At 44.4% G+C, this 144,179-nt stretch overlaps 3 long non-coding RNA genes across 6 annotated transcripts; 2 read left to right on the forward strand and 1 right to left on the reverse strand.

Moving 5' to 3' along the window:
* Positions 1 to 1,385: 1,385 nt before the first annotated feature.
* Positions 1,386 to 74,225, forward strand: LOC130532677 (uncharacterized). Of its 4 annotated transcripts, none has more exons than XR_008952395.1 (8): positions 1,386 to 1,512; positions 2,871 to 3,263; positions 35,677 to 35,803; positions 53,993 to 54,159; positions 57,661 to 57,708; positions 67,799 to 67,887; positions 71,230 to 71,344; positions 73,776 to 74,225. It is a non-coding gene; the product is annotated as an uncharacterized LOC130532677 (long non-coding RNA). The 4 variants fall into 4 exon arrangements; XR_008952393.1 differs by lacking the exon at positions 1,386 to 1,512 and adding an exon at positions 1,544 to 1,826; XR_008952394.1 differs by lacking the exon at positions 1,386 to 1,512 and adding an exon at positions 1,546 to 1,826 and having other exon boundaries at positions 2,871 to 3,258.
* Positions 10,701 to 16,316, forward strand: LOC130532678 (uncharacterized). The gene is made up of 3 exons (XR_008952397.1): positions 10,701 to 11,250; positions 12,735 to 12,929; positions 13,013 to 16,316. It is a non-coding gene; the product is annotated as an uncharacterized LOC130532678 (long non-coding RNA).
* Positions 22,881 to 32,609, reverse strand: LOC130532679 (uncharacterized). The gene is made up of 3 exons (XR_008952398.1): positions 31,875 to 32,609; positions 23,418 to 23,730; positions 22,881 to 23,044 (listed from the first exon to the last, which is right to left on the reverse strand). It is a non-coding gene; the product is annotated as an uncharacterized LOC130532679 (long non-coding RNA).
* Positions 74,226 to 144,179: the final 69,954 nt, after the last annotated feature.

Here is a 144,179-nt window from a genome sequence, read left to right on the forward strand (position 1 = left end):
TTTGTTGGGAATAAGGTGACTTATTCGGATTTTCCAGCTCACAGCACTGCGTCCAGGTCTGCTTTTCAGCCACAATGCTTGTTGGTACGCTTCTACTCCTATCTGAGGATGTGATACAGCAGGTTTTATTGACTCCTTAAGGAAATTTGCCTGCACGTGTGTGAGGACAGAACATCAGCTGCACTTGCATTCACAGAACCACAGGCCACGTGGCACACTGTCCAACACGTGCACCACAAGCAATCATAAAATAGTCATAGGCTGAATCGGAAGTGTTCCTGTTGGTTTGTCTGCGATGTCTTCAGGGGTCCGGTCAGGGTGCTTCACCTTTGTCTGTCAGACACTGTCAGACACTATCTACTGCCTCCTGCAGAAGCTAATTGGCTGCTAGCATTGCGGCTATGACAGGCTTGTTTGTTAATCTGTGTCTCTGGGGCACGATGACAGCTTTACAGTCGTGGCAGAGACATAGACACGTTTACGACCCTGAACCTGCTCATCTGCCTGTGTGGTCTAATACCCCCCCCCCCCCTCCCCAACACACACACACACACACACACACACACACACACACACACATGCCCCATTCCTCCTCCTCCAGCAGACAACCAAAATGCCACTAGGGCATTTTGCAACTTTTAAAGTTAAAAAACAAACAAACAAAACTGAGATTGCATGAAACTAGTTCACCAGATGTTTACGCTCCCGTGGCAACAGGAAATTCTGCATCGGCAGTGTACCAGACTCATAGTTGGTTCTGTTGAATATAAACCTCTAAAGATAAGCTCAGAATCCGGTCCATGCTCTGGGGTGGATCCTCTGATCCACCTCTCATGGTGTGTTGCTCCTCCCCGTTATTTACATTTACTGCCACTGTCCATTGTAAACCAGCAAGACCTGCCTGGCTCCTCCTTTGTTCTCCTCTCACTGCTGCTGGTGCTGTCCAGACACAATAGCAGTCTACGAGCGGTGCAACCAACAAGTTCTTTTGTTGTTGTTGTTGTTTGTTTCTTTCCCTTTTGCCAGGTTGTGTAGAAAAGAATGGTTCAATAAAATAGACACAAATGATAGAGAAATATCAGCTGTGTTGAGTTTTATCATCAAAGGAGAATTCCTGCTGGATGCTTTTTGGGTTGTAACCAAATAAATGAATAATTTAATGCGTTGAAAATGGATTTGAAATCCGTGATGACGGATCAATCCGCACAGATTTATTGATTGAGTGATTGATTTTTTTTTAAAAGGTGGTGCTATTTAATTAAATAAAACCAAACTTCATCAAATACATTTGCATACGTGTTTACTAGTGATCAGTCCCAATCTTGTGCATAGTTTGACTTGGAGAGGGCGGGACTCTTTGGAGAGCGAAATGAACTAGGCGCGGCCAAAAGGAGCCCCATCCATCTATCACACGTGTAGACAAAGGGGGACTCCACAACAAAAAAGCTGGATGTGCCCTTTCAAACTTTTTCTGCGACGCACGGCGACGCGCCCGGAGCCCCGAGCCCTCAGGTGAGTGGTCCTCCGTCTTCTCCCGCGCACCTGTGGCGGGTTTTCGACATTTGTTTCCCGTCAAAAGTTGCTGCCGCAGTTGGTGCGTCAGCGCTCAAACTTGAGCACAAAGCAGGAGAGAGGAGGGCGAGAGACATAGGGAATGAGTGGCAGCGAGGAGAGAGAGCGAGAGGAGCGGTCCTCTTTTCCTTTGTTTGATGCGGGGCGCTTAGAGGGGAGAACTTGAGGGGATGCTCTGGCACGCATCTCGGCAACCTTCAGAACAAAACCACCATAAAACACTCGGAATTACTTATCAGCGAGCTTCAGTACAGGTGAGATGGAGTTTGTATTGTTGCTAATTTCTTGCTCTCTTTTTTTTGTTCCTTAGAGATGTTGTGACGCGCCAGACAAAGCAACTGCCTCCCAAAAGTTTGCAAATAAAGGGAGCTTTTGCACACGATGGAAAAAAAGACAAACCATCATCTTTAGATACGAAGTGCTTTGGAAGTGGTTGTTAACCGGCGCAGCAGCTTCGTGATGCTGTTTCTTGTAGTTTTGCGAAGTTGCTTGCGCGGTGTGGGAATTCAGAACAATGCAATCAGGTGTAAAGTCCGGCCACGCAACTGCGGGACCGATCTAAACTTGTTGCGTGAAATCGGAGCAACGTTTGAAGGCTGCGCGCAACTGTGTGTGGGATTGGAGACAAATCAGAGTTGCGATAGTTGATAGGAAACAGCGCAACAGGTATAAGTCGCAGCCGCCTCTTTGTTACAGTAAAGGCTCCTTTGTTCTCAGTTCACAAAGGAAAGCAGCAGAAAAGAGCGCAAATCCACAAGGAAACAACTTTTTAGGCGCTCAAAATTGATTCAGAGTGCTCAAAAATGGTTTGAACCTTTTGCTGTTTTGTTTTCTTTGTCTTTAATGCATATAACTATATCCTGGTGAACAATACCAGCAAGTTTAGGAGTCTTTCACTTGTTTTCTACCATTCTATCATCAAGTCAGTCTAAAATATCATATACGTTTGATATATTATTAATATGTTTTATACGTTTGGAAGAAAAACTTGTGCACAAAATACCTTAGATTCCACTGTACAGAAGCCCCCATTAACTTTTCAAAATAGGAGAATTTACAGGCAGAAATGTTTTTTTTATAGGCAGATGAAATACATTTACTTTACATTTCCTTACGTTTAAATTTGCTCACATTTGTTTTTGAAAACGTTTCCCAACACATTTCAAACTCACACAAGTCCCAACTTTTCGCAAGTGTTACTTATTATTTCTATTTTTTCAAAAACCATTCATGTTTTTGACACCGCCAGTTCTGAGTTGGAGTTTTAGCCTCACTTTTGCTCTTTCTCTTCCTTGTAGAGTCGGTCCTCAGGTGGATTTGAACACCAGATTATCCAGCAAAGCGTTTTCCTCTGTGGGAGGTTCAGGAAACAGAAATGTGCGAAAATCATAAGGACGATGTACAGAGTCATCTATCGAGCTGCTCTTAAGATCCAGAAGAGGATTAAGGGACTGCGGTTTTCTTTTGGAGGAGGTGAAGACTCATCTCATAAGGATTTCCACTTCAGCAGCAGCAGCCTCCCCGTGCGGGATGCGTTCTAAGCACACTTGGAATTCTAAAACTCACGCAGACACTCGGGGGATTATAAAAATGTGTGGCGCGCCTCTCAGCCGGAGCCGTCCTCGGCCAGAATTCACTGGAGTAGCAGAATGTTGCAGGCGTGATCCTCGTCGGCCCGCTGCGTGGGTAAGGTGAGGTTTGTGCTGATGTTGTCGGCTTTCGCGGCTCCTCGCGTGGAACGCTCTCACGTCATTTCAGGTCAAACCCGAGCGGCCACGTCCTCGAGGCAAACACGGCAACAAACTGTAGCTGGGTCGATACGTGGAGAAAAGAGTGAATATTAAAGAACGTCGAACCGCAAACACACAAATCAATGCTGAAAACGTGGTGTCGGTCACAATTTGCCTCAGTCTGAGCGGGTTGGAGTTTCAGGCAATTTGTTTGATATTTAAAAACATTCAAAGTGACAGATTTTTGGTAAGAGGAAGAGGCAATCTGGAGCTGGCTGTGTGCTGCTGCTGCCGTGACACATGGGCACATTAACAAGTCCAAAGTGCTTTGTGAAAATGAGCAATCTTCAGCACCGTGTGATCGCCAGGCCAGCCGTTGCACGTGCACAATGATGGGGGTGATTTCATTCCCAAAACCTCTTCCATGTAATTCGTGACTCCAGTTTTTTTGTTGGACTGATCAGCTGTTGCGGCTTTGAGTGTTTTTACAAAGTTACAACATTAACATTTTGTGTTAGATTAACTTATTTTAGGTCTCTTGATAACTTGGTGCTAAAAATCACTGCAGTTTGGATTAATTTAGCCTCTATTTTTAGTGGACCAGAGCATGAAAATACTGTAAAATGATGAAAAGAGAAGAGCTGTGAGATGCTCCATAAACCAGTTTATTCTCCAGAGAATGAAAGAGTCTGCTTATCAGTGATGTCACTGGCAGCCAATGAGAGCGGGCAGTGGCACTGGCCCCGCCCCCTGCTTCTGCATGGCAGCCCACATGCTCCTGCAGCATCACATTTTCACCATGCGGCATAGACACGTGGAGATGGTGGCGGCGTTCAAAACATTGACTAATAAAACCCCCAGAAGGTATAAAAAGGGGGTGAAACTGACGTGTGCTTGTTTGCGCAATACTGAAACTGATAATAGCTGTGATGGTGACCTTGTTAACACACGGAGGCTGCCCGGATGGAACCGGGACACGACCTCCCTGGTCACCAGCCTGGTTTCAAGGCTAATGCAATATCCAGCATTTCTTTCTGCTGCTGTTACGGAACAGGTTGGGTCACAGCCAGTCGGTGCCTGGATCAGCGGTATTCTGGGTCAGACTGTCAGGTGGGACAGATACAGGTCAGCAGCGGCGCGTGGGCGCTGATGAGTCATGCGTGTACAGTAAGTACCAGCAGAGAGAGAGCATCAGCTCATTAGCTGCAGAGGGGAAAGCATAGAGTGCGTCTTCACTAGGCAAGCGGCGGGATTTACCTTCCCTTCCGCCTGAACCCGGTCGCTATTTACTCCTTATATCATTGGATTACAAGCGTGCAGATTCGGTTAATGAACTTGTGACCGAAACAGAAACATCTCTGCTGCTGTGACTAATCGGCGCGACGGGCTCGCTGAGATCATCGTGGCCACTGCGCAGCCGCGGGTTCGGCGACAATGCAGCGCACGCCAGCTTAATTACGTTACTTATCTCCAGCGCTTTTATCACGTATGGTGCAGTTTTCATGATATTTGCCAATCGGTGGGCTCTTTGTGAGGGAAGGCTTTATGTTTTCCACGCCGATGTCCCATTGAGAGTTGAGCTTCTCAACCTAATCCACGGAGTAGCGCGGGGCAACATTAGCGCTTAAATCTGTAGCATCTTCCAGCTCTGGAGTCTCCATATCCCTCTAAGCTGGGATGCTCATTAAACTGGGCAGTGGTGTCATATTATTTCTTCCTCTGCAGCATATGCAGCTAAATCTGCCTCCCGTAATCTCTCCTCCATCTGTATCTGCCGTTAATATGAAGCTGCTTCTGCTCTGTTTCAGATGTGGGTTCAGAGCTGGTGTGAAGTTATGCTAACCGTGTCAGGGTCACACACCGACAACGGCAACACCAAAAAAAAGCCTGAGAGTTGAAAATGAAAACACTGTTGGCCCACTAACGAGTGCCTCCACACTTGGATGCGTGCTAGCTTCTGATGCTCTGATACAGGCACTGAAATATGCTAATTTTTGCCTTTGCTGCCGAATTTGGGTTAATTTCCCTCCTTTTGTGCTTGTGATGGAAGCATGCAGAATTGAGCACACTGGGCTAAATTACCGCGTGGTGAAACACCACAACCACCATCGCTAATTGCGACGACAGTCCTAATTCTCCGAGCTACAGGGGCGCCGTGGTCACCCTATTGCAAAGTATCAGAGCTTAGTTTTACCCGTCAGCGCCTGTAGCTGTGAGATAAGTTTACGTGCTCCGCTGGCACCCTAGCTGCGCTGGGTGGGTGGGGGTGGGGGGAGGGCGGGAATAAATTATGTCTTTGCAGAGGAGAGGAGGAGAAGATGGAGATGAAGTGAGTGAGTGAAAGAGAGTTAGGGACTGGAGGGAGAAGTGAGACGGAGCAGGACAGATACTTTACGGTGTTCTCAATGTCCGCCTCGCTTCACTTTAGAGCAGCTCTCTTAGCCTGGCGGAGTGCTGGGAGGCCTTAACAGGAAGTGTTGTCCTCAGCGGCCTCCACATTCTTTACTCAGTAAAACCACTTTAAGTGAGGTCTGACCTGTTCTGCTGTTCGGTCGTGTGATCTGCTTCTGGCAAACCTCAGCACAGCACCATTTCCAGACTGGTGTCCTGCTTTGCTGCAGGTTAAGCTATTCCCGAAGAAACTCTCACCCCTGACCCCTGACCCCTGACCACTGACCCTATCCCTGAAGAATGTTGTCTTTTTTTTGCTCAGAAAGTACTTGAAAATTTGAATTTTCAAGCCTCGACCATCACAAGTTCATAAGTTTGCAGGACTCCAGGTCGCTGCTGATTGGTCGTACATCCTTATGTGACTATCTGGGATGTATCCTGGTCATTCCTGATTGGCTGGTCCTTCTGCTGCCTGATGGAGGCCGGAGAAACTCTGGATGTGTGAGGATGTTGCCAAATATAGATCCGACTTAAGAACCTGCTGACCTGATTGACCTGATAAATAATCAGTTATGAGCCGAAAACATTTAATTTGTGATACAGATTTGTTTTTTGCCCTGATTTGGCCTGAGCAGCACTGCCTTCATGGTCTGACCTTTCGAGGTCCCGGTTTTGAATAATGCATGACAATGTAGCGGGCAGACGTTAAATAATACACCGCTGCCATTGTTGCCTCGTCTCTACAGAGGCGGTTGCACGTTTGCTCTGGGACGTGAGTGACTGCTTTTCAGTTTTTGCATACACACTCCTGCCCAAAACACGTTTATCTCCTCAGACTGACACAGCTCACACAGCTGCCGGGCCGCTCTGAATGGTCCTGCAGGTATCGGCTTACTTCTCCTCTGCCCTCACCTGGATATAGATAAAGGGACTCAATTTCTCAAAACAGCTTTAGACAGTGGTCTGTCTGTCTGTCTGTCTGTCTGTCTGTCTGTCTGTCTGCCTGTCTGCCTGCCTGCCTGCCTGCCTGCCTGTCTGACCTGTCTTAGAGGTCAACTTATTACCTCCATAAATGCACAGCATGCTGCTGTCTGGGGATGGACTGATAATCCTTCTAAAGACTGGGGTTTATCGAAGCCAAATCTGCTGCACGCGCGCACGCACGCACGCACACACACACAGTCATGCGTCAGGAATACCCACATAGGAATACAGATTCTCAAACAGCAGATACAGACATATTAAGATAGATCTGTCCAGTAAGCACACACACACACACACACACACACACATGCAAAGACTGGGATTTTGTCACAGACAAATCTGTTATTGTCTGGTAGTTAGGAGATTAAGAAGCTGTGATTTTTATGCGTGCACACACACACACACACACTCACACACTCACATTGAGTCTATGACATCATCTTGGTGCAGCGTTAACACTGTAACTCATGGTTTGAAGGTGACGACTCACTGAATCACTGCGGCCGCAGCTTTTGTCCGACGCACATATGTCGACCTTGAACGCCACGTTCTCTGCAGAGTTCAACCATCAATGCGTAACATTGTCCATGTGGGGTTTCGGTGGACGCCGCATCAGTGAGGCCTTTATCTATACGCCCAAACATCCAGAAGACATTCCTCCAGTTTTCATTCAAATACATGTTAATTTATTCTGTATTTGGCAAACATTTACTCCCAACGCAGGATCAGAATATAGCGGCTGCTAATCAAACTGTTCAGCGGGGTAGATTTTGAGTTTATTTCCATCTTCCTCGTCATGTAAACGGTACCCCAAGCATCTGGTACCAAACTTTCTGTTCTCCTAACTGACATAAATGCCATCTGCGTTCCTTAGGCTCCCCCGGGGCCCCAGCACAACCGCGCCGTCCACCCTGTCTTTATAGTTACGTCCCCGTTTGGCAGCATGTACAGCAGAAGCCACCTCTGCTCGTACCCTCTCAGCCTTGTGGCGCTCTGTGCAGCTAAACTGAAGCAACAGACGCCTCGAGCGGAATGATTTGTGGCGGTTTCAGGCCACAAAGAGGAGCCGAGCGAAACGCATGCTGCATGAAAGCCTCCGGTTCTGTTTGAAACGGGCGTCCTGTGATTACCTGAGAACATGTAAGGGTTTGACAGGAGTTATTTAAAAATATTTACTTTGCAAACAGCGGGAGTGCGGCGAACGTTTCATCGAGGGATTAAAGCGCGGGCGCGTGATTGAGAGTTGGCGGCGTTGTGAAACCGAGAAGGAAAGTAATAAATGAGTGCCAGCTCCAAACTACCGCTGCCCTGAAAATGTCACTTAAAAATGTAAAATACGAGACAACCCAAGCGTAATTATATAAAGCATATGTGGAGTCCTGGTTTCCTACTCTGCATACAAAGTGAAAAAACAGGTATTTAGGGATGAAAACACACTTCTCTCTCTCTGGTGAAGGTGCTGGGCTACATTTTTTAAGGTTTGGAGTCTTCATGTCCAGGGCGAAGGGAGGGTGGTAGCGGCGCCTCTGGGATGTCTCCCGCCGGCTTGGTAGGGGTCAATGCTGTGAAGGTCTGATCAACCCTCTCTTCTCACTGCTACCAGTCAGGACTTGGCGGGTCGTTGGGTCTGCATCTGGGACTGCCGTTGTTACCCTGCTGACACCAGTCACTCCCTCCATCCGCCTGAGGGCTCTGAGGGCTCTCTTGAAGCCGTCCAACCTGACCGGCAGACCCCTGCTTTCTCCACCACACAGAAGGGCCAATATGACCGAGGTGTTGTAGACCCCATGTTTGGAGACGTCTCAGTGTGACATCTGAAACGATCAGATAGAGCTGCCAGATTATTTAGACTTGAACGCCTCCAATAAACTCCATGGCTAATTCCTGCGACTGCGATCGGCGAGCAGGTTGGCCAAAACATCGCTATATGGCACGTCTGCGTTTGAGTGGTGCCGACTAGCTAAGATGGCAAATAGTGTCTTGCTTTTTAAAACCCCTGGCTTCAAAACCAGTAACAAACCTGATAAAAATACAGGAGATATTTCTAATATTGATCACGTATATAGAGTTGATGGAGCCCTGTTGTTTTCCATCTCATGCCTTTGATAAAGATGCCAGCTGTCTCTCTCAGATTCTGAATACCGCTGTTCAGCATAAAAGGTTTATTTGTCCTTGACTCATTTTACTTTCAAACCCATATTCAATTATTGCGCTGTGTAAAGTGACTGGAATATTTATGACCAGCCGCTCATATGAGAAAACAGCCCCGTACTGGAATCGCCCGCTCATGGGTGCATGAGCATGTAGTGGCAGGAAAATAAAAGGAAACGGTCCAGTTTCCTAGTGGCAGATTACGCGTCAGACTACAAAAGCCTTCCCGTAAGAGTATCTGCATTGACACAATTTTCCATTCCAGTGCGGGGCATAATCTGAGTGCCTGGAAACAGGCTGAATAAGCCAGAAAACATGCTCTCAATAGTGTAGTAGCGGCATCCTGGAAACGGGTTGTACGTGGAGCACAGTCTGTTATAAAACAGGACATCCTCATCACCTACAGTCATTCTGAATAATCCAGATCAGATTTAAAAAAAACAAAACGGTGTCATGATAATCAAAATAGACGATTCCAGCGCAGATAAGAGGCTGACATTTATTCTCATATGTGGTCAATGTGTAATCTTTGATGGGAAATTGGCTGAATAAGGCCAAGTCATGCCCTTCTCCTCGTATTATGCATCAAATTAATATGCGTCAGCCGATAGCTATTCTGTACCAGCCCGAGCTGCCAGCGTCAGGTCACCAGGTCAGATTCATTGTACTTGTAAATGTCCCTTCTGAATAAAATCACAGTCTGAGTCAGCGCGTGCGCGAGGTGGCGGCTGAAGCCATGACACGCGCGGCATCCGTGGCCAGCCCATGCGCGGCGTCCGGTCCAGCCCGCGGCCATGTTCACAACACCTCAACATTTAGCCGCTGCTCGTATTAGGAGCGTCCATTCTGTGCCAGATCGCAGCAGATGCGCACAGACAAGGTCGGTCCTTTATCTTCTCCCCGAGAAGCTGCTTGAGTAATAATGAGTCAGGGTTTCACCCGTGCATTCGCCTGTTGGCCTGACAGTTTCTGCTCTCGGACGGGCGTGGGAGGCTGGACCCGTGTGTTGCTAATGCTACACTGTTCTGACTCACAGCTAGTTCTCACGTCTAATTTACTCTCTTTCCGAATTAAAGTGGCTTCGTGAAAACACTTTAATTGGCCCAGGGGGAATTAGGAATGTTCGCGTGCAACATAATTGTCCTTTTAATGTGACTCGTGTACTTGTGCTCCAAATTACCTGCCCCGGCATCACCAGCTCTGGCAGCCTCGAGGAACCGGGCCGGCCCTCCCCGGGGCTGAACATTAATTCATTTGAATATTCTCTGCGCGTGCAAAGTTAATCCCCGTGCACCAGTCATGCTACCTTTCAGTCGGGTTGGGGAGATAATCCACTCGCAGCCCTGGCAGGAGGCACAGTGTACAGGTGCTTAATGTGCATCAGCACTTCTGCGTTTTCAATTTCGAGGGTCTCATTTTCCTGTTTGTATGTCTGTGTGCGTTTGTGTGTTTGTGCGGCCGTTTGCCTGCAAAAAAGGCTTCTTTAGTAGCTACTTAGGAAGCTCTCTCATGTCAGCTGTGTGCGGTGATGTTGACCCAGTAAAGAGAAGCCGCTCTGACTCTGAGATATGTAGCAGGAAAGCAGCAGAAAGACGGATGCAAATGGGTGTTTTGCATTTCCCCCCACATTCTTTGCTCCTTTCCCCTTTTTTCCCCGTCTTTGCCCCAGCTTTCCCCCTTCTCTCCCCCTCCCCGCGTCTTTATTTCCACCTTTCCTTGATGCTCACGCCTGATTTCTATTCCCACCGCCGTGCGCGGCGAGATGATGCCCCGCCACGGCAGACAGCTCGAGCGGCGAGCCAGCCTCCTCCTCAGTTCACCGCCAGTTCACCCCGGCTCCACGCTGAGAGAAATGGCGCTAGACAGATATGCAAATGCGGCGACGGCGGCGGCAGCTGCAAAAACGTTAAAACTCTTCCTCAAAACTTCTGGTTCCAATTTGCATTTGTTTGAAAGAGTAACTCCAGACTTTCAGACAGGGGTCTCTGTTATTCACGTCTCCGGGGAACCGTTTGTCAGGTGGACTTGATAATAGGGTGTCATTTCGCGCTGACTCATCTGTCCCCGTAGATTTCAAAGAGCCTAAAAATACCACCATGCCTTATTCAGGTCGGAGCTATATATTTCATAATTGACATGATTTAGTTGACGTTTTTCCACCGAGAAGAAAGGGTGCATTCAGGGACCCGTGCAAGCTCCTTCTCAGCGCAGACATCTTTTACAGTGTGGACGGCTGCTTGTTATGGTTGGCTGATTGGGCGTGGACGAGTTCTGTGGGACTCTGTCCTCAGCTATTCGTGTAAGCATGTCTTCTGAGTCTTGCAGCTCTACATTTGGCTGCCATCATCATCACAACCATCATCATCATCATCACCACCATCATCATCATCTGTTTTCCTGTATTTGTGCTGCTGCAGCACAGGTCTGTTGTCTTTCCTCCCACTGCTGTCACCTCTGTCTCTCTGCATGCTGCATTTTTAGCATAAATAGACTGACGGATGGTCTGAACGCGCATTCCTCTCCCTCTCCTACCTTCCTGTGGCCAGAGAATCGAGTTTCTCATGCTTGTAATTGTTTCCTCGCCGTCTTTCTTGCCGCAGGTGCTGCACCGCCTCTGTCCCGTCCTGACTGAGTGGCTGTCCCACGGAGTCATGTGTCCATGCCACCGCCGTGAGAGTTCTCACTCCTCTGATGACCTCTGACTCATGAGGGATTGCGAGTTGTGGGTTTTCTAGTGCGTTTTTGGATTATTTTGCTTATTACACGCTTTACCACACTGCATCAGTAATGCTAGCAGGAGATTAAGGCGGAATTCTAGCCCTGCAGGGGTTTACACGTAGAGTTGGACTTGCTCTCTGCAACTTTTCTTCTGTTCTACAGCATATTTACTTTAATGTCACCTAATGTGTTTTGGCTTCCCTCGCCGTCTCCTTTATATGTGCTGAAGCAGCGATTATAGCCTGTGTTTACTTTTTTTAATACGTTCTTGGGATTGAAACACATGTTCGGCAATAAGGTGCAGCTGAGTTACTCCGTAGCTGCGCTACTCAGTCAACCGCGTCCACCTTCAGTTAGACGTGGAGGGTCCTTTCAGCGGTCCAAACCATTGTCTCAAACCGGGGAACCATAAAACTCAATTTCCCATGGAGGAGGGGTTGATGGCGGCGGAGGTGGGGCCGTTCTGAAGTCCAAATGTTCTTATCTCATGCACTATTAAGCGGGGCAGTGGGGTGTGTGGGTTTCGTGGTTTAGCGTCCGTCTGTCACAGCCCGGAGGCATGTTGCGCACCCACTCACACACTCGCACACTTGCAGATGCAGCATGCATATTCACAAACACACATCAAAACAGACTCTGGAACACACTTGAATCACCTCTTTCTCTCATTCAGTCATTAATGCACACAAACTCGCACCGCCCCGGGGCCCTGCAGCGCCAGTCCTGTGCAGCCTTGGCGCAGGTCAGAGGGGTCGTTCGAGCCTCTCACTTCATTAATCACATCTGGGAAGCGAGCAGCTCTTTATGTATATTTTTCCATATGTTGTTACCGCTTATTCAACTTTGACTTGAGGGTAACGTATGGTCTTAAAACCTGTGGATGAATTATTTAATGTGAGTTAATGTAATTGACAAAATGGCAAATTAGGGCCAAGATTGAATTTCCCATGTGCTTCATTGACCCCCCAATGTGTTGGAGGTCACAAATGCAGTGTAATGTGCTTGAAAACTTTAAATATTTGTTGTCAGTAGCAAGTTAATCCCTCCAAAATTCACAATTTCTTTAATATGGTACGGGTGCAAGTATGTTTTTGAACATCTCGGTATGCAAAAGCTGCAATAATATCTAACTTTAATGGTCCGGCTTTTTCAGCATTTATTAATCAATCAATCGGTGTGTATTTTCAGGCAGGCAGAGACACAGCAGCACCTTAGAGGCATGTTAAAAGCATTCCTGGCAACCGAAGACCACGAGGAATCGATCAGTACGCAGACACAACCGAGATTGATTCCAAATTACAGAAGGAAAACAAGCTGGGATTCAAACGCGTAGACATAAACACAAACATGGCATGCAGAGTAGCATAGCTGTCACCCGTCAAGGTAAACAAAGTGATGGATTACAAACAGCGCATTCCGCCGCTGATGCCATAATCACAAGAAGGCCACTTCTTTCTTTTCTGCAGGATGATGTTTGCATGAGCGAAAACCTGACTGGCATTTTGATGGTGTCAGGAGGTGACGGGCCTTTCTGATTGGGCTGCTGTAAAGTCAACAAGGCAGGAAGCAGAAAGGTGACATTTTTGGAGTTGTGAGCACCGTTTAGCTCAGAAATGTTTCCTGTCTGGTCAAAGACCCAATTCTGCACCATTTCCTTCTAAAATAAAATGATCCTGTGGTCCATTACTGTCTGAAATTCCACCATAAACTCCAGGGAAAAAAGTTACTCTTCTCAAACCTGAGAGCCTTGAGGAAGTGCTGCTGCCGAGCTAAAATTAGCACGGTTCCTGCTGCGTAAATACACAAAATTCTTTTACATTTCCTGCAAAACACATTGATAGTGGGCTGGAAAACCCATTTTTCATCGCACACGTCCGTGCGGGGAACCTGAGCGAGGCCTTTTTGGCAAAGTGGTGTCAAAACAGTGTGAGGCGCCAATCGCAGCGCCCGCAGTGAAACCGATGTCACGCCGTACGCTTTATCTGTGTTTTTATGTGGCATGTTAGACTTTTCCCCTCTGCTGTTTGAACGCCTCCTCGCTTGGCTGCGTGTGAAAAACAAAGAGTGAACAAGCGAGAATGGAGGATAAATGGACCAAAGTTAAAGATTAGCCTGAGTTTGCTAACCCTGAGTCACTCTCTCTGAATTTTTTTCCCTCTCAGAGTGTGAATGTGTGCTATATTTCTCTGCTCTCTTAAATAAACTATGCTAGCTCCACATGCTGAGGCGCACCGAGGCTGCAGCCCTCTTGTGGTTAACACCATTTTCTTCACTTGGCATGCCAGAATGAAAATCTCGCAGCCTAAAGCTGCCTCGCAGGAATTATTATGCAGTTATCTGCTATTGTCTTCCACTCGTTCCCAGTCCTGCTACGATCAGAGCTCAGAACAAAGCTCTTCAGCTTGGAACCTGTTCTTCTGTTGCTTTTACTTTGTCTCTAGGTTATCCAGGTCTGTGGTTTTTGGATCGGCACTCAAACACTCGCACACACTTTGCGCCTGTGCTGAGTGAGTAACACAGTGTACGACAGACTGTGTGTGAAGTACTAAGTGAGCAGAAGACTCCACGACAGCCTCTCGCTGCGTTTGCCAACAGCAGGTTGCTTTGGCAGGAGAACTGTCCTTCCTGCACAGTGAGTGGTACCACTGATCATGCGTGTGAATTCTGATTTTATTGGGATTATTGCATCCCGATAACCTCCATGTGTGAATATCCACACCAGGATTTAAGTTGCGTTGTCCTCCTGGTCTTAACCAGAGGTGTGTAGGGCAGCATGTGGGTGTGGTAAAGATCGGTAAATAAAAAATGTGTACGAGGAAAAATTGTGGGATATTAACACAATAAGATGAAGGCAAATGGAAGTATACGCTAAGCATATGCAGTCATTATGGGAGAGGTCTCAGAGTGAGTAAGCTGCGCTGGAAAGACACCTGGACGCATTTGGGGGTTCCATACCTTGCCCAAAGGGCACTTTGGCAGCGCTCTGCTGCTACCAACCCACTTTTCAGGTTCAGCGAACGTGTCACCACAAACCACCTACGAAGATGTGTGCTGGTTGCCTCTCCTGTCTCCTACATGTGTAAATACAGCCAAGCTGTTGCCCTGATGTCTGCTCTCCATGTGAATACTCAAATCTGACCAAGGTTTTGCTCAGGCTCTTTGTACACCCAGAATATGAACAAGATTTAATATTCATGTATTTTTTTAACACAAGCATGTTGGATCGTGGCAATAACGACCAAGAAAGAAGAACTAGATGCGATTTGCTCTTAAAGCTCTGCAGATACTAAAGCTGATGCAGTGCTGGAGATACCAGAGGACTTCATCAGGAGAGAAGAGAGAACATAAAAGGTGGTTTCAGTGGTGAGGATGGGGCAGACAGGAGGTCCGCAGCACAGAGGTGTCTGAGTTTAAAGTAGCAGTGGGGGTCTTTCCAAGTTGAAAGTTTACCTGAGAGTGGGCTCAGATCGAGGTCTCAGCCGGCTGACCCAAATCTCAGAGAAAAAAGACAGAAAACCTCAATTTCAGATGCCAGGAAGTTGCAATCAAAGACCCGAAAGAGAGGGGTTGGAGTGGCGGAGAGAGGGGTGCGAAGGGCGGCGATGAGTCAGAGGGACTTTTATCTCTGCGCCCCTCCCGTATCTGCGGTGGGCGCGAGAGGTCAGCGCACTGTAATTTAAGAAAAGATACCCAGAAAGGGAGAAAAACAAAGGGAACGTATTGTGGTTAAACTGATTAAACTGGCCCTTTGGTTTATTCTGGGCATCTGTGGTTCTGTGAACTGCAGGGCACTGAGTTCTCTCAGCGCTTATCTTGTTTTTTCCCATCATGCCTGTTTTTTCTGTAATCAGTCCATAAAATCAGAAATGACACAGACAAGCAGCAGTAATGAAACTGTGCTTTTCATCTGAAGACCATGTATGCTTAATTTGAGACGTTATTTGTCCTGGCTGTCAGTGTTGCTCGATAAGCAGCAGAATAAGGTTCGGGCCTCGCCGGAACTTCAATTAACAACCTTTCAGCGTCGTCGCAATCTTGTACCATCTCCAGATAATTTGATAGCGCTTGAAAACCCCTCAAATGTTTGTGGCTGGCCTGAGGCTTCGCGTCAAAAAATCTGTCTTTTTTTTTTAAAACCGCAGCATTCAAACGGTTACAAATGTTAGAAAGCAACACAAGCAAGAGTTAATGAGGAAAAGTGAATTTCTGGACAAGTCTGCAGGCTGGGATGTCAAAACTTCCTGAGTGCCCGAAGAAAAAGGAACTCAAGTCCATCATTGGAGTCCGGTTTTCCCAATCGGAGCCTTCCCGGGCCTTCTCCAGGGTGCGTTTCCCTGACTCACTGGCACAGCTGAGCCGGGGATTCCGTCTCTTCACGGTCTAGTTGGGATGACTGATGCAAATATGCTGCCGCAGAGCGCAGACGCTGACCCAGTTGGGGGTGGGGGTGCAGGGACCACTGACACGTTCCCAGTCACTTGTGACTTCTGTTGATTTCTGCCAATCAGCATGTTTGAAGTGCTTTCAAGCGTTGGTTTGCTTTGATCTGTGGATGGTTGGTCCATGCAGAAATAAAGGAAGTTGTCTCAGACAGTATGCTAAAAGGTTTTTTCCTTTTTTGACGCCTTCACGGCCTCAGAGATGTCCGATTATATATATGTTTATGACATAAACACTATGACTCTAAACTTCATTGATGGACATCAATGATTTCCACTTTCTTTCATCCATAATATAAAATCGACTGCGTTAAATAATCGTGCCATTATGTCACTTATAAATGTCGCACCGTAGAAATATTTAACCTCCATTTTAGCTCACCTTTAAACGTCAATGGAGCCCCTCTCTATGTTACACAAGTGACCATAGGATAAGGTGAGGCAGCCTATTAATTGGTCAGTGGTGCCATGGCGGCGCTCACGCATGCTCTGCTGGATACTCAAATTAAGACGACAGATGGAGATCAAAGCCATCTTGAACTTTACCTTAAACCCGCTTCGCCACCCCCACCCCCCCATCCAGCTACGTCCATCAGTGACACTTCCAGAGGTTCTTCTCATCCATCTCACAACAGAGTGATGTTTACAACTAAACAAAGCCGGGAACACATGTAGAAAAAGTCCTTTCGCAGGTGCGTCGGACTCTCGCTCACCTTCAATGTCTCTTGTTTGTAGGTTTTTTTAAGCAGCATTGGCCGTACCGCTCGTTAACCTTTGCTAATACAACCTGCATGTATTAATAATGCGCAGCGAGAAAGGTCAATCGATGCGAGCGTGCGTGTGTTTGTTTGTCGTGGGGAGTGTGAACGTTCAGCAGCTCCTACAGAAAGAATGCATCGTGGGCCCGTGAGGCAACGAGGGGACATTAAACGCACCGTTATTACTTAACAAAGACTCGTCTCACAATGTGGTGTCTCATGATCAAAAGTCTTGCCTGGCGCTGTTTACGTGCTTGTTCATGTGTGAAATGTAAAGGCATGAACAAATAGGACACTCATTACTGCTTAAAATAAAAACAAAAGTTAATTTGCATAGAATCACCTTGGATTTAGTCATGACGTGGCGATAAAAGGTGAATGTATTTAGCTCGACCTCAGGGGTCGTTATAATGAATGTAAATGCACATATACTGTATATATTTGATCTGCGTGACCAGCTGAGGGGGGTTTAGCTGAGTGACTCATGGAGATGTCACATGCTGAGTCCAGGTTGACCTTTTCAGAGAGGAGCGGCTTTAAAAAGCTTAAGCTAAAAATGTTTCCCATCAGCCGATACATCCATGACTGCAATACAAAGAGGACCGGAGACATTTCCTCATTTAAATTTCTTTTTGTTGCTCAAATGTTGCTCTTGCAAAGAGCCACACAGCAGCTAGTTGTATGCAACGTCTATGGCACTCTTTTTGCTCTTTCCTTCCTCAAAGGTCAGCCTGCTCTCGCAGCAGATCTCTAACCTGACGCTTGATGAGCCTGGATCTGGGTTCCAGTTTATTATAAACCGCCTTCTCTTGTTTTGTTCTTGCACCACCAGGGTGACCGTTCAACCTGTGCACGTCTTCAGTTGACTGTATTTTAAACCTACTTGGTCTGTCTGGAAACATCGATGGTCCACTTATTATTAAATCAAGACCCAGTCAGCTACTTCTGCCACCCGACCCGTGTCTTAGGGAAAACATCCACCCTTTGCGGATGAGGGTTCCGTGTTGTCTCCGTGTGTGATTTCCAATCTTCCTGCGTCCTGATAACGGCGACATTGCTGCGACTCATTCCCTCAGATCCCCCTGCCTCCATCTCTCCTAATCAGATTTCTCTGGTCAGGTTATTTATCATCGCCGGCTCTGACTGTGAGTGATGCTTGGCTAATGGGTTTAGCATTCAAATCTGCTGGCTTGATGCACCGGAATCCCAACAAGGGCTGTCATTCCTGTGGCGGCGGCGGCTTCAGAGCAGTGTAAATAAGAAGGAAATGACATTGCTGAAATAAGCATTTGTGCCGGTCTTGGTCTTTTTTGGGGGGCTGGATTTGTATTGATTTTTAAAGTGGCTGAAATGAAAACGGGAAAGAAATTTCTGATTGTTTTGTGCCGATTTTATCCTCAGAAACTGACCAGACAGAGAAGAACGTTGACTCACGAGAGGCTCACAAAGTCATACATGACAGAGAGGCTGGCCGACAGCTTGTTGAGCACATGCACGCCAATTAGGCCATGTGGTTGACGCTGTAATGGCAATAATAAATCTGACAATGAGGAGTCCTAAAGCAGCAGCTGCTGGAAGCTCAGACAGACAGCGTCCATATGTGGCGACAGTATCTGGTCACCAGTCAGGACCTCCATTCCCGTTTACATCATTTCTCCTCTTTGCTGGAATGAAGCTACGCAGTGTGTGTGTTTTCTGGCCTTCTGTACTGACCTCACACGTGTGTTTCTGTGGGTGTGTTACTCTTTGCTTTAGTTTTAGTTTATGTTGCTTCCGGATACAATTCTAGACGCTCGCGTCATCGTTACCCGCGGCGATTTCACAAAGGGGGAGAGCAGGTAAGGTGAGGTAAGGAAAGGTGAGAGCGGAGTGTTGGAGGCTGGCATTTTGTTTCTAACTGCTGATATTTAGGGCTCCTTTTATCCTGTTTGCTCATTTTCCAAAGAAATTTGAGTTGTTGACATGCAGAAGCCATGTTTTATTGAGTTTTAACAACTTTAATAAAACAAGTAAATTTCTAACTTTATTTATTCTGTTTTAAGTCATTCCTGACGTGTTGATGAACCACCGTTCAAGCCTGGACATGTACACGCACTTCAAGTTTGTCCCTGTTGATAGAAGTTCACACCTACACACACACACACACACACACACACACACACACACACAGGCGCGCACGTATGCGTCTTGGCAGTGGAAAAGGATTTTGTTTTAACAGGACAACCTAACCTGGGATGAGCGCATGACCCCGAGTTTGAACAACCTGCTAATCAAGTCGGTTTAAGTGTGAGTCAGAAGCTTCAACTGATGAGGTTGGGGCGTGTGTGTGTGTGTGTGTGTGTGTGTGTGCCTCAGAGCATCAGCTGAGACATGCTGATGCCCTGATGTGATGAGTAATTGGCAAACAACAGGATATTCGTGTCAGATCCTTGTTAGAAAAGTAAGAAATACCTGACTGTTACTCAATGGATTCAGTGTTTGAAGAAAAAGAGGAGGAAAATAAAAGATAATTCCCAGCTGATTATGGTGGAATAAACGGTTGAAAGAGAATAAGCTGCATTATCTCCCATAATTACTTTATTTTCCGATATCAAGTGGTGTAGGTTCACCTTTATAGTACTAAATGACTTTACTGACTGATTATTCTGTGACACCTGCCACCAGAAAAGCATTTGATTGTCTATAGCTGGTTTTTAGCCTCCTCTTTATGGATTTTAGATCTCCTGTGTTTATGTGTGTTTATGTGTTGTTTGCAACGGTTGTGTCTCTGCTTTGTATCTCAGCATGACTTCATGCCTCCCACTTGGCTGCATAATTATCTTTTCCCAACTGTAATTGTTAATTTAGACACACATGTGCGCACACACAGTCGCAGCTCAGCAGTGGCACCTTTTGGAATGATTTTTTAATTTTGACTCGCCAACAAAAGGTCACTGTGTGCATTTGCGAACAAATAAAACTGACTTTTTGACTATTTTTCATCCTGAACGCTTTCAAATGCCCATTCAAGTGCCCGTTGGAGACTTCCTCAGCTCAGCAGAGGGACGAGAATTGAAAGTTTCAACTGAATGTGGAAAGCAGCTTGTCAAAATTAGCCAGCGAGCTAAAGCAACTGAATATTGGAGTGGAGCGTTACAGTCAAGTTAAACATTTGCAACAGCGAAACGGAGTGCTTGTGCACACGGGCCTGAGTTTGATTCACAGATGACTGTATCCGGGTGTCAGTGAAGCAGCTCGCCGATTAAATGTGGGCTGAACAAAAGCGGCTCTCTGTCTGCTCCAGCAACACATCCACTGTGTCTGCCCTGGCCTCCACGCCACCTCCCAGCTCACTGCAATCTCTCTGCCCTCCCTCTGTCTGTCAGGATGTCTTAGTCTGATTCAGTTCCCTTTCCCCCTTCTCCTGCTTTCCCCCCCAGCCTGCCTGTCTTCATTCAAAGAAACCTCCACGTGTGCCTATCAAAACATGCGGCTGATGTTTATATCACCTGTAGCCCACATGCGATGCAAACCTGCAGAATATAGAGGCGTTCTATAAAAACCCGCTTGCATTTGATTAGTTTGATGCTGAGATTTCAGCGTGCAGACAGGATGACAGGAAGTGAGGGCGTGGAGGCACGAGAGAGGCCGAGACGACTGACGGAAGTTATAAGACTTGCATTTATTTCAATTAAAATGTCACAGTGCAGACGGAGCGGGACTCCCGTGAGTGAAAAAAGAGAAGAAGAAAACAATACAGGCAAAGATAAAAGAGACCGTTATTTATAGGAATCGCCGCAGATTACCACCGTGTGCATGTGTTTTAGTTTGGTCAGACGGGTCCTGTGGTGAACCCATGTTCTTTAATTTGCTTGTCTCATGTTCATGTGTGTGTGTGTGTGTGTGTGTGTGTGTGTGTGTGTGTAAAACGACAAGTGAGATTGTGGCCACGGTTGGAGTCTCTCCTCATCTTTCGGTGTGTGCGTGTAATTTTGTGACAAGAAAGACACAGATTATTGCACATGAAATGTTATTCATACAAAGCAGCTGTAGCGTGACTATCCCCCCGCTGCAGCGCTCGGCAGCCCGCTGGAGAAACACAACAGAACAAATCTCGACGGGAGATAACAGACTGCCTTTTTTTGTCAGGGATCACCTCTCCTCCCAGAGAGGCTCCCCGACGACGTGAGCGAACAACTGTAGCGTACGGCTTTAGCGTTTTTTCCCCATAAACGTTGGTGCTAGCATCAGCTCCGATAGCCAAAGCGGGAAATAAATCTTTTATTTTGAAAACATCATGGGAGATTTGTGTGACCCCCATAGAACAAAAAGTTGATTCGAAGGCAGAAAGTGTTTTGCCAGGTGCTTAAAAGACCCAAGTCGCACAGATAAACCTGCACATCTCTGTCATTTTTTGTGTGCAGTTGAAGTTACATGTGCTGTCAGAGGATTACGATAAAAACTGCTGCTGTCCTACTGTAGCGCACAGGAACTGACAGAATGTAGTTTATGTGCTGGCACCTTGTGTTTGTGTAGACAAAGCTGCATTTTCTCGTTGCCCTGTGTGTCTGTTCTGACGCATTGAGCTGGAGCTTGTTGTTTTTCCTCTTTTCCCCTCCCTGTTCTCTGTGATTTGCCCCCCAACCCCCACCCCCCTGGTCTTCTGGTTTTCTCTTTGTAATCTCTCTGATCTCCCCGCCAGTTGTTTATAACTACTAAATATGCCACATCTCTTCCCTGACTGGTTTTCCCAGAGAGCACCGTGTCCATTTTCACACTGCTCTAACACACTTATGTTTTATTTCCCTCCAGACTGTATTTTTATGGCAGTTCAGCTTTGTGGCTTGTTGTGAGTTGAAAGGTAATGGTTACAATGGGAAGCTTTTCCTCAGTATTTTCCCTGCGGTCGTGTTTTAAAAACTGTGTTTAAATGTCTTTGGCTGTTTTCTTCAAGTTTAAATCGCAGATATATTGTTGGTTATTGGGCCATAACAAATTCTGCTGTGGAAACTGCCTTCATATATTCAATATTCAGTCTTCTTGACCATTCCAAACCATCTGCTTTGTTTCAGACTCACCGATTTATACTGTAAGATTACCCTGCATCGTTTCTGCCTCATCATTTGGGACCCGTTCAGATAATCCACTTCAGTGTTATAGCTGCCTGACATATGCCTGCTGCTTGTTATATTTTGACCCATATTTACTGTTTGCCATCTCAGATCGTAACTAAGCCTCTTTTCCGCCAACAACTGGAAGTCCCTTTTTGTAAATTTTCTGGTAATTTGTGGGGATTGTGTTTCCACTGCACCTGAATCTTCTGGAAAATGCATTTAAATCAGGCTGAAGGTGCACGTAGAGAGTGAAATATACACCTAATATACTGTAGATGTTATTATTTTGCTCAAGTTTCTCCAACTTTCTATGAATTTGTTTCAGCTCCACAACCTTGGCAGCTAAACTTCCATAGACTCATTTGCGTCCATCATTGGCAAACCAGAAAGAGACTCGGACTCAATCTCCCAATTCCTCTTCTTTTGCTCTGTTTAAAAATGAGGAAAAGCTTGTAGAAATTACGTGTGCAGCAACACATCGAAGTGCTGAATGCTGCAAGAGTGAACCACCAATCACCATTCTTCCACATGCAACCCTGCCCTTCAAGGATTCCAGGGAATCTGAAAAGATTTGGGGTTGCGGGAAAGTTTTAGCCCCCTGGATAATTTCAGTGGTTTCACTGTGGTTTGAAAATAAAAAAAAAGATCTTCAGGTGGAATCAGGGGCGCTACTCTTCCATATAAAGAACTAAAAAGTAATAAGCGGAATTTCAACTTATGTCAAAGTTTTGGTTGGTTCAAAAGAAATGTGACCTGGCCCACAGCCGCTCACCTTTGACCTTCATCACTGCTGGCGCATTCTGCCCTGGTTTAATCTATCTTCAATCCAAGGTTCTCCTGCCTTTTGTCCAATAAACCCTTCTGCATGTTTACACAACAGGTGAAGATAATAGATAGAACAGAATAAAGAATAAAATATTGTTAGCTGTGCAGGAGAGCAGCCCAAACAGTTGTTTGTTATTTGATATTAAAATGACTTTTTCTTAAATCACTGTGTTTTCTTTCCAGTGAAAACAGTTTTTTATGATTTAAACAGGTGGTTATTGCCAGGCAACATGTGAGTGTGTATATTTTGGGCTGACGCGTTTATTTCACAATCAAGCGTAATGTTGTTAAAGCTGTGCCGGTGACTCCGACGCGCACCAGGTTGTTTTATTACAGTGATTATTTTCAGAGTGCTGCAAACGCTCCGGCGACGTGGAGATCCACTGGAAAAAAAAGACATAATTGCGCGTATGAATATTAAAGGGATTTTTCAAATTCTGCGATACTTCAGAAGAGTAGAAAACATTTCCGCCCCACTCCGCGCCGCCCGCTGCATCTGAGGAAAACGACGTCTTCCTGCAGGAGTGAGTCGTTATTCAGTTTCAGACTATAGCTTTGTTTTCTAAAGAGAAGTCAGAATAGACGGCCCCTGTCGTCTACCTTTGATGTTCGTGATGCCTTCGCCTTTTTCACCCCAATCCTCATTGGACGAGAGCAGGCCCCCTCTCTTCCTCTGCGCCGCCCTGATTCGCCACCCACCCTATTTGTCATAATCACCGGTCCCCACCCCCCACCTCTCCTTCTGTGTCTCATTACCTCCTTGTGCTCCCGCCTCACACACTAACACAATGCTCCTCGCTCTTCCGTCAGTGCCCGCGGTCATCTCCAGCTGCTGATTGAACTCTGTGGTGTCGTGCAGGAGTCTGAAATGTGAGCGGGAGTGGGAAAGGCAGCGAGATCCATGAAAGAAAGGAGCAGGAAGAGAAAGAGAGAGAGTGATGAGGCAGAACTGAAGGATAGATGCTGCCCTGATATTGACTCTGACCTATTGACCTTCTGTCTACCTGATGCTTTTTCTTCATTTCTACCTCCTGCCCAGAAATAATGAAGCGCTCTTCAGGCCCACTTCCTGAAATTATATAAAAGTGAAGAGAATTAACAGAACCACACTGGAGGGATGCTGCCATCTTGTCCCAATGAGGTCGTTTGCAGCTGGACTTTGCGCTGGAAGAGCACGTTCAGGTCGTCCCATTAGGCTAAGCTGATGCCATATGCGCCTGTCTCGATCACCACATTGATAATGTCTGCACATGGCGGCGAGGTGTACCGTCAGGGTCAGGGGATAAAAGCATCAGAGCGCGTGAAACACACACTGTCACGCTTCTTTTGGGAGTTTGGGTTTTTTTCCAAATGTGATCTCCGCCACCCCCGTGTCATCCGTCTTTCCCGAAGGTCCGTGTTCTTCCATCTCCAAAATCTTGACGATCCCCCCAAAACGAAGGAATCTCCCCAGGACCCGCGGCCCATTAATTCCTGCTGCCTGATTATGCTCTAACAATGGAGCGCGTGTTTGCGGCAGCAGCGCATGTTTTGCATCATAAATAAAAAAAAGTTTTTGAAGTTGGTTGCCCTCTTGTGACATATCCATCTTCCCCAGCTCAGCTGTCTGCACCCCCCCCCCATATTCTATTCATGTAATTTGAGCAAGAACGCTGAAAAAGAATCCCCCAGTAGGCTGACCCAGTGTTGAACCTTTGCTCGGTTTGACAGATCGCCGCAACATGAGCTTTTCATTTCATCTGTGAAACCCCCCCTCGCTGTTTTTCTTTTTTTTCCCTCTTTAATGTGTCGTGTCTTTCCCCGCAAATTGAAACAGATCAAGTCCGGCGCTGTTAACGTGCGCGTTTGTCCGCCTCGGTGCCACCGATGCGTGACGACGGTGGTGTATCTGCACGAGGGCCCATTTGGGAGATAAAGGCGGCTCTGGCGCAGATAAGGGCCCTGCAGAAAGGGGCTTTGTTTTAGCCCGACGTGCTGAGAGATGTCACAGACAGTTAGAGTGATTCATCCGTCAGCTTTAACACCTTTGACTGGGAACGTACCCCCTGACCTGCCGTCTCAATGCGCTTATGCACCGGAGTTCTGGCTGATAGAGCCACACAAGGAGAACCAAGACTGTTTATTATGGGAAATAAATCATTTCAGTTCAGCAACTTATCTGACAAACTCAATTAGGCTCTCGAGCCTCCCTGGCTTATTTAGAACCTCCACTCCTTCCTTTTACGCGATTCATCTCTGTTTGTCACTCTGGGTTTGAATGACAGCATTGTCCTGCAGATCCAAAGCTGCGCAGCATGAGATCATGCAAATTCCTTTTTGGGGTGGGGTCTCTTTTCATCTCCGGAAGAAATAAGATGCATCTGGGTCAGTCTACTCCGAATATGTCGATATGATTTCCACTTAAGGACGCAAACATTTCTTCCATTGTTGTGTCTTTATTTCGAGCTGATGCATGCTGGGAAACAGTCGAGAGTGGAGTCGGTTCTAAGAACTAACCGTGCATTAGTTAAACAGCTTCAAGCCAAAGCTGAACCCCGGGTCGTCTCATATTGTCACCCACCGGTGCCCTGAAATACCTGCCTATCAAGCTGAGTCTTAATCATAATTATTATCACTTAGTGTGAAACGTGGTAAAAAGGCCAAAGAGAAGCATTTCCAATATTTGTGATTATAAGCGCCATTATAAGTCTTTGTCAGGCCTCCGTGAGCGTAACAGAGCTTTTGTTGTGGGCAGAATGAACGGTTATAGTGATCGAGAGCGAAATTAAAGGTTATAAATGAAATGGAGTATTTCCCGCGTGAGGACATTTAGAAGATTGAGATTGTAATCAGGATGGAGGTGCGGAGGTCTATTGTGGACGCTTAATGAAAAAGTGCAGACTTGACATTGCAAAGGTTAGACTTATGGCAAGTGCGAGGGAAGAAACAAAGGGGCGTGCGTGGATACAGATAGATGGATGGGATGGCTGAAGGTGGAGGGGTGGGATAATGGAAGGGGCGGGGAGGGGAACCTGGAAAGGGGGTATCAGGGCAGTAGTGGACTCGCTGGCAGTGCAACAAACCTGGGGCTGAGGGCAAAATGGGTCCCTCCCTTGACAGAGTTGGATTTTGTTTTTCTGAATTTGATCACCAACCTTCTCTGGACATTTATAACCTGCCACGAACATCCCACAGGCGTAACACTCAAACTTAAAGTCATCGTGAGCCTTTACAGACGACACTAAATCCTCATATGTGGTTGTTTTCGACGATGACGTTTCCCCTGACCTCGGCTGTGGCGGGACGGTTCGGACTACATCAAAATCTCATTAAGTTTTATTGCGCCGTCAAACGCTTCGGTACGGCGGCGTGAATAATTCTCCTAGACCCCAACACCGTGGCACAATTTAGAGTCGTCATTAAGAAGTCATTAAATGTTATAAAGCCGGCCTGACAACAGGGAAGGAAGCAACATTATTTGGATGATTTATAAAATTCTGCGCGGTTATCGCTCTGTTCCAATAACACTGTCATTTACATTTCATTCAAATGAGCTCATTTTTAAATTTTTAATTTCCGGGAAACAAAGACGAGGTTTCTTTGTGCAGTCAATTTATATCAAGCACTGTACAAGATATACAAGTATAATGTAATTCTTTATAAAAAAAATAGTTTAATCTAATGTAATAAGCACTTAATTGGGATGTTTATAACATATCCAGCTGTCAGGAACAGGTATTGTTTTTGCCGAGAGCGGAACTCTTGTTTTCTGTATATTCTGTATATATATCGTAGATAGTGAAGCCTTTTTCAGTCATTCCAGTCCACACAGCAGGAAATGCAAATCACAATGACGTCATATCCAGTATGTTCACGAGAAGTTCTCACCACACACCTGAACTGCTCAGAAAGGTAAACAGAAAGTAACAGTAAGAGAAGCGTAAGAGGGGTTTTGGTTTGCGGCTCGATTTTGTTGCTCTCAGTAAGAGGATGACTGCAGGAGACACCAGGAGGCGGAGCCTTTAAAACTAGCCTGGACAGGAAGTGAGGGTGGCACGCTCGGTTGTTGCATCAAATGGATCTCTAATGTCGTCTCCAGCTCTTGTGACTCCCACACATCAAATGAGAGCACTTTGCTCTGCCTGTGTGTGTTTGTTTCACGCCTGTAGCTCGCTTCTCGTTTTACACGTGCTAAACTTTCAACCCCAGCACGACACATCCTTGGCCTGCATGTGTTGTTTGGCAGGCTACGCAGGAAGCAGCGATGGCCGGACTGTTTGTGTGTTTCCTGTGTGAGTCTAAGCTATTTTCATCATGTGACCGTAGGATCTTGTGGGTCTGTCCCCGATTTATGGTAACAGGTAATCTGTACCCTGTAATAGATTACATTTCTGTGGTAGTCCTGAGTGGCTGCTCACACACCTTGTCTCGCTTATGTCTTTTATTTAATTCTTCAGCTGATGCTTTAAAACTCTGGAGAATCATTGTTGCTGTAGACAAAGATCCCCCCCTTTGTCTGTTGGTGGACCAAGCTTAAGGGATCTTTTTCTTTTATCTCAAGAGGCTTTTGGAAACTTTTAGATGTTAGAAATATTTATGACCGGATAGAAAGCATACTTCTGTATTTTACATGAACAGCTTGCTCTCGCATGTTCTTTGTAAAATTGACAACTAATATATAGCAGGAAGGAAAGCAATTATAACAAATACGTAAAGATGAGCGAGAGAGAGAGAATTTATGTGTATGTGTGTGGGCGTGTTAGAAAGAGCCAGAAAGAACAAAAAGGAGAGAGTAAGCAGGGGTGGGCTGTGTTTTAATTATTTACAGCTGAGCAACTGAAACTCCGTCTCACTCTGTCACTCTAGCCTGTAATCCAGAGTTCAGTTATAAACACAGTTAGAGTTTCCATCTCTCTCCCCCTCCCTCTCGTCCTGGGTGGCCGTTCGCTGTGTGTTTGTGCATGTCTGTCTACATGTGTGCCAGTGAGCGTCTGTATCCTTCAATCCTTCCAGATTCAACCCTGTGTTTGTTTCACCTGACGGAAGCTAAAGTTCGCTGAGTTGTGTTCCTCTCGCACAGATGCTCCGCTCGTCCTGAATCGACCACCGTGCCTCCCAAAAGTCGTAAACAAATGAAACTCGTTTGTCTTTGAGGCTGATTTCCAGGGCACATTGGTTAGCGTCTGCTGCTTCATTGATCCCTGAAGTCATATTCAGTTTTATTGGGGTCAGAGGTCAAGCTTGGCTACAGAAGCTCTGCGAGGGACTGAAACAACAGCACACCTCACTGGCTTTAAGTGCTCAACAACAATATTTGTGGCTGAATAATGACTCTAGGAATTTCAAGCCAAGTCAGTGATTGATTCAGTCTAGGTGATGTTTAATCGATGACTATAACAAAGATGAATTCAAACGGCAATGTCCACGTGATGAAACCCAGAAAAGCTCCTTTAATCCAGAAAATAAGATCTGAACATGTGACAGTCCTCTACTTCCTGGTTTGGCTTGGCTAGCAAACCCAGTTCTACTTAGCTGCAAAACGTCGTGGTGCAGAGTTTTATTGGGCCTCTGGATAGTGACCAGGGGCTGTCGCAACCCTGCAGTCTCTCCGGTCATGTTTAATCATCATGGCAACCATCTCTGGAACATGGTTTTAAAAGATTTGAGGTACCATTTCACTGCGGGAGTTCCTGGTAAATCCTGGGGACAGGAACGTTACAAAAATGGTTCCTCTTGATCCTTTTGATGACCATGTCTCCACTGAGACACTGGGTACGAACACCCCCCCTCCCCGCCAAAACCAAAAATCCTAACTACAAAACACAGGAGGGAAGGAGGTAAATATGGAAGGACCTCAGAATCCCAGGGCCTGACCCCCACCAAGCAACAGTGGCAAGGAAAAGCTCCCCTTTAACAAGAAGAAACCTTGAGCAGGACCAGGCTCATGTATCCTGCTAATGGCTGGCTGGGTAGACAGAGGGGAGAAGGGGGAGGAGACGGGGGGAGGACAGGTAGAAGAGAGACTAGGCAGAGATCATAGAAATACATTAATGATATTAATTATAATAAACTGCCGGTAGAATTGAGTGGGTCAGCAGGGTCGGCGGTCAGTAGGTCAGCATACAGCTATGAAGGTGGCTATGCCTGTAGATGGATACAGATGGAGGAAGAGGAGAGGAGAGAGAGGAGAGGAGAGGAGAGGAGGGAGGGGAGGGGAGAGGGGAGGGGAGGGGAGGGGAGAGGCGAGGCCCATGACCCAGCAGGGTGACAGAGGTCTTTCAGGTGATCATGTTTCTGGACCCCGGCAGCCTCGGCCTATAGCAGCATAACTAAGATGTTAACCTAATAATCAGGCGACCCTGAGTATGATAAAGTATGAGTATCTGAGTTAACCTCAAGCTCCGTCAAGGAGTTTTTCGGGTTCGATCAAACTACTGACCGTGAAACAGGTACTTGTTTATGCCCCATAAAAGTTCCTGTAAATGGCCCCATAAATTACCCTGAAGTTTCTTCAGAAAAACGCACCTATGATATGGAATTTTTAGGAGGAGTTCCTGTTTCTATGCAGTGAGATGTTTTAAAGATGAGTTGTGCAACTGCGAAAAAGTTAAAATACTCCAAATAAGAGCTTTGGGATATTTCAAACAGTGGGATACAGCCTGGTTATGAACCTGTTATAAACTACAGGAATAGACCATGGGACAAAAAGCTGGTGCTGTCGTTCCTCTCTGGTGTTAAATCACATTATTTTTGAGGTGAGAAACATTTGAGACGGCCCCGACACGCTCCAACGCCCCCCCTGGAGGACGTCCCTCAATAATGACCATCACAAAATATACAGAAATATCTGAATAGAATACACAATCTGACCACATGTAAAAAATAAAAAGTTGTTTTTTAATGATAAAAGAGCACAAGATGCTCCTTTTTAATGCTCTTGTCCCCTCCAGGTGGACTCAGGTGTGCGCAGGTTAGCCGAGCACACATTAGGTCACTTAACAGATGCATTAGGTGGATTCCACCTCAGAGGCGTCTTGATTTTCTTTCTTTCTTTTTTTTTTTTGGCAAATCCTCATGTATGAAACTCATGAGATGAAAAATCCCCCAGATCAAACGGCAGAGTCGGGCTAACGTGGCGGCTAAATTGACGGCACCGGGCAGACTGAGCCGACTTTTCTGAAGGTCTAATGAAAGGTTTCTTTGAGAGGCCGTGTCAGGTGAGTGGAGGTGAAATATGCTGCCCCCCCCTCCCCCGCCCACTCCACCCTGACACTCCCCACCTGCTCTCTCTCTCTCTCTCCCTCTTTACAGCCAAACTTATTATTGGCTACATTGGTGGTCTGAACCCTGTGAGTCTCGCTCTCTCAAACAACCAAGGAACCAGTGCTGGATGCAGCCGTGCTGCCGTTACCTTCCACGCCACCCCTCTCTTTATTCTAAATCTGCTCTGGAACGTAAATGACTTAATAGTCTCTGACACTTGCATCAGAATGAAATGACATTCTTGTCCTCCAACATCTGCTTTTACATCATCTTTCCCCTCCGACGTGTCTAAATAAACACATGTTCAGACCGCTTCTGCTCGAGACAAAAATGGAAGCTGACACCACCTTGCACTGGGCCCCTGGGCTAGTGAGAGACAATATGTTGTTCTAATATGCTAATTTTGCATTAAGAATTCAGTGAAAATGAGCGTGTGAGATGATCACACCATTAAAAGTAAGCATTAGCAGTGTAGCATGTTAATCAGGCCAGATGGGACCATTCTGTTTGTGTAAATTCGCTCTCTCCCTCTCTTTATACTTTGTCTGGAAAGCCATTTGATAATGTTTTAACTGAAATAGTTAAGATTTCATTAAAAAAATGACCTGTTTATACATATAAGCATATAACCATAATACATGGTTAATAGAATGAAAGTCGGTCTTGTTCAGGTGTTTCTTGTAGTTCTTTCTTGAGTGTTCCATTCACCACTTCCCTCCCAAATTGTGTTGTGCTAACTAGCGTAGCTTCTTGTGCACCCTGCAGACCATTTTGAACATCCGAAGGATGAATTAAGCTGACGCGGCTCACCTTGTGGTCGGCCTCGCCGCGCTGAGTTTTACTGGCGTGATCAGCCTCGAAGATCGAAGAAAAAGGCCGAGCACTTTATGGCGATAACAGAACCAATCAATGATGTGCGACACCTAAACAGAACTCTGTGGTGGGGATAAAATGTCGTGAAAACCTCGTTTATGTGTTTGCCTGTAAATTCTCAGTCAATATTTATTCTGGATATGTAACACGTCCCAGCTCATAAAACCAGCCTGTCCTGGATGAGAGACAGCGCCGTACTGTCATTATTCCAGGGCTCCTGGATTCCTCTGCTCAGTTGTGGCGACTGCACATTATAATTATGTTTGGTTTGGGCCCCATTTGATGGGAATGAAGATTTTAAGATTAGCTGAATTTACCGTAAGCGTCCCTGTTTTAATTAGATTTATTACAGGCATGGATTCATCTCTTTAGTGGTGCAGCACCTTTTCATGTCTCAAAAACTCCAAGGCCGTTCTGACAGGCTGGTTCCTAATTTTGTCGGCCTCATTCTCACAGATGCAGCGAGTGCAGTACTTTCAGCCCCCAAACGGCAGACAAACAGACTTTTTCACCGTCCAGCGTCCATTTTTAGCCAAAATCAGCATTTGTTGTCCACCGCCGCCCTCCAGCGCGTACTGGCTCCATAATCCGGGGGCACAGTTGAAAATTCCCAACCCAGCAGCAAAGCTTTGTTTTTGGGGCTTTAGTCCAGTCGTGCTCCTGGGAGGTCTGAGAGCTTCTCCGGCCCCCCTCCTAGCATTTCTTTTGGCTTTTTAAGGACTCCCCCTCCCCCCCCCTCCCCCAATAATGCCGTCCCAATCCCCGAGACAATAAGAGGTCAGCACAGACCAGCTTGCAGAAAGTGCAGCGCGACTGAGTGTTGTTTTGGAAAGTTGTCACGGGCCCTCGTGTGAGTCAACAGGGAACAGCTACAACATACATTACTTTACTGGTCGTACTCCAAACAGCAACTAGATGTATCCGAATTTCCAGAGAGTTTGGACTAATCTATCAAACGGAGCTGGAAAAACATCTCTTCCGAGATCCTGATAGGTATTTAGTTCTTGGACAGAGAACACGTAAGTGATCAGCCAACGTAATTGGGAACGTTTTATCAGATCTACACATCATGTTGTGCTTAGGTTGAAAAAATATAACCTGCTGAACTCGTTCAACTTTCATCCGTCCGTCCAGCTCCGGCTGCAGCAGCTCGCACGTCCCTCCCTCTGTCAGCCATTATCTTGTCAGCGCGAGGTCATTGTCTGATCAGGCTATGATGTCATTCCCTTCATAAACAAGTCCAGCTTCCTCCCGAGGGTGCCTATCAGCTGAGCTTATCTGGCTCTCCAGCGGGAGTTGAGCTCATTCTGGAGTCGTTCCCTCCCCCTTCATTCTCCCCACCATTATTTTTTTATTCACTCGCACAGCTGCTCGAAAGAACATTTGCTGTTTACTGCAAGAGCGCTTTGATTTGGCAGTGTCCGACGTGTTGAACAGGAGCCGCTCTCCAGCATAACAGTCTGATGAGTCAGCCATTTTAACGAACCGGACTCACAGCCAGTTGAAATGGTTTTTCCTGTTACCGGAGTTTTCACAGCTCGGCTCTCTGGACGACGAGACGGCACCGAGGTGATGTTTGGAGGAAGGCACGGCTCTGGTTTTCATGGCTCTGCTGATATGACTAAGAAGTTTCAAACTGTTACACGCCCATGAGTTTGAGCGGTTCTCAGTCATGTGTGTTATCAGCTGCCGTGCATGTGGGAAAGCCCCTGCAGGCGCAATGACATCAGGCTCTGTGTAAAATTAGACATAGTTCAACGCGGAGGGCGTGACTGGGAAAACAGGGGGAAATGGGAGAGATTGTTGAAAACAAACTGGACAAATGGAAACAGATAAAGCTGGGAGGGGGAGGCCGAGGTGTCGAAAACTGCCTGGAATGGGCCGACTTAGTAATGAAGTTGATATCTGCACAGCCAAAGAAACGGAGCTTTGCATGCGTGAGCCCTTTAAAAGCCTCGGCTCAGTCAGCGCTTTGGTGCTGAAGTCCTTTAACAGTTAAAGCTTCCCTGCACATGTTATTAGTCTAACCATAATGAGCGGGAAGCCCTGTGGCACCCTGGCTAAATTCATAGTTTGGAACTGAAAAATAGCAGGTACGCATCGGACGTTAATGGGCGCTTATGAGGAATGAAAGCGATGTAATGCTGGCTACAGTTAGCCAGGCAGTTAGCGATCTTCCTCCAACGAGTGCAGCAGAAGATGGAAAGTCTTTAAGCGCCCTGAAAATACGACCTAACTACCAGCTGTGGCGGTTTATTTTTACATGCTAATTCATAATTGAGAAGCGTGTCTGTCTGCCCGCTCAGAGGGAAGAAACGGTCCGTATTGCTGTCATTTACCGCTCTGACCACCAGCGTCGTCATCGCCACCGCCAGATTGACCACCACCGCCACTGTAGCCGTCATCCGCCGGACTGCAGCGCACCAGCGCACGAACTCCCAGATTTTAAAGCCGTGTCGGAAAGATGACATCACTCCTTCCTCCCCTCCTCCGCTCTGTAACCCTCCGCGGCACAGCTGACAGGGCTGGAAAACAGGGAGCTAGCTCCTCAGATGTTGGCATCTTTGCAGGAATAATCAGCTGCTTACCCCCGCCGGCTCCCAGCGAAGGCCCCGGCAGGAGAGTTGACATCATTTTCATGCTGCAGAACAATAACTGGCATTCCTAATCCTCCCGACATAAAATTGACATCTGTCTGGAAGTGCAGGAGTACGTGACAGCGATGGAAATTGCCGGTCCCGCCGCAGGAGTCGTCAGCTGGTTGACGTGCTGGAAATAAACGGAGGGAATGGAAGTGTTTGAGCTAGGCAGCAGAGACGCGGTGCATGAACTGTGACTGTAAGAGATCAAACCTTTCCCACACAACGCCGCCACTCTTTTTTTTCCTTTTCTGATGCTCCAAATCTGTCTCCGATGTCGGATGCTGGGCTAACAACCCTCTGGAGTGTGACTTCACCCTGCCCTCGGGCTGAATTACATAATTCTGAACATAAAATAAAACCTCAATGTAAAAGGAAGAAACCGTAAAGTTGATCCTTCAAAGCTAGGACGTTTAAACTCCCAGAATGCACCTGGAACGCTAAAGATCTAACAAATTTTCCCAAAAAGTTCCTGGGAAAAAAGTGTTTAAATGCACAGACTCATCTGGCACGAATGTTTCTGGGGAATATTTAACTTTGTTAATGTTGATCCCAACACACACACACACGCACACACACACACACACACACACACACACACACCACACACACACACACACACACTGTAAAGTGCTGTGTTTTCACATAAAGCTGCCAGCTAGGTGATGTCATTGTTAAATCTTGCTCCTAATCTGCATTTGTGTGTGTCGGTGTGTGTCTGTGTCTGTCTGTGTGTGTGTACATACTCACAAGGTGACTCACTGTAGTTTTCATTAGTTTAGGATTAGTAAACCTGCAGAGACTTTGCACAAATAAGAGGCACATCTACCAGTTGTGTCGTATGTGTGTGTTAGAGTTTACAGGGACCAGGGACCCCCCACCACACACACACACACACACACACACACACACACACACACACACACACACACACACACTCCACATTTCTAAAAGCTCTTTACCAGACGTGAACCCTCCTTAGTGTGTTTGCAGGAACTGGTCTGAGGTAAGCTCAGGGTGGGCTCTAAACTGCTATATCTGGCTCTCCACTAACATAATATGTATAATATAATCCACATATCTGATTTGATTTCTCATCCTTTGTTTTTAAAGGCAGACCAGGACCCAGACATGTGACTGAAGTGGGTCCAGAGGAGTCTGACTTTAATTACCTTGTTTATGCTCACTTGAGCTCGGGCTCTGAGTCGGCTCTGAGATGCCGAGTGTTCTCAGCGTTTGTGGCATTTAGATTAGCTCCACGGATCGGCATTTTTTAAGAAAATCTAGCGAGGTTATGATTCAAGCCGATAAGGATGATGCCATTGGCGATGCCGTCATTTAATTCCTGTGTGAAACACAGCAGAATGTAGAATGACTCAGATGGAGTCTACGGTCCAGGAATGAGGGAACTTTGGTGCTAACGTGTAGGTCAGACGCAGCGTTTGATGGCGTTGACTCAGGCCCTGCGAAGGGGGCCGGCGTCACCGACTGAATGAAAGTCTGAAAGCTCACAAAGCTCACCGAATGCTTCACAAAGTTCATCTGAGCCACATGAGTCACGCTGATGTCTGTAGAGGGAAGACTGTCTGAATCGGGGATTCATGGCTGAATCACCGGGCCTACACAAACCACCTGACTCGTCCGCCAGGGTTCGACGGCGTCTTAAGGTCACAAACCGCAATCTCACGTGATGATGTCATTCAGGAGTAAAAGAGCGGGGCTGTAAACGATAAAGGAACAGGTCTGAGTGTCACCACAGAGCTTCGCCCCCCCCACCCCCGCAGGTGTGTGTTGCACAGATGATGCAGTCGGTTAGAGGTTGAATCTGAATCCACGTCCTCTTCCTTCCACATGCGTCCCGAACAAGTAAAGGGTGGAGGGGCCCAAATATACAGTATATCCCAATAACAAAATAAAAGTGATCTGTGATACAGATCTGGGGGGGGGCGGGGGCTGGGGTTGTGGCAGTTATACTTTTATCTGGGTCCTGGTCGCTAATGATCAGTTATGTGCAAATGCCCTACCGGACGTCACCTAATGCTATCTCATTATCACATTGTTAGCGCGTGATGGCAAGTCAGGCGGAAGCTTGATTATCTTAAAGTTAACAATGAACAAGTCCACACAAGTGGTTATATTGTGCTAATTAAGCAACAATAAACCCTTATTAAATAGCAGTAGGCCTCCTTAGGAGGTTCATTAAGTCATTTCACCCTTTTATTTCGTCATTTAATCACTTTTCCTCTCTTCTCTCTTCTCAGGGACTGTGGGAGTGGTGAGGTCCGGGAGATCATGACCTTAATTCTCTCTAAGACAGACACTTTAATTAACAGTGGAAAAATCCTCTCTGGCTTCACACCTCAGCAGAGGACTGAGCGGGGGTGTAAGGTAAGCGCCGAAGTAAAGCATTCGTGCTGCCATCGTACGATACCTTTTAAATTACAGCTGCATTGTTCCCAGCAATTCAAGATGTAATTATGCGGTTGGATTAAATGTGGAAAACACACAGAGAGGATCCTCATCCATCCATTTTAGCAGTATTCTGGGCAAATACCTCATAATATATCACCCCAACTTGATTAAATACTGTGTAAACCCTTTCATATTTATCACCCTCCTATATAGGAAGTTACGTTAAAGAAAGATTGCAACAAGATTAACTCCACTCCATTGGGCAATTTCCTCATATTTCTCTGACATTTTGGTTGCTTTCATTCTGAAAAAGTTCAAACCACTCCTGCGTAGGTTGCTTATAGTCACAGGAAATGTTGACCGAATCATTTTATAAGCCCTCAAAACCAAATGTGAAAGCAGAGAGGATGAAGCCCTGTGTGTATCCGCGTCTGAGAGCCGCTCTAAAACTGTTTACCGCCTGCCTTATTGAATTACACTTAAGATGAACTTACTCTTCATCGTGCTCCACTGCAGTGGTACACAAACCTGAGCACTCTCAGCACACATTAATGTCTCTGCAGTGCCGTGGGAACAAAAAAAACGCTTGCTGTGCACTTTTTAGAGATGTTTTGCTCTAATTTGGAACATATTCCTCTGCAAGCGCTGCGGTTCGACGAACACCTGCATGCTTCCCTCCCGGCTGCATGAGGGGGGACTCGCGGTGGCGTGCAGCGCGCTCAAAGGTGAACTTTGTGCACGTGAATAAGGGGCACGTAAGAAACGGTTTCCTTTCAGCGTTGGAGGAAGTCTGGAGGATTTTACAGGAAACATGTGTCTTAGCTCAGTGCTGTTTATCACCACCTTCGGATGAGTGTGAATTAGCCAAGAGTGATAAAAACAAACAAACAAGCTGCAGATGAGGTCACCTGGCTGCAGCTGCAGGTGTGCTGCTAAACCAGTAGCGTACCGGACCCGTACTTTGGCCCGCTAGCTTGACAGATGAGGCGTGTTTGTGAGTAACATAAATAATGCGGACGTGTGCACGTGAGCATGTGTGTGCATGTATAACGGCAACCCGCTAGGGCGACAGATGCTGATGGCATCTGATGATGCGATAAGGCGCCCTGTCCAAATTCATCCGCGCACGTGTGATTACTGCTGTCGTCTCCGGAAGTCGTAAAAAGGTACTCGCCACCTCGCGCCTTTTGTGTACTGTGACGCAATTTACCGCCAATCCTCCAGGCGTGCACCTCCTCTTGTGACGTGATTGAGTTTCAGCGGGTGTCCAAACCCCCGGACCCCCAGTGTGTGCACGCACACTTGTGGGCGCGCTCACCAGCACAGACACGTGCGCTTCTTCGGGTTTTGGCGTTGAGCTCGCACCCGCGCGGTGACACGAGGAAGCGGCGGCACGGACGTTATGCGAAATCATCCCTCCTATGTTTTGAAAACAAACAACACTCACATGCGCACATGCACAAGCACATTTCCAAGTGACTGCTTACGCAATTAGATCACAAGATCCACTTTGGAGGGAGAAGTGAAACTGGAGCGTGGACGGTGAGCAACAGATCCCGACTGTTCGGTCTGCTGCTCCGCCCCGCTGAGGGGTCACAGCAGACGCCGGCCATCACAGAAGGACTGTCATGGGACCTCTGGCGGCGCTTCACACACGTGCACGTGCATGCGCACACTCGCACGTGCACCTATGCAGCAGCGCACCCACATGTTTCCTGTGTGTTTCATTTAAAATAGTGTTGTTGCTCCTCGGAGAGGAAGTGTGACTGTAATGGCTTTTCCTATGTGTCACCAACATCACGCGTGGGAGGCAGCAGCACTGTAAAAGCGCCTCTTTGCCATATAGAACTCGTGAAAGTTCTGATATGAACTCAGGAGATGATTTACATGTGTTTAGGAGTCCTTCTTGAGAAAGCTAATATTTTCTTGAGGCGTTGGGCTCATTGGAGATGCTGGATTGTGGCCGGTCCGGCCCTGAAGATGCATGCGATGCGTTTCACAAGCATGTATGTAAATGTGTATTAGAATGTGACCCAGCAGATCTGAACGTGCATGCAGGTTGTACGTGCACGTGGGTGTTGCTCTCCTCTTGCAGCGCATTTGTCTCCACCTGTTTATCTTCGCTGGTTCTGAAGCCCTCACGCGCTGTATCAAACCCGATCCATACCAGACCGCTCATTCCAGCACGTCTGCTATCGATCGCCGGCTCCAGAAAGTTCAACCCTGTGGCAGAAGCACACGGGGTTGTGGTGCAGAAGCACCGAAAGCCACCACAATTATCTTCATTTATTTGAAGTCTTGCAGTTGCCCCCAATACGTCGACCCGCTTTTCCATCGCTGCCCCGTTACATTATTTTCGAATGGAGAGTTCATTTAAAAGGAGAATTATGCATCCAAATTCATACATAATTATACACCCAAACTCTGCTGTCAAAGGAAACTTAAGTTTAATGAGTACAGCATAAAAGTGCATCTGATATGTGTGTGACTGTTCTGGCTCCCGGACACTCACGACCAGACTGTCAGCAATCGATACAAGATGATTAAGACCAACGTTAGAGAGTCAAAAAGCATCAGCAGACTTGAAAAGCCACATCAGTTATAGAATTCACATTTATCTGGTCAAAAGGTCAATTCTTGTCAAAAATCAACGCTGCACTGTGAAAAATCCACCCTGAACTGTCAGAACTCAACTCCAGTCAACACTAGACCTTTTAAAACGTCCCAATAGATAGTTAACGAATAGAATTCAGACTGTACACATGTAGGTTATCAGAAATCTACTTGAGCTAAAAAAGAAAAAAGATATGAGACTGTCAAATATCAACTTTGGTCAAAACTAGAATGTCAGAAATCAGGTGTAAAAAAAAAAATCAACTTTAACTAGATTGTTAAAAAAATTGTATGTTAAAGGGTCAAAAGGCCAACGCGGCTTTTAAATACACATTAGTGGAGTGCACTCAGCACAAGGAGTTTCAAGGTTGTCAGACACGTTTTTAGGTTTTTGTCCTCTGTTGCTTTAAGCAGGAAAGCGTTTTTGACAACCATTGAATGAATCTCAACTGTTCACAAATTGCTCCTTTCATCATTTATGTTGAATGTTTTTAAACCCCCACCTGTCATGTACTGCAAACTTAACTTCTTAGGCAAAAGCTTTTGTAAAGGTGTTTGTTTACCCAACTCACTGGGATGGTAATTTATGTTTAAAAGGAAGAGTCAGGTCAGCTCTTTATCAAGGTTTAATGATTAAAAAGAAATCTTGTCAACAACAAACTGGCTCTATTTAATCACTGTACACTCAAATGGCTGCCAGAGTGAAACAAGCTAAACTAACCTCGCAGAATGGTTCCCCCTGCATGAGCCTGCACAGATCATCTGAGGCCACAGAGAAGTAATTTCTCTCCAAACAAGTACCCATTCAGAGAGCAATGTTCCTGCTTAGCTGTGAGCGAGTGACTATTGAAACATTATTTTAGGAGAAATGAAAACCCGAATCAAAAACAGGCTTCTGATTGAATCCAGGGCCTTTGCTGAACTCTACCTCCAAACTCATCACTTCCCTTCTCTACCTTTGCTCCTTGGTGCCAACTTCATCTTTTCCCTGACTGTGTCTCCTAAGACCCAGTCTCCTTTAACTTCCATTTATTTTGAAAAACTGTTGTCTCTTTTTATTCCACCTCTTTTCTTTCTGACATTTTCAATTTAAAAAAAAACAACCTTTTCATGTCTAATTTCTAAGTATTTCTGCACAATATCCCATTTTCAGTTTTACTGATTGGTTGCCACTATTACCACTCTAGCGTTGCAGTCAATAGTGTGGCCATGCACGTAACCTTTTTATTCTAACATCCTCGAGACCAAAAGGATTTATAGCCGTTCGATCCACCATTATCAAACATTTCCATGTTATAGTTCCAGTGATTTTCAGCTTGGAGCAATAGAAATTTCTTCTCTTTGGTGGTCTCAAAATTAATCATAGTTGTTGGAAACATGGCAGCTAGGTCAAAAGTAGGTGTGTATGTGCCTTTTAGTTCTGGTGCCAGATTGATTAAAGGCACCGTGGCAAAAAGATTTGCCTATTTTCTACTAAAAAGCCCTGCTGAAAATGTTGGAAACTTGGTTGTGAACCAAGGATATTTGGTTAAATTATGCCAAATGTTAAAATTTATAATAGCATGCGATGGCTTGCAGCCGCGTAGCATTTTTAGTCTTAAACAGCAGCCCTGTGTCCCGTTCTGTTGATCCAACAGTTCACTGGCCGGCACAGACCCACCCTGCAGCGACCGCAGTGTTTGAACCAGCGGGGTGAATGTGCATGTTCAGATGTTGCTACAGCAAACGCGCGCCACTTGGATGTTAGAGCCTTTGAGTCGTGGCGGTTTCGCAGCCTTTCTCGGGTATCGCGTCTCCATCCTGACCATTTGAGGGAGTTTATCCATCTTGCCTGCCCTGCTCTTGTCTCTTTGTTAGCCTATGAAATGTAGTGACCAGGGAAGATGAATGGCGACGTCTTCTTTCACTGAAAAGGTTGATCTGAATAACCAAGCCGGAGTGTGGAATTGAAGTTGGAGAAACACGGTCGGGCTTGTGTGAACCTTGAGGTCCTGGGAACGAGGCTGATATTTTCCCAGACTTACCAGCTTTTTCATTTTCTTCAGTCTGATCTGACAATTGCAGCTTCCTCTCTAATACAAGAGCGCCATTGTGCAACAAGTCATTTCCCCTCGCCTAATTTAGCAGGAATGAAGGAGTTTGCTTGATGTCTGCCAGTGTGGTTGGGTGGAGGTTATTTTTCTGAGATCAGATTGGATTGTCACACCGCATCGTAATAATGTGCTGCTAATCTGGCTCAGATCAACATGATTACGCTGCACCAGTGGAGTCACTGTACAGTGGTTGGCGTCTCCACAGTGAGCCTTCTTGTTGTGCTTTGTTTTAATGACATTTATTTCCAGATAAAGGAGCTGTGCTGAGTAGGTAAATGCTAAACCGAGCACATGTTTACTCTGGAGGCCAGGACATTTTATAACATTATCCACACAGTTTCTCTAACACAAGCGCAGCAGCACATGCTGGAATAACTTAATCCAAGTCACAACAGGTGGATCAGGGGGGAAAAGTTAACACAGAACCGTGAAATGTTCACAGCTGATTGTGGCTATCAAGACAACATTTTGGAGCCAGTTCAGCCTCATATAGACGAAGGCAGAGAACACCCCCTGAATGAGCTGCCAGCTCAGGGGGGTGCCAGGACCTGCACAGAGAACCCTCTGCTTCTGAGCCCAGCCTCCTACAGACTGAGATACTGCTCTTGCCTTCCTTTGGAAGTGAACGCCTTCGTCTTTTAGATTTTTTAGATTGTGATGAAGAAACTGTGCAAAAGTCTTTAACATGACATGTGGTGAAACACTGAGTTAAAATGTCTAGTTTTAGTGAATTTAGAAGGAAACTCTGCAAATGTTTTAAACATTACCACCTAAATGTGTGTTTGGAGTGTTTTCTTCTCACTAGTCTCTAGGAAGGTGATGGAAATACAAACTGGCAAAATCTCAAACTTGATTATTGCATTAAGGCACCATAAATGTTATTTCTATGCTTTGTTTTTTTCTGTTAGCAGTAGCATTAACGACAGCTCAGTAACATCATGACAGATTTGACTGTGAGTTAAGATTCCCAGGTCAAACCGATCCTACAGAGGTCAGGTACCGTCAACAGAAGGCCACGCTTCAATTTCTGGGTTGAATTTTATCATTACAACAGAAACTAAAAGATACACAGAGCTAAATTTACCCCAAAACGCCTCGAGCCCTCGCTGCTTTGTTTTTTGTACTTGTAACGGTCGCTGAGTGAACGTCTGAGACTTGTATTTGCATTTCTTTAGATTAAAAACATCCATAAGGGCAGCGCGGGTGTGTTATTTGTCCTGTGGGATGGGGCCAAGTTTTATTAGAAGCTGTGCTGGAGACAGGTGCGCCACTGGAAACAGTCCCACACAGACTAGAAGGCTGAATTTAAAATGAAATTACTCGTTAGATGGATGGCTTCTGCGCCAGGCCTGACAACAGCGTCTAAAAAAATATAGACAATCTTCCAAATGAAATATTAACTCACCACCCCATTTTTATTCACTGCGTACTGATTCCCGACTTCTGTGGCGTCAAAACAGGACTTTAACGCGTCCGGATGTTGAATTTTTAAAGACTCCAACCTTTGCTTATTGCTCACCTTTGCGAGACGCGCGGATGATCAATGGCGGGTTGGGAGGTCAGGTGGTGATATTAACACAGAGGGAATGCATTATTCTTACCTGACTTATGATAAAGGAGTGCGTTTTAGCAGCTGCACTGAGCAGCATTAACACGACAAACCACTTTATCTACGAACTGGTCCTGAACCATCAGAGCAAACCTGCTCTGACCAGCTGACCAGTATCCTCATTCACCCTCTCACCCCCACCAAAGCTGATCTCAACTTACAGGCAGTGGAACCTAAACATCAGCAGCCTGGTGCTTTTTGACACCTGAACAGACCATAATCACGGAGCTCTGGCATGAGCAGAAGCACGCAGTGAGGCTGAACACACAGTGCAGCGAGCACCACCTACAGAGATGACATGAAAACGAGAGGAGGAAATGTCAACAACCCTGAGTAAAGCCCCGCCGGCGGCACGGACCCTCCGCAGCCGCAAATGAGCTCCACAAACGTGAACTAGATCTTTTTTATTGACGGATGCGCTTTCAAATGTTAACTTCTGCTGGAGCTGACGACGCCCGTCCATCATTTCGAAGCTATTGACTCCAGTTATTCAGTTCGTAGCTGTTCACCACTGACATGTCTCAGTCTTGCTGAGCTTCATCAGAAAATAGGCTGGAATTAACCACTGGTTCCTATAAAACCCTCCACGCTCCCCTCCGCCATCTAATCTCAGCCATCATAGCCCGGAGTTTCCAGTAGTCAGAGGAAATAAGAGTACAATTTGTCTCGGCCGTGGGTATGTGAGCACAAAAAAGGCCGAGCTACAGGCCATATGGTTAGCGAGAGTCCCGGGGACATGCACGTCCATCTCTATAACCTTACCTGTCTGGCTCTGTGACACTGTTTGTGTTTGCGGACATGGCCAGGTTGTGCGAGTGCGTGCAGATATGCTCGTTTTCCGTGCGCCTTTCCCGCGCTTGTCTGTTAATTAGCTGTCGAAAGCGATGGCGGAGGGGAGGTTTTCGGATGAACCGCGGGAGGTGAGCCACTGCGGCTAACGTGATAAAGAAAGCGAGCCGTTGGCTGTCCTTTTGTTTTACCTGCTTCCTTCCTCTGTTAAGAGTTTGCAAAGGATGTCTGAAACGGAGGGAAAAGGCAGCACATGTGGAAAAAATATCACGAAAAAACTTTTGATTTAAGCTGATCCAATTCCATTACAGGGCCCTGCTTTTCCCTGATCCAATTGTTTCCCTTTGGAGCGCTCAGGACTTTTGAAGGCATGTTACTGTGATTAAGTTCATTCAAAACAATTAAAATAAGTGCTTGTGCCTCTTTGCCCTGTTGTAAACATTCACTTGTGCCCTCTTTAAACTTTCTTGCAGTCTCTATTTAAAGGGCAGACGCTAGTAAAACTAGCCAGCTGTCTGCTCTCGCTCTTTCTCTCTGTAAAAGCAGCCAGCTGTCTGCCCTCCACTTTTGACCTTGTTTTGATGAATACTGTTGTATGTGTGTGTGAGTATGTGTGTGTGTGTGCGCACATGCGTGGGTGCCCGTGTGTGCATTCGTGTCAATGGGCTTTCAGTGGCAACCCTTGACCTTTTGTGAGTGACAGGCCAAATCTACCCCCCCCCCCCCCCCCCCCCCCCCCCCGCCGTCTTGCTCTCGTTCCTTTTTCTCCCCTCTGTTTCCTGACTGATAGCCTGTCAGTGGGACAAGCTTTCAGGCCGGAACATTGTGTGTGTGTGTGTGTGTGTGTGTGTTTCTTGCAATCCGTTCAGACAGGGAGGGAGACCCTGTTCTAAGTGTGTGTATATAGTGAAGATGTGTGCGCAAGCTAAGGGGGTCACGGAGGAAAACACTGTCCAGACATTTCAAAAATAACAGCCCATGTAGTTGTGAAACTTTTCAGTGTGTGTTTAAGTGTGTGTAGGTGTGTGAGCCGTATCTGGTAATTATTTAGTCAGGCTTTGACCTTTGACCCTCCCCTTTGACCTCCCACATCCTGTTCAACTGAAGAGAAGATGGACATGCATTCATACATATGCATACCCCCACACCAGCACACACCTAGGGGGATCAGGGGTGTGTGTTTGTGAGGGCTGGGAGTAAATTCTGGGATTTAACGATTTCAGTCATCCAGGGTGGAAAAACATGATTGGACTATCAAGGAATGTCCACAAACTCGATCAAACACATCTCCCAATCAGTGTTGACTCACTCTCAGAAACAGGCCAGAATCAGCTTTATTTATTTCAGGTTATGTAAAATCATTTCAGCTTTAAAGCATTCATATCAGGAGGGCAATTATATCCCTCGATGAGTCACACACAGAGAAACTGGTACAGACTGGTTCTCCTGGATCAAGTAGCAGCAGCAGGAGTACTGGTTTGTGGTGCAGCAGGCTCTACTCACACTTAAACACCAGTGCAACTACTCCACAGTTCTTGGAACTATTTGCCCAAAAATGTTCTTTTTCAGAGAGTTATTAGCAGAGAAGGGACCTAAAATGGAGCATTTGAATGTCCTGCAGCTGTAAGTTCTACACTTTGGTCACACACCAGATGAAATCCCATATCGACGAAACACTTTATACTCGTTCATTAGCGTAAAAGGGGAGGCAGAAGTCTGAGGTGTCTTATTTCTGCACAGCCTGTGTCACTGAGCGTGCACAGGACGGTCAAATAGGGACAATATAAAGAAGGTAGCGCTCTGTTTTACAGCTGTGAATGTGGTTAAATGCATCGCTAAATTACCTCTGGCCAGCTCATGGCTGCAAGGCACTGCTGCGATCACGTGAGTTGCAGTTTACTCTGAAGCACTTTTACACACATCTGGATCCATCCACAAAAACACATCATCTTGCTGAATTACCCATTAGTATTAAGAAGTAATTACATTAGTTTAAACTTCTTATTTGTAGCTACAGTATTTGTAGCTCACTGACTTGGTTTAAAACACATCTTTTATCCTGCAAGTTCTCTTTAAAAAAACATTGATTTTGATGATTGTTGCTGGTCTGGCTGAAGCTCCTAAAATTCTCCCCCCACCACCACACACTCACCACCACCCTCCCCACCCCACACACACCCGATGATTGCTGCCAATCACATTACTATTTAATGCTTGCTGCACAGGGCCTTTGCCCATTCAACAACATGACCCAGCGTCACACAAAGTATCACCTTGGCAACAAAGGCTCCTTTTGCTGGCAAAACAAAAAAAGACAGAGAGACAGAGAAGCAGGAGGAGTATCTCTGGTGTTCAGCAGTGCTGGAGTACAAACACTTTGTTCTTTTTGGGAGCGCATCTACACAGAATATCAGATCAGACTTGTTTGTCCGATATGCTTTTTTGTCCACGTTTAGCATGTAAAATACATTGATTTACAAGGCAAATGTTGTCTTTTTTAATTAAAAAAGAGAGGCTGGTCATTTTTCTTTCTTCAGTCGCATCCTCTTTTGTGATCACAAACCCTGTGACCCCTTGGCTGTAACTGTAACCACTGACCATGAAGCAGCAGTGCAGACAAGCTGTGGTACAGACGCCACGGTGCCTCCCCAATTTGTGGTCATAGATGATGGCGTGCCCGGTTAACGTTTTGTTTGTGCTTAGATCACACTGGAACGCGCTGGTCTTAAAGAAAGGCCACCGTCGCTAATTAGCAACGGTGGAGGAAATCGTGTCAAGACCCTCCAAAATAAAGGGCAAAGACAAAAGCAAAGGAAAGTGTTTTATGGTACATGATGACATTCACCCTGCCAGCCTTGTCACAGAGCCCTACATAAAATAAAACACATATAATAAATCAGAACACTGCAGTATAGAGAAGGAAATGCAAACAATAAAAGGACAGCAGTAAAGCAGAATTCAATAAAGTCACTTGAAAGCACACACTCAATTATGGTTGAGCTGGAGTGTAGCTGCAGGGGGAAAACTTTGTTTTTAACTGCTGCGCCCGGGTGAACGGGTTGACGCGAGGCTCGGGTGAGTCGCTCATCCAGGCGGCGTGCGCGCGAGCGTGTCAGCGTGAGGGTGTCGGTGTTTTTGTGCATGAGTGTGAACGTTAACGGATGTCTGCGTGTGGAAGCCAAACAGCCCCTATTTGTAAGTCTGGGGTGAACTTGGACTTCCTCCTCTTTCAAGTCTTCTTTTAAACACAGACACAAACACAGGACTTTTTTTTTTTTTTCAAATGAGTCATCTCTACGCCAGTTCTCCCTCGCTCTTCCTCACTTTGATGTTTATTCTTATCATTTTCTTTATGTTTTAATAATAAACCCCAACACATTTCAACGGTTGCTAATTAAAACACGTCGATGAAAGAATATCCATTTTTCAGCTTACTGACATTATGTACAAGTCATTTTACGTAAAAGGCACAACCTGTTTCGTGCACGTGTGCTGTCTTCAGGCCCTAAATTCTTGTGAAATTACAACCAAAAGCTGTAAAAAACCAACCCCTAAATGCAGTTTTTCGTGTGAATGAAAGACACATGGTACATCTTTATATTGGATATACTGTTGTCTGCCCTTAAGGGATGTTCCCAAGTTCCCAAAGGTGTTACTTGTCAAGCCTTCAACTGTGCGCTTGTTCAATGTCACCTCACACCAGACACGGCCCTGGTGACTTTTCACCCTTGGAAGCGGGAACTTTGACCTTCAGAGGAATGACCCTTGATCCTAACAGGTCCTAATGGCGCATGGAGGACTGCTAGTGACAGGAGACAGATGGAAACACAACACGCATGTAAAGACAGACGCACGTGTGCCGGTGGACAGAGAGACACGCTAATGGAGTGGACAGGGTTGGTGTGGAGGCCCGAGGAGTGATGGGAGAACCGCGGGGACAGGCCCGGGCAGGGCTCAGCTTACACAGGAAACTGCTGAGACATGCAGGTCATGTCTGTTTCCATGTTTATTGACCCAGCAGACACAGAAGAGGAGGCGAGTGCATGCATTCGCTACGTGCAAACAGGACTCCTTTTGGCAAAGTGGAGGCTGATTTTCTTCATTTCTTGATTTAAAAATGTGTGGAATATTTATTATTTTAGCCAGAGAAGACGGAATTCCACTCTAAGGTCTGCATGAATATTGTGCATGTATATCCCCCCGCCTACATTAATTGACTCTCGTGAAGGTTAAACGGGACATAAACTAATATGTTTTGGCCTCCGAGGGCTTCTTCCCCTAAAATAATGAGCCTCATGGTTTACCCTTTTACTAAACCTCCCCAGTGGACCACAGATGGCCTTTCAATTACAAAACGAAAACATACAGAAAGGCAATGCATGACATTATCACTGAACATGCCAAAGACACGCAGCTTCTCAGGGCACACACACATCATTCTGTATGCAGAAGCATATGAACCAGTCTTTGGCATTGCAGGCACAGGTAGATCCATATGATCCACCAGATTACTTGCTTATTTGCTTAGCAAGCAGTGGTGGTTAGGGTCACCACTGCTCACCCCGGCCCTGCACTAATCTATAATGGAGGCCCTGGGGAACTCAGTCAGGCGGAGGTATTTTAAGTGATTGGAAGTTGCTCTGCTGAGCAAAAGATTACAAATTTGGTAAGAAAGGCTTCAACATTGTACCATGACTGAACCCAAAGCCTCAGTGAAATCCTCACTGAACACACAGTATGATTGTTCTGTCAAATGAGTCACACTGTATGTTATTAGTGCATCAGTGTGTGGACAAGGAGGGCCAGGATCACCCTGATAACTGCACAATAAACGTCCAGCGTACCTGCTGAGCCAGAGCTGCCCCCTGACCGCCATAGATTAAAACACATTGATATCCAATATTACAGCAGTGTCCTTTTAAAACAGCTGACCTGTTAGTGCTGGACTTGTCTATGTTCAAGTCCCAAGTAAAAGGTGTATGTAAGTTAAAATGTTATTTATTCATTAATTCATTGTCATTTAATCCAATAATGCCTTTGTTTAAATCCTAAATATTATCCTAACCTTCCTTGTTTTTCAAATAAATTCAAATTTAACACATTCAGTTACAGCTGTGCAGAAGTGGATCGTCATACTGGCAATAACGTGTGCTGGACCCTCCTATATGAATCCGAGAGGTCAAGTCAGGAGATTGTATTATTGCAGCTTTGTGACCGTAGCCTAAAGCTGGGACTGACGCGGACATTTGAAATCTCAATAAGAGGTTTAACAATCGCAGTGAAATGTCTCATCTGCATAAAGTTGATTGTTACTTTAAGTGAGACAAGAGCCAATATTAATAAAGTACAGTATATTCCAATACCACAGGGCCGAGATCTGATCCTTGCGGGACACCTTCCCCCTCTTTGATCAGATTTACACTCAATATCTGCTGCACTGAAACATGAGAGAAACTACCTGGAGCCATTTTTTAAAGACACTTTGATCCTGCCATATTGTTTTGCCTGAATTAGCAGGGAAGGAGCTAGTTTTTTTTTTTTGGTGGGTTTTAATATCCAGATGGTGTGATTTGTGGAGCCGTGCTTTAAAACCCTGAGTAGTTTTATTAACGGGCACTGTGCTGTCTAACAAGCAGCTGCTGTAGCACTTATGAGCGCACTACTCTGACCGGGGCACAGTAAATGTTTTAACATATAATCAGAGGATTAAAGGTTAGTAAAAAAAAGAGTCTGAACTCAACTAAAGCTGATTTTCATAAAAAGCTGACTTATAGTGTAATTTACTCTCTAATGTACTCAAAACAGTACATGAGCTTTGTCTTTTATGCTGACCCGAATCATTCTGTATAGATTAGTATATAATAATAGCACAATTTCAGACACAAGTGTGATTAAAATGCTCCCATTTGGATATTAAATAATTAGGTAATTAGAAATAGTTGATACTATCATTTAAATTGTCTGTGTTTTCTTATCAAGGTCACAAGGCTAATGTGATCGAGTCCAAGGCAAACGGACATATTTAAGGAACACAGACAATCTTAACAATTGTATAGGTATAATCCTTTATGTCACCAATTGAGGCACTGAATCAACCGACTGGTAGCAGAACTCAATTACAGAGAATGTAAAGTCTACTCTGGTGTAAAGGGTTCAACTTCAAAAGGATTTTTGCCTGATAAAACGCATTAAAAGTTGCATTGAAACATTTTAAAACTGGCTGTTTTATCCTTTTATCAGCGTGCTGTTGGGCTAAATCGCTCTGTGGACGCCTTTGGGTTCGAATATTTACCTTTTTTCAATGCTCACACTGTGACATGATGAGATGAGCAACTTGTGAAAAAAAAACTATATGTATGCAAGTCCTACTGTTTAGGAATATATAATTCTGTATTGATATGCTAAAAAGACATTTGGGATTGGGGTTTAAAGGCAGATATCCAACTGGGAGATATGGGCTGGCAGAGGGTGACTGCATAATCAGCTCCACCATCAGCTAACTGATGTTCTGCATAATAGAGATGGGATTTATGGGTCAGTGTGGTGTGTGTGTGTGTGTGTGTGTCAGTCAGTCAGTCAGCGGTGAGAATTATTTCATCATGGATGTCCGTGTGTGTCCTTTCTGAATTCATACATACCTGCATGTTTTTTTGCTTGTTTGCGTGTATGTGTGTGTGTGTGTGTGCTTCAGGGGCAATGAACCTCTTTCTCTCACTGGGGAGACATTCCCCTGTCCCTCATTAGGGAGGAGAGGTTGGGAGTGATAGGGTGATGGACAAACGAGGAGGAAAAGAAGAATGTAATTCAACACCGGCATAGAGGATACAGACTTTTTTTTTTAACACACACACACACACACACTTTCCTGCTTCTGTGCATGGAATTTGAGTCAGAGATTTGACTGTGGTTTAATTGAATCAAGAAGTTACACGTGGGCGTCAGTGGTTTTGGAAACAGGGGGAAGACGGGCTGTGGGGGTGGATGAGAAGAGTGTGTGTTCATGTGTTTTCACATAGACATAAAAACATGATTGTCAGGCTGCATGTGTGTGTGTGTGTTCACCCAGGGGCTCCTCCGCTGTGCGTGATGGTGTATGCAAGTCTCCGAAGACACGTGGGCGCGTCCGCGTGATTGCTCAGATCTGCATTTTTGATCGAACCTGTTTGGCTCGTAAAATGTGGTGAGCAGGTTTAATATCGCTTCAGTGATGGAGGCCTGTGACTTTTCCTGCCTGTGTGAGAAAGGAAGGAGGGTGTGTATGTGTGTGTGTGTGTGTGTGTGTGGGGGGGGGGGGGATCAGAGGGGAGAGACTCAGAGAGCAGCTGGAAGTGAGAAAAATCAAAGGCCAGACGGCAGCTCTGCTTATTGTATATCACATTATTTCATTAAGGGATGTTGAAATCACACTCTTAAGGAGAAAGAATAAAGGGACTCAGGGGTGGGGGTGATGGAGAAATGCTGAGTGAATAATCCTGGAAAAAAAATGGATTGCTCTGAAGTACAAAAGGACCACAACAGAAGCCCAGAACCTCAGCAAAAGCCCACCATCTCATGATCACAGAGCTGCATGGTTTATCTGGCAGGAGGTTCTGATACTTATTACAGTCATAATCTAAACTCCTGTGTTCGTGGTTCAGCGCTGAGGCCTGCACGCGCCTTGAAGATCAGGATCCTCAACAATTCCTGGCTCCGAGCAGGAAAACCTGCCTTCCGCGGAGCCACTGGGGAAGTTCCCTCGTGTTCCTGTTAGCTTGTAATAGCTTAGATCGCTGAGCTGTGGACGTTTACTCCACAGCTCCAGTTTGGAACAACACTGTTCCTGGAAATTTATTATAGGAAAGACCGATAGGTAATTGGAGGGAGAAAATAGAGGGGAAAGACAGCCGAAGGGAGGCCGAGCACTTGACCGAGAAACGGAGAGACAGCGTGGATGAGATACGGTGAGAGTCGGAGGGGAAAAACGGATGAAGTGAGGATGGAGAGAATTAAAGAAAACCACAACAGAAGCCCAAAGCCCACTAAATCCCAGTCTCGCTATGATGGTTGGGTGTGGTGTTGGCACAGCTTCCGACAGCACAGCCCCTTTCTAAACATCTCATATATACACCCGAGCAGAGACACAGCTGCCCACATCACAACGTCTGGCTGTGTGTGTGTGTGTGTGTGCGCACGCACGCGTGTGTACGTGTGTTAACTCAGCTGCTCCCAGGCTGACAATATGCATGCACTGCCTAAGCATGTCAGAGCCGTCTCTTGATCTCATCTGTCTTCTTATTGCCTAATCCCTATCTCTTTTCTTGCCCCTCCATCACCCCTCCACCTCCCACCCCCCTCCACCCAATACCCCCTTTTTTAACATCTGAATACGTCCTTAGTTGGAAACATGTGATCCTTCCATTCAGTGCAGGAGCAGCTCTCCCTTCCCGGCCTCCCACACATCTGTCATTTTCTCTGTGTTTGATACTTACTGGACTGGACCTTTCACAACGTCCCCGTTCACTAGATGAGATTCAGACCGTAGCCAAGGCGCCATATGGGTCATTCACGCACCGTCCCGTTGGGTGAAAGCGAGACCACGGCTTGGCTCATGAATGTTTTATGTGGGTTTACATAACCGTGGCTCGGCTCTTTGGTGGCACACGTTAAATGTACGACTGCAGGATCCCGTCTGCTTTCAGAAAGTGAAGCCTGTCCTCCTCTTCCTTGCAGCCTGTCGGTCTCGCTCCTGTTTCTCTCCCCATTTAAATGCACCTCTCCCTCTCTCTCTCTGTCCCGCTTCATTAAAATAACATTCTACAATCACATCCCGTCACATTACAAACCCGCTCTCCTGTTTCCAGTCGGTGCTGAAACTGCTGTTTGTGTTTCTTAAGCATTCACAGATGGAAGAAGTCACAGATGGGAGAAGCCAATTTACAAATGACACTTTGACAGAAAAACAACAAGAAAAGTTATTAAAAAAAACAGGCGTTTGTGATAAAATGACATAAATCTGCATCAGTGCCACATGCATCTGAACTATTAAGAGCCTCAATCTTTAAAAAGGTGATGGACCTAAATACACGGGAAGATTCCTGAAGTTATCTGCACACCAACGTTTCAACTCCTAAACACTTTTATACTCTGTACACTGCAAATAACACCTGCATTCAGTACATTCATGAAATTATTCTGACAAACAAGCGTTAAGACGGGAGTGGAAAGCTTAATGTTCTGGACAGAGAAATCTGTAACTGGATTGAGGTGATAACTCATTTCTGACACTGCGATGTCTGACCAGAGAACCGCTGGGAAAGTTTTAGAGCATCTTTTTAAGGACAATAAAATTGCTCGGCCATGGGGAGCTTTCACTGCAACACTGGAAAAGGTGGTTGACGGCAACGGGTGTTGAGGCAAAGTGTTAAAGTGCCCCCATCAATGTGACAATGGTAACAGCACTGCATTGACGGCTGCAGTCGAACTGGACCAACACCTCAAATAAACCCCAGGTCAAACTCATCCAATAAACTTTTCTCTAGTTAACTGTCCATACAGTTTGAATCCTTAAATGAATGTACTCTGCATGAAAAGGCCGTAAATCCTATATGGTAGACGTCTGCGAAACCACTTACAATTGGAGCTGAAGGTCTGCTCTTTAATCACGTCTCCATTGTTTTATTTCACATGCTTTGTGGTGGTGCGGGAGGCATAAAAAACGTCAGAATTCCTCTGTTCTTAACTGTATATACGTTCACAGATGAAGTCTGGCGCAGGCACAGAAATAGAATCATGACTAAGAGTCTACAGCAGACAGGATACTTCTTCATATCGGCGAGGCTGCTTTTTTTAAACAAAAAAGTGCAGATGTCAGCATAATTAATCCAGCCTTTCAAGCATGGAGACGCTCACTAATGCGTTTTAGCTGCATGGTTTATATTTTCCCTTCCTTCTTGAAGATTTCGCCTGTAATTCTGCAGCACGTTTGCCGCAGGATGCCCTGTTCACAGATGATTCGTCTTATTTCTGTCGTGCTTTGAAGCAGCTGGAGCAAAATCCCAGCCACGCTCCTGCGTTCCAGCGCCGGAATAGAAAGCTCTTCATTTTCTGGTGGATGTTATGGGTCCCGCAGCATTGAAGCCCAAGGTTACCTTGAGCAAATGAGTGGTTACAATGGCGAAACATCAGGTCAGCCATGAGCTTCAGTGGGTCAGTCCATTCCTGACATTTAGGTGCCTCAGTTCTTTCACTTTCAGCTGCTCATCAGAGATTTTTGTTATGTGGAAGCATGCCTCAGATTTTGTTTGATTTCTGCTTTCAATCTGCCTGCAATTATAGCCTGATGCAGTAAAACGTCAGATAACTACGCAATCAGAGAACCATGCTGCGCTCTCAGCACATTGTTTGAAAGGAGAATCATCTTTTCTGCACAGGTCTCCATAAAACAAACAGGGAAATATGCTGGTGTGAGCATGAATATGTTTCAACTGTATCTTTATTTATCTGGTAAAGGTGATATAAAGGGTGGAAAACGGCATCTGCAGTCATTTTAACCGGGTTCTCCAGCATTGGTTGTGGTCTGGCACCAGTTCCAAAAGAAGTTGCTCAGTAAAGACACCAGTGAGCATGAGTCAGCTGCTCTTTGCCCTGAGCTGGTTACCTCTCACCACTCATAAAATTCATGATACTTAATGTGTTTCCATGATGGCTCTAGTGACTATTTCTGCTCCACTTGTGGTTCAGCCTCTGCCGCTTCCCCTTTTTTTATGTAGTCACAATTAATGCATATCGTCTGGGTTCCCTCACCCTTTATAAATACACTGCTGGGCTGGGATTTAATTCATATGTGTCCACATGGGCTCTAAACTTCCCTTTGACCCGCTACCGAATGCGGCTCAGCTCATAACGTGGTCATTAAAAGATATTAGTGCTCATAGGGTGGAAGCAATAATCATCTCCTGTATAATCTTTCTCTTCCCCACAGTATCACAACCAGGTTCTTTATTTAGTCTCAGATTCAGTGTTTGAAATAAGTAGCTTAGTGGGGACCTCTGCTTATGTTCTTCCACTTTGTCTCTCCATTAGCTCACACACGATGTCCATGAATGATAAATGAAGACTGGAGGTCTGTCTTGTGCCAACAGAATGCATAATGCAGCGTGGAAGCACCAAACACATGCCGCACTTGCTGTGTCATGTCAAGGGCCGATCTGCCCTCGGAGGAAACCGCGACCATTGAGAGGACTTCTCAGGTATGTTGTGTCTGCCAAAAATCCTCAATAACATACTTTTTAGGGGTCATTTAGCATTTTGAATACCTTGATGGTGAAACCCAGAGTCGGAAAAACTGCTTCCAGTCTAAGTTATTTTGGGTTCCTCTCCTATATAATCAGAAAATGTGTCATCATCACTTTATATTGCCCCAAAATGTATAATTTACTCAACAAAGGCATTCACACGCCAATTTGAGACCATTTTCCTTCTGCGTTAAGCATTTGAGGATACATCACACTCATCACAGCATTTACAGAATGGTCACAGTTGTATTTGTCATTTATGTGTGTGGGTGTGGGTGTGTTTGTGTGTGTTTGTCTTCATGCCATCAGCTTCCATTCTTTCTGCTAAAAAAAACAAACACTGCAAACTGTCCTTCCCACTTGGGAGATAAAATAACTTTAAGCAAAGTGACCACAACTTAAATATGATTGTACAAGATGTCGGCGTTCGTTTATGTCTCAGGAAGGCCTGAGAGCAACATTTCCAACCCTTCGGGGAAGATTGTTTGTCTCTACCAGTTCTTCTGGAGTGGGTGTATGCAGACACGTATGCAGCATATAGGCATGTTTGCGCGCCTGTGTGTCTCTCCACGGGCCTGATTGTGTGGGTTAGGTACCGCCAGGGCGTAAGTGCGTCTCACACACTTCAGTACCGGGGGATGTGTGCCTATGCGTTTGCGTGCAAGCGCTCCTACTGTAGTATGTAGGTCACCGACATGTTCCTGATGAGGTCTGGTCCTCTGGAGACCTCTACAGATATGAGGGCCTAAATTAGACACTATTATCTGCATCTGTGTAGAGCCGTGAGAGAGCACGGCGGACACAATTATCAGACAAGAGCCCCACAGACATGTGTGTTCAATTTTATGCACATGCATGGCTTCCTGCGTAATAGAGCATGTGAGTGTCCATGTACGTGTTGAATTGCACTCCATTTGCAACATAATGCGTTTGTGTAGGGGACAGTGATGCACTGGTGTTAGCTGACAGGTTGCCTGTGACCACTGACAAGGGACTGTAGAAACCAGCCCTCAGAATTAATGAGCGTTGGCTCGGAGAACGTGTCCATATTTCTGTTAGTGAGCCAACCTGCTCGTGCGCCTCGAGCGCCATTCGTCCATCTTCAGTGTTCTGGCCGCGTGCATGGGGACACGTTGTCTGAGGCACTGGTAAAAGTGTTGAGGAGTCATGCATGGAAGTTTGCCGATTTAGTTCGATTATCAGTTTATTCGTTGCCTGAGACCATGCCGCCATGATGACAACAACAGGTGCCAAAGGAAAAAGGCTAAAGCCACTGATGCCATGCATCAAAACTGCCACGCACACGGATGTATCTGGTGGAAATTTGAGGTAAGGGCTGCAAAAAGACCAGTAGTATTGTCGGAAACGGCAGTAAACTTAGCGTCCATTGAAAAACATTAACTCTTGAATTACTGGACTGTATTTTAAAGTTATAGCATCAACATATATATTGATTCAGCTCATGAATGACTTCATCACAGCTGGAAACTTTAACAATGTTTGTTTTGGACTGTGCGAGTCCAACACACATACGACTGAATCCTCCTAAACTCAAAGATTAATGAGCTGCACTAATGAGGTTCTGTTAAGGCATTCAGGATTCCAATGTTAAGTCACTTCCTCCGTGACTTTATAGCCTCCTCCATCGTAACTGTTGACGTGGGACATGAAAATGTTGAATGCGATTCCCCTCCATTTCAGAACACCTCGCCATCCCCAGTTAGCCTAATGCCTGCAAAGCACAGGGACAATGCCATACGCAGCCAATCTGTCAAACCAATTTGGAATTTGTGCTCAGCCCAAAAGTTATATTCAACCCAGGAGGGATGAATGCGAGTGAGAATGTCTACCTTTGAAAAGCTCCCTGCTTTGACCAAATCATATGCTGTCACTCGTAAGCTTTAGAAGGCCTGCACTTTTCATCAAAGCCCTTGATGGCTACCTTTCACAGCACTGTCGAATACACCCTCAAAAGCTTCCCTCCCTCCTTTCCACCCTTCTCCTCTCAAATCTCTTTCTTCTCTCCTCCAATGTGGACTCCCCCTCTTGCCTCCCCCTCGCTTCAATACTGCCATTCCCCTTGTCCTTAATCCATCCCTCCCTCCTTAATCAAACCCTCAAATCCCCCCCCAATTTTTTTCTATCTTTGGGTGTGTGGGTGTGTGTGTGTGTCTGGGTAAGTGTGACTCTAGTTCTGTCAAGGTAGATGAAACAGGGAGAATTCAAATTCAACACAGTTGTAACTGCCATGGTAATAATCCGCCATTATTCTTCCCATGTGGTGGAAGGCTGGTGTTACTGGCCTTGTCTGGCTTTATTTGCATATTTGTTCCCCCTTTGTTTCTTTTGATGAATTATTTACCGCCAGCCGAAATGACGGCAGAGATCACTGACGGCTGCCGTATCGTAGACGACTGCTGTTCCTCTTTATGATTATTCCGTTTTTGGGTTTTTTCGCTCATGTTCTGCAGCAGGTTTGTTTTAGCACCGCCAGCCGAACCTTTCCATCACGCAGAGGAAACCGTCCTCCTTTGTTGTTGCAATGATTACAGAGTGGAAACCAGCAAGGAGAGGGAAAAAGGGACAGAAGGCAGAGTCGAGATCAAATGGAAAAATACTGTAAACAAAAATATGCTGCAAGTGCCACATCACACATATCCCCCATGCACAAATAAGTGAAAACACACGTCTCCCGACCAATCAAGAGGCTGGAAACATTTGTGAAGAAGCACTCAGTATAGAATCATTTCTGCATCAAGCACCATTAAAGTGATCCTGCTGGAGTTTAGATGAACCCTTTAACCTAAAATTCAACATTTTTGGAAACTGTTACCAGGAATTTATTTACCTGAGCAAAATAAAACTGGTGCTGGTTGTGTTTCCAACACACCCCAAGATTCTAGAATGTTTACTTCTTAGCTATTTGTTCACGTATGTGCCCTACATTTAGCTCCCCCGCCTTGTCGGATATTCTTCCACAAACCCAAAATCCAGCTCAAGAAAGATGCTCAAAGGAACCTGGGCCTCCAGGTCATTCATCTACTTGTCAAGGCTCCCCTTTTTCTTTCTTTGCTCCATTTTCAAAGCGGATTTTTTATAAATGAAAAAGAGAAGTTTGCAGCAGCACATGAGCTAAAACACGGCACATGCACGGAAGTGTGGAACCCAGCAAGTGCACATCCCCAACCCTCAAGACCTCAAGAGACCCTGAAAAGTCCAACTATCCTACTAAGTACCTTTTTTTTTAAAGGAACATTTCGGATACAGTTTTTTCCTGGGTAATTTAGGTGGAAACATGCAAAGGTTTTAAATTCTGGGTAAATGATAAAAGTTCCTGCTGTGAAAAAGGGAGAAAGACGCACAACTTTGAAGGTTATCGGCAGATTTAGCAAGAGAAATGAGCCCATTCCTCAGCATGCCTCCTGCTTCCGTAACCAGTCTGTTGTCCCAAAACAGGTGACACCACAGCCCGGTTCAGGAGTCAACGCTTCTCTCTCACACCCGGTGAGTGTACATCAAAACACACAACAAAAGCCAAGATAGCTACATTAACGCCTGCCTCAGTCATTGCAAAATATTACCTCACCTAAACAAGACAGACATGTCTCACGGTCTCATGTCAAATAAATAAGATGAAGGCGCCCACCCTGATGTTGAAATATCCCCCCCCCCTTTTCTGCTGTCAACGTGTCAACACTGAGGCCTTTCAGCTTGGAAGGAGTTTTGAGAAATCCTCTACTTTACTCACCTAAAATCCTGTTTGTGTGTACATGAAACCCCAAAAAGTGCAACAAAGAAGAGACGCTATGTTCTTTAAAACACACATGCAACCATCTACATGGTTTTTCAGCTGTCAGTTTTGGGCGAACTGTCCCTTTAACTTTACCGCCACGCACAAAACAGTCCCTCAGGAGTCGTAATCACGGTGAAATACATTGACAAGCCGAGAGGCTGCATTCACAGTGTGTCCTAAACACACACTGTGCAGAACACACACGTGCTGCCGTGTCCCTGTATGGCCCTATCCAGGAATAACAATGCATAATTCATATCCCCAAGTCTTGTCTGCAGACAAAAGTCAGCGTTTGCATTTATTATTTATCGAAAACAGCTCACACGATAAATCCTTTAAGAAACAGACTACTTATTTCATCTCCTCTTGCTGTTTCTGTTTTGGCAAAGATTTAAGTGGGCTCATTAGCAGAGATGAGGGGACGAGAGGAGATGGAGACAAAAAAAGAGCAGAGGAAATGAGGGAAAGGGATAAAGGTAGGAATTAATGAGAGGCTTATGCATCAGAATTTGATTTGTTTTTGGGCCTGTTGGGTTTCTGCCACATTATAATAATACACTGGCACAGCTATACCGGTGCGGAGCCCTTTGCCTGGTGGATGGAATGCAGTTTATCGCAGAGTGAAAGGAGCATTTACCATCGTATGCTAATGACATCATCATTTATTTGAGAGTACTCGCAATTCTTGTTCTTCTTTTACTCCACCCCATCTCCACCCATCTATCATCATCAATGGCATGAGGTATTATCTTCGCAGAGGGTTTTTTATTCAGTCTGTGACGTGGACCCATGCACGCACACACACACACTCACAGTCATTTTTTAAAGCAAAAAAAAAATAAATCAAATCTGCTCTCGCAAAGGTTGAATAATTGATGTTATGTTAAAAAAGGGATGAAATAATCATAGCCCGTTGGATGTTGGAGGAACATCAAACCCAGAGTTGGAGGTTGGCAGGCTGGGCCGAGCGGGCTAGGCCCAAATGTATTTGGGACAGCTTCCCTGTGAAATTAGCATGAACAGTGCAGAGTTAGAGGATTAGGAGGTTTTTATGTTCTGCCCTCCACCTGACACTGTGTGTGTCACCCTGCTTTTCCGTGGCGTGTCGGCAGCGAGCGTACCCGCATTAGCGCAAAATGATTTTCCGGGGGGAAAAAAAAATAGCTTGCTCCAATGAGCATCCCAGCGGCGCTCCCAAGCAAGTGGAAATGGATAAATGACTGTGGTGGAAAATGACACACAGTTCATGAGAAGTGCTGACCTAATGGGAAGATATCGCCTACACTTGACAAGCAATGCGTCTCCGGGATGCGTCGGTAGCTTAGTAGAAGCGGGCCGCGGCATGTTGAGGATGATAAAAACAGAAAAGACCCTGATAAGGATTGTGTAAAATGAATGCAACAGGAGGAAGTTATTCTGCCTTGCTGGATAATTAGCATGACTCAAGAGTATCTCTATGCTAGCATCTCCTATTTGTTAACTGGTTCCTGACAACTTTATACATTCTGCTCTGTTCTGCTATGATTTCACGATGGCACTCAAATGGAAACATGTGAAGTAGACAAGTGGGCCTCATTTTTGTTAGCTAAACCTACATAGAGTGCTTTACATCTCCTGCATGCCCACCCATCCATAGACACACACGCAGAAACCACCATGCATCATCACTGCAAATGAACCCATTTTGGGACCACCTTTAAAGATTCCCCCATTTAGAAGACACCAGTCCATGATGAATACATTCATATTCCAACAGTTAGTGCAGCCATGCATCTCTGACCGATAGCTCCCAGTGATTGTGCCGTATAGATTTTCCCATTCACCAGCAGAGTGATATAAATGTTTATTATTATAAGTGTCTCACTTTACCATTTGCCATCTGCATTTTGGCCCACCACTTCCAATTTGCATGTAACAAATGATCTCTGGGAATAAGATGCAGTTTGGTCCGGAGTTGCATTTGTTCTCCTTTTTTTCCTCTCGCTTCTGGGGTTGAAATTGGAATTTTCTAGATAGCTCACACACAAATGAAGGGAACGGTGTGACCGTCAGGATGAGTTGCTGGATAAGTGAGAGGAGCTACGGACGCTGTGGAAGACAGAGGGAATCCTTACAAAGAGCCGGTTGGGAGTGGGTTTGCTTTCGCAGAGGCACTCGGCTGGATCTTTTGAATTCCTTTTGCGTGGTTCATTAAAACCCTCCCCTTCATCATATTTCGCAACTTGTGCTCAGTGGCGCTCTCTCTTTTTACAATAATTAATTCACTGCTCCAGCCCCCTCCTCCGGAGGCCAGTCCACGTTGCAAGAAGACCACCTCACAAGGATTTTCCCCTTCACCAGGTAAACACAAAGGAAGAAAAGAAGCACATTATCCACACGCAGGCCACACAATGCTGACCACCAGCACAGCAGGAAACAAGCGCACGCCCCCCCACACACCCTCTTACAGTGCATGTTATCGTTATGAGGTGTTATACACCAGTGACCACCAACACAGAGTCTCAGTATTGTCTAATCCACACTAGGGCTGAATGGAGCGCTCTATCCAATGGAGGGATTACACTGTGGGATTAATGGGACGTCTGATTTCAGCCATCGTGAGTGCCGGTAATAATAGGAGGTTTACTGAAATCGACATTTCTGCGTTTGTACGATGACAGCCTTTTTAAAACACTGTAAAAACAATCAGGACTTTCACCGATGGCCTCGTTGCTGCTTCGGTCAGGACCAGAATTTATCATCCGGTAAGTGCTGTGCTTCCCACCTTTCTGCAGAATATTGGGGAAAGCTGGAAGCACACTGCCACGCGACAAAAGAGTGGCGTCCTTCTCCTGGTTTGGGAGTACTCGACACGGAATTTTTCCTCAGAGCAATTGGTCAGGGTGTGGAAGTGGGCGTGGTCAAGGCTGGCGGAAAGATGGTGCAGCCGTGAGTAGGTCTGAGGAACAGCTAGCCCTGGTGGCGTGGCAGAACGAGAATATATGGAGTAATTAGATCAAGTAACTATCAATAACAACAAGGACGACAAGATCGGAAACAGACAGAAGAAGTCAGGCCACAGGTGGGTTATCATGGTAATGTGTTGAAAGGTGACATCAGACTGCTTAAATACAGCTGTCTGAACCATGCAGCAGTTAGCACATGTGGGTGTTGGCGTCCTCATGACATGTCTGAACTAATTCTATATGCTATTACTGATGTTAGTCAACATTCATTACTTTTTTAAAGGGAACGTTACCTTACATTTAGTCGTTTGTTGCGTTCTTATTTCAACTGATATCAAATCGGGCCTTATATGAATGTACCGTAGCGTGATGTCGCTGTTCTGTAACAGCAGAGTTCTACTTTCTGCTTCCTCTGATCTGCTTCCACCTGCTTTTTCACAACTCTCCTCATAGTCACTGAAGCGTGAGGGACTTGAAGGTTAGACCAGCCTTAGTGCATACACACACACACACACACATACACACACACAAATCCTTACATCATCTGATGCCTGCGATTCATCAGGAGGAAAAAATAGAGAACGACAGCAAAGGTAAAAAAAAACACTTTAGATTTCACAGGTCAGTATCTACCAAACAACGCACACCCTTTTCTGAGTGCGCACAAAAGGAGTAAAGGTATGTTAATTAGATCAGGTCTGATTAATTATATTTTTGCGAGGTCTTCGTGAGAATACAGAGCAGTCACAGTCTTCAGAGCTCGTTGATTACATATTAAAGCCACACTGTTGAACCCAACCTTCAAACCGATGCTCGGAATTCTGAACAGTTTGGTTTCTTCACGCTTTTAAAAAACAAACACAACTGCACCGCTCTGCAGGCCACAGAGTGATTTCTAACCCAAGTTAGAAATCTGCTGCCCAAGTTCTGAAACACCCGGGTGTTTTATCCAAGTTTTAGGACAGCCAATAAAAGCAGTGAACTTCTATGGCTGCAGCAACTGTAAAGGTCCTAAAATGTGACTATAAACAATGCATCTGTCCCCCCCTTCTCTCTCTCTCTTACTCACACACATGGACACTCGTATTTCTCTCTTTGTGCGGACTTTCGTCTACATAATACATTTCCCATCTCCCTAGCCTAACCCGAACCCTCTCAACTACTCTCCTAACCTTAAGACCATGTCTTACCCTTCAAACTGTTCCGTCCTCTTGTGGGGCCCGGCCAAAAAGGCCCCGCTTTGCAAAAATGTCCCCACTTTGCTAGTAGAAGGAGTATTAGGGACCTCATGATGTGCCAAATACACACAAAAATACGCACACAAACACACAGGGAAAAGACAGAGGAGGTGCGCTAAATAAACACAACTATTAGACAACCACTGCTGGGAAAACTAAAATACGTCAGAATGAAATTTCCATTTTCTGACAACCCACGTTTCCAACATCTATAATTATTATTATTTTATTTTTTTTACTCCTGTTCTTTTCTTCTTCATCTGTCTGCTGCGGCGCTGACAGCTACACGCCTCACAGAAGGTAATTACCATCAGCCATCAGCTTTTTATTCTTGTCTGAGTAAAAAAAGGCTCTACAGTAAATGCTGATATATTCTTATATGAGGCATTACTGCACACTTTTATGAGGTGGCGATGAGAGTCGCGCGGAGCCCGACAGTCGGTGCTGGAGGAGGCAGAGAGGCCTCTGTCAGGGAGGAGGAATTTGAGACTATTGTTTGACTGGCGTCCATATCTGGGAACTGAGAGCGTAAAGCAACAACTCAGCACCTTTAGAGGTCACATGATCAACGTTTCTTGGCAGAAACAGACAATAAAGCACTGGTTGAAAGGATTGACGGAGGCTCAATAAAGCAGAATCTAACCCTGATGACAGCATCATTATTTATAACACTGACACTGCAGCTTTATGATTAGACCTGATTTTACATGTTTTCATGCTGGTAGCAGCCATTGTGTTATACAGCGTGAGTTCAAACCCCAGCACAGGTTTTTGTTATTTCCTTGAAACCGAGCTCAGACGCATGGGTGCTGACGGAGGCCCCGCCGGCAGAAGGTGTGCCACAGCTGGTTTTAGTCACGGCCAATTAGATCAGCTGTCATTGCCGCCAAAGCCGGCGTGCCTGGTTCGCTTTCGGCAGCCAGGGTGAGGATTGTGGACTCGCTGATGAGCGCAAACTGGATTTAGTGAGCAATTAATATCAGCTGATACACCAAGAGCGAAAAAAATAAATAAAAGGAAAGTTTCTGCACACAACTAGAGCCCATCGTCATGAATATACTGTAGTTATGAGTGAATATACATGACGTTAGCACTAAAATGAAATAAATCAGGATTGTCTTTCATTATAAACACACGGTATACAAATCAAACTAAGACTGCTTCGTATACAGTCAACTACTCTGGATCTTTTCTGGGCGCTCGGCTCAGCTTTATTTTCAGATTTTCTGTTTTTCAGTGTGATTTAATGTCAATATGTACATTTCAAGTTTTACTGCTAAAACTGCTTCCAAATGGGCAAATTGGGACGTCCGTGTGGAACCGAGGCAGCTCTTGGCAAGGGAAGCTGACACGCCTCATATGTTATGCTAAAAGAAAAAAATGGTTGAAGGGAAAGTCTGAGGTTCTAAGCAGGAAATTGGGGGTAAATTGGCACATCTCTGCGGCTTTTCATTAATTGCGCGTGTGCTGTTGTCGAGGTGTGGCGGGGTGACAGACAGATGGGCGAGGGCTGACACATGTTTTTGGAGGAGTTTAATATTCAAATGCTCCTCATGTGTGAATACAAACACCTGGGGTAATCAGCTAGCATAGCATGAGTGGCGTGCGGGGCCATAAGCCTCTCTGTGTCTGCCCGTCTTCTTCTAGTCTGTCTGGTGTCAGATACACTGTCATGTTTTCTGGGCTGATTAAAACCACAAAATAACAATGAAAAAACAGTGTGGAGGTAATTTTTTTGTTTGTGTTGCGTCTGGCTGAGCTCTCCTCCATCGCTTCTCTGTGTCACTTTATTTCATTGCTGTGGGGTGTGATTAACTGCCTTCATCTCTTTTTGTTCAGAGCATCTCTCCTTTCATTGTGGGTCTCCGTCCTTTCGCTTCTCTTTTCTGTAGGATTGTTGTTTTTTTCCCCTTCTTTTTCCTTTTATGACACGCTCTTCCTTTCGTAAATCAAAACCAACTGAGGTGAAATCAGGTTATTACTTCAGCTGTTTCTTCTCTCAGTCGCTGTCAGACGCTTTCTCAGTTTTGTTTCCAAGTTCCTGGAAATGGTAGAAGTGAAGCAGAGATCAGCCGGTCAGCTGCAGGCTGATGATATCACATGATATTAAGTGGAAAGGCAAACCACTCAAGTTCCGATGTTTTGAGATGGATGTTCAAACAGCCACATTAGTGCTTCTGGCTCGCAGTCTGGCTGAATTAGGGTTCCAAAAGTACTTCCTGATTGGTCAAGGATCCATAAAGAACCATAAAGATTTAAAAGCGCCAGTTACTCTTGGTTTAACTTTCGAAGTTAAAGTATTTGGAACATATTTTTAAATGCCCGTTGATGGATTTTGACTTCAAATCCTCAAAAATTTTAATTAATTAAAATGATGACAGATCCATAAAGAAGGTTTCAAAGGTTAACAAAAGTAGAGATTTTTTTAAAAAGATGGCACGCTTCATAAAGTTTGAAGTGGTAGAAGGATCAATGGCAACAGTCAAAATTAATTGGGAGGGTTAAAGAGTTGAAGGACGGAGCTGAGCGTGTTCTGGAAGCAGACATAAAAACAAGCTCGGCTGAAGACGGACGATGAAGACGCAGCAGCGTCTTTAACAGTGACGGATGATCAGCAGAAGAAGAAAAAAACAAAAGACTGGAAGGAAAGAGGGGAAAAAAGGGAGACATGTAAACGAAGCAGAATAACCCCACTAGTGGTGTGTTACACAGGAAATAAAGACAAGTCAAAATAAAATAACCTCATTCTGCAACCTTGGGGAGAAAAAAAGGAGAAGATGAATGGTGAGGTGTGGCTGCAGCCCTCAGCAGCTTCACACGGCGGAAATTAGATGAGTGAATAGAACAAGAGAGGTCACAGGAAGGTGCTAACGAAGAAACTGGAATGCAGTGTGAATGAAATGGCTGCAAATTAAAAGATTAGTGTTGGATTTTCAAGGAAATGTTATCTGTTTAGTAAGGCTGACACTTTAAATGCTAATCTTTGAGCCCATGTTTGTGTGTTTCACTGCAAGGCCGTGTGACAGCGGCAGGACCACAACGGGCCCAGTTAAACCACTTGAAAACCAGTGCAAATGGAGGATCTTAACCACCCGACCGAAATAGCCCTCATTTAAAACTAACAACCAACGACCCAACGGGCAAATGATCATCTCACTACGCTCCCTCCTTTGCAGCAGCCTTTATCCACAAACCTTTTAGGAATATTTGTTTTACTTGTTCAGTTTAATAGAGCATATTTTGGTGCAGGTTTGATGAATGGAATGGATTCATTATGCACGTCCCAGGCGCTAAACAAGGCACCGCTGTTTTAATCCCAGCAGCTTTTTCACCTGTGCAAATTACTGCGTGTAAACAAGGTGGATGGCGCTGGATTGATGTGGTTAGCCACTTCCCTGGCCGGGACAGGGCCCACTCTGGAGAAATAAGCCATTTCCTGCTCGCTGAAGGAACGGCACACTCATCTGTAACCTCCCGTAATTTGTTCCATGTGGTGGGCGGAGTTAATCTGCCGAGGATTTATAAGACTCGGCGGGAAACGTGTCAAGCAATTAAACCATTAGAGAGTTGTTTTCACCGTTTTCATTTAACATTTTAATTCTTGGGGAGCACAGCGCGATTAAGGAACATATTTAATGAATGATGCATTACTTTAATATAAACACCTGGATGTGCTTATTCTCCTCCGTGCAATAATCCCAACGATTTCCAGATGGGCGGTGATGAAAGTGGTTCTGTATGCACAACATTACGCACATTCAGAACAGCAAAATTCCAACCCTATAGCAACTCAGCTGGAGCCTTACGAGTCTCCACAAGAGGCCACAAACACTTTCCAGAGGAATCGAAATCAAGAGTCGAGACAACTTTTAATGAACACTTGAAGGAATTTGTCAAATTCCTGGATAGAAAAACAGCTTTCGTGGCTCCTTTGGTGTGTTCTTTGGCATCGGCCTGACAAGTGTTTAATGTACCAGCGCCGTAAAGCCGCAGATATATAGACTATCCAAAGTGAAGGAAATGCCAGGAGGGTGGAGTTGGCTACGTACAGTATATGATTTTCAACCTGGAAACCAGAGTTTGTGTCCTGTTTGAACCCAAACATCACTCATCTTTACCTTGTAAAGCCACATGAGAAGGTTTTCTGCTTCATTAACGCAGCATAGCATCAAAGTAGAGATTTAATGTTGAATTATCATCTGCCAGTGCTGATTGAATGGTTTAATAAGCTACTGTCAGAAATGGAATTTAATAAAAAGGACATGCTTTTGAGAGTGCGTAATAATAACCTTATATTGACGTGGGTCCACTTCAATGAATGTTGCTCAGCCTCGGCCACATGGAAGTGTGGAATTAATAAAAGTATCCTAAATGCAGCTATAATCTATTTAATTAATGTAATCAGATGAACAAACCGCTGGGCTGGAACGACGTTTGGATGCAGTCTGGGAAAAATCACATCAGAAGCTGCTGTTCCCTCTTGTAAAGGTTTAATTCCTATTTCTGTCATTAGTGTTACACGTGGGACTTTAAGTCGAACACGTGTGACATTTAGTTGCATCTGTGGGATAAAATGTTTGAAATCCAAACGTGCGTTCATCCTGTTCTCATCCGCAGATTTCAGGAAATGTCACACTGATGAAGGTACGAAAAACCCTCAAATTAATGCATCCACGGGCCTCCGGCGTGTTTATCAGAGTTAACGTCTCGTGATGAAAAGCCGGAATTCCTAATTGGTTCGTGTGGAATCTCTAAAAATAAGAAACAGAAACGCATCTGACTTTGAGATCTTATCTCATCTCCATGGCAGCTAATTTTGAAAACTGATCCCAAATAATCTCCAGGAGAGTTTGGATAAAACAATAATGCAACAAGTACTGCATTTCAACCAGAAGTGTGTGTGTGTGTGTGTGTGTGAGAGAGAGAGAGAGAGAGATAAAGAAGCATTCCAGCCACAGTTGCAGACATGTCCTGGCTAATCCAGAGGCCAAAGCACAGGCAGTTGAGTTTCCATGACCTCAATGTGCTGCAGAAATATGCGTGCACGTACAGTCCCCACAGACTTGCAGGAGTCTGTAAGAGGAGATTTGTTGTATCAGCTTGAAAAGGTGGCAGCTGGTCACACGCAGGCTACTTTTCCCTCGCAGTTTCCTTTGATCTTGCTGCTGATTCACCCTTTCAGCTCTTGCCAGTGATCACACATTGATCACACATTTGATCTTATAGCTCCATGAAATGATTGATGCCAGTATTGCGTATTGAAGTCCTGTATTTTACTTTGCTAATATCAAAGACAAATGAATGGAGAAACTATGGAGTAGTGGAAAGCGTTCTGTCCGTCTCGGTCTCCTGCTGCCGTCTCCATTCTCAATAACAATATTTTGTCAATGAGTTGATTATCAACCAAACAGAGCAACAGAAAAGTGTGTTTGGTATTGCCAGAGGAGTTCTGTCATCTCCACAACCATTACTCCTATTAGCTGACATTTAAACGGTTTCCAGAGGATCACCGTGGCAAATGACAGCCTTGTGAATTGACAACCGACCAATTAATCTGCTTTTAATTGCTCAACAGGTTTGCACAGTTATTATATTTTCTCCTCTCTGTTTCTTTCCAGCGTTCAGCAGTGAATTCCACTCTCCCTGGCCTGACTCACCACCTGCCTGACACGCATAAATGTGCTCTTCCACTCCTCTGGAGGTGAAGGTGTGTTGCAGTGTGTTGCCGTTCAGCCATGCTGGGATTTAACATATTTGGAAGAAAACATTCAGAATCAGAATGGAGAGAAGAAAACTGCAGCCGCCCCACTGATGACAGGTTTACACTGATAAAAATAATGGTGTAGTGAGGCCTTGATGGGCAACAATAACATATTCCTGTTCTCCTTCCTTTGAAAAGCCTCAGAGTGGTTCCACTGAAATTACCTCAGGAAAAAAGTTCCCTCTAACCCAAATGTTTCCCAGAGAGTGAGAGTTGGGGGTTAGGATCTCTTAGATTCCCCGGAATTCTTCAGTGCTGGCGCTGTGTGGTGGACGTGGGACGAACATATTGAGAAAAATATCGTATGTATACTGAGGAATAGTCAGTGCCACCGAAGTCAGTCCTGCCTCACAGTTTATGATGGGTAATAACTCTGGTGTTGCATCTGCAGCCTGCATATTTCCTTTATTATACACAAGAAATCATTCAGAAAGCTTCAGTGGTTTAAGTATGATATTGAAAATATTTTAGTTATTTTGTTCCTCTTCATTATACCTCCCCTCATGAATCAGCAACATGTCTTTACTTCCTTTGAGCCTCAGAAAACACACACACAAATACTTCCATACATTTCTTTTGCATTTTCCTACATAATAAATGTGAACCCAGTTGTAACAGGAAGTGTGAAAATAAGAGTTTTCATTTGCTCAGTTTGTCAACGTAGACGAGAAAAGAAGCAAATCAGCAAAAGTAATTAAGGAGAAAGAGAATTGGAATGTGGAATTATCTGGGCTGAGTATAGCTGGACTCACTTTAAAATAGATTTATTTATAGTCTTTATGGTATTTGATGAAATCCAGTAAATCCCAAGACGAGAACTGAAATTCTTCTGCTTGTGCATAATGATCAATGCACTTTATTTGAGTAAACAGCATCTGAAAAGACATGCAGATGTCTTATCAAATGAGTCGGACACTACATTTGATTGCTTTTTGCCGTGCGTGGTTTTCCCGGCAGAACTATCCATCTGCAGACCGGAGCAGATGCCCATTTTACCCTCATTTACCTAATGTATTCATATCCCAGGTTGGCAGATTCACATGGAGCTTCCAGACCTGCACTCAGAAAGCATCATTTAGCACGTGGCTGACGCACAGCACCGACTTTTTAGCACCTGTCTGCAGGAAGTCCATGGAATTGATCCAAGAGGGGCATCAATAGGTTACTTTGGTTCTTTCCTGGTTGCATGTCTTGTTTGCTTTTAGTTGTTCAGCTGATGTTCGCACTGTTTCTGGGCTGCGTATTAACCTGTTTCCATTTCAGGGGTTCAAAGGTCACTCTCTCTTTCAGAGAAGCGGGGTACCTGAAAACCCTCTGTGGTGTGGGCACCAGCTGGGTCTCATTACCTCAGCTCAGCCTATAGCAGCGTTTGCTTTTAATTTAAAGGCCAGTGGGCTTATTTCATCCTAGACCAAATGTACTCTGGGAATATTCTTCTTTCCAAGGTGATACAAGATTTCCGAGTAATCTGTCCCAGGCAGATGGGCAGACGACTCCGATAAATATGCACGCCGTCGCACACGTTCAGCTGCTGGTTCTTGCTGGCACCGATCTGAATCAGACGGCGGCACGCAGGTCCTGCTGAGTGAGTGACTCACTGGGCTGGAAGGCCGAGGAGGACTTTCTCTCTCCGTCGCCCGTTACAGTGCACAATAGCTGCCTGTTTTCGCAGGTCTCTGCCCCCCCCCACCGACTCCGCTCTGTTTTCATATTGTCTGTGTCTCCGTCTCTCTCTGTGTCTCGGCTCCTACAGCTGATTACATGAATAATTTAGGGTGTGTAAATCCTCAGCAGCTGCTCTCTCTCTCTCTTGTTTGAACGCCCTCTCCCTTCTCTCGTTTCTCTCGTTCAGGTGAGCTCAGAAAGGGTTTTTCCCTCAACCTCGTCACCTCTCCCTGCCCGTCTGCCTTCCTGTTTCTGTGCCTGGGGTTAAGCTTTGTCTGGCTGCCTGTCTCCTCTCGCTCTCTCCGTCTCTCTAATTACGGTTGTGGCAGCGTCTTCCCATGGCTCTCTGCGACTGGCAGGATGGCATTTTTATACTGGAATGATGGGAATTTTTGTCACAGTTATTTCTGTGTGTGTGCGTTTCACTTTTTTACTCTGGAGCTTTGCTTAATAACCAAGACCAATACTTTGGATTGTACAAGTGAAGGGACAAAACACTTTAAAACATATCTAGGACTGTTTTTTCTTTCCTTTTTCCCCCCTTCAATCAGGCTCTTTGATAAAACCCAAGCTATATTTTTTCTCATTTAAAACTGAACTAATTTCATGTTGAGTAGAAAAGACAGAAACTATGCCCCGACCCAAAGAATTCCAGGGAAATAGTTTGAGGTTAATTGAAGGAAAGGAGGCAGCAGAATAGAATCATTACCTTTGGCTTACTTAAATAATTTCTCGCCCACCCCTTCTCCTTTCAGCTTCCATTGTTCAATGCCAGGGACAATCTCTCCAATATGGCTGCTAATCTAACTTCAAAAGGTTGCCGTCCATGTTAAGGCACTACTTAATTGTGATAAGGAATTCGCTTTCATGCTCAAAACCCTCTCTTCTGCTCATCTGGACAGAGCTCATAAATATCGAGTCCCCCCGTTTTCAATGCCAATTAAAATTAGAATCGGTCACATTTTTCTCTGTCAGCCATTTCCTTTTGCACACTGAGACGTGCGTGGGCCGCACACAAAGATGCACAGGGCCAGACATTAGCATATGTGAGCCTGGAGCTAATAATGAGCAGCACTGTCCAAAAAACTGGAATTTACCTGTTCGGGATGGGGCTCCCTCATTGTTACTGGTGGTGACACATCAGCGGAAGGCCCCGTTGTGTTGTTCACACACAACTCGATACCGCCGTGCTTTAGTGACACACTCTTCGCCAAAACATTCCTAAGTATCAGGTTTTGGAACTCGAAGGCTTTGACCTCGGCTCAGAGGTCACGCCGTCTAGCCCAAATTTCTGACGTAGCGCGAATCGTGTGAACTGGTTTTCAGGGTTTGGATGAAGAAAGCGAGAAAGTGGAGAAGAAGTTTTGACTCCGGTCTGTTTCCCTTCACCTCAGCTCCCTACTGAGAGTATTGAAGGCCGCAGTCAGCCGGACAGGCTGATCCGTCTGGGTCAGCGCTACTCGTTTAGCAACCCGAGCCATGAAATGTTTATGGATCCCTGTGCACGTGCCGGCGCATGTTTACGACGCTTTGTGTGCACGCTTACACCCTGACTTGTGGTGCAAAGAGCTGAAAACCTTCATGTTTTCCCTCTCTTCTCTCCCTCTCTCTCTTTTTTTGCAGCGTGGCCTTATTACCCAGGTGTTTAGCCCCCGCCGGAGGAAGTGCTTGTCAGCGATGACGGTCTGCTACCAAACACTGCCAGAAGGCGGAAAACATGGAAGACGCAGACGGAGAGGTGAATATGTTTAAAATAGCATCTATCTGTCTGTCAGTCTGTCTGTCTGTCAGTCTGTCTGTCTGTCTGTCTGTCTGTCTGTCTGTCTGTCTGTCTGTCTGTCTGTCTGTCTGTCTGTCTGTCTGTCTGTCTCTTTCTTCAGCAGGGTGTGTTGGTGGTTTTGCCAGTCAAACCTTTACTGGTGGGTCAGTGGGTTCCTGCACTCCCTCCCCAGCGGAGGGAGGGGGTGGGGGGTGGGGGGGTGTACAAGCTGTTGACAGGGATTTATGAGCTGATAGTGTCAGACTGCAAGCACAACAACAGTCTCCCTGTCTCTGCCTGTCTGCTCATAGAGGGAGAGACAGAAACTGACAGAAGGAATCGAAACGGGAGGGAGAGAAGGGGGGGGATGAGGCAGCAGAATGAGCTGACAGTAGAAGGAGCCGCGTGAGAGAGGGATGGGAGGAAAAAAGAAAAGTTTTTTGAAAAAGCGGGCATGGGAGGGGGCAGGATGGGATCTGAATTTGATGTGGTTTTGAGGATTTTGTTTCCTTCTTGACACTCCATCTCTTCCGCTCCCGTCCGCCTCCCGTCAGAGTCATTTGGCCCGGATGAGGGACCAAAGGCTATTGTTGGTCTCACCCACAGTGGGGTTTGACAAACATGTCTTTAAAGGAAGAAAAAAAAAAAGAAATGGGAGGAAAACCAAACGTGGAAGTGTGTGAGAGTGGTTCATCAGAGTGAGTCATGCTGGGAATATCCAGTATTGAGTGACACACACTGAGCCCACTGTCTGTCTCATGAATGAGGGACAGTCTGGCCAATATTCTGAAGGGTCAGACCTTTAGTCCCAAGTCCACTTTGATTTGATGAGTCCCAATGACACGTACAGAATTAGCCACCTGGATACATGGCTGAGGCAGCTTTGGGGTATTTTTCCACCTGATATAAAGGAATGGAAGCCAAATTTAATTATCAACACTTCTCTAATCTCACTGACCTTCACTGAAGAATGTTGTAGGATCGGGCCTAAAATAGCGACCCATCGCAAGTGTTGTGACGCTGATAATAACAGTGATCCGGATGTGAAGTCAGCCAGATTGACATTGTAAAGCACACATACCCCCTGAGGACAGTGTGGAGAGCTATTCTTTTCTAGGTTGGTTGTTTTTTAATGATATGGTGTGACAGAAGACTGATTTATGAGGCCAGTTTCAGTTCCCACACACCGTCGGATTTGAACTTGCAACCTGCAATACACTAAATATTTAGAAATCAGATGGATGCAGGAAGTGGCACATTTCAACTGACTGCTCCCAGTGTGAGCACTGATGACAGTGTAGTAGGTCCCAGTAAGCCAGGAATGGTTCTGGACATAAATACCGCTGTTCAGAGAAGTAAAGGGAACAAACAATCATTACAATGTAGCTCACTTCGAAAATATCAATGTGTCCAATTAGGAAGCAGTAATGATTGTGGATCGGCTTCCCCTGCTGCTGCGCAAATGGGACAGAAACCAGGTGGAAAGGAGAGACAATTAGCACAATTAGCAAAGCAGCCTCTATCGCTCCTCATCCTTTCCGCCTCATTATCGGCTAGTTTTGCATTTTCTTCACCCAGTCCCAGTTACTGGTGGTAGCATCAAATTCCAGGTCCTGCATAAGTTGGTCAGGTAGTGCAGCTCCTCCAGGGAATCTCATCCTTAAAAACTGTGGTCAGGAGAGGCAGCAGGAGACCAGGTAATGTGGAGAGGGCCACAGGACGTTCAACAAACTCAGGAGGAGGATGGTTGTCTGCGCCATGTGTAAGGAGCAACAGTAGGAACAATACCAGAGCCCCAAAAGTGACCTTCAGCAGGCCACTTACGTGCATGTTTCTGCCCCGGGACTGCATTCATTGGACCGCCCATTCCCCAGACCTGAATCCAATCAAGCACAGATTATTCAGGAATTGACTGATGCCTTAATCCAGGTCTGGGATGAGATCCCCCAGTAGACCATGCATTGTCTCATCAGGATCATACCTTGATGTTCTAGAGCAAACGTGTGCATGGAGGCCAGACAATAAACAAACAGTAAATGTGTGTACATTTCAATTTTAGAAACCTTTAATATGGAGGCTAATACTGGTGCCGTGTTCAGTTTCAGCCATTGTTGAGTTTAATCTTAAAGACATTGGAAGTTTGCATGATGCAGCTTATTCTCTCACACGACCTCAGCAACATGTCTGTGTAGATTCTCAATCATCCAGGTTCATAGTTATCCAAGGTAGTTTTCTGTGTCAACTGGAGAAGAAAAACAGGAAAACAGGTCCGTTGACACCGAAAACCACCTTTGACACCTCACCAACAATCTCTGTGGTTGAATATAATACAATAAACACCACATTTGTCCATATGTATTACTATACAAATCATTGTATGTCTTTTGTTGTGTGTTGTGTTTGTGTGCAGATCTGCAGCGAAAGCTGGAAATGGGAGAAAAATGTCAACTGGAGAGGACTGGTGGAAAGTGTTTATGTTGCTTTTTAACAACAGAACTCAACAAAAATGTTCACAATACATAATAGATCTTTGTCATGTGATATGTATCATATCTGCTGTCAGGGGACTAGACGGTGCATTTATGAGGGACTACAAACCCACATGTGTGAACCTGACTGTAGTTATTGTGGCTGAGAACATGTTTTCCAAACTGGTGTAAAAAAGCAATATATTATTAATATTCATCTATGAGATGTGGACTTTCGCTGTCAAGTTCTGATCAGTTTGGTCATGAGAGAACACAGGAAATATTAATGACACGCATTCATACAATCTGCAGGGATCACGTGGAGGAGAATATAGATTATTAACCACTGTATGAAAAATTTGAATAAAGGTTTTTTTGTGTGTGGAAACGTTCTTCCTCGCTTCAGAGCGCTTTTTGTAACTCAAAGTTGTTTCCTCTGTAACAACAGTGGTGCTTTCAGGTGCAAGGGGTTTTCTTCCTTTCAACAAACTCAGCGCCTTAAACCTGCCGACGCTGACTGATTAGTCTTTTCTGCGAGCAGCGGTGAGTCCTGGGGCCTCGGTATCTGCCTCCCACCATCTCTGACTGTGGTTACAAACCCCAGCCACACGGTCAGACGTGGGCCCCTCATGTTTTCTACGGACTGTTTATCACACTTCCTCTCTGTCTCCGTCTGCACTGGGCCCCCAGTTGCTCCACCAGACAGAACACTCAAAAACACCCCATTAGAGTCCAAATGGTATATGATAAGTTAAAGCTTCAAAAATAAGCAGGAAGGAGCTGGAAGACTGTTTTTGCTCCCTCACAGATGCACGTAAATGTTTTAATATTGCGCCGGACTGATTGAAAGTCGCCAGTACGGAATTGAATGTCACACCAAGTAGTTTTTATTATAATATCCCTCAGCGCTATAAGCGCGCGCTGCTCGCTTTTATTACGCATCGATAAATCATGCACGATTCAGTGCGTTTCATTGGAATCTGATGTTATTGATCTAAATGTCAGGTGAAATGATTTTATTTTCTGGGACGTCTTTTCAACTTTCAGCCTCCGTGTGTGTTGGATCAGGCGCTGAAGACACAGATGTCCTCGAGAGAGAAGAAAGAGGCAGCCACCTCTGCCTGCAGCGCCACACATTTGACCTAAATCCTCCCAGCTGCTGTCAGGAGCCTGAAAACTGCATGAAATTATGTTTATGCGGGGGGAGAAAGAAAAGACATGCAATCATTTATTTAAGGACACATCTTTAAAGACACGTCTTCCCTGTTTCCCACTTATTAATATTTCCCAAAGTCGTCCATGTGAAGTCTTCCACATCAGCATGCATGAAACACACAGCACCATATTCCATAACAGAATAACTTAGAAAGAGCCAACTTGGCCTGTTTTGTGTAGGAAAAGTTGTCGCGGCACAAGTATGGGGCTCGTAACTATTGAGTTAGCACTTTAAGTTCATGTGAAAGGCTCTTTGCTGTGCAAAGCCAACAAGAGCCCAGTGGGAAATTGACTAAAAAGTCAGGAGGGCACCTTTCAACCCATTAGACACGAGCAAAATGCAGCTTTTTGACTCCCATTTTTCAATTTTTGGAGGAAGCCATTTTTTGGATGGCATCAATTTTGGCACTCTACAGATGTGTCTTAAATTGCAACTTTTTTTTATCTTATTTATCTTTATGTTCTTTTCCCTTAACATAAAAATGTGATATGTGATTCTGCACGGCGAGCATTTGCACGTGTACACGGTAAAGCTCCAAATTAAAAACAGGGAAATGACAAACAAGATAAGTTCAGGACAGGTTACAACCCCAACTGCTACCCGCTGTAATGCCGTGAAATGTCACATTATTGTCCACATGCAAGCGCCTGTTCTGTTTTCTCCTCACGCATACCTTAGCTAGGTTGTGCACAAGCCTGCCAGCCGTTAACGCTGCACAGGAAGTGTGTGGGAAATGAGATCAGCCTTAAAAAAAAGGTAACGCCTGAGCCAACAGTCCCAGACCAATAACTGCCACTGACTGCACCTGACACGGAGATGCTAAAAACCTAGCATGGAAAAGCAAGGCCAGAACAAACAGGTGTAAGAAATAAGATTTGAAAGGATGTAGAAAGTAAGAAGATTGGCTGGATGACCAGAACAGGTTAGACATGACAAGAAAATAAAAAACAGACTAAAATAAATAAAATTACTGTCCATCCCTGTAGAACGACTATGATGAAAAATATTGCTAAAGTGGGCCGGAGGCTCTGACACTGTAAATGCACGGTGGTTGTCAGCCCTGAGCATAGCAGAGCAGCAAAAACCCCCAACTCTGTACAGAAGAAAAACATTCAGAGCAGTCTGGGTGGAGATTAAAGAACAAGAAGTACAGCACAAAAAAAAACAACGATCAGACACATTTGGTTAAAAAAATATTTTCAACGGCTAAATATATCAGCAGGGCTGGGCTTAACACAGCGTCTTCGTGTGTGAAACTGTCACCGTGATGAAAGGAGGTCTAACTGAAGCTGTGTGTGTGCGCGCGTCTATGTGTGTGTGCATGTTCCAGCGTGAATGCATGTAGCAGGACTGAGAAAGAAAAGAGTGTTTTCTCCTTATTTGCCAAGGTTGGAGGCTGGATGAGTGGTGAAACATTCACCGTCTCCAACAACGGCAACTTTTTCAGTTGTTTGCTGAGGCGAAACTCTGAACCTTTGATATTCTGATAGGTCCGAGTCCCTCTGTTAGAGCTCCTGAATGCCAGATGATTTATAGGTTCTGAGCAGCTGATACTGGATAATTATTGGTTTGCCCTCCCCTCTCTTGACCCAATCACTCATGATGTGGCTGCTCGACAGGACGCTGACACACCTGTTACCACGGTGCATCATTCATAGCTGTTTATGAATATGAATAAAAGACTCCAACAAATCAACAGGGCTGTTGACTTTTCATAGCCTCGAAACACAATTCATCCAGGATTGTGCCAGAGATCAGTTAATGATTCAATGACTGGGCGATGAATTGTGCGAATTTACGCGAAGACCAATGAATAAGTAATGAAACGATTAACCATTTAATTAGCAAAACAAACCAAACGTGTCAGAGAGACCGGCAGCGCTAGATTTAGTTCTCTGACAAAAACAATGCAAATTCACTGTTTAACATCAGGTGGAGCAGAAATGCGTCACCGCAGAAGATGCATCAGAAAGAACATTTTTCACTTCCTTTGACAAAGATCTGAAACTTTGTTTCAGTTTCAACCTTTAACCTTTCCAAACTACAAAACACCGATGCTTCTTTAAGCCCCTCCCTCTCCTCTGTCCATTGATACTTTGCCAAAGTCATTAGGAAACTCTGGTGGCCGGCCTTGACTCCACGTAACAATTTTTTGTCATCAAAGCTACTGACAAGCGGTTCTTCACCCTTACAAATTGTGGCCTTCGAGACAGGTAATCAGTTCTGCCGGCCGGTGGAGCGCCATCCCTCGCTGCATCAGAGGTGATTTGGTGCTCAGACTTGCTGCGCCGGCGGTTAAATCCAGGTGAAAATAAGGCCGGGTTGAAAATAACACGGTCGGACTTTGTTATTCTGCAGCCTGCCGTAGTGCTCTCCATAGAGCTCTGGAATTTCACCCCAGCACCTCATCTTCCTTGCTAACACCTCTTGGTTTGTGGGTTGCAGGTGTGTGAGAGTTATCTCACCACCTTTTTCATGCAACATCCAGTCAGGGTTACCGGCTCCTTGGAAAATAACAAGAGGCACCTTGTTGGGAAGGCCTGATTGTCTTCATCCATACCACCATGGTGACTTTTTTTTTTAACTCAATGCATTCATATAAGTGTCCAAGACTTACCACACAGTGTATGCAATTAATTACTTAATTACCGGATCAGTCAACACCTGTCCTCTGCAACCATGAATTGTCTCACCTGGACCAAAGAGAAGATTCTGTATCGCCATGCTGTTAGCTAATTGGTCGCAAAGCAGGAGAGAGCTTGGTATAAATTCACTGTTAAATTTGATATAAATTCAAATGACACGTCCCTCTTTTGATTCTCATTGTTACACAGCACATGCATGTTTCTAAACATGGGATGATTTTGGCAACCCGTCGATTAAGTCAGTGTTTTAGGGTATTTCTATTCTGATCGGTAGCGAGAATATTCAACATAAAACATGGGAAATACCTCATGAATTGTTACTATCTGTGTTTATCGGGGACATGTTTAGAGAGCACTGACAAAATTTAGCTTTAGCTGATTCTTGCCAATTATGATGTAACCCAGACCCGAGCTGTGGTTTCTGTAGGCTAGCTTTTAGCATTTATGGCATTGAAGACTACTACACTGAAAAATGAAGGTGTACTGACACTGGTGTAGAGGCCCTCCACGACCCCTGACCAGCCTCATTATTTGCTGGTTTTGAAAAGAGGACTTGAGGTATCGAGGTGGCCTTCTTAGCACAATTAGCAGTAATTAATAAAAGAATACAACCCAAGGCCTAGACTTAAAACAAGGACCCTGCCCCAGAGCTACAATACGATGTTATATAAAAGATTGGTTCTGCTCCCATCAGGCTGAACAGAATATTCCCGGGCGGTATTTGATGTCATCATCTTGGAGAACACTAGGAAGAACATGCTACGAAGGCTGTTCAGTTCTCCTCAGTTCTGAGATGTTATTAAAAATATATCAATCGAACAATCAGGATGGGGAAACGTGATAAGGTGAGGAGCGCCTGAAACAGGACGTGAAGGTTTTGCAGCACCATGATTCACTCTAAACAGGAGATCCATGTGTCACTGGGGCAGCAGGCTCTGCTGTTTTCATTTGTTCTTGCAGGGATGGGGGGGGACTAATTTAGCAAAAAATACACTTGGCTGGCTGATGCAACACACTGAAATTTCAGGAGCATTCGCGCACAATAAAGCACTTCTGTTGGACCACCTATTGAGTTCTGAGTGTTTGTGCATGTTCACAACTCCGTGTTTTGCGTGCTGTGCTGCATGCATGGGTGGCTGTGTGTGTACCTGCCACTCATTTACACAAGAAATAGACGCTTCCTCTGTTATTCGCTCCTGCAGCGCAGCCTGAAGGCAGTTTTCATCAGCGGCTGTGCTGTTGCATGCATCTCTTCTTGCCCATCCTTCTTATAATACAGATTTTTTTTCTCTCCTTTTTCGGGCTTGTTGTGTTAAATTCTGAAGTCATGTAATTTAAAGTCAAGCCCGTAATCAGCTTGTGCAGTTTAGCGCCGCAGCCGTGGCTCCGTTTTTGAAGTTTTTATCCCCTTTTCTACATGAAAAGCTCTTCCGCCGTGAGATAATTACAGTGGTTTTGGACAAATTTGGCAACGGGAGACCGTGTGTGAAGATGACTGGCAATAAATACACAGCTGACCAATAAACAGATTGACCACAACAGTGACAAAAACAATCAGCACTCATGAGCGCCCAGCGGGGTTTGCTGCTGTGTTTATCTGCGCTAATTCAGTATTTTGGTACAACAAATATCCTGAAAATCATCCGCACTGGAGGGTCAGTGGAGCAGACAAACATTTCCTGATGCATTTCATGAAAAAGAAAAAAAGGAATCCTGTCTTTCCATGACCTCCCTGTTCTCCCCCACACAGTTCAGCGCTCAGTTCTGGTGGTTGACCTCCATGTTTGGCTGAAGCTCCATCAGTCTGCTGATTCCATTTGATCAAAGACGACAAAAATTCGGTCTAACTAAACCGCCGTCAGAGGCGTACGAGTGTACATCTCTCAAACTAGTCGATGCTTGTTTGTGAGAAATATGGAATTATCCACTGGTCAGTATCCAATTGCAATAAATACATTATCATGGCGGGAGGAAATACTTCTCTGCTACAGCCTTATCACTTACTGGGCAGCATTAGACTCTTTTCCACCGAAGCCATGTTGAAGCCCGCGTGATTAGAAACTTATGTGATTTAGTTTACGAAAAGTGGACAGACAACAAGGACCAGGCTGTTCTGATTGAGTCTATGGAGAACAAACGTAGGACACAGAGAAGCAAATTCGTGAGAGTTGAAGAATCTTAAACAAGACAATAAGCAGCTAAAGGACCACAACTGTCTACTTCCACTGATACACTTCCTGGAACTTTGAGGTGCGGCGGAAAAGCAAACAGCACAGTTTCCCAGTAATTTTCTTTGCCTACCCAAATAAATGACTGGTTTATTTCTGTATTACTCAGCATTCTTGCTTCTGGTGCTCAAGCTTGAGCAAAGTTTCTGAAGACACTGGGACATCCCTGACCCAGCATGCATTTGGACATTGGCTTTTGTTTGTTCTGATTATAATTTTACCCCTACATAATCACTTTTCTTGAAGGCCAGTACTACTGAAACGTCGTTAAGAGTTTCTGTTCCTGTATTACCTGAAAATGGGGTTTTATTTTCTTTGGCAGCAGAGATGCTTGAAAGCACTAACCAACGCCCAGTCCTGCTCTGCAGGTGCTTCCTCCTGGCGGTGTTCGCTGCATTAAACCAACCTTCTGCTCATAATATTAAGGGTAGACTGAATTTCAAATGGCAAAAAAAAGAGTCGCATTTCGACTCAACACCCCTTTTTTGGTGTATTCTCTGTGATTCTCTGGTTTTGAGTGCTCGGACAGTGACAAATTGTTTGATGTTCTAATTACCTTGGATGTGAAATGACATGAGTTATTTTATGGTTCGCTTCATATAAGCTGAATATAACCTCTAATTAAAGCTGCCAGTCCTTTAGCTCGTAATTACCGTGTCATTTTATATTCAGTAAAGTCATAACAGCGGGGAGCCAAATATCAAACAATGTTCCGCAGCCTAAATCTGCATGAAACCCGGAAAATTACTTTCCGGGGCCTACATTTGTGGCAATGAAATCCTCTGTGACATTCCTCCGTCTGACAGTTATCTCACTGTGAGTGATCACTGGATACTCATTACTGTTAGAAGGATCCAGCAGGAGGCATGAAAAAAGCACTGATTTGGGACTAACAATCGATGGCATTTCACCGCTGAATCTTATAACACAATTAAGTGTTAAAAGTGTCAAATGTGGATGTCACTGCGGGAGCTCATTGTCTTTATGCCATTAAAGGTCGACGGCTCGTCTTTTTTCAGGTGCACGATACGCGCGCTCGCCTTCATCCTCCCGGTTGTCTCAGGGAAACAATGACATTTCCACAAGCGTGTGGACAATTGTGATGGAAGTCTCCGCGTTGCTGCTCAGGCTTGTGGGATCGGGCCCTGGCGGCTCGGCACGCGTTAGCAAGCGCGCCAAAGGTCAAGCTGAGGAAAAATGGACCCTAACTCATGAACATCTGCTCCTGTTCATAAACTCTAGGCTCCAGCTGCTGCACGAGCAGATGATCATCATCCCCAGATGATCTGACTTCTGGGGCTGTCCCAGAAGTCAGTGCGTGGTTGCTATGGGTAACCTGCAGGTGAACCAGTCAGAAGCATTGTGACAGGTCTGTGGGTGGAACATGGCAAACACTGCAAAGTGTTCGTGAAAGTAGTTTTGCCTGAAGTGTTTTTACTTTTATTGCTCATAAAAAAACGATGATCATCAAAACGATGATCGTAGAGCAAGTTTGAGAGATTACTCAGAGAAGGACAAGGTTTGCCATGGATGACCTTTCTTCTGTCTTTCACCCTAAACCTGACAGCAACAAGGGTGCAAATCACAGAATTCATTATGCTGCCCTTTTCCCGGTCTTTGATCACTTCTTCCCGATCTTTGTATCTTTTTCTTATAACCTTGAGCCTTTGAGGTAACACTAGTAACAATGTATAAGCATAGAAAGGAGACTGTTGAAACAAATGAACAAATAAATAGGGCAGAAAATGGCAGGCGGCCTGCTCACAATTGAGGGAAGTAGAAAGGTAGAATTTTCAGAATATCTTTCCTGGACTTGGAGTGGGATAATGAGTTTTAACCATTAGTCTGCTGAAGCAGGGATTATTCAGAACAGTGGAAGCCATGGTCACATTTCATTTTTTTTGGGGGGGGTAAATTTAAATTGAGGAGAAAATTCCTGCTGGGTTGCTGTTGGCAGCTGAAGATCCAGGTGCAGCTGGTCGAGGCGGCTTTTAATTCTAAAGAAAAAAATATTTTTACAAAGATGTCTGTCCTTAAATTATGACAGCCTTATACATCTGCTATTGCTTCACCTTCAGGGATCCCTCAGAACTAATCACAGTAGACGTGGATAAATATAATTGACGCTGACGTTTGGGACGTATAAATCCTGTAGAAAATTAAACGCAAATTTCAGAAAATATGACCTCTGTTGCAAGTCCAACTGCCGCTGTCTAAGGAAGTGTATTATTTCCTGTTTGTTATCTAAGAGAACCAAGAACGAGCCACGTACACTCACTCGTGTTGCCACCAGCGCGCAGAGGGTGCCAGGAAATAACTAAACTCCAAATAACACTGTAATTGCTCCGGCTGTCTTAGATGTGTTCTCCCTCTCTGTCTTTCATAATAAGAGCCTGTTTGACAGGCTGGTGCAGCACAGGAGGGAGTCTGCTATTGGAGCCCAGCACAAAATTGCATTACTGAAGGCAGCACCTTCTCCCGCCTCCCCTCCTGTGCCCACCCTGATATTAGAAATGTTTTCAGTCGCCAATAAAGGCATAATGTGGCCTTATACGTGCAGCATTTGCAAGTGAATTGCGCTCCGCCATATTGCCTCTGATGGTAATCAGAAAAACATTGAGCTATGAGAGGAAGAATAGCCATCTAATATCGAGTGTGATTGTCTGAATTTTATCTGATGGCGATGCTGGAAATGGAGGCATGCTGTATGTAAACTGAATGGCATGCTGTTCGGCCATATGGGGAGCAATAAGATACAGGAATATGAAACAGCAGGAACAAATTATTCTTAAATTATAAACCCAGCAACGCTTGCATGTGAAAACCATAAGTAAATGGGACAGGCATATGGTGCGGAATAACTTAAGAGCGTGGTTCTACGGGAAATATGGCTGAACTGTTTACGGAGGAACACGTGTGGCATCCTTTATGTTGTCACGGAACGGCATATCAACGCTCTTCCTCTCTGTCTCATTTGTGTCATCTCATTTTCATCCCAATCAAACCTCTATTTCACAATTCATTCTTATCTCTCAGCTGCCTCAACCTATTATTGTTTCCCCTGTTTGTGCTCCAGAGTGTCTACTTTTTTTTCCCTTCCTCACTCTTGATCTTTTTCCCTGTGATTCCTTTTTCGCCAGCAGTCAATATCTCTGTTTAATCTAATGCTGTTCTCTCGCCTGTCGCGCTTATGTGTTTGATTCGGTTTCAGCTGAAGACTGGCTGAAAAAGAGCAGGATTTCATCAGAAGATATAATTCTAAAAAACAAACAGCCTTGCTTGAACGCAACCCAGAAAAAAAATCTAAAAATTCAACAAATGACTCACTCCTCACCAATTAATGGGACTTTTGAAGCTGTTCAACATCTTATGTAGTGATGACAAACATAAAACCAGCACATATGCTGTTAGAATGCTAAAATACCTGCAAATGTAGCGGGGTAGAGAAAGAAGAAGGGGCAGAGCTCGGAGAAAGAGGCAGAAAGCAGCAAACAAAGATGAAACAGAAGAGGGAATGAGTAGAAAATATCTTTGCATTGGAATAAGGTGGAGGAAAAAAAGTAAAAAGTGACTCAGGCTGGTTATTTCATGTTCTGCCGATGCGTCTTTAACAAATATAAGCCTATTATAAAACATGTCTGGGTAAATCTGAACCACCTGAACTTGTTTTCAGCTGGAAGGAAACATTCTGAAGCTATCTTTGAGTGACGTTTAAAACAAAAAAAAACAGCTGGGAAATGTTTGCTTCTCTTTGATTTGACCTTATAGTGGCGCGAAAACAAGCTGTGGGAAAGTAGAGCATGATGGCGAGGCGGCGATGGATTTAATTAAAAGTGAACTGTAACGTTTGAGGAAAAAAAGGGAAAAATACAAAATGTGCAGACAGCACATGATACAGAGGAGGCAGAGATAGCCACAAACGTTGCGCAAGAGGGGTAATGTATGTGTAAAAGCTGAGGAGGGTGAAAATTTGCGACTGGTACTCTGTGCTAACTCCCCCTTCCTCCCCTTGACCCCCCCCCCCCCCCCCCCCCCCTCCTGCTTCTCACATCTGCTCTGACCCAGTAAACTTCACACTGAACCAGAAGGACTGGTCCTCATTGGCTGTGGGAGTCACATGACCAGACTCAACTCAAGTAAAGGGCCACTTTTTTCATTTCAATTCCACGTGAACCTGTTGGTAATAACTTTATTACTCAGCCGCTGGGTGCAGGATTCCAGTCTCCTTCCTGGGGGATGCACACCTCTCTGATGATTTTTGACTGTGTCGTGCCCAAAAGGGCTGATTTGAGCTGACAGAGAGATGACAGCGAGTCCAATAACTGACATGAGGGAGTCCTGATTGGATGGTGAAGGAAACCGCACCAGGTGGCATTCTGACCGGCTAAAAAAACACTGAACCGACACCGTTTAGGCTAGCTCATAGGATGGGGGTGGGGGGGGTCTAGTGTGTTGAGTCATGGTTTATTCTGTGGCATGTGAAGGGTCACAATTCAGAGTAAACAACATAAAACATGGATGTGTCAACTTGAAGGTGTGGGGGGGGGGGGGGGGGGCTGTAATGGTCGAGGTCCCCCTTTAAGTAACAGTTGAGCTGAGTTAAAACGCTGCAGCCTGAGTATTATTACCGATCATATCCGTCTGTTTATGGCTGTAGCGCATCCATCTGCTCCTTCCAGCAGGATAATGTCCCATCAGAAGGCCTGAATCATCTCAGACTGGCTGCTCCACGACACTGAGCACATTGTGCTCCAAACACCCCCACAGTCATCTTCTCTGAGCGCAATAGAACAACTAAGGAGCCTCACTCCTCAAAATTGTGCTTTAAAAGTCTTTATTCTGATTTGCTCTGAAAACTTTGGGGAACAGATTTGAACAGGACTTGTGCAGCATCTGAGGGAGGTGTGTGCCTACTAGCTGCAGCAGGTCTTGGAACTCTTTTTCTTGCTGGCTTCAAGGCCGAGGACTGCAGGTTCTACTGTAGAATGAACTGGTATGTCTTGCACAGGAGTTAAATTTTTCATATCATTCTAACTCGAAGACATCTTTCACCGCATCGCTCCACCGTTTGTCCTCGCCTTTATCGACACTGCACAGCTTTGTATTTGCTCTGACACTTAAGGCCACAGTGAAAAGGCCATTCTTATCTTAAACGGTGCTTTATAAGCAACTTTGGAACAGGCAATAATACTTAGTTGATAATAGACTTGGCTTTGTTTCAAAGGCTTATACAACATGCTAATAGCCGCAGCTAGAGGACGTTATTATGGGTTTGTTTTCAGTTCAGATGGTATCTGCCTTTATTTTCCTCTACTTTTCGGCAGTTAAACTGTGGTACAGCATACCTGATCTGAATCTGCTAAATGAGGCCTGCAGCTCCAGTTGCTGATGAGACCAGGCCGGTCCAGAAAAGTCTGGACTTCAAGAAAGCAAGAATGGGCTAAACGGAATGTTTCCGTGCTTTAATGAATTTGAAGTGACAAAAAGTAAGAAATGAATAAAGCTGCTTTTCCATTGGACCATGTTTGCTAGTAGAATGATACAGAGTTCTTGTGCACATTGATATCATTCTCTACAATAGAAAGACACGTTGATTTTTCAATCTTCACAGACCACGCATTGTGTTGATTCTCGGGCATCCATTCAGAGTACCGTGCATTACGCTGTGCCTGTCCCGACTTTTCTGAATAGAAACCGAAAAATGTTCACTGAACAGAAACAAAGCGCAGTGAAAATGGAGCTTAACAAAAATAAGAAGGGGAAAAAAGGGGTCATTCAGAGCCCAAAATGACAGTTTGATGCCGTCTCTTTTGTTCACTGACAACAGAGCTCCAAAAACCAAAATGTTGCCTCAACAATGACAAACAGAATGCCCGAAACAGCACTAGAAAACAAGACAAATTCCACATTTTTCCACACATTCAGTTTAAATCAGAAAATTAGTCACACATAATGTTGAAGAAGTGCACTTTAACCACTTTCACCTGAAAGCCTTGCACTAAAATCCAATTTATAAAACAACATTTTGGTAGAAAAGTGAATACCTTTCAACGACCAGGCTGGTCCTGTCAGGTTCTAACACACACACACATCTGATATGATCACTGTCTGTTCCTTCTACGAATGAAACCCAGACAAAATAAACACCTGCTGTTTTTGTGATGTGAAATCGTCTAAGCACACTCAAGCTCGTTTTTATTACTCTGTGAGGACTCTTACCCTGCCTCTACCTTGTGAGGACCAGCCAATCATTTCTCCTAAAATATCCCTACTTCCAACTACCCCACATGTACACACACACAGAGTGAATCAATTAAAGCAGAATCAATCTATAGCTCTACACACAAACCCCGCCCTTGAGGACATACCGCAGAGATGTACAGTTGCGAGCATGCATGTCTGCATATGCACCACTGTAATCCCACTTGGTAAGAAGGTTGAGATATCGATTATATGGCGACTTCAGTCATTTGGGGATTAACTTGATATATCAGCTTGAGTTCTGCATGAGATCCTCCAGCAGGGCACTTCTGCCTGTCATGACTTCATGGATCTAAGATGGATCTTTATCTAATCTCCGCAGCTCATGTAGCGGAGCCCCAGTAGGCACATGTCAGGGGTGTGTTTTAGATGTTTTATCATGGAGATTTGAAAAAAAAAGGTGAAGACTAAAGGGTCTAACAGAACCAAGTCTTGCATGGAAAACATTACTCAGGTACCTGTGCATGTGCTCAAGAAATGTCAACTCCTTAACTATTTTATCATTGGCATACTTTTATTATCTACACCTATGCAGCTACATTACACTGAAAGCCAAAAGTCTATACATATAATAAATATTAACACTAAATACTTTCACAACACTGCAGTTATATTCAGTAAGCTCTGGTCTTATCAGTGATTTTACTTTGTTTTTTAATGGATTGTTAACCCCAGCTGTTTATTTCTGTCCATTTTAAGATGTTTCACTTGCTTTATGCCATTTTTAAATGGTGATGTGAACTATTTTGTGGACTATTTTAGTTGATTGGAAGCTAAAATGGGTGACCTTTGACCTCGGGAGTGTATTCGGAGCTAAATCTGTCATCCTCTTTCATCTCACTCCTGGTTAAACAATGTTTTTAAAAACGGTATTGTGATTTCTGTCTGGGTGTGTGGAATCAGACTCACCTCGTCTTATTTTCTGCTGTACTATACATCCCTCACCTCTCTGAATCCCTTGCGCATGAACATGTTCAGAGGCGGAATTCTAAGGTAAAGGCCTCTCTCTCTCTCTCTCTCACACACACACACACACACACACACAGATCTCCACTGTGCATCTTTGTTTCCAGAGACTGGAGGGGGTTCTGGGAGCAAAAATAATGAGCTCATCAGTTCAGCCTGGAGGTGGTGTTTGCAACACACACTCGCACACACATAAATTTTCGTTTTCTTCCCTTCTATCCTATACAGAGACACAGAGGCAATTACGACGATCTATCCTCTGTAGGATATTCCATCTCTCTCCAGCCGACTTCCGCGTGACTCACGGTAAAGACTCGGGGCTGCCGCCCTCCGCCCCCTGCCACCATGACGGGTTTTTAACATCTCTTCTTTCCTCTTGCAGACAAACAAACAAAAAACATCCATGTTGTCCTTTACATGGTTCTGTAGTTTTTTTTATTAATGTTTAAAAAAACCTCAAATGTCGGATGTGTGAAGCTCTGCTACCGGCAGCTCTCAGACTTGGATCTGCAGCTCCGTGTTTGTGCGTATAAAGTTTACAGTTTAATGTCTTAATGCATATATCCTAATGATGAGGGGGGCACAACGCCGGTGATGGATGATCTCCGAGGGCTGTCTGCTCTAAGATTTGGCTTGTTTGTGTGATGTGAGGATTATCTTCGAATGAACTGTGCAAACTCTGAATTTAAAGCGCAGCAGTTTAGGGAAAAAAACAACAAAAAAGAAAAACCCCAGCAAAGGTCATGAACTGCTAGATTGAATATTTGCATTGATTTTTTCCACTAAGTGAAAAGCGAAACATCAAGTGGGTGGTCTAAATCCACGGCGGCAGAGATGAAATAAAACGCCACAAAAGAAGATTTTCTTATTAAAAGACGGCTGTGAAATTAGTGCAAATGGAATGTTTCAGGAGCAAAAAGGATTAGAGCAAGCAGGGGGAAGAACAGCTGCTTTTATAACGTGTTTTAAAGTGTTTAAAGTTTTTTGTAAATGGGATTCTTATTTTCCTAAATGCCGTTTCGTATAATTTTGCTATTAAATCATCACATGAGGAGAAGAAAAATTGGACATTTTGCTTTTGTTAATTTCACCTGAACTAATGTTTTGGTGTGGCTCACTCTCATTATGAATGAAAATCTCAGGAAGACGTGCAAAAAGAAACAATTCCTAGGCATAATTGTCTAGTACTCTGTGTTTTTGTGTGTCTCACATCATTTCCCACTTCATACAGTCCTTTTCTTTCACCTGTTAGCATCAGTCGACATGTCTTCCTCTCTTTTCAGCACTCCTACTGTTCTCTTTTTTATCCTGCAGTTGGTGGGTGGTGGGTTTTCGGTGTAATGATAGCCTGGCATGTAGTCTCACAGCTCTGGGTTATTAGATCCAATATCATTTCTCAAGCAATAAATGGAAGACAGTACTCGTGTGTATTTTATTCTTTTTTTCATTCCTCCCTGAACATATTAACAAGCTTACTTTTTATCCATACAGGCTCAAGCTTAATTACATTCAGAGAAAACGTCACAGGCAGGGATGGGGAAGAATAAGTAACAAAGGCTTTTTTGATTAAGACCAAAGTTTCTGTTTTAGGTTCCATTTTTTTTATTAGCTAATATGTGGTTTCTATGTTATTTCAGGCCACACTTGGAACTAGAATGTATTTCTCAATAACTTGGCATTCATATAGAGGGTTAAGCTCACCAAATCCAAGATGGTGCATATTTAGCAAGCAAAATGTCACATAGGAATGTAGCATTAACCTTTTGAAATTGAAGTTCTTATTATGCAAGTTAGCGGCGTCAGTGTGAATCCTCTGTGTGGGTTTTGTGGAGGACTTATTCATTTGTTTGAAAGAGGGAACGCCAATCTAGCCGGTCTCTCGATCGTCAATTAAAGGATGCCCGGAAGGGTCGAAGAGAAGGTTTATCATTTCTGCGTAAGTCGATTTTTCTGTGCAGTCTCAAAAGTTCAACGCGAGCTCTTAAATTCAGTGCATTGTTAATTTGAACTGGACTGGTCCCCTGACTGCCCCATGACAGGTCAAATATCTTTAAGGTTGCTGTAGGAGTCTCAATGTCCTTGAAGTTTCATTGAACATAGTCAACATGTGATAAACAGGTTGGATAACAACAGAAGATCGATATAAAATTTCTATAATGAATGCTTATGTTGGATGAGCCTCCAGCAGGCACGTATAGAACACAAAAATGAAGATAACAGTTTTTCACATCAAAGTGACAATGATTGAAAACCACCACGTCCCCCGTTCTCCTTCCATGAATACTGAACCACAACCCATTTGCAGTCGCACGTTCACCCAGTCTGCAATTTATGATTCAAGCAGTAACTACCTCATTTGATCCCATCCTTGTTATGCTAATTTCCCCTCAAAATGGTGGCAAATCAGTTTGATTTAACTGTGCAAATTGTGTGAGTACAAACGGCGTGTGGCGTTTGGAAGGGGCGGTTGCCAGCACAGTGAATGAATGTGTGTGTAAGTGTGTGTGTGACAGCATGCGGTTGTCAGAGGAGCGAGAGGTGTTTTTCGTCCAGATCCAGAACTACCAATCTGCATTTTGATGTCATTAGCATTCCACATCAAACTACTTCAATGGTACTTTAGACTCGGATTGTGTTTTCAAGAGCACTACACAAAGCTTGGAACAAAATGATTTAAACATTTTTTTAACAAAAGCAAAAAGCAAAATGATGGGTGTTTAGTGTTGGGTGAGAATTGTTTTAAGTTTAATCGGTTAAGCTGAATAAATATATTCTCTCTAAAGTATTCATGTAGTTTAACATTCACACACAAAAGAAACCTTGTTACATTTGCTGCCTTGTCATTTTCAAAAGAGACGCTGTGCACCTTCTTTATAGGTTTATGAATGAACCAATGGTTGAATGTTCAATGTCAAGTCTTTTACCACCTTTTTAGAGGCATTTGCATTCATAGAAGTGTATACTGTCCCAGGATGGGACCGAGGGAATCTTCCATGTCTCTTCTGAGTGTGATATGGTAAAGGTGGAACACCACCTGTTCGTAGAGTTTTTGATATATGGCCTTTATGTTAACGGGAGAGCGATATGGAGAGGATAGTTGTGTAACCAGGGGTTGAAGGTCAGCCATACATATCAGCATTTTTACATTTTGCTTTAGCCAGACTGTCTGTTCACTGCTTGCTGCTGCTACATTACTCAGCTTATAAAGTAAGAATAATGTCAGTGATCCAGTAAAAATCTAGTGGGTTCAGTGTTGTATGTAATATTGGGGAAGATAAACATGTTAGCAGAAGCAAATATGTACAAGATAAACAACAACGACAATGGTCTCAAACTTTGTTATATGTATTCCAGCACCTGTGTGATGGAGGGCTTTGAGAACATCAAAGAAAGCAGGATCAATGCTGTCAGAATCAAAGAGACCTCTGCCTGTGACCCCGCCCCGCAGCCAGGCCTGGGGAGAGGGCCCATTGGGAAGACGCGCGGGTTCTTTTTGTATTATGAATATGTGGGCTGGTAATGTGATAACAGACAGTCTTAACGACTAGAATTTAAATAAATCAAAGCACTGAAGCATCAAAGATGTTGCTTCTATCTGTGTAAAAAAAGACGGAAAAACATCATTTATTGCACTTTTTAAAGCTATTGTCTTCTCACTCGCTGTCTTCCTATGTGTTTCGTGCGCCCTAAATCTAACTTGTTTCCTCTTTCTGCTCTCCTCCACGTCTCTGCTTCTACTTTTCTCCAACTCTGTAAATCAATTTCGGGCTGGAGGCTGCTGTGCCTCGCAGACATCTTTGCCTTTGATAGTGTTCCCACTGCAAGTGTTTAAGTGTGTGTTAGCATCCACCGCAGCTGAGCAGAGGAGCCCATTCCAGACTTCAAACTTCTCTGTAGGATTTTGGTTCCATCTGAGCCCGTTTGCAGCCAAAAAGGCAACTTAAAGACTGGGATAGACGCGCGCAGGCACCAATACACACAAACTGCTCTACATCTCTTCTGAGCTGAGGGCTTTGAACAACGGGGATGTGAAATTAGAAGTTTTGTTCTCCTGCTACACATGTGTAGGCTTGGCATTAAAGAGATTGTTGGGGAAAAGCAGGAGACAGACGGAAGGAAAGAACGAGAGAGGCAGCGCTTTGAAGGCAGATGCACCTAAAGGCAGTGTCCTTCAAAGCATCTGTTGTACAAAGAATTCTGATGATAAAGTGTTTATAGACAGGCACACAAAACAAAAGGAGTGGGGGATTGTGCATAAACACAAGAGATAATGAATCGATACCCGAGTGTTGTGGTTTTTCACCAGCACGTTCACTGGTGGTTATATGACCTTCCCCGTGTGAGCGACAGGAGATGGGGCCAAAATCATACAATAATTAGCTGAGGAGCAAGAAGGAAACTTCTAATCAACCAGTTTGGACCAGAAGGAAACGGGCATGTGGACAAGACACCGGTCCAAACATTAAACATGAGCTTGTGCTCCCACATGTGACACATTTGGGAAGCAGGAGTCACCAGTTAATGTATCTTACATGTGTTTGTATGTGTGGTCAGAAGACTTGACGGGAGCCAACAAATACAGGGAGAGAACCTGCAAAGTTCTCACAGCAGTCCAGGATCTAACACCCGGGACTCCCTTTTTCAACCGAGGGTTCCCCAAGGGGACCATTGTAACTACAACACCACCTCTCCACACTCAATAAGAAGAGAAATAAGCTACAGATTCTTTCTCCCACACAAGCAGCAAAAAAATCCTCGATATAAGTGTAGGTATTCTGAACATGCCACTGTCTCTATGAAAGGAAGCGGATTCATGACAACACTTCTGTCTTCCAGCTGGCTTGAGAAAAATTCCCAGCATTTAAGTCTGGATCCACCAGGTTGTTTGTGCTGTTTCGGCCGCACCTCCCAAAGCCCCGCGCTAAACCCCTCGGTGCTATTTTGAACCGCAGCTGTAAACAAATGTATAGGAAACTTTGCAGGAATGTTCCACATAAGCTGACAACTTGACCACCTGTCTCGCCAGTGATCCCAAGACTTTGACCATGCAGTCCAGGGCTGCAGTCAAGAAGTCACGGAGGGCCATAAATGTCCATCTGATGAGGAACAGCTCCCCCTGCTGACCAATAGCTGTAACAGTCGATGAAACATTCACCACAACTTTTACTTATTAAATAACTGCAAGAATTTGAACAATATAAAAGTATCCCTTTGATTACAAGTAAATGATTACTATCTTATATATATATGCATATAGTTCCACAATTCTAAGAAGACTGAGTTGTATGGTGATCAAAACCTGCCATAAAGCACCAAACACGTGCTTCTGATGCAGCATTGAAATAGCATTAGAAAAAGCTCCATCTGTTCTGCTCTCATTAGTCCCGCTGCGTTTCAGGAATTGCCCAAATTTACAAAAAGCTTAGTGAAGAATAAATTCTTCTGATGTTTACACGACATCTGGAACCAACCACAGCCGGCATGATGTAGTGAAGAGGCTATTCACAGTGGACGAGGCGGAATTTACAGTATGCGGCCCAAGAATAGAGCCACTGAATGAAATGTCTGCTGAGCAATTTCAGTTTTGTAGACCTTTGTCTGAAGTTTAAAGGGTTCAGTGGAAATGGATGTAATTCAGCCACTCGCAGAAAAACCCAGCAGGGTCACAGGCGACCGGTTTGATATCCGGTTTGATAAATCCGGATATGTCCATCTGTGTCTGCAAACTCACTCATATCATGTTGGCAGTGACGTCATTGAGCTCCAAAAATGCCAACTCATGCTTCCAACAGAGAGAAGAGGAGGAGGACGTCTGGAGATTTAGGGACTGCGAAACAAACAAAAAAAAGGGTGAAAGCAGCTGGTGTGCGTGTCCTGAACCTCTCCTCACCCATTTTCTCACATTGTACAAACAGGCAGGCCTGCAGGTACGTTTGCGGGCCGTTTCATGAATCCAGATGTGGGGCTGTGTACCGAAGGTCTGAGGGGACGCCGAAGAATGTACTTTAGGGTTTACATACAGAGGAGCCTCTGTGCTGCTGGGCCCTCATCAGCGCTGTCCTCGTACTGTGTTTAAGGGAGCGTGCTCGTTAGCTATGCATACACATATGCCCCCTAAATATGACTCTTTCTGACTTTTGAAGATATTGAATCACAGCAGTTGTCAGCGTGTCCTCAATTTCTTATCAGCACACACACACACACACACACACTTTGTACTCCTATCTTTGTGAGGACTTTCATTGCCATAACCCACCATACCAGGTCCCCACCCTAACGCTAACCATCCCAAATAAATGTCTAACCCTTGCAAAGCCCATTTCCAACAACCTCAAAACTATGATTTAACCCTCAAACAATCCTTTGAAGTTGCTGGAACCAGTCAAAATGCCCCCCCCCCCCCCCACATCCCAAACACACACATACAGACACACACACACAGATCTTGTTATCCTGTCCTCCACCTTTAACCTTTCCCACAGACATGCAGATGTTTCCTGACACTGGAAACAGAGAGGTTTTAGAGTTTTGAATCCCTGAGTTTAGGTATTTTATACAGATATATTTGAAATGTAAAGTTTTGCCCTGGTGGAAGATGTGGAGAAGTCTCTTCCCTTCCCGCCTCTCTGTTCCATCATGTTGATGTGTCATCAGTAAAAGCTGTGGACAGGAAGCTGAATTGTGACGAAAGAGTCCAAGTTAACATTACCTCTCACAGTTTACCAGACGATCAAAGTAAAGAACCAGCTTCGCACATGCTGACAGTGCCATCTAGAGGTGCAATTACGCACTCTATGTGTTGACTGGTAATAAACAATGCTATTAGTACAGAAAATCAAATTCTAAACAATTTTATAAAGTTTCACTGAACAATAAATCATGTTGAATTCCACTTCTACTCTCTTCACCATCGTGCACGGTGAAAGGTGAAATCATTATGAATCTATTTTCTTTCTCAGACCTTCACTGCTCTGTTGTCACTGGAAATGGATCAATTTTAAATTCCTGCCACTTATTTTATGTCATATGCACTTAGACTCTTTCAACAGTGGAGTCATTTCCTGGCTATGGCACACGTGCACACGCGCAGACACGCACGCACACACAATTGGCTGCAGGATGACCCTCCTGGTGTATAACATTGTATATTTGCACTAACAACACCTCTGGGGTTGCTCCTGTGTGTGATGTATGAGGGAATTTGCATGTGTGCGTGCGTGCGTGCGTGTGTGTGTGTGCGTGCGTGTGTTCATGCGTCTCCTGGGCTCTCGGGGTAGCCCCGGCTGAAACCAGCTGTATATCACAGCAGTCTCTCGTGTGCAACTTCAAAGTGGCACCGTGCTCACTCCAGGCTATTTATGACGCAGTCACAGGAAGGACACGAGTGTGTTTTTGCCAGGTTCTGCGCTACAAAACCTGGACCTTCATAAAAAAAACAAAAAAAGTAGAGCTCACTTCTCTGCACAGCCTCACTCTTCCTCTCTCAAGGATACTCTGTCAGTAACTTTTATCTGCAGTCGGTTCTGGATGTGAGAGACCTGCTGTGAAATCTCTGTGGCCATGGACGCATGGCTTCCATATGTCCTTCACACAACTGGAACCTGATTTAAGTCGCAGAAAAACTACAAGACTGAGAACTTTACATAAAGATAACTCAGCACAGGAGAGAACAGCTGAAACTTAAAACTGACAAATGCCGACCAGGAAACCCCCAAAGACCCGGCAAAGACGTCGTGTTTCTGCTCCCCTTCGCTATGATCCCGTCCTGTGCTTCTTCAAGGACGTCCTAGCCACACCAACATGCATAAATGCACATATAGGAAAAGTTCAGGTCTCAGGAGGCTGAAACGCAAACAGCACAGTTGAATTATTTACCTGGAAATTCTTGTCAAGGAAAATGTCAGTGGTTAACATGGACGCATGTCGGGATGGACAAATGAACGTTAAATGTTATTTACTCAGGCTCCAGTTCATTCGGCGCTAACGTGTGCGTCGCTGCCCCCCCACTCCCTTCCTCCCCCTCTTGTTTGTTCCTGTGTGACAGAGTCAGTAACACCACAGCAGGAGGTGAAGGAGGGAGAGCTGGAGGCATGAAGAAGGTGACGAGGGGATGGGGCGGGGGGGGGGTAGGGCAAAAGTACATCGCAAACTGGGAGAGGGGAACGTGCAAATGTGTGTCTGTGTGACGCTGCATAACGATGAGGCCGAGGACATTTTTGGCCTGCACGTGAATGTGGGACGAGGGGCTGAGTCAGTTACAGTCGCTGCGTACATGCCAGCCACTGTGAGAATGTGTTTGCCTGTGTGTGTGTGTGTGTGTGTTTGTGTGTGTGAGGGGGGGTGCCAGGCGGAAGCAGCTGTGACGGCCTTACTATGAGCTACCGTCATCAATAAATGATCTGAGCGGGCCATCTGGAGACAGGGAACCACAAACAACCAGACCTGGCACCAGGAGAGAAGATGGAGGGAGCACAAACAGGAGTGGAGGAGAAGGGAATGCTGGGAAAGTATGGATTAGATGAGGAAAAAGGAGGACGGGAGGCTCAAACTTCTGACGGCAGGGCAGAACCATCACCTCAAGTGTAAACTCGGACACTTTTTTACACTCAAACCTCAAATGTTTACAATGAAACGGGCTAAAACGTGCACGTGTGGCGGTGTTCCTGCAGATAGACGAGGATTAAGGCAAACAGCTGTGGAAAAAGAAGACAGGAAACGCAGAGAAGACAAGAGGCAAAAGAGGATTCTGTATGAGGAAACTCCGAGGGCAACATCCTGCTACTGAGCCTGAAGGTGAGACACTCACACACGTGCACACGGAAGTGTGCACTTCGGCAAATTCACTCTGATTTGTCCCATTTCTTCCACTAAAACACAAATATTAGTGTTTAATGTGTATTATTAAATTATGCAGTGCACCTTTTTAGTGCGTCTGCAGTGACTTCAAAGAGCGGAGGCTTTTTTTAATGCTTGGGCCGTTCGTTAGAGCTCTCCATTCTCCGGGTCCCCGTTAGAGCCCAGCACAGGCTCCGCTTCACCTCAGACACACGGGAGGAAACAGGACCCTGGCAGAAAGCACACGATGCTTTGGGCAGCTCTACTCGTGCCTGTCCAAAAGATCTGCTTTATTCTGGAACCTGTCGTAGGAGTCAGAAGCAGGAACAAAGATGGGGGGGGGGTCAGTCCATCGTAACGCACACAAACCAATGAAATGTTTTTAAAAACAGAATTTAAAAGCATGTTTTTTAGACTGTGGGAAGAAAACCCCACACAGCATGAGAACATGCTATCTTTTCATTAACTAGCCCATAACAGCGAGAAGGTTCCACCCCCCCGACAGTGAATAATTCAAATATGTATTTACATTATGCTAATATGTAGAAATTCCCTCTGGAGAAATATTGAATATGTGTCTAATCTCTGCTCAGGACCAGAGGCTTCAGGCCTCACCACTTCACCAGCTTTATTTAGGTCCCATTAGCTTCAGTTAGTTAATATTAGCCCAAATTAGCTGCATTTGGCTTCAGTTTTCAATTAGCTTAACTTAGTTACCACTAGGACTAATTTACTTTCTGTATTACACGTACAGAGACGGACGCATTCTTGGAACCGTAGTCTGCAGCCATTTCATCTTAATTTGTGCCTATTTTCTCTCACAAACAGAACAGTTGACAGGAGATCTGGACAAAAACAACCTTCAGGTGGGCGTTTATTACTTCCGGCATTTTTCAGGGCAGCTCTGGAACAAGTGAGTCCTGACGACGTTATCGCACGTTCGCTACTTTCTAAAAAAAAAATTCGTCCACGTGCACTCAAAATATCAAATTGGCAAAATATCCAACTATGTAAATGAGCATACTTTCCCATGCTAATATAAACATTTGTTCTCTAATGTCTTTTTAATATAATGACTTTACAGTGTGGTAACCTTTTGGCCTGAAGTGATAAGACTAAATTAAGAATTCAGATCAAACAACCCCGTGGCTATTCTGGGTCTGTCCGCTTACTTGTGCGTGTATATAAAAGTAACTCTAATTTAAATATGCATGGTCATTTCACATTTAATATGCCTTACCATGTCACTAATTTGCGCTCCAATGACTAACATATGCCCCAGGCCACATAACCTTGCCATCGTTAGGTCCCAAATTAGTTTTTAAATTATTAGATGCTAAGAACGTGTGCACGATTAGCCGTTGTTATTCAATTAACCTAATGGTGGTTATTATGGAAAAGCCAAGTATAACCGAGCTGCCCAGCATGCAATGCAGTTACTGAGAGATTATATTAAACAATAAGTTGGAAAATTACGAGGTGCACCTCTTCTCAAGTCTCGTAATTTTTGTAATGATCAATAATAAGTAAAGCATCCTGCGCTGCTACATGGATGGACGGGAGACTACCTGCTAAAGCCCACGCTCAAAAGACGTCGCAGTTGTGCTCTTAGTAAGAAAAAAGGTTATGTCATCTTCATCGAAGCAGCCTCTTCCTGAAATCTCCGCAGAACCATCTGTTCTGTGGTTTGATCAGTTCTGGACACGGCCCAGCTGCCTTGTGGGGAACGATCAGACCGAGACGGATCCCCGAAGGTACTAGCAAAACTGCCGCTTGGATAAAAGTTAAATGTGTTCATCCTCCCCGCTGCTGAGGTAGCGTTTGTGTTTTCCTTGTTGTTGTTGCTCTGAGATGACACATCAGCGCGTCAAACAAATGACTCGACAGATTTATATTGTGGCCAGCGCACGTGCTCCTGTGGTACCAGTATGGACGACACAAAAGCATCTTTCATGCGCTGCAGCACCCTCCAACCTCATACCGAAGGCCGACGGGAGATGCTGAGCTCGACTGAATTACCGCCCCCTACAATAGCAGATTGTGTAGCTCGCGGAGCAGAAAGCAAACGCAATAATGCGATTTCAATCCAGCCTTTCAAAACGTCTTGCATCAGATGTTGAGTGCGACACAAAGCGAAATCCTTTGACCCACAACACAGGATTCACCCCAGCGGAGCACGTTAAACAAACCCTTCACATTTACAGGGACGCTGCATTTATTAGCGACTCCATATCATTTTCATGAATTCATTATTTGCTTCCACCCGCTACCTCCCACCATATTTAATAATAACTCCAGCTTTCTTTGAGCGTCGTGGTGAAGGTATGTACTTTCTACTCTCTTTTTTGTTTTCGCCAACTCTCACCTTGCCGGTTGTGATTGCTGACAGGAAGTGTCAGCTTTTTGAGTATTCACTTGAGCAGGAGACCACCTGCAGAGAGAGAGCTGCTACAGACAGCTTCTCGCTCTCACGCGCGCACACACACGACTGTGATGTAACCTCTACCCTTCCTTGTCAAGGAAAAGTTTTTTTTCCATTTAACATTCATGGAGGACAGAGAGGGCTACACCCACCTACTGTGTTCACATCTCTTTGAGAAGAAAACACAAAAAAATATATCCAGCACATTTAGTAAATCAAGCCGCTTCAGATGTTTATTTCAGGCCTTCTCTGTTCTCTCCGGGGTATTGGGTAGACGTTCACGATGGCTTTTGATCAAATGCATTTTAAACTTCCAGTGTGACGCTGTGAAGCTAAAACTACGATAGACTAAAAAAAAGTGTATTTATTTTATTTAAAGTGACCTACTTCCTGTAATCACAGTCTCATCTGGGGGGGTTACCTGAGAATAAACATATGTATGGCGGTCTCTGAACCTTAGCGTAGAGGTCGATTCCTCCTGCCGACACTCCCTCTCAGGCACGACAGGACAATGGATGGTATGAAAATGTGTTTTTAATAAGATGAAGGTTCAATAGTTGATGTAGTAAAAGTCGACATCCACTTCTACTTAAAAAGCTTCATCCATTCTTGTGCTATTTCACCTTTTGCGCCACCCATTGCAGGTGCAGCCTTTTTATGTTTGTGGCAAGAAAAGAAAACTTTCATCAGGGAGAAAACTTGACCAGAACCATGCTGACATTATGTTCTTAATGGATTCTGAGGGCATGTTAATAATGGGCCAAGGAAGAACTAAATTTTGAGATCATATTTTGGAGGAGGGTAGGCTAGGCTAGGCTGTGTTAGGTTAGGTTAGTTTAGGTTAGGTTAGCTTCGGATCGGATCAGAGAGGAGAGGAGAGGAGAGGAGAGGAGAGGAGAGGAGAGGAGAGGAAGGGAGGAAAGTGCTCAGTGGATCCTGTCAGCGGAGCCCAGCGGCCCCGACCTAGGGCAGCATAACTGAGATGACAGCTAAGGGTTAACCTACTTTAACTATGAGCATTAGCTTAGCTACAATAATGTCTGTAGCTATACAATATAGGCTTTATCAAAAGTGGAAGGTTTTAAGCCTAATCTTAGAAGTGGAGAGGGTGCAGGCAAGAAGCTGTACGCATAGTGGGGGGCTAATAGCTAAAGGCTCTGCCACCCATTCTACTTTTAACGAACCAGCAGTAAACCAGCACTCTGAGGGCAGAGCACTCTTTTGGGTTGATATGGTGCTATCGGCTCCCCCAGATATGGTGGGGCTTGGCCTCTAAGGATCTTGTAGGTCAGAAGAAGTAAAGTCTATTCAGGATTTAATGGGCAGCCAATGAAGAGAAGCCAGTATAGCTAATAGCTATAGCTGCTAATTCCTGTCAGAACTCTACCAGCTGGTTATTCTGAGAAAATTCCTGATCTTGTGAGTGTTGAGAAAATGAAAAATAGTGTTCAATATGCAAGAAAAGGGAAAAATTCGGATCAGAAAATTACACAAAGGTTCCTCAGTGGTCTATTTCTGAGGGGTTTGGGCCACATGCAGCAAACAATACAGCTGTGTCTGAATGAAGGAGAGAGAAATCTGGGCTCATCTGAGACTTTGCATTTAGGATAAGCCTGAAGGTGAAACATCTGCTCTGTTTTTTCTGGCTTCATATGGAAGAATAACCGAGTGTCGTCGGCATAACAATGAACATTCTGGGCTGCTAATTCTCAGGGAAACATGTTAAAGGTGAGACTGACAGGACCCTCTAGAAGTATATTTTTCTATGTGTTTCTCTCCTCTCCTCTCCTGTTATATCTCCTGGTCCAACATGTGACAACACTGAAATCCCTGCAACTGTCTTTATTCATGGGGGGGTTTCTGGTCTTTTTCTCTCCACACATACAGTTGACCACCACTTTGAATGAAGTAAACTCTGCATTCACACAGTATCACATAAACTGCCATTAAAACCCTTCCAGCACAACAGAACTCCCTCCGGAAGCTCAGCATCTCGCACCAAATTATGGTGGTTTGAAGAAAAAGACCGTGACTGCACCCGTACCGTACGTACTGTTTTTAGGTTTTCATGAGACGAGTTCAAGAAATCCAACATGCTCTCGGCCATAAGTGGATCCTTCTGGCCATTGCTAACCAAAGCTAGCCTGCGTGTGCGGGGCTGATCCATTCAGGAAAGTACTGAAGCTGAATGAGCCCCAACGTACGGTTGATGGGCTCTTGTGCACAAACAAGGAGGCAAAGAATAAAATAATACGAATAAAAAGAAGGCAAAGATAACATTTGTATCACCATGAAAAAGACGTGACAAACAAAGGAAGATCGGTGTTTTGAAACAGAGTATTGGCTTTTACATTTGGCTGACTGTCTCGAGCTTGATGAGGCATGAAGACAGACTAACAAGCACGATCATCTTCCTATTTTCCCTTCCTTCCTTCCTTCCTGCCCCCCCCACCCTCCCTTTCTCATTCTTTATATGCAGCATACATTTTCTTTGTTAAATGGAATTATGATCAAAGCCTTTGTGGCTACATATTGTGTGTGTCCTAACGTTAGTCACACATCGGCAGGTTGAATTTTGATCTGCCTGGAGCGCCGTGGACGAAAAAGCAAGACAGGGAATGCAGAAGCAGCAAGGAAGTGTGTGCATGTGTGTGTGTGAGGGGGGGGTAATGAAAGCGAAAATAGGAAACATGGCAAAGAGCGAAAAATATGTACTGTGGTGCCAGGCACCCCCCCTCCTTCTATCTCTGCCTCTCTCTACCTCAGTCTCTCTCTTTCCATTTCTTTTTCTCTGTCTCCCTTGAAGCTTGTCAGTTAGAGTCTTGGCTGCCACCAAGGGAATTGGAGGGTAGAGGATGTGCGCGGAGCAGGAGAGGCAGAGTAACAGACAGAGGGAAAATGAGATGAGAGGGAGGAAGAGTCACGGGTGGCTTGAATAACGAGCTAACGTAATAACGCTTGTCTCCTCTTTGTCATGACACCACTGAAACATCTCCCCGCAACGGCTTAAATGTGCAAAGTTGACATCGTCACATGTGGAAAATATCACCAGGAAAAACGCCACTTTGTCAACCGTAAGGACTTTCATTTATAAATACATTCTATTCACGCTGACACCCACTATTTTTAACTTGAGTTATTTGTTATTTTATCTGGAACATGTAGACGAACTAAACATATTCAAAAAGGTGTGCTTTGCATCCATAGTATGCTCATTAATCTTGGAGTCGTCATCAATATACTGTAGTTAAAAGCCTGTCCTGGGTACGAAACAGCAGGAGCCACAGTGCTGTGGGATTTGGTAACACCTACTGGAGACAATTAAAACTACCAGAATTTAGTGGATGTCCACCCTGTTTTTAGAAAAGCTTCCATGAAATCTTCACGCCTTGAACACGACAAAGAAAAGACTGACAAATGGTTTTTAATCCAACAAACACTAAAGTGTCCATTCATGCTTGTGTGATGGGCAAAGCAACCTTCACAGCCTCCGTAGCCTCGGATCCGTCCCCTCACACTCATCAGCCACACTCAGGATTGAGCACTGTGGCAACAGTTGTCCTCCAGTTAAGACAAACTATAATGGACGCTTGGCGAGGGGCTGGATCAGGCTTATTATCGCCTCTAATCTTTCAGCTTTTAATAAAGTGAAGATGAGGTTTGCTTCTGTCGAGGAAGCTCGAGTCGTTTCTTTCTGTTGCCACCATTCTTGTCAGGTTTTATACCTAACAAACAAACGCGACACAGGGACGTTCTTGTAATGACGTTCATGTAATGAAAGAGCCTATTGTTAGCCAAAATGCAAAGCCACATTCTCCAATGGAACCTAATGAATTGTTCATGTGTGCAGAGTATGATGTTTGGATGTGCAATTACTGGATATACATAAAAAGATGAAGCAGGTCCACAGTGATTAGAACCCCAGGGTCGTCTGGTATTGCTGCTGCATTCAGTTTAAATGTATTTTATATTCTGTGTGGAACAGCAACTTTATAATACAGTGCTACTTATGTGAGGAGCATGTTTAGTTCTATTAAATTGCATTGTTATGTATTGTCACATAATGTATTGTACAATTTTATGTAAATGTGTTGGACCGCGTGAGAAAAGCTGTAGCATTGCTGAAGCTAACAGGAGCCTAATAAACTAAACGAAACTTCACCGACCTTTTGACCCCCACACAGTTTTAGTTCTGCGACTTCAGAATAATAAACCATTTACATGTATGTTGTTTGTGTCTCCTCTTTCTGTTCACCTTCTCCTTCTTCTCCTCTGTTCCCTCCTGCCCTGACTCCCCTTCACCTCCTCTTTTCCCCAGCCAGCCAGCAACAGGAGGATTCCTCCATATGGGCCCGGACCTACTGAAGGTTTCTTCCTGATATAAGGGAAGTTTCCCTGCAACTCGTGAAGACATTTTCGGTTGTAACACTGCTATATATATGTATAAATCCTTTTGAGCTAAATTAAATTACCACAGGAAGACAAAGAAATGTGTGTGAGTGTGGTCAGAAAGGTCCCTCAATAGACCTTCTACATCTAGCTTTCATAAAACACTGGAAATCAGCATTTAGCACATTAGGAGCTGCAATCTAAATGGTTTTAAGGACTTCAGTAGGGCTCAGGTCCCAGTTAAAATGGGGAGGGGGGGAGGGGAGTGGTTAATTCCTTTATTAGAGGCTATCATTGGAGCAAGATGAGCTGTACAGGTCACATTTAGGGAACTCTCATCTCATCAATCTTTTAACATTTGAAGGTGGAACCTCATAAATGACTGCCCGGCGGTGACCCCTCTGTCAAGGAACGCGCAGGTGTTTGACTTAAATCCCCCACCCGGCGGGCGTATTTCAGGGGGATGAGAGGAGAACTGAACAATTAGCTCGTATTAATCTTCAAATAGAATCCCTCAGAACGGTTCACGGAGTCGGCCTCAGCCCGCTCCCGTCCCAAACAAAGAGATATTGCTTGCCTTGTTGAAGCGGCACTGACCGGGCCGACCTTTAGTGACACGGCTACAGCACACGGGGGATCTCCACATCTGTCCCGGTAGAAGAGGGTTCAGGGGTCCTGACTCGGAGAAAATAATTGGTTTGTTGACAGACAGGCCGCGTTCCAGCCAGGCCACATTTATCTGTGGAGCAGACAGACAGGCAGACATAAAGTAAGCAGTTAGCGAGTCCGCCGAGGCCAGAGCAGCGCTGGCCGAGCCGACCAGCACGTTGATGTGTTATCACGTAAGAAACACACCAGGGGTTCGCCGGGGTCAGCTGCGAGCTGGAGATTTGAACCTGCACTGAGGAGCGCTGGCCTTTCTAGCAGTGAGCTTTCCTTCGTTAGCTTTCCATTTTACTCATCGAATGGCCTGACAATATCAGGGAAAGGGGGGGGGGGGGGGGGGTCGTTCAATACTATCCTCGACAAAATTGTCACCTTTGACCTTTGAAAAAAAAGTTTTAGCAATCGGTAGGACATTACGAAAAAAAGAATCAATTCTAACAGAAGAATCACATTTTATGAAAGAAATTTGACACCATCTTGATTTTCCATCGTGATCCCTCTTTTATTATAATAGATCAACTTGATCCCTCTGAATCTAACCTGCACATTATAAAAGATCAACTTGGATGTCCTCATGGTCTAATGTGTGGTTTGATCTGACGCAGGTTTTATTTTAAGAGTGGGTCCCTTTTCGCTAACATCTGCATCCGATACTCGAGTGTAACGTCCTTTTGAAGAGCGAGTCCAAATATAGGGTCACTAAGATGATTTGGACAGTGTCAGACAGTGCAAGTGCTTTTAGGAGAGTGTGTGCGTGTGCGTGAGGCTTGTGTTGTTGGCTCCAGGGAGCCCAGCTCAGGCCAAATTACCTGTCAGGAGTTGACATCACCTACCCCCAAGCCAACCATACACAGAGGACAACAGGGCCCTGCTTTGAGGCTCCTGTGATTTGTCAGTTCAACTAGTCTGTCCTTATTTCTGTCACCCTGTCAGAATACAACTTCTCTCTCTTTCCCTATTTCATTTTCTCTCTCTTTCTTTTTTCTTTCTCTCTTTCTTTCTGTGGTTAATGCCTCCCTCTGGTGCTGGTTATGATTACAGCTTGTTGACGCCTAAAACAAACACACACAGACACACACAAACACTGCTGGTTGTCTCTGACACACCTATCTGGGGGCTGATGTGTTGTGGTATCTCTGGGTCCTGTGGCCCCTGGCTGTCTTTTATCGTGCAGCTATTGCTAGCGGTGAACTGATGCCTCCAACATGTGGATGCTCAGGCCCCGGCACGCACTGCCCCTTAAACAAGCTCCACTCTCCCACACACACATTCATGCAATTAAAATGGAACTTCCCTGATCCCTGGCTCTGTTTCTTTCTTTTTCTCTCATCTCATCCCTCTTTTTTTGCAGACCCCATGAGTTGCAGACCCACCAGGGAGAAGGGAAATGCAGCACATTTGAATGAGGCTGTTGTTGTAAAGCAGCAGCAGGAAACATGGAATGGAGCAGAATGTTGTCAAGACTTCTTTCCTCAAGGTCACTGATTTTTCAACTAGACTACCTACTGGGAAAAGACTTGGCCGTCTGCACACACACTACGAAAAGAATATATTTTTAAGTCCATGGCCCATAACTAGATACAACTTTTGTCTCCCATGGTGAAGGCAACAATGGTTCGCAGAGGCAACGCTGTGCCAAGTGCAGCCTTTCTCCAGTTCTAAATATTCAATGGTGAGGTTCTCGCTGACTCTGGTCTTTGCTGCTTCAAACCAGATGCAGTTTCATGGATTTTAATTATTACGTTCGCCCAGGTTAGGTGACAGTCTGACTGTTGGCAGAAAAACTTGAGGTTACGAAGGATTTTAATTTAATTTTCAGGAAAAAAGGTTGATAATGGGCCAGTAAAGAGCTGATTCAATTTTGGAGCTGTTCCAGATTACAGAGAGACTTTGACCTTTGACCTTCCACAGATCAAAGCCAAAGGGATCATAAGACAATCTTCCCTGCTATATACCCTGGTATTGCTACTGCCTATATTTATGTACATTATTCTACTGGTGTAAGTCACAATTGGGGGGAAATGAGCTGCTTGCTTTGTTTGTGATAACCAGGCTGGGTTAGATAACCCTTCATACTCGCTAATTTGACTCGTTTTAGCTTTAAATTCTACTCTATATGATGTGTTGATCAATCAGATGCAAAATGTGTGATGTGGGCGGGTAAATAATGTCTATAGCTGACTATAATACGACAAACACCATCTATCCTTTCCTCTCAAAAAGAGTCACAAGAAAAGGCTGCGAGTGGAATCTTCTGCATACGAGACTCTCCTGCCTGCTGACGCCCAAGGGTGCTGCAGGAATGGTCAGATGTTTAAACTCAGTGTGGCAGGATGCTCAGTGATGACTCTGGGTGTGACCCCCTGGGTTGTTCAGAGTCTAAAAGAGGATGGAGGGGGGTCGCTGATGTTTCACCCATCGCACCTCAATTAACAAGAAGGAAGATAAGGCCTGCGGGAGGTTTTGCATGGAATATTCTGCAATCAATGTCATTGAATGCAGGATTCATGCCGATGCGCCTGACATTTACATAGCAGATGTGTGAATTGGTGGTTCTTGAATTATTCTGAATGTTATGTTTGTTGTGATAGCCAGCTTAAGCAACAAAAACAGAACAAGTAACGAAAACAGAACAACTAATAATGTAGTAAATTTAATGACCTAATATATGATAATAATTGATAGCTTTGCAATTTGCTTAACTTATCATCTGATTTATCAAGCAGCTTGCTGATCCGCAAAAATCCGATGTCAGATTTTCTATTTATTTGGAATCCAAGCATGTAAAACCACCAGAGGGAATCACCAAATCCACCTGCTCTGAGCAGGAGTTGACATAAACCCATTTCCACTCAGGGACAGCTGAACTTAAAGTTATTTAGTGATGCTGTCAGCCAATTTACTCCCACTCACTCCAATTTACATGGAGCCGTCTCACGTTGAGCCACGCGGGCTCCTTCCTAATGTGAGCCTGGTGAAGATCCTCCCTTAAAGCGGACTGGAGTTTCAGCATCGAGTTGAAGATTGACTAGCTGTCTCCACATATTGATTTCCTCTCGCCAACTTAGTTCGGAGCAATAAGCCAAGGGTAAACCCCAGGGTATAATACACTTCCTGCACAGACAGGAGGCTGCACTTCACTAATGCAGTGAATCAGTCTTACTTTTATGCTGTGATTTAAAACCCCTCTGACACTAAAGAACTCTAAAGATATGGCTTTGAACCCACCACACAAGTGTTGGTTTCCAGAACAATATATGAAATTTTCCAAATAAGGAATGAAGGGGGGAGATGTAAACAAGCTGCAGGGACGAAAGCAAGGCAACGCATGAACAATTGATGGCTGACTAGATAAATGGGCAGGGCAGATGAGGCGCTCGCTCCTGAATAATTATGTTGTGGTATTTATCAGCTGATTAGTGATTACGAGCGCAACAAAATAATATTTAATGGGCTCTGGAAGAGAATAATGAGAGGATGTTTGTAACCAAGCCAAACACCTGCAAGGCCAGACACTGTCAGTGTGTGTGTGTGTGTGTGTGCACAGTTGGAGTTGGTCCAAGAGAAGCAGTAATACCTGCCCTTGTTGCCACCCTAATAAGAAGCTTTGGCATCCACATCACTCATAACCCACAATCTGTGCATACAGTTCAATTAAAACAATCTGCACATGTTCCAACACACTCAGCACTTGTTTTTCTTCTTCTGAGAGGAGTGTGCATTCTTCTCTTCTCTGCAATGTTACTGTTTCACTCCCCAGCCTGTTGACTTTCTCACAGAGACCAACGGAACATGTGCGTTCCAGGTGAAAATAAATAAATCATGACCAATTCTGCAGCTCAATTTTGCAGCGTTGTTGGTTTAATTTATTCTTTTTTTTCTGATGTGTGTGAAATTTTCCTTCCTGAGTTTTACTTCAGCGATATTTCTACGAATCAGGTCAGTTTTTTAAGAGCAGGTCTTGTTCTAGAATCCATTTCCGCAGCCAAAGTGTTTCAAATTTATCAAGGATTGAGTCTAAAATGGAAAAAGCCGAAGAAAGCAATCATATCCATTATATGTGATATCAAAACCGCAGAAACACATGTCAACATGGATTAATATAAATATAAAATGGAACAAATTATTTCCCAAATTTATTTAATTGGTAGCAATTGTAATCTTTAACAGTTTAGATAATCTTAAATATAGAATAAAGTGTAGCCTCCAAATATAGAATCTCACACAGAAAAAGATCCCTTAGATATGGATGTAAGCTTGTGTGTGTGAGTGTGTGTGTGCACTCACACATCTAACTGTGCATATGACAGTGATAAATAAGCAATAACCCTGTGTTGGGACTACCAAGGGGCCCCAGGCCCCGATACTGTAGTAAACCCCACATAAATAACAGCAAAGGTGGGGTATTTATTTATAAAGATAAAACATTTTTCACACATTGCCAGCAACCTAGAAATGAGGTGTATTTTTTTCAGACTGCGGGGAAAAAAGAGTTAAAGTAAAAATTCAATTTTGTGCTATTTATTGAACAATCCAATTCTGACAATAAGACCTAAATATTTAGGCTGCTGAAACTTTGCACATTGTAAAAATAAATGCAATAATACGATTTTGTGTGGTAGCAGAAGAAAAAGGAGTGATTAAAGATCTGGGACAGAGGTAAAATGCCACTTGTTCAGGTGTAATTTATTAAGGAGCAGTAGATAATATGGAGGCCCCGGCTCACGCTGAGAATAATACATTATCCAGTTACTATTACACACAGCAGGCACTGCAAAGGTCTTACATTAATCATGCACCTGTGCCATCTGTAGGGAGTGCACATTAAAAGCTAACGATGTGCAGGTACAGTGTCGGTCTTTTCTAAAAACAGCATAAAAAGCATCACAACCAGCACAACAACCACCTAAATAGGAGAGCGACACAGTCCAATACAGAAACTACTGCTCAGTTGTCCCTCTTGCTCTGATAAAAAGCTGCTGACTAGACTATAAAGAATTAGAGTGACAGTGATTTAGCCTCTCTGATGATCTGCTATCAATACACTATCAAATCACCCCGAGGGTCAACGTTAAAGCCCGACAGTGTCCCCAATTACTAAACAAAGATAAAGTTGTAATATCACAAATGTGCGCTTAAACGGTAATGAGGCGTAGAGGTCATTTGGGCAGGCTCCGGGCCTCTGATTGACGGGACTACAGCAAATTGCTTGCTGAGTGATTGGTGCAGAGGTGGTGGAGCAAGACGAGCATGACTGTGATTGTCGGTCATCATAAGAAGCCGAGGCATTTCCCTTTATTTCCAGGATGTAGTTTTACAGGCCCACTGTTAGAGATAATGCCAGTGGACGGGAAAAACACAGCCCAAGGCTTTTTGTTTCCTCAAATGTGCTATTCCTTTTGAATAATAACAAAGAAAGGGTAGATGTTGTAAACCCTAGAAATGTGGCTACCTCACAAAATAACTAAGTCAAAAGAAGTCAAGTATATATTTTGAAGGATAGACCACCTGATGTTGAATGGTGGCTTTTTTTTTAACAGTAAAAGTACAAACTGTGCCGATTTTAAACGGAGATGGTGCAGTGTGCAATAAATGACAGTGTCATTAAGAGGGATAGGTATTGAAATGGTGAAAGTTGTGAGAAAAGCAGCATTTTATTTCACCAGGCTCCTTAGAGACACAGTCCCAGCCCATCCAGGCAGAAACCTGAGTGAACCATTGAAGGAATCGAGTTGTTAGCCATATATTATTTTATTTACCTGCAAGAATAGAGACCCAAGAAGAGATTTTTAATTTGAAAGGGCTTTGAACGTGGTTCCGGTGCTGTTATAACGCTTATCAATCTCTATTTCCTCAAACAATATTAAGCTGTTTAAGATTGTTATGCAACACACCATGTTTTCTTCATTAAATTTATTTTGATATATAGTAAAACATTCAGCTTCACTGCAGCGAAATGCCCCACCAGCCAGTGCCTCCTGCAGGGCTTCCAAATCCAGGTAAATTACACTTTTTCCAATAAGCCAGGATAAAAGTCAATGGCCAAATGCATCCCAGACAACTCCCATACATCCATTATAGACGCAAATTGACAAATATACGGTCACACTTGCGCTTACACACTACAGAGGTCCACAGGGACATGAGAAAAGTAACAAAAGGATATATATGCTGATCTGGACATATTTTCTGGGCCAGACATTGTACATATATGCACATGTGTAGCAGAAGGAGGATAAAAGGAGAATAAATGAATGTAATGAATGAGCACTCCCGAGCTGGCCTCTACTCTCTCCGTGAGTTCCTCCTCAAACATCCTCTCCTCTCTGCCAAATAAGTATTGATTTCCATGCATATTTATAATCTGCACTGAACTAGCGGTCCCCAGTGTTTTCAGAGGTGATAGGCCACTTTCATGGAGCAGAATCAACAATATTGGACGCACAGTAACTTCAATTCCTGCGCTAAGCTCTGATGATATAAAGCAACTTTAGATTCATGAAGGCAACATGGAGCCCTGGCTGCATTGGCGTCTTGACTTAGAGTCACAGGTTGTTTGTTCTTTTGTCTGGAATGGAACTTACAGATTTGTGGAACCCACTGTGCCGTTGCCTGTTTATTGTTTGCATTTTTTCCCTCCTACATAAGCTCCTTCTTGCGCTCCTCATTTCCCATTCTTTATACATGCCAAGAGAGGCAATTATGGTATGTCTTCACAGTTGAATTTCCTCAGGCAGCAAGCTGGTTTATGGTACTCAGATGAGGTGGCATCACCTACAGTGGCCCCTCATCATGATTCATTCCCCCCACCCCAATTTTTCGCAGGGGTTAAGTGTAATTTCACAGAATTATATTGTGCTTCCCGTACCTTAACACTTATTCATTTCTCTTCTGTCTGACATTGCAGAGAGGAAGTACAGTATGACTTCATTGTTTATTCCCCCTTTGAGTGTAGAGCTCTCAGAGAGACGTGGGATAAAGACAAGAGACAGGTCCCTTAAGTGGCTCTTCATCTGCCTGCTGTCACGACTGACCTTGTTCCGATGGCACGTGTGTGCATCTGCATGTCTGCGTGTGTGTGTGTGTCCATTTTGATCACAAGTTGTCTTTTCCTGTACAATTACATGTCAGCAATTAGTGTAAGTGCTTAAACACTGGCATTTGGGGCCAATATGTTGGAATAATTTCAGCAAATATTCTGCCTTTTGTCATCTTCCTTTTTTAAAATAATGGACCACGATGAGCACGCCCATGCAACATGGAAGATGGATGATCGTCATCCTCAGAGATGTTGCTGACCTTTGTGGAAGTTCCAGTGTAGGTTCTGCACATTATGTTGTAATAGGTCTGTATATTAAAATCATTTTAACGTGTCTCACCAGGGTAGGCCTCTTCATTCATTCATTCATTCATTCATTCATTGGCTCACCGAACTCCAGGTTGAGTCTTGTGGTCTTTTATTTAATGCCTGTTGCAATCATCAAATCATGTTTTTCTTATTTATTTATTTTCCAGTCAACTAACTCTCTACAAGAAAAACATTGTGCAATCATCAGTTTTCTTTGCAGCCAATAGCTTCCTCTTGCCACTCTATGATTCTCCCTATCATTAGTCTTTATAGGTTTAGGAAAAAGGAAGATGGGACCTCAAAACACCACGAGAGTGACATCCATGTTAATATATTATCAGAGTATATTCCATATATGGTGTTGTCTTCTGTAAAATTACCCAGAATGTTAGTTCCAGATACTCTTTGCTTCCCCCAGAGACACTGAAGCCACGAGTAGAGAAGCAGATAAAAAGGCAAAGAAACTGTGAAGCTTTAATACATTGATCGTATAAGCTGATCGGGAGTTATCAGGATGTGTTGAAGGAATTGATCTGGTGTGTAATCTGCAGCCAAACGTGATGCTGTGGTGTCCTTTTTTTTTCAAAATGCATGAATGTACTTAACACCCAGGCAGCAATTTATATCCTGAAGCTGAAATCCAAACGAGATGATTGTTGCAGAGATTTCGGGACCTGCAAATATTACAAACAGGCAGTGGAACAGTTTTCCAGTCTCCAACTAAATAAAGTCCCAATGTCCATGTATTCAGAGTCAACCACTTCATTTATACATCTCAGCATAAGGAGGACTGAACACTCCGAAATGTTCGTGTGAAATTAAATCCTTCAATTAAATCCGTTTTTACCACGACAAGCTTAAAACCAGCCCAGTCATCAGACACATTGAAACTACCGTCTTTAGTCATTTACAGATCAGGAGGCAGAGTGATCCAGGAGAAATTCAAATCAGTCGGAAAGAAGTTCCCCGGAAGTTTGGGAACACAGGAGTCACTCCTCTGTAAAACATTCCAGATGTGTGCCGTGTATCTCAGCAGCTGTGTGTTTGACCCCCTTTGGCACGTGTCCAGTTTGATTCCGTTAGACTTTGTCACCAGAGGCAAGACACACAGCTCCGGAGAGAGACGCTGCTCTCTCCGACATGACCCTTCCAGACCTTCAGACTGTCTCCTCACCTCAGCTGGCAAACTTTTCAGGAGACCTCAGAACTTGATCAGTTTATCAGTGTTCAGAAATCACCAACAAGGTGATTTAAATGTGCATTTAACACAATCTACAGCACAGATCTCAGCATTAGGGTGGTAGGGAGGATGGGAAATGAAAGATGAAGGATGGGAAGAGAGCAGGAGATCAGGGATCTATGAACGTTTAACTCTGGAGTGAAAATAAAATGTGTCTCCATTCCAACATTTGAGAGCTGTGATGAAAGCTGGAAACAGAAAGACAGATGTAGAATTCAAAGGAAAGCAAGCTCACAGCAGAAGGACTGACTTTGATTCCAGCTCAGATTCTGCACTTTCTGTGACCCTGATTAGGAATAAAACAGCATAATAGATGCAGTATTCTGGGTTTTTTTCTTTCTTTTTAAAGTCAACCAATTTACATCTGCCTCCTTAGCCTGTCAACTTTCAATTTGCACGCTGAAAATATGTCTCTCTGTGATGCTGCACTCAACCCACCTTCCACCCCTCCCATCAATACGAATCACCCCCAGTCTGCAGCCTCCACTGTCCATATTTTATCCAGGGTTTTGTTCCTTTTACTCCTGGCCTCCACTTCTCTGGCATAGGCCAGGCCCCACAGACCCAGAGGTCGTGGACACCGCCTGTGGGAAGACCATGTGTAAGTGTTTCCACAGACTCTGCAAATGGGGATGTTAAATAAGATCAGATTTTTCTCCTTTTTACACATTTTTGTCTACAAATCTTGGATTTCTTTCTTAATAACCCCCCATCCCCCATCCACTGGTTTTGTCCCCTCTCTCCCTCTCCCACCCTTCTGCTGCAGCCACTTGATCCTCTCATTTCTCCATCACACCCTCCACCTCCCCTCCTGCTAATACCTACAGCCATCCCTCTCTTCCCCCAGCTCACTCGAGGGTCAAGTGCACGGGCTTTTTGTCTCAAAACATGTGGAGGGAATTAATTGGCTCCAGCGTTCGGCTCTTTCCACCCGACTGCTTTTGTGTGGCTGTCACCTGCTCCCCCCCCCCCCCCCCCCCCCCCCCACACACACACCACCTCCTCTCTATAACTCCTCCCTCTCTCTCCTTCTCATTCATTCTCCCATTCACTTTCTGTATGTTCTTATTTTCTTTTCTTGTCTTTCCTGTCTGTGTCAAGCCCTCTGCTGATGAACTTTTGTGCTGTGTCTCATGAGAAGGGATAACGGGAGCTGTTCTAGCTGATCTAAGTATAAGAGAAGTAAAGAGGATGGAAATGATGACAAAAAATAATTCTTTTATATCAAGAACCCTGTTATAGTAGCACCACCTCCACCATCGGTCTATCAACATACATTCAATTTAAAACTAAAGAGGTGAAAATGTGGATAGTGGGATCCGATGATGGCCAAACCAGCTCCATTTTTGATCCTTTGCCGAATTTGTGTTCCTCCATTTTTTCCCTCTCTGCCATTCGAACCCTCCATTTAACCATCAACAATCTCCACATTCTCTGTAATATTTTGATCTCTTGAAATATAGAATGGACTGCTAATTTCCTCTAATTTCACCCATTCTCTCTTCTGCTTTTACCCCTAACCACCAGGGCCCCACCCTCGTCCAAGCCTCTCTGCACTCTGTCTTAAGAAAGCTGAAATCAGGCTGCATATTAATTATATTCAGGGAGGGACTGTGTGCCTGTGTAGTCGTCGTTTCCATGACAACCGACTCTGGATCCATAAAGATTTCAGGGCCAAATGGGGCTGGGAGATTGGGGGGGTCACCCCAAAAGAGGATAAGCATAATTACAGAGATAGACAAGCAGTCAGGAAGCAGTCAAATCAACTGAAGCAGCTTTTCACATTAAATGAAAGTCAATTTTTTGATTGGTCCAAAAAAAGAAATTGTACCTGTACATAAAAAAGGTCATTTTGCATTTATCCATGTACGCCTGTTCTGCAGCGAGCTGTTCATGACAAAATAGCCTCATTTACATGAACCACAACTGCATTCAAGCACAAATGAACTCACAAACCATCCAGCCAAACACCCTAAATAAACAGTCAAATCAGCATCGCATTATGGCTGCGATATGCTCATATTTGCACTGTGACTTCATCCTGCTGCACACAGCTCAGCTCTGTGATCCACAAGCCTCTCTGCACAGCTCAGCCTGCTCATGTGCTCAGAACCTCTGGATGTTTTGGGTAGATGAACAAATGATGGATCAGTCAGTAACACTGACACATCAGTCAGCCACACCCATGTTTCCCCCAATGAGCAGCAGCCTCTCTCTCTCACTCTCTCTCTCACACACACACACCCACCCACACACACCCATGCATGGATCAGAGCCAATGTAGCCGAATGTATTATGTATGAACTTGGTATCATTGTGTGGCCCATATTACTCCCTTTACTTTTATTCACATATCACACTTTTTAGACCTTGACTGTGGGCAGGTTACATTAAATCTGTGTAATTAGTGTTTTGCTACTGCACAGAAAATTCACTAACACTGTAGTTAATAAAACACAGGAGATATATAAAGTAGCCTCCACAGCATCAGGTCTGCCTTTAATGTATAGTGATTTAATATTGGCTTTCTTTTCCTTTAAATCTCTGGTAGAATCTAAACATACCCCGTTCCTTTGTTTACACCTGGTGACATGTGTAGTGTACAGTGCAGAAAGGGGGCCCGATCTAAAGTCAGAATTAGGGTTTGATTGATCATCTCTGCCGCATCACTCTAAGTAAATGCTTTGTGTTCTTTGGAGCATGTTATGTGGTGCAGGAGTCCATCCACATGCAGCAGAAGCTTCTATTCCAGCTCCAATCAAAGATCCTCTATGCAGACACAGCGGCGAGCTACCGCTCCCATACCTGCGTGAGTAATGAAAGCTCTCCAACCTTACCTACCTTTCCTGCCATTTACCGCATGGTGGTGAGGTAGAAGAGGGCTCATCTCAGCGGTTTTCAAACCAAATCTACTTCAGCCGTTCTGGAGGTTTTAGGTTTGGGGGGAAAAAAGTAAAGGAGGGGGAAACAGCTTGAGGTGTAGCTTTGAAGCTTCCCTCTGGGATGCGAGGGCACAAAAATGGCTGTCTTTAAGTCCTAACTGAACATAACAAGGCCCCAGAGATGCCGGCTGGAGGTCAGGAAAAGAGGAATTTATGACGAGAGAAATTCCGTATCATTTAAAGTACAATTTTATTCTTGCTAGAAGTGCGACGGACATCTTCAGTCGCCTCCATTTTAATAAATTTACACAACATTAGTTTTTTCTTATTTACTTAATTGCAAAAGAAGAAAAAAAGGGGGACAACAGGTCTCAAAACCAACAGTCATCAACATTCCTGTCTGGAGTACCTTCTAAAGATTCAGAAAAGTCAAAAGGCCCCTCCTGCATCCCCAACCTCATCAGTCAGATCCAGTTGGAAATCCCATTAACCCACTGGTCACTCAAACACAAAGGGCCCACCTGGTGGATCCCAGGGCTTTTCCACCTAAAGAGGTCAATTAACAAGAGCCAGGCAGAAATGAACTCTGATGTAATTGTGTATCACTTTAGGTTTTTCCCCACCGAGGGAGTGACTTATGGATGTTTTTTTCTGCTTGGCTGCCATGCTGGGTTAAAGCAAAGGGCTTTATGATGCATGGACATTCTTTGTTACTAATTAACCTTCAAGCCACACTAATTAATTAGAATCTAGCAAGGTCAAGCTTTATAAAGGGGACAATTAAGCACCTTCCCTGTACAGTATAATGCAATATAGAGCCCAATAAAACCTGCCAGGGACTGAGACATATTAATCCTGTAATAGCTTTATTTATTGCTCATTATAGATGCATTTCATTTCAAATCTGTCACAACTCCTGGAAATCTCTTATCTTGAAAGGGCCAAATGTGTGACTGTTGTATGAGGGTGAAAAAACAGAGGGCAAAGAGAATATCCAGAGAATACAGGGAGAAAATGGCGTGATGCGAGAGCGTCCTGTGAGTTTCACTAATGACGGGGATTGCTGCGAAGCGGTAGCCCTTAACAGACATGTTCCTTAGCCTACAAATGCACAAACAAATCAGGTAGTGTGAGACACACGAGTGCACTGCCTCCAATTTTAATATGAGCCATAATTGTGGACGCAGTGGACCACTTGGACAGCTTGCTGACACTTGAGACGAACACAAAGGAAGCCGTTTATTCCTCACGCATTAGCATAAGAGACCCAAACTTGTGGGCTGCACAGAAACAGACAGCGGGAATGGTACCGTTTTAAAGTCTACTCCCTCTGTACACACGAGCCCATATCTGACTAACAGTCTGGAACCAGCCAAATGTGACAGCCAACTGTTCTCTATCCTCAGGCTATCCCTGGACTTGGCCGGCGTACAGCACATTGTATCATTGTAATGCCCGTGTGTGTGTGTGTGTGTGCGTCCTCCACAGAACGCTGACAGAGCACGGTGTATTTGTGAGATAATGTGTCTTTACTGGATAACACAGAGCAATGCGGTTCGCTGGAATATTTGAACATGCACGTTTAATTAGACGCGGGGTTGCTGGTGAATAAAACTTTTATGAGTGAGAGGCTCATGTTTTACACAGCAGAGGGTCCCTGTCACTGCAGCGGGTCAGTTGGTGGAGCTGGACGCAGTATACAGCCGTCTCAAAGACAGAACAGTTGTTAGAAAGAATTAAACACTGTGCTCTTTTGTTCTTTTTTAATGATATGGTCATTGGAGCATTTACTCAGAATAATGGAGGGAAATCTAGCTAAAAATGTATTTTAATGAATGGAAAATGAGGATATAAAAGAGTTTTTTTTTTTTTTTTTTAAAGTAAATGGTAGAATTTGCCACAAACTGGGAGAATTAAGACCAAATATATGCGCATAGTTGGAGAGGACATGAAGTCGGTTGCTGTGAGAGAAGAGGATGCAGAAGATAGAAGAGCAGGAGGAGGAGGAGGAGGAGGAGGAGTCATTGTGGGGAACCCGGAAAGAAAAAGCTGAAAGAAAACTGAACGTCAGAAAACACTGGACCTCTTGCCCATGTCCCAGCATCTCATTCCTGCTCACATCTACGCTAAAATGAAAAGTGTGCGACAGGTAAACATGACTGTGGCCCAATGGGATGCAGTTTCCCAAGGAAATCTTCATCGATATCGTTCTTCGGTGAATGTCAAACCGAACCAGGGGTGAGGACGGTGGAGGGTGAAGGAGTTTCTTTGAGCTCCACTGCGGGTCGAGGCAGGCAGCCCCCCTGCTGGGTGGCCTCTGCCGTCGTAACCTTTAATTACAGCTGCATTGACAGGCTTGCAGATGGCCCCGCACAACAACCTGTACCCCCCCCCCCCCCCCCCCAATCTTTTCTTCTTAATCTCACGTGTTAAATTTGAAGCTTGTATCTGTTTAATTCCTATTGAGACTGATAAAATTGAAAGATGGATGGAGGAGTGTATGGTGAGGCGTGTTTTTTTTTTGCACGGCCAACTTCGTGTTAATTATAAAACATCTCATATTTATCAATGGCCGCGCTCTGACAAAAATTATTCTCAAACTGTTATTTCACCTTAGAAAATTGGAACTGCACAACCTTTTCTCGGTCCTTTTTGTATTATCATTATCTCCTTTAACACGGAGTCCTGCATTCATGCCGGCTCTGCCTCATTCACACAAACATTATGCTCTTACCTGTGAGAAAGAACAAGCTCGGTAATTGATGCCATTACCATCACCTGTCATTGTCGCACTAAGTACACACATTCAGCCAAGCAGCGAGGAGTGCTCAGGTTCAGGGAAGGTAGACAGACAATGGGGTGCACTTTTGATAATGGCGTGCATTTGTGCCTCTGAGTCGCGAAGAGACAGAGAGGAAAGTAAAAAAAAAAGGGACCTAGAAATGCAGCAAAGAAACAGCGGAAATGTGGATGAGAGAAAGGCAGCAATCATTCTCTCGAGTGACTGTCCAGACGAGCGGTAATTTATCATGAATGCCTTCCTGCCATACTTTGATTTCCAAGGATTAGCTTTGCACCAAAACCGCGTCTTAATAGATCACCAGAATTGTGATTTCGTCCCCCAGAGTGGTCCAAATGGCTCCGCATTCATAGCCTCCTCGGTGGCCTACAGCCAAACCACTGTCCTATAAATAACGACTTGTTTCCTCCACTAAGGTTATTGCTAATTACAACTCAACCCTCGATGGGGGATTCAAAGACAAACGTCTAATTGATTGACATGATCGTTATTATTATTATTTTGCAATGTCAGAAGCAAACACGGGCCACAATAGAACACAACGTAGAGTCCAACGTCACTTTTTTCACGATGTCATGTATCATCTGCACATAATGAACTCCATGTAATCAACACAGACTTAATTAACATAAATGAATGAGTGCTTTATGAAATGATGCATCCAAGCACATTAATTTTTCCCATCTGTGGATTAAGGGCTGCAGGGAGTCATTAGATCTTCACCGACATGCAGCAATGACGGAGGAATGATAAGTTAGGTACCGTTTTGCTTTCATAGTTTCAAATAGATGAAGTGGCGCCAAAATTGATAATGTGGAAATAAGCTTTAGATTTGCAATTTGGAACGCTGTAAATCCAGGACACTACACTTAATTACACTCAATCCATGTCTGTGTCTCACATTTCTCCTGTTCCCTCTCTCTCTAACACACAACTTTGCATTTTCTTTTTTTAAACTCTTTTACCTGAAGAGTTTCCATCACACACACACACACACACACACACACACACACACACACACACACACACAGTAAGACACACACAGACACACCATGAATGGAATGCAGACATATAGCCATGTGTAGAAATGCCCGCCCGCCCATCCATCCATCCATCCATCCATCCATCCATCCATCCATCCATCCATCCATCCATCCATCCATCCATCATCCATCCATCCATCCATCCATCCATCCATCCATCCATCCATCCATCCTGTTATCCAGCCACCCATTTGTTCATCCGTCCATCTGTCTGCCAATTCGTTTATCGGTCCATCGATCCCTCAGTCCATCTGTCTGCTCATCCATCCATCAAACTTGATTTCGAATTAGGGTCTAGGACTGCAGCTCCAGCCAGGATGGCAGGAGCATGCGGGCCAATTATCGGAGAGTCGTGAAATAGAGTGGAATAGCAGCGTATTTACATAATACTGTCATCTCTTTACTTTCATTGTAAATGTCACTTTAATGAGACCAAAACTGACATTTACTTTAATTTCACAGGAGAATTGTCAGTTATTAAATGAAGGATATGAAAAAGAGAAGAGTATTAATTTTATATCACAGGAAGGAGCCCAGGATGCATCTTAAGGTCAGAATTCCAGGTGGAGGAGGTGGTTCAGGGCGCTCTTTTCCCAGAAAAGCTCAGAAAATTTTCTCTGTAGCCCTTAAACTGGTCTAATTTCATGAAAATCTGCACTTTGTTATGATTTTAATACCTAAAAGACAGACGCAATCAGAAGACGCGAACAAAAACAGCAATAAAAGGGTATAAATTGGTCTTCACCACCTCTGATACCACATAGCTTTTGATTTTATCAATAACCCTTCGACAGCTATATGTAACTTCTATTTTGTAATGCTTCCTTCTCCTTCTTCCTTCTCTTTCACCACCCTAAGCTTCAGTTCTACGATGTTGCTGGGCAAAAACGTAAAAAATCATAAAAGCTGTCCTTTGCTGTCCGTAATTACTCGATACATTACGTCCTGTTTGTTGATATCGTATCCTGCCTTCTCCTCAGACATTTAACCCTTTTAAAGATGATTTATTGCCAACGTGCCTTCTTTTTAATTATCCCTGCAGCTAGGTGCCCAGCAGATTTGTAAAGCCATTACTGAAAATCAATACTTCGCTTTTAGGTGATGAATTAATTAATGAAGCATGAAGTTTACTCTGAGTGAGGGTCTATTGATGAAGAGGGAAAGGGAGACAGAGGAGGAGACAAAGAGGGAAGGAGGGAGCCGTGCTCGAGGTGACACTTAATGATTCCGAATCAGTCGGTTTGGAGCATTTTAGTGCGCGGCTAATTGCATTTCATCAGTGTTTGGATTGAAATTACGTAAGGGCAGGCCTGCAAACAAACATTGCTCCATCTGAGATGGGTGAGTAATTTCCTCCTCACGCCACTGGGCTGCCAATCTTCCAAACTGGCTAAATAGATCATTATTCCCAGGATCAATTCAACCAAGACTCGAAAGCGAGACTGATTCTTTTAATTTGATTCATGGTTGTTGTGACTGTCCAAACTTGTGTCCCACTGCACTTGGTTATATTTTACTTGCTTCAAGGTGTAGCATGCACACCGAAGCGTGTGTCTAGCCCGTATAACTCGCATGTGATAAACATTTTTGCACAATGTCTCGCTCCACCTAAATTAAACAGCCTCGCAGCTGAACTGACTGCTCCTCTCACACAGTCCTACCTTTCCCCTAATAGTCCCCATTATTCATGGCCCTACAGCAGAGGTCACTGCCATGGGGTTCCCCCCCCCCCTTTTTTTTTTTACCTCTGTAAATTGGAAGTCAAGAAAAAATGAATCGAGACACCCACACACGAAATGAGCTATAGGTTTGACTTTGACTCGTCCTCAAACTGGAAACTGAAGAAATAGTTTCATACATGTCATATGGACTCTGGCCTGATGGGAACTTGGGATATTGGGATTTGTGAGCCGTCTCCTAATCCTTTTATACCTCACCAAGATTGTGGGTTTATTAATAATTCAAAAATAATAAATAAATCCAAACATTGAATGAAAACTATCCTTAAAAATATGAAACCAGAAAATACATCATGAAAGAACCCAGATGAGATTTTAAATGGTCTTCTTCTTCTCCAGCGCAACACTAGATGATAAGATAAGAGGTGATTCTGCTCCGGCTTTCGGCTGATCTGATATTTGTAGAGAAAACGTTCATGAAGAAATTATTCACTTCCAGCCATATTCTGGCAACCCCAATCCCGCCCCAGTCTTCAATTTTCAGCAACTGCCGAGAGGGAACTCTTCCTGATAACACGGACATCTGATAAATTGGCGAGTTTAACGACCAATCGTTGAATTAGGTTGATGGGTTTGAAGCCCTGAACTGTTTGTCACCTTCAGAGTTCAAGGTCTGGCTTCTGAAAATGGAGACATTTTCACATAAGATTGAAAAATCCTCTTTGCTGATCTTCACTTTGTTGAGCTTGACCTTTTCATTTCCAAACAGGAGCGCGGCGCTATCACAGCCAAGGACAGCCTCTTGACGGACTGTTACAGGGCGACGTTTGTTTTATCAGCTGGAAGACATTTGAGCCAATTAAAATAACCTGAATGTGACTTTAGAAGCTGTTTCCATCTGCACACATCAGTTCATATATAGTATTTAAATGACCAGGGCCTATTTCTCAGTGAGAAGCCTGTTAAAATGTTTTATTATTTTTCTAATTACAGGTGAATGGTGCAGCCTGATAAGGTTTTATGTCTTTCACCAGCCACGCCAACTGTCAGGGAAGATGGATTGCCCCGTGGAACGTGCCATATATCAGATGTGCAACTCCATATACATTGTTTTAGCATGAGGTAATGTGATGCTAGTCCATCCAGGTATTTTATTACATCACCCGCTTAATTTATTGCCCAATCAGACACGGCAACAAGGTGCTTCCTGTTTATAGACCACTCAAGGTTTTATATTTCCCTTTCAAGTGGCTGTTGGAGCGTAAGGGTTTACACGAATTAGGTCAATTCACTTATTGGTTTCTTAGTTCTTCCACTTGCGTGTTGTTGTTTCTGTGGTTGTGCAATAACATTTTAATTTAAAACATTATCAGATGTAGACTTTAATTGCAAACCCAAGCATTCACTCGGAGGAATAGGAGTGTTTAAGGTTTAGTGTGTTGTTAAATATGATGCATATAGTTTAATTAGGGAAAACAGAATTAAATGAAGTGATTTGATTTCATAATATTTGTGAAATATGCTGTATTAGTGTCAGTATAGTTCCAGAGTCTGGTCCATCAATGATCATTGCAGATTCCTTCTGTGGCAAATAGTTCCAAAAGTACACCTTTGGTGCTGCGGCCGTCTTTCAATAAGGTTGGTGCTAATTGGTTGATATGTGCGAGTTTTCTGGCCACTTTGGCGTAAATGAAATGGGCCAAAGAGGAACAAGCCTAGAGGAATAATTCATTTAGCACTGCAGCTGTTAGAGTTGCAGGAATATATTCAAATTTTGCATATCCTTGCAAGAGAAAGGGGCTTTATCCACAAAATTGGCATTGTGTGATGTGTCTGTAATTAAGGTGTAATGATACAAATAAAGACAAATGTCCTTGACAGTGCACAGAGCCACACATACATGACGGTTCTCTGTGAATCAACACAGGATTATAGTGTGTCCAGCTCCACACACACACCATTGTTTACCATGGTGTACGTTATTTGGAACCATTCCCACCTTATGATCATGAAAACACATTGAATTGTCTCGCTCTGCGGTGAGCTGCTCCGTTAGCGCGGCGAGCTGAATACTGATTACAAGTTGGTGATTTGAGAGAACATCAGGAGGTCTCTCCCAGTGTGTGCACTGTAAACCACATGGTGTGAGAGGACTTGTTTTTAATTCCAACCATTGAATATTAAAAACACCACTAAACACTTATGATAGTTTTGGATTTTCTTTCTATTTCAGTATATCCAAATCCTATCAAAAAACCTATCCAGAGTTAGATTTTTGGGCTGCAGTTGAGCAGTAATGTCATTCTCTGAGTTTTCTGTAGTATAATATCAGCTTTAAATCTAATATATATTTATGAAGCGCTCCTCGGCACACACGCTGACATCCTAGTTACTGTAGCACCAGGTGTTCGGTCCATGTAGTACACATAGGACACACACACACGCACACACACTGAAACACACACAAACTGATTGTAGAATTGTTGCATTGGGGATTCTTTTTTTCTTGCACCTGTAGATTGTAATAAATTTTTCTTGACCTTGGAAGCTCCAAAAGCAAAGCACATCAACCTCAGGGAAATACTTTCTGAAGAATTAAGGATGTGTATGTGTGTGTGTGTGTGTGTGTGTGTGTGTGTGTGAGAGAGAGAGAGAGAGAGAGAGAGCATGTGTCAGTGGCAATACTGCATGTGTCTGAATGTGTATGGGATTGGAAATGAGTCCTGTGAGTATGGCTAAAGGGCTGCAAACCTCTTTCCCAAGACAGATAGGATAGATAGGATCTTAACAAGCATGAGAGCAGAAAGAGTGTGTGATGGCCTGTGTGTGTGTGTGTGTGTGTGTGTATGCGTGTGTGTGATGTTTCTCTTGCATCAAACCAAAACAATTCCCTTGATTTTCTGATCTGTGGCATGACTAATCGTGAGCAGGGTAAACTTTTGGATCTTATATTCCCGAATATCTCTCCAGGTAGCTGGAATGCATATATATGTGTATGTGTGTGTGTGTTGTGTGTGTGTGTGTGTGTGGGGGGGGGGGGGGGGGGGGGGGGGGGGGGGGGGGGGAGGGGTCTGTGTGTGTCTGTACTAGCAAAGTGATTATCTTCCTCCCCAAAACTTAAAAGGACTGTTTGAGGGTTAAGACATGGTTTTAAGGTGGGGGGTTAGATTTGGGTTGAGGTTAGAGTTGGGGATTAAAGAGTCAGTTGGGATGGTTAGGGTTAGGTTAAGAAGCTGGGTAATGTACACGAATGTGTGTTTGGATTCCTTTACATTAATTACACTTAATAACCAGTCAATATTGGTCTGCCGATGTCCAAATTTCAATAAATAAAAACAGAAAGCTTGCCTCTTCAGATGCATCCCAGTAAAGCCCGTGTCCAAGACCACTTTCATTTGTCTGCAGATTTTGGTGAGCTGCTTTATGGGGTAGAATTTCTATGGCCTCGACATTCCGTGTGGGTTTATTGGCATGAGAAGGGATCCATTGATGTACTCACTTCCTGATTAACCTGACTAATGTTTGCGTCATACTTCAACCCGGGCAGGATTCTGCAAAACCAAACTGTCCTCCTGCAGAGCGAGCGAGCAACTATCATCCTGGAGTGTTTTTTTTTCCGTACTCCCGTCGAGAGAGCTGATATGCTGATGTATAAGAGTGATCCATCTTGATCGAGTTGGTTCTGACGCCTAATAGCGCTGCCGCACCAGTCCCCCCCTGACAGTTGCATTGTACATGTGCCGCCCAAATTAATTCTGTTAAAATTAATCAAATTTTAAGTTAATCAAATTAAACATGCAAACGAATTAATCTGGATTAACGTGCTAATTTAGACAGCCCTAATATATAGAAAGTAGCAATTGGGCTCAGGTTGACATTTATAATTGAATTTGAAAAGACTACAGGATTACTCCTTTACTGTAACTATAGGAAAATGGAGAAACTTCATGTTCACTGGATGTCTGGATTTGCTGAAGGGGATACGGTAAAAAAAACAAGCCTGATGTTCACTGGAGTGGCACAGCACAACACAGATGGATGGAATGAGTGAGCGGTAGCAGGAAAGGAAAGGGGAGCTGATAGCCAGATGTATTCACCCTTCATTTAACAGGGAAACTTACAAAAAAGTATGAACATACCATATCATTTGACTTGCATGGAGGGATCCCTACGTGCACAGAAATGGGAACGCGTGTTTTTCGGTATTCTGTTGGCTCCACAAACGTCTTGCTACAGTGCTCGTTGAAATTGTGTTATATTTCCCTTGTGCATTAGCTCCATTTCACTTTTTTCCCCCCACTTTTTTGAGGATTCCATTCATTGTGTATGTGAGAAACGCTCCTCGCTGGTGGTGTGATGGCATAACATTGGTGCTTCATTGCACAGTGAAATAGCGGAAGCAAATGACAACCCAGATCTCAGGAAGGTGGGATTGTGCAGCTGCGGACGCTCAGACGGGCGGCCCATAAATGTAAATTTGACTTGGGTTTTAGCGGAATAGGCATGAATATGAGTTTGAGGAGCTGAAATATATAGGATTTGTGACAGTATGGGTTGTAATATCAGTTATTGCTCTGCAGTTTATGCAGGTTTACCATTTTTCCATTGGATGTGTCCTTATTTTACACTTTATTGTAATAGCAAATGTTTAGTGATGCGATAATATAGTTTATTTTTATCATCGTCATCAGTCTTTATTTAAACAGGCAAGAAAGTTTATTCTTATTTAAGCAATTTTGTTCTCAGTCTCTGAATGTAAATGTTTCCAGCTCATCGTCCATCTTACAAGTCTTGCATTGGAATAGCAGGAAAATACAGGAGGTGTGATATTTTCTTGGTTTGGGGGGGTAATTGGGTGTTTGAGATCAACAGAAAGATACTACAGATGGTGGAAGCTTGTGAAGATGAAAGATGTAACTCTTTTAAAGAGAGATAAAGATGCTAAACATGATAGCTTATTACCTTTGTGGAAGCCATGAGTTTAAAGGGGACACTCCTTTTATAAAAGATAACATGGTTCCTTGGTGTCTAATTGAAAAGTTAGTAATGCTCTTTGGGTGAAAGGGATTAGAACAGACTCTAAACATACTACTTCCAGTCCTGTTCTCAACAAACGCTTTGAAAGCCTCTCTGAATCCTAATGAGCTACTGTGAGCACTGCTTACAGACACTATTGGCACCACCCAGCTGTTCTGCCGGGGGAACGACATGAAGCCAGCTGTGGGTGACCATGGCTTTCAAGCTGCATGTGACGGCGGTCCAGGCAGTCGCTAATGGCGGAGCCTTGCACAGGTGGCTGTGGCTGAATGGGAAATACCCAGCACAAGGGTGGGACTATTCATATCACCCAGGCACTTACGTAACAGTCCAACAGAAATTCAAACAGCACTTTTATAAGAGGCATTTTCTTACTCTAGCAGATTACCAAACATTGAATTAGTTTTCGAAACTTACACTCTCCGGAAAGCTCTCCGGATAAGCAAATATATATCCTGAAGCACTGAAAAAGGGTGTTTTGCATAATTTGTCCCTTTTAAAGGCTTTACATAAACCAATATTAGTTGCTGTCTCAAGACTAATTGTCTGTAGGTTAATCAGTGACCCGTGTAAACACACTAAACACAAATATAAACGCCATTCCTTGTTCTTTTTCTTGACCGCTGTATCCTATTCAGGGTCATGGGGAGCCATTCCTAGCTGCATATGAGTGAAGGCCAGCTCATTGCAGGGCCTTCTGTGAACATTAGCACCTTTCTCAACCAAATATTTATGCTCCAAATATACAATTTTTGCTTCTCTATGATATTGAACCTAATTTCCAGTCAGCCTAACTGGCCCTGCTGCCCAAAGTCTGTGGGCTTTAAATGGCAAACATTCCAAAATAAGCATCCGTCGTGCAATCCTCACAAAATCTCTTCCCAGTCTTTCTGCCTGCCTCTGTCTTTCCCTCATTCTCTCAGGACAAAAAAAAGAAAACACTCATCGGGAACTACAGAACATATTCCCTTTTTTCAATTATTCTGGCTGAGGGCAATATGTTTTAATGATGAGCTGATTCTCAGGGTGCATTCTGCTGCTTTGCCAGCCCGAGCAGTGATGCCTTTTGCACATGTCAGGTCGGGGCCTCGTAGTAATCTGAGGCTCATTACAGCTGGTGAGGCCAAGAGCAGGAACGGAACACAACTTCTCCCTGCAGCGCTGAATTACATTTCTACCACTGGGTTCCCCTCTCCCTCATTCGGTGTTTTTCTCCTTGTCTCAGCTGCTTCGCTGTTTGTCTTTGATCTTTCTCTGTTTCCTGCCTTATTCTCCCCCCCTTCCCCTCTCAATCGTAATATCTTCTACCCCCCCCCCCCCCCCCCCCCCCTCCACGTACACACCATCCGCCTCCCTATTTATTTCTTGATCTCTGTTCCTCGCTCTCTGCCGGTCTCTTTCTGCCTCTCTCCATTCGTTCTCGACACTCCTCGGGGGGGAACTCGCCGAGTGCAGCTGGTTCGGAGTTTCAGGCTAGTTTTATTGAGTTTGCTCTGGATTCGGGAAGGGCCTGTTTACCAATAAGGTCATGATGAGGTGCATCAAGACTGTGAGCAAATCCTCAAATCCATCTCAAACCAGCACGTGTGTCAAAATGTGTGTATTTGTCTGTTGAATGCCGTCAGACTTTACCAAGATTGTGTTGAAGAATTTTGGAGGGTTTATCCTGAATATGTAGTTTTCCTTTGCATACATTTTAGGTGAGTAGGTATATTAAATTACACTTTCCACTCATTTTTTATTGATGTCTGTACTTCTTTTTTTTAATTACAATTTTTTTAGTCAAGGGTTTTCTCAAAGAGGGATTCTTAGCAATTTATAAAGTCAAACAAAAAGAATGAGCTCCACAAAAGGAGTTTTTCTTAAAGAAGCCATGACGTCCTGACATTTTTACTGCCACACAATAAATATTTGACCAAAAAGAAGCCGCTCTGTTTGACAGAAATGTGGGCTTATGTAAATCCGGTAGGGTATGGAACGTGTGTCTCGTAGACATTTGTGTCCATCAAACAAAAGTGAAATCTTACATAAGAAAAGTATATCTGCGGGAGTGTATTCAGCTGTAACTGATCCCATTTCTTTTTCTGTCTCTTTCTGAAATTCTCTGGTAATAGAAGAGCTAAAGGACTGACTGACGTGGAGAGCTTTAGAATGTCTGAATGTGTGAGAGGGGAGAGATTGTGTTCAATATTCATGGACATGAGACAGGGTGGATAATTCTGAGTTGAAAAGCTGGTCATGTTGAAGAAAGGAAGTTTCTGGGTCCCAGAATGGGGTTACCTTTTTTTGGATACATCATATTATTGCAGAATCGAAAGGTTTATTTGCTTTGATGTTATACAGAATGTACCTAAACAAGTTTATCGAATAAGAGGGCCTCACATTTGAATGTGTTGCATTCTGGAAAAACAGACACAGCAACTGCAACTGTGGCCCTTTTATTTTGTTATAAAACACAGAGAGAGGGAGAACTGCCCAGGCCACCATTTTTACATCATCCCTCTCCTGTCAATGTAATTGATTATCAAATTACAAAGCTTTCTCTAAATAACCTTACCTCCCAAACGTAATCAACATACGTTCATCTTGCAGAGTGTTTCGAGCACGGCGCTCCCAGACAGCTGGGAGTCTTACTGGAATGGCTGTTCTGGTTACTGTTATGGTGACTGTGACCTTTACTACATCTGGCGTCTAACTAATTTGTGAGCCTCGAGTCTACAGTTAGTCACTGGCAAGTGGACGGTCCGATATCATGGGAGACGATGTGGGGAAGCAATGAGCCCAGAGGGGTTAGAGAAGAAATTAGAATGGGAGAACAGAAGATAAAAAAAGATTTACAGGAAATGCAGAACGCATAAAGCATGTGACATATGGATGTGGCATATGGCCCCATGCAAATGGCATATGACCGGGAAAAGGCCTGATAAAGTTTCTGAGAGCGTCTTAAGAAGCAACTTCCCCTCTAGGGCCCATGCAACGTGATTATTGAATGGAAGGTTTGACTCCAGCGCACGGAGCGTGAACGGTAATATTCACACTTAAACCATGTGACATCATACCATCATTCTTACATCACAGAAGTAAGAGAACAAGAGAAAGAGAAAGTTCTCTCTTTGTTTTTGCTTTATTCTGTATTGTACATGACTTTATTTTATTTTATCTGTGTGTTTAAAGCTGCCGGAGTTCTGTGAAGAACAATCAGAGCCATATGCGCTAGCGTACCACTGTCCTAAGCTAGAATCAAAGGGTGGACGTAGAGATCGGTTAAATGATTCGCTTTGCCAACTTTTGACAAGTGATCGATATATTTGCACCATTCTTTATGGTGTAGACCATTAATTTCAAAGCCAACTTGCACACATAGTATATAAAATTGGAGTGCATGTATTTGAGGCAATCAAGAATAGACCGTAAAGGAAATTATTGTTGTGATTCCTATTAACCCTTAAACCCCCAGCTAAGAAAATTAGGAAAAACCAAAGATATTCTAAATTTATTGATTTTCTCCCATTTGACAGAGGAAAGTCATTTATTTCTTCTCGCCCCACATCTTAGATGCAGGATGCTGTTAAAAAATAATTTCTAAACATTAACATTTGCACGAAAAATACACTTTTACTGTCTAAATTTGAAGCAACAGCTAAAAATAAACACCATTGTCCTGTTTGATTATCCACACTATCCTGTTGGTCACTGTCTTGTTCCATGTTTGAAGGGTTTTAAAGGGGTACACGTGCACACAGTGTAGAGTGCACATTTGTTAACCTTCAACCCATCTCTCTTCTTGTTACCGTTAATGCTGAGTCGGTGTCTCGGCCAAAATTTGTCTTAATCTTACACTCAAATTGACATCCTCATGGTCCCGCTGACACGTGGATTCATGGCAGGAGCGCACGGCTATATGTCAGCACAACAATAATGGTTTTATTATACAACGCTGCCCGGTCCCACAGACAAGTGAAGGGATCTATGTACGACCGTGAGTCGAGGGGAGATGGGACGACTGGCTGCGTGATGCATTTTGTGGTTTTGAATTGTTGGCATGTTTTCACTTATGCTGTGTTTCTATTATGCAACAAGGCTGCAAGTGGAAATGACTGCAGACGGAAGGAGAGGGGAATCTCCGGGGCAACCAGGGAGATGCTGAAAATAGTCAAGAAAAAAAGTACAGATAGTATCCGACAATAAAATAAATCTCCATCCCCACTCATGAATCACACCAAGCAAGTGGCAGTTTAAGACCTGAGGGAAAAGATCTGTACATCCTAAAATCCTTTGATTTCAGGAGACGATACATTTCTATTCCTGTCTTACAGGCACTGTAATTAAAATGGGATTCCTCCCTGTTAAATTGAACTTTCCAGCAGTTTATTGCATTAACCTTCTTCTGCCTGATATTGTTTTACACTGCGTCAAGGCACAACACACCTGCTACGAACCCCTGCGGAGCATTAAATATTGTAATCCATAACATGCTGCACATTAAATCACTGTCCAGAGGACTGAGCCGGCGTATTACAATGCAGTAAGATGTGATGTAATGAAAACAGCATGACGGTAAAGGAGAAGGAAGACGTGTGCACGTATGTGTCACATGTACAGGTTCCAAATACGTGAATAAATTAGAAGGATGATATTACAGTTTGTTAATTCACTCTGGATTTCTGGTGGAAACCTTCCACGTGCTCCCGATACGTTGTTAATCAAACATTATCGCTCTTGATTCATCTGCTTACATGAATGATGAATTTCATATCTGCTGCTACAGAACCAGATCATTTTATGAGGTTTTTTTTTTAGCTCCAGGGTGAATTTCTCCAGGGATTATATTCCTGTATATGGGGAGCCTTATAACAAATTAGCCACATAGTATCTCTTTTTTTCACCTGCTGAGGTGTTTAGACAAAATGTCTCTAAGCTGTAAACATCCGTGTGTCCCTGTCCATCAGACCGTCTCCAGTTCGCTGCTCACTAAAATCCTGTTTGCTGCAATCTTTTCTTTTCTTGTGTTTTGTAGGAGCAACAACAGTAGTATAAAAAGCAGCAACAGGAGCAACGATGCAACAAGAGCAGCTGCAGCAACCCTGGCAGTAGCGTTGCCATCGATGCATCAACAACAGCGCAACAGCAACATAATACATCTACATCTTTACGCGGTGGCATGAATCCACAACAAAAATGCAGGTGGACTTTCTTTTTCATTCGCTACTTTCTCTGTCAATTTTTTTATTATTATTTAGAAAACAGGGAGCTAAACTGTCTGTGTCAACCCCCTTCAGTTGCGCAGTACACATAAATAAATGGTGGAGGTTGTTGTGGAAGATGTTGCTGGAGGGCTGGTCTGACAGATAAACTGTTACTGGTTTAATCAATGTCGCTGTGAATGACAGCTGATTGGAACTGTAGCCCAAAGCCTCCTTTCTCAAGGTACAGCCAGTTTTTCTACCACATATAGGTTCCACTACACAAGCAACAGCTGCAAAACTCCTGAAATACATTTGACATTAATCGGAACATGTGAGAGAGAGAGAGAGAAGGATGCAACTTCGAGGAAGCATCGCCGCTGCTGAAGAGCTACAGATGATGAAGCACTGACAGGCTGTTGTGGTTAAAAGTGTTTTCTTAAGTTTTGCTTCAAGGCAGGCAGAGCCACACACCCGTCCGAAGGCTACTCATTGACATAACTCAATATTTTAAGTTAATTAAATTAATCTGTGGGGAACAGCTCTCATGAAACCATAAAGGATTCGCTGCAGGTTGTTGCAGCATTTGTCGTCCTCTGCAGTGGTTTAATAACAATTGCTAATGTAGAGCAGAAGAAATCCACAAAAGAAAGCAGGGCTGTTGTTATTTTATTCACAAATATGGCATACATGAGGTCACTTTATGCTCTGTTTCAGGTGGACCGCTCCCTCTGTGGCAGAGAATGGACCAGAACAAAACAGTTGTCGAGTGCTTTGAGCTCCCACCCTGTTCCTTTGCAAGCTCGTATTCCACACAGCAGGCTGTGAAATCATTTTTGGTCTCCCTCAGAAGAGAGGCCCCCCCTGTGCAGAAATCCATAAATTCATGAGCATTCACCATCCACATGAAAAGGAAGGATGTGGTGAAAACAGTGTGATGGAGAGCAGAGAGGGAGATGGAGAGAGAGAGGGGGGACAGAGAGAGAGAATGAGAGGGAGAAAGAGACACAGGGAGGAGAGGAGAGGAGAGGAGAGGAGAGGAGAGGAGAGGAGAGGAGAGGAGAGGAGAGGAGAGGAGGGGAGGGGAGAGGAGAGGAGAGGAGGGGAGGGGAGAGGAGAGGAGGGGAGGGGAGGGGAGAGGAGAGGAGAGGAGGAGAGGAGAGGAGGCAAACGCTGAACAGCCATGTGAGTGCTTGAAAGGACCCAGCATGAGTCTGGTCTGAAACCCCCAACCGATTTATCGCCGGAAGACACAGACATAGGGATAGCAAAATGCTTTCGCTTGCTCACACTGTTGTGGGCGCACATGCTCGTGTATGCAAACACACACCTACGCACACAACAACACGTGCACATTTCAGCACTGGCTCCTGCTTCATGATGCCTGTGCATTTCACCATCTCCCCTCGACGTCGGTGAGCCCTGCCCAGCCTGCTCGCGGCTGTCTTTAGCCTTCAACAAACCAGGCTAACTGTGGAACATGCTACATCTCTTTCCTGTGTTTGAGTATGGAAAGTTGTATTTCATGTCTGAATGAACTGTGACTGGTCTCTAATCTTAGAGGGAACACGTTTGGGCTTCACTGTGATGTTGTTGGAGCCCCTGTTCGCTCCTTGTGTGTGAATGTTAAACTTCTCAGAGCAGGTGGCAGCTAGCGTGGTGCGTAGCCTCTGCCAATAACGTGAAAGATTGGATGGTGATGTACAGAAATGCTGCTCTTTTACCACTGAATCTGAAACTACCTTTATTTCAGGGTTTATGGCTGCCAGTCTGATCTCAGGGTGTTAGTTTACACTTTTAACCTGATGAAAGGATCTGTTTGTTTGCAAGAAAACACAGATTGATAATTACATAACAGGGGGTTAGCGCAGCGTAGTATCGCAGACTACACATTAACACATGCATACAAGCTTAGTGCAAAGTGTAAAAGACTATGCAGTAGTAAATTGGCATTATGTAAAAATTAATTAGCGGGTGAATGAGAAGAGAAGAAAATGAACGAAACCGAGGCACTGTCAGGTGTGACACTTAATTAAACAAGAAAGTATAAAGTCTAAATACAAAAGTAGTTTGATTCATTTCAGCATTTTATGTTTCCATGTCCGCTGCAGATTAGCATGTTAGGCTTACTGAGTAGTAAGTTAAGCCCCACCCTGTAATACGCTTAAAAACAGTGCTTTAATTATACACTAATGGGAGTGTAAATTTGTGCAATTTCATTTCCGTGTTTACTTGTGAAGTCAAAAGAGAGAAGAGTGAGATAAATTCTTTTTTTTAACACCAACTGAAAAACAGAAACAGCTTTCATTAATTCTTTCAACACAGAAGTGCTGAAACGCTCCAAACGTCAGTTCAGCTACCGAAGGTCTTGTCTGCCCCCCACAGGCCGTTAGGCGAACAGCAGCAGTCTGGAGCCGTGTCAGTCGGTCCCATTGTCTGGCCTGGGTGCCACCATGATGTCATAGCTAATGAGTGAGGCAGAGGAGATGATCTCATTACCTGTCTATTAAGTTGCCAAGGTCGTTCGTTCTGAGGCCGCCGTTGTAAGTCACTGTAGGCAGACAATTACAGGAATGATCAAACCTGAATGAAAAATGTCGGAAGCTGCCCTCCCACCACTTCCTTCTTTGCAATATAAAGTCACTGGGGAACTTTAGCTCTTTTATATGCTGACTGACAACAAGTGGGGATAAAAGTCGAGTCCGTGTGGTACTTTTAGGCAGTATTAATACTTAAGTGCTATTAATAACACTTAGGTCAGTGTGACAGCAGGAGCAAATCTTAAAAATGGAGGGTAGAATGAAACTACGCTCACCGCCACAATAACAGTTAAGTGACTGCACGTTCATTTAATCATAATTTACTAATTAAGTTTCTTTTTGCATAAAAATGTCTTTGCGCTTTCCTCTGATCTGCTAAAATTACATATTTTTTGTGAACAAAAATGGCACCATGCTGCTAAATCTGAAAGGAAACGCTGTAAAGTGTTGCAATAGGTTCTAAAACCCATTTTGCTCTTGATGCCTTCTCGCTATTTCAGCCACATCCGATCATTCATACACAGAAAACCCCCCAAAATGAGCCATAAACAATGACCTAAGCACACAGGCTCAGCGCACTGCTGCTGTGCTAAAAGGCCCTTTGCTGAGGAGGTTCCGATGTCAAACTTATCAGAGATTTATGTTCTGTGCTCTGACTAAAACCCAGAGGTGTAAAAAAAAATACAGAGGATAATAATTCTCGCTAATGGGAGGAGATGCTGAATTATGCAAACAAGCCTTTGAGACATAATATACAAATTATTTTAATAAACTGGGCTCTTACTTTGGCTGTGTTCTTATCAAGGGCCGCTGCCTTTGAGGCTCCGATCTATAGCCGAGGTGTTTGAATTGCTCTCTTTTCTAACGTTATTCTGGCCTGTTTTGACCCTAATGAGAATCACAGGAGGTTATTGCCAACTTGTTTGAAAGATATTAGCATTTAAGATGGGGAAAACAGAGCACATTGGGGACAGAGTACGTGATGTGACAGAGCAATTATTGTAGGAGGGCATTGCCGTCTGGGTTGTGGCCAGCATGATGAAGATCTGCTCATTTGGAAGTCCCGAGTCGTTGGGTGGGGAGCTTTTGAGAATCCCAGAAGGACATTTGGCAGTGTTCTACTCCTACTTTAGCATATTTCAGGTTACTACTGGGAGGGCAAATGATATCTTTATTCATTAATGATGAAAACCTGAACGCACCAGTGTTTAACTGGGTGTGTTTTCCAGCTTTTTGGGTGGAAGTGAGTTTCTTTTCTTAAGAAGGAAGTTTCTCTTCCTTCTCTGGAGTTTTCTTTTAAATTATGTTGGAGTGCTTTAAATCTGTGAAAATGTCTGATGACTTCATATAATTAATATTTCCTTCACAGCAAATTTTGCACAAATTCTCCAACATATTCCCCCGGACAGACGGCCATCGAGGCCTCCTCAGACCCAAGCGTTCCTAAAACATCCTATCTGGGAACAAATTCCCAAATTGGTTTCAGCCAGTGCTATATATCTGCCATTTCATCTGTGAAATCGCATCCAAGTATAAGCATTTTTGAACACTGTCTGGCTATTGTTGATATGCATGTGCGTGTGCGTGCGCGTGAGGATCTTTCATCAATACACCTTTTCTTAAGCTGCTTACAGACCGTGTGAAAGTGTGTGTGTGTGTTTCTCTTTGTGTACATAGCTTAACGTCTACCAAACATGTCAATATGTGTGCTTATGATATGGTGTGTGAGCGAGTGTGTGTGTGTGTGTTTGCAACGAACACACACTCGTCTTCTGCTGAGGTGTCCTCTGGGTTCTGTATGTCTTAACGCAGAGAAATGGGAACCACTGTACATAATGCATCCAGGCTCTATAATCTCGGCACGGCAGAACAAACCCAATAGAACTGTGGGAGGCAGAACACAGGAATATATAATCCCCCCCCCGACAGACAATCAATCCCTCCACTGGCCCCTGGATGACTCCGCAGAGTGCCCCCGCTCACCTCCTGCTTTTGCTGTGGACTGCCTACATGCGTTTCCAGATTTATTCCTGCTCTTATTTAAGGGGACACCCTCGCATCCCAAAGGCCTGTCTTTCATCGGCTCATTATCCATCAGCGGAGGGTAAAGGCGATTCTTTATGAAGTCACCAGTTTATGAAAAGCAAACCAGGGCCGCTGACCACGGCGCTGCCAGTCAGAGGACGGATGGTGATCTCAGGAGAACGCCGCTGCTGGATGAATGAAGGTCAAAGCGTCCACCGAGGAGTTGCAAGTAAATTTCACCCTGGCATTTCTGGTCAGAATGAGCCGTTGGATGATATTTTCCTTGTGCACCGTGGTCCGTGTGATGCAGCTCTCCAGGCGTTTGAAATGACCAACAAATGGTGTGTTTAATAGCTTTGCGGCTTGTTGACGATATTGCGTAAAGGCCTTGGGAGTGGTGGTAATGTCTGGTGTGCAGGATCTTCCTGTCGTTATTCCCATACTCCTGAAGGATACAAACTGCTGCCGTCGTGGGTAAAAACATCAGGTAGGAATGACTGAACTCAGTCCACATGAGAGAGCCGTTCCACTTCTACAATAAGATCACAAGCACGAGCAGTTTTCCTCTGAAGGGTTTCTGGGCTCATCCTTGCAGAGAGGATAACGAGCTCTGATGTCCAAGAGGCACTCAGAGCAGAGCCGGTGTCCTCCACGTCTAAAGGAACCAGGAAAGGAGGCTCTGAGACTTGGTTGGGACGCCTGCCTGACATGTCCAGCTGAGACGAGATGAGCAAAGCAGACCGAGGACAGCCGGAGGGACGTTTCCGATCTAGCACTGGGACACCTTTGTGTCCTTACAATGGAGACAGAGGAGGTAGCGTCCCTCCTCAGAAGAATAGTAGTGGCATTCTGTATCGTTGCACACATTTAAGGCTGTAGAACATCTAATCAGACCTGTGCTTGGTCCAGCATGGAGGATTGTTGTGTCCCATTTACATTTTTACAAGTAAACTTTTACATGTCCAAGCAAAGCACCTGTGGCTCTTTACAGCCTATCAGCAGGAAATAACTTGTGGAAATATTGACAATGAGTTCAGACAATATGCCCACTAGATGGATCTCTTTTGCATTTTAGGTTTCACCTCAAGTCAAACATGGACAGAGGAGATTCTACAAAGGTAAATAAGCTTTTATGATGAATTAGCTGTTACAGTAAGAGTTGTTGCTGCTTGTCAGGAGGAAAAGGTGTATACAAAGAAAATGTAAAATTGAGCTACGCTCTGTCTGTGCTAATTTTATTGAAGCGGTCGGTGCTGATGCATGTTAGGAGGAAAACTGGCTGCTTAGAATTTTATATGTTTCTCAGAATATCATAATTACGATCCACTGGCACTGAGAGTTCTCATTGGTGACAAATCTCTTTCTTGTACTTGGATAGAAAACTGCAGAGAAGGCAGAGAGCACCTGGGCCTCAGGAGCGAGACATATACATACGAAATGATCATTTTCACAAGATTTCACCGATTTTCATAATCAGGCTTTACGGTAATGAGCTGTAACTGCCATCCCAGTGCCCATCAGGCTGCAGGATTACAGCAAAGGCGGCTTACGCTTTGATTTACAAGAAAAAATGACAAAGAAGGTAACAAAACTCATGTCATTGTCTGTGATTAGGCTCCCTCTTTGGAAGGCCTTTGCAAAAATTGAACACCGGAGCCATAAACACAGTAAGAAAGCAGGTTAGAGCCCAGCCGACGTTTTACAGCTCTACCATGTTTTACTGAGTTATAACTCCAAGTGTTCGGTGGAGCGAAGTCTGCAGTAAACAGCTTCTTCCATCTCTGCCATTTGGACAAACTTCAACCGGGGCTTTTGTTATCTGCTTCCCCGTTTAATGAATCCTTTGTCGTTAGATCAAATCAGTGCCATTCACTAATTGATTGTAATGGAAATGAGTTGACCAGCAGTGACACGAGCTGCCATTAGCGCGTAGCCCCAATCGGAGCATCTTTGCGCTGATGGCTAATTGTTGGTCTGATTGCTTGGCCTTCCAGTGTTGTGGTTTCCATGCTAATAAGCTAATTATTGAACAACAATGCAGTCTCAAATAATTCAATTACGCCACTAATGAACACAGTGTCCCATAAGAAGCACTTGATATTTCAATTCTACCCGCTTCCATATTTGACAGGAATGTTTCGCGCCTGCTGCTGGGTGTTTGCTGCAGATGGGATGTTGCGGCAAAAAGTGAAGTTAAGGCATTCTGACCCGTAGCCAAATATGTATTCATCAATGTCAGGGGTGGAGGTCCTGACATCTGGCTTCGCTCCAGTGCTTGCAGCGGTTTTAATCTATGTTGTTTGTCTTTTTCGTTACTAGTTATCCTCCGAGTTTCATTGTCTTTCATCAGCTGCAAAGAGGTTGGGGGGGGGGGGGGGGCATCTCCGCCGATAATGAAATCGTAGTTTTTTGTATTTGTGTTGGAACAGCAGCCAACAGGGCAGATTGTCTTCCATTCTGTTTTCCAGACTTAATAATTCCTCAGGTAATTTACTGGATGGGTTGATACATGTTCATATACGGTTTGCTGTATGTCCATTGTTGGCTTATTGATTGCTGGACTCCTTCCCACACCAACACAGCTCTCTGCTTTCTTTGAACAGATGTCTGAAGGCCTACTTATGGGTCAATCCATACTGTGTCTCTTCCCCCACCCCCAAAGATATTTTTGAACTCTGGAGAAGTCAAACACATCTCTGCATGTGATCCATGATAAATACAGATAAACCAGCAGATACAGATGCTTTTATGGTTGGAACAGAGAATTAGGAGGTCGGACACTGACGTCTCATCTCATGACAGCAAACTATCATTTGACGTTTATTGACACGCAACATTTGCAGAAACTTTTACTCTAAAAATTTCCTGGTTTGTGTTTCCATGGCACTTAAAAGTTCCAGAAATCTCAGCTAAATCAGTTTAATGAAGTATTAGGGAGTAGAAAAGGGTCTTTTAAATGTTATAATCTTGCTCGATTAAGAAGTATTTTGCAAAGTGGTGTGTAAAGTGTATTCCACCACGGTGTTCTTTGGCAAACAGACCCACCCCTCAAGAATTCCAGGACATTTGGAAAGTCCTAAGACTCTTCCAAGGAAAATGTGACAAGGGCCACTTCTCCAGGGTAATTTCAGTGGAAACGCGTCATTTCCAAAACCGCGGGTAAAAGATTGGTTCCTACGGTGGAGAAGCGACTAGATCCGACACTTATTAACTGAAGGAGGTGTTAAATAATTTGCTTCAAATGAAGTTATTCCCAATTCTTGTAGCGTGAAGAGGATACTGTGCTTACATATTCAGGAGAGGCTGTTTTTCTGCTATGGAATATTGAAAAGACCCTGTGTTGAATAAGCGACCGAGGCTAATGAACAAGCACATCCTCAGCATTTAGCACTGTGTTAGAAGCCATAGCTGTGCCTCAAACTGTCCAGAACCTCACACTTCCTCCCATTATAATGGTAAAGGGGTCAAAGGTCAGTGAGTAGCAATAAGATTCAGGCCCTATCAAATAAGGAACAGATGCTCTGATTCTACAAAGGGAAGCAGATTTGGCAAAGGGAACAATAACGTGGATGGGGGTGTTCCTGTGTGATAGAAATTCTCCGCTTGAAATTAAATAAGTTCTGTTCCAATTTTTCCGCACGGAGGGATTTGGTGTCAAAGAAATTCATTTCATTGGCCTTTTGACATGAATGAATCAAATGCTGAGGGATTCATTTGACTGCTGTTTGATGGTCAGCGAGGATTCGCCCAGCTTTATCCCTTATTCAGCGGCTGCAAGTTGACACTAAACAGAAAGAGGAGACAAATAAAAGAATTTGGAAAAAAAGTTTGGAAATACAGATTTAAAAGAAGGGGGGGAAAAAGAACTTCTGCAAAGAAATAAGCCAAAGCAAAGAACAAGACCAGCAGCACGGCATATTTATAATGAAAGTGGAGGAAAGGAAGCGAGGGAGAATCTTTTCCTTTAGATGATATCCCACATCGCAGCTGGAAGCCAATGAACAGATTTTTTTTCTTTAACCACAAAATGGATGATTCTGAAGCTTTACACTGACACAGGGAGAATTAAGCTGGTTTGACTGGGCTTAGGCCGAGTTATCACACCCCGCAGCCGGACACTACACAGACGGGCTGAGCCCGACAGAGAGGACAGAAGGACATGAAAGCAGGTGTAGGATTCAGACGGCAATACGCTGAGTTGGGGAAAAAAAAAAAAGCCCGGTCGTCTGTACTTTAGGCTTTATTGGTCTTCTTCATACGAGGCACAGCCGGAGGCAGGGCATCAGCGGTGGAGCTGGGGGGGTGGGGGGTGCTCTAAAATACAGCTGTCAGTTGGGGACCCAGAAGAAATGAAAGTCACTTTTTACTTTAGTAATTATGTTCAATTAAATATTCTATTGATGTCCTCTGTTATTTTTTTTTAAATCAACCATTACAGCTGTTAAATAGTGGTTTTATATAAAAATAAATAAAATCAATACATGCTGAAGCCTCAATTTCTTTGTCAGTAAGTATTGTATTAGTGGATATTTGGGGCCTGTCAGCTGAGATTTGAGGGTTTCTGCATGGAACAGAAATATTTACATGCAGGAAACACTTTTATTTGATCAGCCTTTATTCACATTTAACATATTTTCCCTCTAAAACCTTCATGCTACAAGATCCCGGTCTGATCCCTTCTCTTTCACATTAACCTAAAATATGTGCAAAAATCAGTGTTTTAGTGGTAAAAGGAGTATGCCAGGGATGGTAAACAGCCCCGTAAATCAACATAATCACCTAAGGGCAGGGATTTGACCTCTGCGTGTGGAAAATCTACAGTTCCACACATTCACACATGCTATAACCATAATCCATTCAAGCACAAACCTCTCCTTTGCTTTTATCTCCACGCTGCTGGTGCTTTCACTGCAAATGAAATTTTTCTGAACCCGCGACACACACACACACACACATCTCCTTTCACTGCGCATTCATAAATCGACCCCTCTATTATTCTCGCCGGCCCAACGTTGGAAATGAAGACATAGAGGAATCAATTAGCTTTGATGGACCTGATGCTGCTGTGGTTCTTCACGCGCACCGCAGTTTAGACTCTGTTATTGCTATGAGAGCAAAAAGGACAGTTTTATTATCACTGGAGTGTTCCATAATGTAATATTTGAGGAGGCCTGGCAATCTTATGAAGGCTCGCTTCATTGTGGTCAATGTCTTCAACCATCAACTTTACACACATCAAAACTAGTTTGGTGAAATGGATGAGAGTGGAGTGCACTTTAAATTCCTATTCGGACCAATTTACCTTTTCGCTTATTTCCTTCCAACATACTTGTGATTGTGTTTACGTGCGAGGAAAAAGCACCTTCAGCCAAAAAAGAAGCAGATGTGTTTCTCCTAGGAGGGTTGCAGAACACCGCTATATATGCTTCCCCAATACCAGCTGATTTACAGTAATGGAAAGAGAAAATAGACCAGGGTCCATCCCCATGGCTCATATTGTCACTCCATTTCTGTTGAAAGCTGCAAAGATTATGCGGGTGATGGAAGCGTCAAGGATAATCAAACGCATGCCCGGGTTTTCCAAGTTCTTGCCCTTGTCTGCATATTTCCTGCTTCTATTGGCGCTAGAGTGAGACCGGTAAAGGCTTGAAACTATTTAGCTAGCTCTCACTTGGAACACTCCTGAAAATATCAATACTGTGGAGTTGTTTTTGTGCTCCAACCATTCCTACAAAATGCAAAAAGCTGATTATTAGCTTGTCGCCATCTGCTAAAAGCACATAATATAGTATAAAACCTTTGCTGCTCCCATTATGCTGGAAAAAGGTTTCACGTCCTGTCCTCTGCCACCGTGGTGAGACCTCAGCATGTGTTAATAATTCACACTGTTAATTTAGCACAAACTGAGGCAATTACCGTTTTACCTAATGCCTTCGCTCTGTTGTCTTTTACAGATTAAGTCATATTTTCGGTATTCTCATCCAGTCTCCCCTCAAATTACCCGATAATCAACGTTCCGTCTTCCAGACCAAAGTCGCATAATTTATGCACAACGCAGAAATTATGATTCAAAGTTTACGCCTCTGTAATGGCATACACTGGGGAAATTATGAGCTTTATTATAACCGTGGTCATATATTTGATTAGGTCATAAACATTACTTCTTTTTGTGCCAGACTGGGTCTAAAAATGATTAACTTCCACTGGAGAGTAATTAATTATAATATTAAATACAGCAGCAAAAAGAGAGAAAAGGAGAGCGGACATTGTGTGCGATGATATAATCATTTACAAAGACACATAATCCTGACACTTGTCTGAACTGCACTCTTTTGTCTGAAATACAAGGAAGAAATGATGGACTTGATTAGCTAAAGTTTTACAGGGGGGTGAACACGCTACTGAGCTCTTTACTGTGCAGAACGTGAGGAATGTTTCACTCATACCCCACCTGAACACGAGACCGATCCATTCATGAATCCAGAGTAAATATGAAATATTTCCTCCAGAGTTCTGTTCATTCTCAGGCTGTCTGATAGAAAAAGGCCCGATAAGGACTCAATCTGCAGGGGTGGCCAGTACTCAGAGAAGCCATCCGTGTGCATGTGTTCCAGGAGCTGCAGGAGGCAGAGATACGACGGCAGATGGAGGCAAGGGAGGAGCAATGTGGAGGTGGTAAGACGCAGCGAAGGAGCAGCAAGAAGGTAGGAGAGAAGGATAAACAATGTGAGGAGGCGAAATCTTGAGATAAGCAGAGAGAAAGAAAGGGAAATCAGATATTGGATGAAGGGTTTCCAGCTAAATCCATCATGATGAAACCCGCTTTTCCAGCAGACCTCTACTTCTCAAAGGTCTGCTGGCTCGATGGCTATTGTGTTAAAGGTCCAAATATCTTCCTCTAACATATCTGTTTGGAGAGGAAAGCGTTATTTCAAAACTTCAACTCCTGATAAGCTAGAAAAACCTGTTTGAATGTGCAACCGCTGCCTGTGCAAGTCCAAGTCCAAGAAAACGTATCCTTCCTCACTGTGTCTAATTAATCATCTGGACTCATTTCCTCTGTAGTTTTTCCCAGCCACAATCAATGAGTCCACATGAAGGAGGTTTTCCTTCATTAACATGCAGATGAATGTCTCCACTGGAGGAAAATGACCTTTCTGAATCCACATTTTCCTAAAAAATAAAAAAAATAAAAAATCGACCAGGATGAGGCAGGAGCCTCCTCTCTGTAGAACCACCCGCAAAATGCAGTTGATTCATCCAGATTTGTGTAATTTGCGTGGCAGGTCTAGGCGCACTCTTCCTGTCGCCTTTGGGAGCTCTGCACTTCACACACATTATCAACCCTCCTATCGAGGAAAGAGCTGCATGAACGCAGCGGCCTGGTAAAGAAAAGAGTCGAACACCGTAGAAGCCGTTTCACAGTGGGGGAGGCATTTGTTGGAAAGCAGTGCCCTTCAGTCCAGCTGCCACGAAAATCCCACCAACCACCACTTTACCCCCCCCCCCCCCACCCCCACCCCCGGACACCCTGAAACAAATAGATTCATTTGTTTATTCATTCATGCAATCACGGTGGTCCCTTCACTCTGTGAGAGGAGGTCTGAAAAGGACGCCGTCCTGCAACCTGTGTACCTCTGCAGCCCTCCAGCATGCGGCCAATTTTTGCTCTCGCGCCGTCCTCTTAAGGGGAGAGAGCTGAAATGAAAAGCGCTGTCCTTCCTTGCTTCCCTCCCTCCGCACTGCCCCCCTCTTGCCATCATCTTCCCAATCTCCTCTCCTTTCCAAAAACAACCCATAATGGGGGACTGGAGGCTGTCTATCTGTTTTTCTGCCAAAAGCAGGGAGGGAGGGAGCGAAAGAGAGAGAGAGAGAGAGAGACGGCTCATCATCCTTGATTAGGCCTGTCACCACCAGGTAGGAGGCAGCAATTAGCCTTGGCCAGGCCTTTTCCGCTGGGGCGCACACTTGCACACATGCCCACACACTCCGTCACACACACACACACACGCACATAATTACACAGACACAACAGACACACACTCGCACACTTGGGAGATGGAATGAATGAGCGTGGCATCTGTTAGAGAGCGATTTGGCTGCCGAAGTGAAAAAACGGATGGATGAATGTGTGGCACGGAGGGAAGTCATGGTGGCGCACTGGCACGGAGGGATGAAGAGCAGGAAGAGGAGTCGGAGTGAAGGGCAGGAGAGGGAGAGAATGACAGGAGGCAGAGTTTTTAATGAAATGTCATCGACGTAGGGAGGGCGATGAAACGATAGACTGGAGTCGTTGTGGTACGGCAAACATGGCCGAATCAGATGATTGTGCCATTTAAACGCTTGAATATACATTTGTTAAAGCTTGACATCGGTTGGTCTCTCACTTGAAAATCCTTGAGTTTTGCTGATGATGCTGCAGTGTTTTTACACATAAAAGGTGGCCTCTTGGAATGTTCCCTCCTGGAACGTCCTGAAGCAGAGTCCTGTCCACCGCTGCAGTTCTGGTGGAAAACTTTCCTGCACATGAAATATCAATGATGCCATTTCAGCCATCGTTTGGCCTGTAGAGTCCGGAAAAAGAGGATGATACAGGGCGAAGGCGACAAAAGAGAGCCTTGGATCCATCGCTTCTGGAGGGATTGAATCGATGAGAGGAATGCGAAGACGAAAGGGAGATTAAGAAAAAACAGCACTGCTTGAAGCTTACAGTTGGAACGCAGCAAGATCGGATGGAGGAAAGCGAGTGGACGACGGGCTCTTGAAAGAAGACGTGCGGGGCAGTGGATGCAGGGATGAAGGGAGAGGAGGGTGAGGACAGATGGAGCGAGGGAATGGAAAGGAAAGGAAAACAGGCATGAAAGAGCAGGGTAGGAAGAGCGTGGCGCTATAAGAAGGATGGGCGAGGGGAGATTGGCTGTTTGGTTTTGATAGCATGAGC

Source organism: Takifugu flavidus, chromosome 10, assembly GCF_003711565.1.
Source record: "Takifugu flavidus isolate HTHZ2018 chromosome 10, ASM371156v2, whole genome shotgun sequence".
In the NCBI taxonomy this organism is placed as follows: domain Eukaryota; kingdom Metazoa; phylum Chordata; class Actinopteri; order Tetraodontiformes; family Tetraodontidae; genus Takifugu; species Takifugu flavidus.